The following is a 106111-nucleotide window of genomic DNA, read 5'->3' as shown; positions in this document are numbered from 1 at the left end:
GCACAGTGTGCTCTTGGGGGGCACAGTGTGCTCTTGAGGGGCACAGTAAGGTCCTGAGATGCACGGGGTGGTCCTGGGGTGCACAGTGTGCTCTTGGGGGGCACAGTGTGCTCTTGAGGGGCACAGTGGGGTCCTGAGATGCATGGGGTGGTCCTGGGGTGCACAGTGTGGTCCTAGGGTACAGAGGGTGGTCCTGGGGTGCACAGGGTGGTCCTGGTGACAGTGTTTGGGTGACACTCACCCATTGCTGTTCCGTTTTGGAGGTTGGTGTCACTAAAGCCAAAAGACCAATAAAATGATGAACCACAGGACTTGGGAGAGAGAACACAAATAGCAAACGCAGTAATTTCAAAGAATGTTGTGTTTGTGCCCAAACCACCCAAAGCCCTGTTAATGAGGGAAGCTGTGCCAACAGCCAGCCTGGCACACAGAGGGGGTGGTGCATCTGAACAGCAGGACTGGCACAGGATTGATCCTGAACAGGGGAAGAGTTGGTGTTATGGAACACAGACCAAGAGTGGAAGTGAGCAAACGAAAGGGATGGGACAGAAGTGGCTGTTGGCATCTAGCTGGACAGTGCCCATTGGGAATTGGGAGGTTTATTTGGAACAGGGATGTTTTTTTTAGCTATGGTGTTTGTCTGTGCTGGCTGAAACACAGGGAGTTGGGAGCTGTGCAGCATAAGCATCTCCATCTCTGCTTGGAGCAATGGAATCTTTTCTCTGGAATGGTTTGTCAGGGCTGAACAGCAGCTGCCAAAGGCAGGTGTTTTCAGATTCCCAGCTTTGGGCAGCTGGCACCTGGAGCCCTGGGAGCTGGCTGCAGAGCTCCCTGGGAGCTGGCTGTGAGAGGATGAGCAAGGCTGGAGTGGGCTGACGCTGTGCCAGCCTTCAGCAGGATCCGTGGATGACTCAGGTATTTAGGATACAGTTAGGCTGATATCGATCCCTGGGAAAGCAGTGGAGTGCCTGACATAATCCGAATTAGTGGAGAATTAAAGAAGGGAAGTGAGTGTCGAGTGACGTGGTTTGATGGGATCTGCTTTCCTTGACACTGAGAACAGCTTCTGAGCAGAGGGATTAGTGAAAGGTGCTAATGATTTAATAACACTTTGAGGCTTCTTTGTGGTATTTGGGTTAGGCCAGAGTGACCTGAGGAAGGAACTGGAAGAGCCAAGGGTGGAGTAAGAACTGGGGCCTTGGTGTGTAGTTGTGAACACAAACTGCACTGGGGCAGGTTTGGGTGAATTCTGGGTATCCGACCTTGCCTGAGAGCATTTAGTGTTTGTATCAGTTCCCAGAAAAGTCATCAAGAATGGTTCCCCCTGCTGGATCCAGGGTGGTGTGAGGTGCCTAAAACCATCCCCTTCTGCCCCAGCCACAGGGGAAGTTGGTGTCAGTGCCGGGGGGGGGTTGAGGTTTCCCTTGGTGCTCTCGGTGGTCAGTCAGGCAGGGGCACTGCTGGGACTCGGTCAGGGAGCCGGGACCCCTCGGGCCGTGCTGGCACTTGGTCAGGCAGTGGGAGCCCCTCGGGCCCTGTCGGGACTCGGCGTTGGTGGGGAGACACGAAGCGAGAGTCAGCGAGGCCGGGGGTGTGGGCTGGGCAGAACAACGCGGGGACTGGTCCCTCCGGGTCCCTGGGATGGGACGTGAAATTCATTCCCCTTTGGGGGCACGAGCCCACACAGGCTGAGGCATCTGTGGCTGCAGCAGGAGCCTTGTGGGATGGTGGGAACAGAGAGCCAGGTGTGAGACCTTCCGTCCCACCCTCTGGCTGTGGCTTGCGGCTTTCGGTTTCTGGGTTTTTCTGCTGCCTGTGGTTGGTGGTTGGTCTCTGTGCAGAGGCCTTGGGGAGGAACCCAAAATGGCCAGGTTTGCCAGAGCTCAGCTCACTGGGATGCCGGGGTCTGCAAAGATGAGCAGTGTTGGAGGTGGATGGCAGGGGGAGGCTGCTCCAGAGCTCTGTGCTCCACAGCGTGGGGCAGCTCCAGGGGTCAGAGCTGGAGCCCTTGTGCGAAAGTGGGAGCAGGAGGAAACACCAAACCTTCAGCCAGCCTGGAGCAGGGGCTCTGGCTGAGGACCCTCGTGGGCTGGGGCTGGCTCCATCTCCCCCAGACCCTGGGGGCAGCAGCTGCTGTGTGAGTGGAACATTGAAATGGATGTTCTCACCTACAGCGTTTGTTGTGAAGGTGAGTGTCACGTGCCAGGTGACATCTCCATTCTTTAACGTCCCAAGGGTGATACTTCCTTCTCTAAATCCATTATTTGTGAGCACTGAAGCTCTGCCATGGGGTCTGGGGTCTGTCCACAGGGAGGAAGCTGGTTGGGTTTCCCGGAGCAGGTTGTTGGTGGCTGGAGTGCTGCAATCCCCCCGCTCCAGGTGGGATACAGGGGGATTACTAACGCTGTTCTCACCGCTGACTCTCATTGTTTGTGGGAAAACAATCTCTGCCCGTGTGTGGATGCCATTAGTCACCACGCTCGCCTCAGGAGGATGACGAGGTGGGAGCAGCAGTAACACAGCGTTTGTTGGGGTGCTCAGGCCCACGTGAGCATCTCGTGTTGTTGTCAGTCTCGGGAGCTTTTTAGCTTGTGTTTTGAAAATACTTCCTTTGCTCCTCTGTTGTTCCTGAGCAGATGCCTGAGGGAACAGGGCGAAAGGACAGGACCTTTTCGTGGCTTTGGTTGTTTTGCATGTTTTCCAGGGAGGGAGGAGCGATCTCAGAGAGCTTTGGGAAGCACTGTTGGGAACATCCCTTTGGGGCTCTGGGCTTCTCTGCTTTCCACAGAGCTCAGTGTCTCTCCAGTCCTACCATTTGCTGGGGGTCGGCTCTTCTCAGAATTCCTGTGCGTGTCGTTGGTGTGCGATGCCGTGTGTGCAGAGCCAGAAGGACCTGAGGACAGGTGTCTGTCTGGTCAGTGCACACTTGGCTTGGGGGGCTCAGGCTCCATCCGCTGCTGGGGTGGGTCGGGGGGGTTGCATGTGGGTGCAGGAATGTCCTGTGTCTGCTGGGCATGCGAATGTGACGGGCACGTCTGAAGGAGCTCCACGGCCATATCTAAAGGACAGCTCCTTGGCCATCTTTTGCAGGCTGCTGTGGGGTCTCTGCCTTCTTGTCAAGTTAGAAGAGATTTTCCAGCTTCCTCCATCTCCTGCCCAGGAGGCCCTGTTCTTCCAACCTCCACATGGATTTTTCTGTCCTCTGTGTCCCATTGCTGCACTGTTCACATCTTAGTTTCACCCCCTTGCTATTTTTCTTGTCTTTTTTCCTTTCCTCCCTTACCTTTGGAATAAGGTGGAGGATTTTGACTGTTTGAATGATCGTTATGGGAGGAATTTTAAAGCCAGGGTGAGGTTCAAGGACCAGAGGATGTCTCCTTTAGTCCTCTAACCAAATTTTCACATGGCCTTTTGTCTTTGGATTTCAAAATCCCTAGGAGATTTCTCAATGTCTGACCTAATCATGCTAAGGCTGCTTGTACCTGCAGCCATTGCTGGAGTATCACCAGTGAGGAGCCTGGGAATTGGGAACTGGTACCTGGGGACAGCCTGGTTCTGTGGGAATGTTCCTGTACCTGGGAACATCCCAGTGCCTGGGAACATCCTGGTGCTGGCAGCATCCCGGTGCCTGGGGACAGCCCTGTGCCCGGGAGCAGCCTGGTATGTGGCTGACAGCACGGCAGGACTGCCCATGCCCCAGAGTGCAGGTACCAGACTACCTGCACATTTAGTCAGGGTACTGGTATGAATGTTCCTGTGCACAGAAGGGCCTGGGGGTGGCTTGAGGAGCAGAAGTGATCGCTGCTGCCTTGATCTTGTATTACACCCCACAGGTAACACCCTGAAGCGTTACCTTCTAGGGCTTCCCTGTGGCACTGGGGTCTGGAATGGCTTAGGAAGTGTCGTCTCTACATCTGTCTTGCAGCGTGTGGGTGCAGGATCTGCAGCACAACTGCCCTCACAGGGTCCATGGCACAGCTGCCCTTGCCAGAGGGCTGGCAGCGATTTGGTGCTCAGCTTCTGTCCTTGGTGGGCAAGAGCGTGGCCATCCCTGCGCGGGAGGCCGTGCCCTGTTTGGGTGACATGGGCATGACCTCACGCGTGGGAGGGAGGCGTTTGCTTCAGCGCTGCATCCCGGGGTGGGGAGAAGGTGGCAATTTCCTCGTCAGCTGCTCGAGGTTTGCGGCAGGACCCGAGCTGGGGGTGCGCAGTGTGGGAGGAGGGAGGGAGCTGGTGCTGGAGTCGGCTCTCCTGTGCCTGCTGTTTACTTCCCAGCTGGTGTTAACTCTCTGCTGGCTGGGCCCGTTCCTCCTCTCCTTGGAAACTGGGGGGAACAAACTGCTCTGAGGCACCTCTTGCCTTGAAAAGTCAGTCAGCCGGTCAGGTGTCAAACCTGGGGCTCTGCGCTGAGAAGGGAGCACGGGGCAGGAGCAGGGCAGGGCACGGGGGTCCAGCTGGCAGTGAGGGCCTGTGTGGACCTTGGACCTGAAAGCAGTGACTCATGTCTTCGTCCCAACACCCTTGGCATGTGCGGGGGTTGAGGGGCAGGCAGGGGTTTGGCAGTGGAGAGGGTGAGAACACTGACTCTTGTGAATGGGGTGGTTGGGGTGACCAGAAAGGGTTACCACAGTGGAGCTCTGTGGTGTGTGATGCTGCTGTGCTGGGTGCTGAGCTCCATGGCAGTGCTGGCTGTGCTGGGTGCTGAGCCCCATGGCAATGCTGCTGTGCTGGGTGCTGAGCTCCATGACAGTGCTGACTGTGCTGGATGCTGAGCTCCATGGCAATGTTGGCTGTGCTGGGTGCTGAGTCCCACAGCAGTGTTGGCTGTGGTGGGTGCTGAGCCCCATGGCAATGCTGCTGTGCTGGGTGCTGAGCTCCATGGCAGTGCTGGCTGTGGTGGGTGCTGAGCCCCATGGCAATGCTGCTGTGCTGGGTGCTGAGCTCCATGGCAGTGCTGGCTGTGCTGGGTGCTGAGCCCCACAGCTGAGCCAAGAGCCTGTCGCAGGACTCAGTGTGAACGTGTCCCCCTGCTCAGGGCCAGGGAACGCCTCCGTCTCCTCTCTCCTGCCTGGGCTGAGGGCGGCTCTGTCCCGGCCCATGGGGCAGCAGGCAGGGCCTGGCCCCCACACCGCCTCCGAGTGACGGTGCTGTGACGCGGTGGCAGCGCGGGCTGTGACGCGGGGCTGCGGGGGCTGCGGCGCTGCACCCCACGGCCGGGTCGCCGAGCCTGCGCCCCTGGACGCTCCGGGTTGGCAGAGCCTCATCAGTATTCCTGGGGCATGGCCGAGCCAGCTGGAGCTGGTCTGCAGAGCCCGGCAGCTCCAGCGCTGTCCTGGCACAGCGCTCGGGGTCCTCCTGCAGCTGCGGGGGCTCAGCCGCCGTCCCTGGCACTGCACGGAGCCCTCCTGCTCCGCTGCTCCGGCTGCACAGCGTGTGCTGGGGGTTCTGGGTGCCCCACAGCCTGATCACATGCGGTGGTCACCTGTCCTGCACCCTGTCCTGATTTTGTTCCTGGCTGTGGTGCTCAGCCTGGTCCCCTGCCCACGGTCCCTCTGCCGGGCACGTTCTGTGTGGGGCTGTCGGCCTCAGGCACTTGCAGTCCCGATAGCATGTAGGGCCTGGGGCTGGCTGGTGTCTGTTGTGTGCTCCTGGTCTGCCTCTGGCATCTGCCCACTGTGAGGGCACTGGGAACCTGCAGGGCCACCTGTACTGGGAACCTCATCCCTCATCCCCGACTGCCGAGGCAGTGCCAGTCCCTCATTCACACAGGATGTGTGGGGCTGCAGGGGGTCCCCCAGACTCAGACCCCTCTGCAGACGGACAGTACTTTCAAACCCAGGAGGGATGATGAGTGCAGGTGTCCCACCCTCCCAGCTGGGCATCCCCCTGACAACACAACCTGCATATCTGCAGACCTCCAGAGCAGCAATACCTGTTGGGTCTGGGGGAGCAGTAATACCAGTGCATTAGGTCTGGGGGAGCACAGGGATACCAGTGCCATGGGGTCTGGAGGAGCGCAGTGGAGCATTTGACCATGGTTCAGATCCTTTTCCATTTCGGGGCTCCACCCTGAATGTCCCACCAGCACCAGCCAGCACTGGAAAATTCCCTGGCTCTCGAACTCTTCCCATGCAGCTGTTGCTGAGCCTTTCATGGATTATGTTAATTTCAGCCAGATGTTCGGGCCATAATATTTGCACCATGCATGTAACTCACAGAAGTGCTGGTTGGAGACCAACTTGCTTCTATCCCCAGGCACCTGCCATGGGTCAGATTGCCAAAGCCTGATGTCCGTGTTACTTCCTGGCTCTTGGAGATGCTTCTGGAGCCCTGCATGGCTCTGGTAGCTCCAGCTGAGCCGCTGCCCACCGGGTGGGTGAGCTGTCACCTGTCATTTGCGTTAGACACGCACACAGCACCAGTCCAACCCAGTGTGCTCGTGGCATGAACTGCTGGAGAAGAGATGTGTGAAGGTGTGTGGGGCGTTTCGGTGGTGGCTGTCTCCAAATGCTGGTGGCCTCTGGTCTTGTTCTCAGAGCAGTTCCTCTGCTGGTGGAGGGCTGAGGCAGCCAGAGCCCACGTGCTGCCCAGACCTGGTGGGGTTTGAACCTGTCCGTGGGTGCAGGTGCCCCACAGCCCTTGGCCTCAGAACTTGGCACTGAGGCTCCATTTTAGTCTATTTCAGATGTAGGAATAACACAGAGGGGATCGTGTCAGTGCACATATCAGTGCACAGAGCAGATGGAAACCTGTGCCGCAAAACAGCCTAATTAGGTAAAGACACCACTGTGCCATTACTGTGGTAAGGACCAGTATCTTATTGGGATGCAGCAGGACAGGTGTTGTACCTGTATTTCTTTTTGGGATGCTGGAGGCCCCAGCTGAGTGTTGTGCCTGCATTCTGGCTTTAAGAAAGGTGGTGACAAACTGCAGAGAATCGAGGGACGAGGACGTCATCAGCTGAGGACAACTCTGTGTTTCTCAATAGGCTTAAGGGAGTTTTGGATGGGGTCACTGGAGGAGGAAAAGCTGGAGCAGCAAGGAGGGCACAGGACTGGAGAGGGTTGGGGAGGTCACAGGGGTGGGTCAGACAGACCCCGTTGGGGGGACCCAGCATGTCTGGTCCCACCTTGGTGGGCAGCGTGTGGTGCATCATCTCTCCAGCAGACAGTCTGTGCTTCAGCAACACCTCACAGCCAGAACCTACCAGAATATTTTAAAAAGCTGAGACTCATGTGGAAGGGAAACCATCTGGTGCTGTCGGAGTACACGTTAAACCTAGGATTTGGGAAGGGATGAATACAGACAGTCCTGTCTCCCTGTAGGAACAACTTTGCGTCCCTGGGAGCACAGAGCTGTGCCAGGCGTGGTGGGAAGGAGCTCATGAGCCTTCTGCCCTGGTTCCCTGCCCAGGGCAGATACGTGTGCCTGAGGTGTCCCTGACAGGTCGGCTCTGCCAGCCCAGTCCCTGTAGCCAGCCCCGTCGGGTGTTGAGTGCTTTGGAAGACGTTCCTTCATAATTGCTTCCTGCAGAATTCCTAGTCCTCGCTGCAGTGTGGCTGCTCCTGGAGACGGGATGGCAGATGCTGTGGATGCGGGTCGGATCCAGTCTGGCAGCTCATGTGTTCCTGTGACCTTGGCACAGATGGCAGAGCCGCAGCTCTGGCGGGTTGTCAGGCGCCTTCTGCTCAGTCCCGGGCATGGGTGCCCGTTGGCTTGGGAGGGAGGGGAGCAGCATGTGTCCACCTCTGCCCACAGAGCATGGCCATGGCATAGGGAGGGGCAGCTCTGAGCTGCTGCTCCGTGTGTCTGGCAGTGGGTACTGGGGAGGGGAACTGCCGGAGTAAGCTGGAACTGTCTGGCAGGTGTGAACACCCGAGAGAAGAGCAGGATGTGCAGGCTTGGGAGAGGCTCTGGGTGGGAGCTCTGCTCCCATGCACTGTCATGGGGGTCTATGGTATTGATGGGGTGGGAGGGAAGGCAGATAGTGGGACCTGTGGGCTTAGGAGAAGATGGAGAAGGGAGGGGAAGGGGCTTGGTTGAGGCGCCGGCTATGCTGTGGGGAGGGGAAGGACTGAAGGTGGGGTTTGGCTGTGTCCCAGAGCTGGAGGCATCCAGAGAACTGGAGACTGTGGAGGAGGATGAGGGATCAAAGAGAGGGTGAAGTCCAACAAGGTGATGCTCCCAGTGCTGCTCCCGGTGCCGGCCCTGCCGGGATCCCGGTGCTGCTCCCGGTGTCGTTCCCAGTGCCGTTCCTGGTGTCGCCCCCGGTGCCGATCCCGGTGCCGATCCCGGTGCCGTTCCCGGTGTCGCTCCCGGTGCCGCGGGCGGCAGCGGCCAGCGTGGGCGCAGCGCCCCCTGGCGGACACGGCGGGCCCGTTCCCGTTCCCATTCCCGGTCCCGGCGCTGCCCCGGCGGGGTCCGGCCCAGTCCCGGTCCCAGCGCTCGGCGCTGCCCCGGCGGGGCTCGGACTGGCTCTGTCCCGGTGAACGCCCCGCCCCGGCTCCGGGCTGGCCGGGCAGCGCCGTCGCTCCCCGGTGCGGGCGCTCCCGCGGGGACCGAGCGCGGCCGGGCGGCGACAGGGACCAGGGACAGGGACCAGGGACAGGGACCTGGGACGGGCAGCCCCGGGACGGCTCCGCTGCCCGTCCCCCGCGCTCGGTGCCGTCGGTGCCCGCGGAGGGCGCGGCGGGCGGGGCGGCCCCGGCCCCCGCCCCATCCCCATCGCGGCCCCGGCCCGTTCCGGGGCGGGCCGGCCCAGCCCCGCGCCGGCGGCGCCGAGCGCGGCCCGGACATGCGGGCGCGGCGTGGGAGCCCCGCGCCGGCGGCGGAGAGCGGCAGGCGCGGGGCCATGGGGCAGCCCCGCCGCTGACCATGGCCGAGGGCTGGCGCTGGGCCGGGCCGGGCCGGGGCGCCCCGCGGCCGAGCCCCCGCCGCGCGGTCAGCGTCTGCGAGTCGCTGGACCTGCAGGGCGTCCCCGCCGTCCAGGCCGCGCTCGGCGCCGCGCAGCAGCAGCGCCGGCGGCCCAAGAGCTTCTGCGCGGCGGGGAACGGGCTGCCCGGGGCGCTGCTCCCGCCGCCGCCCCCCGCCCGCGCCCGCGGCGGCCTCCTGGACCTGCTCCGGCTGCGCTCGCCGCGCAGGCAGAGCCCCGAGGGCGAGAGCGACGGCCCCGACGGGGCGCAGCGCCCGCGCCCCAGCAGCATGACCTTCCTGCCCACCGCCCGGCCGCCGCAGTCCGCCGAGAGCCCCGGCTTCCTCCGGGGCGGCTCCCTCTGGGGCAGTCGCCGCTGGAACCTTTTCGGGGGCAGCGGCTGGAGCGGCTCCAGCCCCAGGAAGAACTTCAGCTCCCTGCGGAAAAGCTTCAGCTTTCGCCTGCGCCGGGGCCACGAGCTGCGGCGGTCGGAGTCCGGGGGGCTCCTGCGCCCCGCGCGCCTTCGCACCAAGAGCGAGGGCGACGCCAGCTCCCTGCACACCTGCCCCAGCAAGAGGGACCTACTCTACCCGGAGCTGGCCAGGGTCGGGGGCCGGCTGCCCACCGACCCCACACAGACGGGAGGACTCTGGAAACTCCTCACCAGCCGCTTCCGAAGGCGAGAGCGTGGCAGCGCTGGCAGCACGTGCACCAAGGACCCCCACGGCGGTGTCGAGCCCATCCTCCTGGGAGGGGGCCCGCTGCGAGCGCTGGGTGAGTGAGCGCAGGAGCGGTGCTGGGCTGGTGAGAGCCCCCTGCACCTGTGAGACCTGCAGGGACAGGTTGCCGTGGCCTCTCCCAGCCGAGGTCTTGGGCTGGGCACGGGCACCTGGTTCTGTCCTGGTGCTCTGGGGTCTGTGCTCAGCTGCGGCGAGGTCGTGTGAGCATTCCTGGTGCCGTGGGGTCAGTGGTGCTGGAGCAGCTGTGGTGTAGCTGCCTGGGAGGAGATGCTCCAGGGTCCAGTTCCCTTGCTGGCCACACACCTGGGAGTCAAGCACACATGTTCCACGTCCTTCTTGCCCCAGTGGTGTCCCAGCAAGGGCAGGGAGGGCTGAGCCTTGTGCAGTGGCATTGGGGGAGCAGGAGCTCGGTGGGAGGGGAAGAGGAGTGCTGTTGGTGGGCTCCTGAGCAAGTGGGACCGTTTGGGAGGTTGCCAGAGCAGAGGTGTGGAGCAGCATGGGGGGTTGGGGAGCACAGAGATGGTCCTGCACCCCCTCCTGTGAGCAGCTCCCTGGTGCCAGGCCATCCAGAGGATGCTCTGCTGGGATCATCCTCGGGGCCGAGTGGAGGCCGGATGTTTGTGAGCATGGGACACTCACTATGTGTGGGGCAGCCTCTGGAGAGCAGGGGTGGTATCCCCGGTGGTGGCACAGGGGGACAGGACCCGTGGTCCTCCCCAGGGAACCCACACTCGATGGGGACTGGCAGCTGAAGCAGCTCTCAGGTGCTCAATTCCAGTGTCTGGTGGGGGGTTCTCCAGCATCAGGGTTGTGTGGGGCCTCAGCCAGAGCTGCATGAGCTGTGCCTCCGTGCTCTGTCCCCTTCCCGGCCCTGTGGAAGGAGCTATGGGCGAGCTCTGCGCCCTGGCAGGGCTGGGAGGCGAGAGCAGCATCCACAGCTTTTTAAGGCATGGAACGTGCGGAGCTGGGGGCTGGGCCGGGCCCCGCCGCCCGCTCCTGGTGGGGCCTCGTCGGGTTCCATCACTCTGCTCTGCATCCGGGCGTTGTGGAGGCAGTTCTGCACTTGGCTCGTGTGCTGGAGGAACAGCTTGGGACTGGCAGGCTCCCCAGGGAACCCGCACGCTCCCAGGGAACCTGCACACTCCTGAGCCCAGGGCAGCATTGTGCCCAGAACACTCTCTGGGAGGGCTGGCCTGCAGGGACCAGCACGGGAGCAGCTCTGCTGCTGCCCAGGGAGCTCAGGGGGCTCCTTCCTGCAGCCCCTCGTGCCCTCGGGGCTCGCTGTGCTCCAGGGGAAGGGTCTGGAGGCTCCGGTGGGTGCGAGGGCTGCCGTGTGCCACGAGGCAAAGGGCTGGGATGCTCTGCGCTCGCGGGGGGCCCCGCTCTGGCAGGGCAGCCCGGGCCGGGTGCCGGGTGCTGGCTGGGTGGCGGGAGGTTCCCAGGCGAGGGGAGGCTGCGCTCATGGCTGGGGAATGTGGGTGTATGCGGGCAGGGAGGGCCGGGCCCTGCCCCTGCAGCGGGGGGCCTGTTCCTGCTTGCCGGCAGCTTCCAGTGGGAGCTCTGCCAGCAGCAGCCGGCCCGGCAGCCGCACTCACAGAGGAGCAGCCAAGGCTGAACACTCCATTGGTGTCTTTGCCCTCACCTGGCTGCCCATGGAACAGGTAGGGGCTCCCGTTGGGCCTATCTGTGGGAGACCCTGCTGAGAATTCCATGGGGAGTGCTGTGGGGGGCTTGGGACCCCTCCAGCTGTGACCAGCCAGATCATGCGGGACCACTGCTTGTCACAAGGGTTAGTGTTTGCCACCATAGCTCGTGCTGGAAGCAGAGGCTCAGGGATGACCTTTCCAGGCTGCCCCTGGCACTGTGGCTCGTTGTGGCAGAGTGAGCCCTGCCCTGGGGCTGCAGAGCTCACGGTGGGTTTGGTCACTCTGAGAACACCATCCATTACCTGCAGGTACCTGCACAGCCCCTGTACCCACCAGACCTGTGTCCTCCTGCGGACAGTGAGGTGTGAAGAGACAGCAGTGAAGTCTGCAGAGCAAAGCAACTGCTGCTTGTCCTGTCTCATGCCCTTGTCTCCCCATTGTGTCTCTGCTCAGCACGTTGGTCCCTGGGCCATGGCTCGCTCCATCTGTGGGCCTCTGAGCCAGGGCTGGAGGAGCACAGCCTTAGTGCTGCTCTGGTGGAGCTGCTCAGGAGGTCTCATCTCTGCCCCATCCCTGTTCCAGCCTTACAGGCTGACGGCGTTCCAAACCTTCTTGACATCCCACAAACTTTGATGGTCCATGCGGGTGCTACCCACCTTGCCCTGGGAAAGCTACTGGTGCAGCCCCAACTCGCCCTCCCGGGGGGTGCAGCTGCAGCTGCGGTTATCAGCGCTTGGAAAAGCTGGATGTAGGAGTCCCGGCAGAGAGCCAAGCCAGCACTCTCCCTGTTTCCAGAACCTGGAGTGGTTTGTTTACAGCACGCTGCGATACCCACCCAGCACTGTGCTCTGCATCCAGACATACCCACAGAGAGCCAGGAGGATGCTCTGAGTGCTGCTCCCAACCCTGGAGGGGTTCGACTGGGATGGAGCACAGGGAGGGGTGATGGGGGATTTTTGGGGTTTGTTACCCAAAAAACGTAAAGGGATGGTCCTTGTGTAACAGGCAAGGGAGGGCAACAGCCCTTGGGACTGGAGAGCAAAGTGAACATAGTCCAGCCAGCTCAGACTGACCCAGGTGACCGTGGCTGGTGGTTCAGAGGAACGTTTCTAGGTATCCAGGTGTTGGCTGGTGCCGTTCCAAAGAGGCTCTCTAGTAGGCATGGGCTTGGGAAAACTGGACTTGTTAGGGATTGGAGTTGTCCCTGTGCATGGAGGGACTGTGTGAAGGGTACAGCATCTCTGATGGCTCAGGATGTGTTCCTCACCCGAGAGAATGGCCTGAAGTTGTGTCAGGGAGATCTAGGCTGGATCTCAGGAAAAGGTTCTTTTCCCAGAGGGTGGTTGGGCACTGAACAGGCTGCCCAGGGCAGTGGTCACCACCCCAAGGCTGACAGAGCTCAAGGAGCGTTTGGACAATGCTCTCAGGGACGCTGGGTGGGTTTGTTGGGATGTCCTGGGCGCGGCTGAGTGGGACTCAATGATCCGTATGGGTCCCTTCCAGCTCAGGATATTCTGTGATTCTGTGATCACAGCCTGTCCCCTCTCCCAGGGAGCCATGCCCTGCTTTCTGAGGTGCTTTGAGGTACCTCCGTTCACTCTCCTGTGTGGAGACTGATGTGCAGGGCATGTGAGGGAAAGCTCCTGGGAGAAGAGGGGGGTGTTTTCTCCTGGATCAGGTGAAGTTTGCATAGTGAGTTGGGTAGGTCATGATAAGTATCACCTCGTGTTGGTACCTGCCTCGGCTGAGCTGGGAGCACTGGTGGGGCTAGAGATGCCTCGGATGCTGAGGCCAGAATGGTGTCTGTGCTTCGGAAAAGCCTGGGAGGTCTAGAAGGTGTCAGGGAAGGAGTTGTTGGGACAATGCTCTGGAAGGCCCAGCTCTCAGGATGAGGTCAGAGAGTGTGCAGTGGGTGCAGAGGTGTCTGACTGCAGTCACAGGCAGCCCCAGGGAGAGGGAACTCCAACCCCAGCGCCATCAGTGTTCATCTGCCAGCACCTGTGGGGTTGCAGAGCTGGAGCTGAGGTCAGGCATGTTGGGAACAGGTTTTTGCTGGCAAGATGGGTCCTCACTGTGCTGGGTAGCAGTGTCTCTCCGTGTCACTCTGCTGGATTCTGCCTTCCAGCAGACGCTGTCCTTCCATCACAGGGAGGTTTGGTTTGGGACTTTGCTCTGCCACTGTTCGGACAGGGACTGGAAAGCAGCAGGTGCTGAGAGATTGAAACACCTGGATCTTCCTGAGTGCACACTGACAGCAAAGCCTGGTGACAGGAGCTGCTGCCGCGCGGTGTGATGACGGAGCGAAGGTGGCAGTTCCTGATCGTGCCCTGTTTCACCAGGAGACACACAATTATCTCCTTTCACTGCTGCAAAGTATTCAAAGCTTTGGTGAGGTAATCCTTGCTGAGATCATGTCCTGCAGTGGGTTCTCGCACTGACTTAGTGCTGACTGGGACACTGGCCATGCCTGTGCTGGTCCTTAACCTGGAGAAATCCCTCTCCTGCCAGCATTGCCAGGGCTGAGGCTTTATCAGCCTGGCCCAGGAAGGGTGGCTGTGCCCAGGAAGGGTGGCTGTGCCCAGGCACGCTGCCTCTGCCGCCCTTTCATCTACGTGTGCGGGCAGGTGGATCCGTTGGACGTGGTTTGTGTGGCCTCTGCTGTGTTTGCTCAGCCTCTGACCTGGTTTCAAGGCTGGGTTTAGTGTCCAGGATTGCAGTGTCCAAGGGAGTTCCACCGTGGCTTGGATAATGAGTTGGTTAATTATTAGTTGCTGTGTGGGGAGACCAGATGTGTCTGGCACTGGCGCTTCTGGAGCACAGGGTAGATGAACCTGCTGCACGTCATCCCATGGAGGGAGCAGCTGAGGTGAGGAGTCGGGTTTGCCCAGCCAGCCCCTTCCTTCTCCCAGTTTTCCTGCAGCACGTGTGTGTGAGCAGCCATGGGTCCATGGCTGAACCCCCTCCAAGCTTTCTGCAGGGCACGAGGGCCGCAGTGTCTGGGCTGTGCCATGAAGGTGCTGGTTGTGCCTCCTTGATGTGTGATGGTGCTGTCCCATATCTGGGGCCCGGTCTGAGGGTCCTGCTGGTGTCCAGGATAACTGACTGAGGAATGTCAGCTACAGGGAGTCTGCTTCATGTCCCTGTCTGCTCTTCTGCCCTACCTCCCAAATTTCCACCTTCTGCAACAGAGCCACCTACACCGGGAAACCTCCATCAGCAGAAGATTCTGAGCATAACGGAATTGGCCTGAATCTCCTTTTCCCAGGCCAGGCCAGACTGATCTCCTCTCGCATGGTTGAGTCGTGGAGCCAAGGACACTGCTGGGCTGTGCTGAGGCTCTTGTGTGACAGTGGTGCCCTGAGCCCACTGCTTCTTTTGGATACACCTGGGAAGGTGTTGAACTATAGCACAGACAGTCTAGTCCCCTCTGTGTGATTAAACAGCAAAGAGAAGAGGGAGGCAGAGTGACCAGGTGTGCTTTCCTGTGAATACCAGGGTATGCAGCCAGTCCAGCAGTGAAGCTGAGCGAGTAAATCGTGCCTCCTGTGCTACATGAATGCCAGTGCTGAGAGGGAGCACAGTCCCTGAAGGTGTCACCTGCTGGAGGCAATCCCTGCTGGGCAAGCTGGCACCAGGACCCAGGGGATGTGGGGAAGGTGCTCACACTCACCTGCCTGCTGGGATTTTGGGTGGTGCCTTTGCTCCGGTCAGGTCACCAGTGGCTCGCTGAGTGCATCCATGTGGTCACTGCTTCATCCAGGAGATGATGGGGATCTTGTGCCTGTTCCAGTGGGGAGCAGTGCCCGAGGGCTGGGCACCCCTGCACCCCTAGGCATGGCGGGTGGTTGGGGAGGGTCTGGCCGCCCTGGAGAGAATGGTGCTGTTCGAGGGGAGCTCCCACCCCCAAATCACCCTCCTGCAGCTCAGACCTTCCCAGTGCTGCTCTGGTGTGTAACAGCTGCACAACACACAGGGTGTGTAATGTCACACCAACAGGATTCGTAGCCATGAGTGCAGGGAATTGCCACGTGCTGCATTTTAGCAGCGAAGGATCAAGATTGGATGGACAGAGCTGATGTCAGAGTCGTGTCACTGGTATTTGGCAGCTGGGTGCTTGGCCTGTGTCTGTTTTAGGTTGAGAAACTGCTCTTGAGTACCCTTTGACAGCTCTGTGGTGCCATCCATGCCTGCCCATGCACGGAGCTGCTGGACCTGCCAGCAGACAAGGGAAGTGAGTGTGAGAAATCGAGGGGGATCCATTCTGGGGGTGTCTGAGACCCGGAGCCGCCCCCGTGAGCGTGGGTGCAGGTGGCTGCAGGACACAGGGCACAGGTGATGTGAGAGATGAGTGACAAGGTGACTTTGGGCCTGCAGATGGGCACATCCAGACAGGTGTGGGTCCTCCAGGTGCCAGGGGGATGTGCACACATGTGCGTGTTCCTTGCGTGGTGAGGGGAGGGCAGTTGGCATGTCCTGGGGCAGAGCAGGGCGTGTAAAAAGGACTGGGGGCGCTTGCAGTGACAGACTCAGTTGTTGTGTGGGCCCCACCCTGACATGTGGCAGTGGATTGTGCTCCAAACCCTCAGACCTTCCCAGACTGGCCCATGGTCACAGAATCGTTGTGGTTGGAAAAGGCCTCTCAGACCATCGAGTCCAACCATGCCCCGGCACTGCCAAGGCCACCACTAACCCATGTCCCCAAGTGCCACACCCACAGGGCTTTGAAATCCCTCCAGGGATGGGGACTCCACCCCTGCCCTGGACAGCTGTGCCAGGGCTGGACAGCTGTTTCAGAGAAGAAATTTTCCCCAATATCCAACCTAAACCTTCCCTGACACAACTTGAAGCTATTTCCTCTTGTCCTGTCAGGTCTTGACAGTGTTGAGTACCTTGTCCAGGTGCTGGATGGGAAGTTTCCCTGGGGATTGCAGGCAGAGGACAGTGCCTCTGGACACACATGGCTTCCTCACCTCCCAGGCACTGCTGTCTTCATCCCCATCCCTGCAGGAGGAGATGCCTCAGGCAGCTCCACCCGCTCAACCAGTGGGGCAGGAGGGTGGGTTGGGGCGGCACGAGGAGCGAGTAGTGCTCCAGGTGGGCTGTTCAGTCAGGGTGGGATGTCCACCTGAACAAGAGGTGTTTGTTCACGAAGAAGTTCCTCAGTGGAGGGGTTGGTGTGTGCAGGTCTGGCCCAGGATGGCAGGGACTCACAGGGGTCTTCTGATGATGATGCCTGTGACCTTGGCTCCAGAGGGGGCCGCAGGGGGAACTTGCCCCTCACAGATCTGTGTCCTGGTAGCTTTTCCAGGTGACTGTGAAGGAATGGGGACTCCAGCTGCACTGTGCAGAGCTGTGCCAGCACCCTGACACGGTGCTGGGCGGAGACAGTGTGGGTGCAAGCAGTGTACTGGGCTGCACTGGGCTGTGCTGGGGCCTGTGGGCTGTGCTGGGGCCCGTGGGCTGTGCTGGGATCCGTGGGCTGTGCTGGGATCCGTGGGCTGTGCTGGGATCCGTGGGCTGTGCTGGGATCCGTGGGCTGTGCTGGGCCCGTGGGCTGTGCTGGGCCCGTGGGTTGCCGGTGCCGTGTGTGCCAGGTAGGTCCCGTTCAGACCTGGCAGACGGTGGGAGCGGGTGGGAGCGGGCGGGCTGAAGCACAGGCTGTGCCTGGTGTTTCAGGTTAAGCTAAGGGTAGCGAAGAGTTGGGGGTGTGTCTGTGGCTGAGCACAGTCCCGTTGGCCTTGTGTCACTGGCATTTGTTTGTGTTGAGGTTTATTCAGAGGCCTTCACAGCAAGTCAAAAATCAAAGTGTTGAGAACAAACTCCTGAACCCAGGTTAAAAACCAAACAAGGATCTGTTGGGACAGCTGGCACAGGAGGCAGTTGGCAACAGTCAGAGCAGTTTGTCACGGGCACCTGTGAGCAGATCCAGCGCACCTGAGAGCCCAGCCTGTACTCTCCAGGGCTCTCCCTCCCTCTACTCTTTCCCAAGGCCAGTCACTGAGAGCCTGTCTTGTGCTCTGCTCAGAACCCCTCAAAAACCTGCTGTGTGTAGTGAAACAGTATGAATGTGGTGCTTTGTCCCCTCAGGGAGTGCTGGGAAGGAGAAGGCCTGCATGGTGCTTTATCCGTCACCTTACCTGTCAAAGGAACTCAGTGGCACAGAAGTCCCAGGTGAAGGTGACAGCTTTTTTTAGATCCAGTGATGCAGTTGGAAACACAGGTGTGCTGTTACCTTTTGGAAAGGGTTCAAGAATGTATCATTTTCCTCCTGATTGATGGGTTGTTTTAATAAAAAATTTACCTCTACCTAAAAAAAGAAAAGGCAGGTGAAAGACGCCGCAGAGAAATGATTCCTCCTCAGAATCCTCAGGATGGCTATAAATAACCTTGTGTTCTTGCAGCAGACCTGGGTGTTATTTGTCTGTAGCTCCTGGAAAAGGATTGTTCCTAAATCAGCCATGGAAGGTGAACTCCAGGTACAAGCACCGTGTTCCCCCGGAGGAACGCGCCCCACAGGCCCGGGGGTGCACAGAGCTGGGGTGAAGGCACAGTGCTGGGTCATCAGGTCACTGTTTGTCCCCTCGTGGCCATTGAGCACCTGTGGGCCAGGAGGGGTGGAGCCCAGCCGGCCGCTTCCCCACGGCTTTGGGCTGCGTGTCTCCCACCAGTGCCCACTGAGGTGGGAGAGGTGAGACAAGGCTTCAGCCTGGAAATGGAGGAAGAGCTGGAGCTGTTGGGTGTCCAGTCTCCCCTCACCAGTTCTGAGGGCCAGAACGTGAGCCCAGGCCACTGTGTCTGATCACTAACTATGGTTGGGTCTGGTGGATTCACCACTTCCTTTGTGAGGGGATTCACCACTTCCCATCTCAGATTCCTATTCTTGCAATAGTCCGTGGCCACAGATTCAGCAGGTTTCCTACAGGCTCCTGGACTAGCAGAGCTCCCACAGGTTTCCAGTCTCCAAAAATCCTTTCTGTTTATGCATGATGAACATGCAGCCATGCACATTCGGGCCCTGCCCTGGAGCAGGCCTTGGATGGAGCGTCCGGCCTCGCCAAGGTGAATGAGGGACCCGGGATTGTCAGGAGGAACTGCTGCTGCTCCTGGTGCTCAAGGTCTTCTCCAGACTCCTGTGCCTCCCCCAGAGAGTCTGGTTCCGTTTGGGAAGTCTGTCTCATCAGCTTCTGGGGCTGATTGGGATGTAAATGAGTGTTTTGGAGCTCTGTGGCAGGCCAGGGGTGTTTCCTGCGCCGTTCAAGCCGTGCCAAATTGCCACAGCCTCCATAAGCCTGTTGCAGTGCACTGCCAGTTCCATAACACGCAATAATTCGTTGTGTTTGCGTTCAGTCAGAAACATGGATGATGTGCTGCCATCAGCTCCTCACCCACCCAACCTGCGGCACGCCAAGGGCAGGGCTCAGGGCCTGTGCCCTCGGTTCTGGGGTCCTGTGCAGCCTGTGCTCTGAAAAGGGTGTCTTCCCTTGTCCTCTGTGCCTCAGGACAAGGGATGCTAAAGAGGTTTTTGTGCTCCTGCAGGGCAGGAGGGAGGGTCCCATCCTGTGGTGCCCGGGCTTTGCGCTGCCACGCTGCCCTCGGCTTGGCTGCTCCTCCCTGCCCAGGGCTCCAGCTGTGGAGAGACTGGGCATGGGCAGTATCAGGACCTTGTGCAGCCTCGTGTCTCTGGATAGGGTGTAAGGGAGGGAAGAGCCATAAACCTGCCTGGAGGGAGCAGGGAGAGCATGGCAAGGCCCTTGATGGCAACCGTGGTGACCTTGTGATTTCTCCTGTGTTTGCAGATTCGTTTGTGAACAGCCAGGAATGGACCCTGAGTCGCTCGGTGCCTGAGCTGAAGGTGGTGAGTACCTGCAGCTCGTGCCTCGGATACCCCTGGTTCCCCAAATCCTGTGGGATGTGGTCTCTGGTTGGGGGCTGCCTCTGCCCCCTCTGCCCCCAGCACAGCCCCTTGGGATGGGACAAGGTCAGTACTGTGGGCACTGGGGTGGCCTGGAGGGGATGTCAGGGTGGGCAGGATGCTGCGGGTGCTTCTCATTTGTGTCTGTTCTCGGAGCCCTCCACGATCTGTTCCCCTGCTCTGCTCTTGTCGCGCTCTCTGTGCCAGCCCTCAGCTCCCTGTGCAGACTCATGGTGTGTCTCCTTCTGCCCTTTCTCCCTTTGGCCTTTTCTCCCTTCAGCCTTTGCAAGATTAACTTTTTTCAATATTACTCCAAGAAACAAAAGATCAAAATTCTTTTTGCAAAGCATTCCAGCACTGTCCTGCCATAGTCTCTTACCTGCAGTGAAGTGAAAATCAAAACAAACTCTGAATATGCATTTGTTAGTTTGCCTGTGAAATGTGTCTTCAAAAACATTCCTGCAGCTGTTCCATGTGACGTTAAGGCTCTGGAGGCTGCAAAGCCATGCTGACAGCTAAACCATCCCAGACAGAGCTTTTAGTTCTTCCTCAAGTGCCCTTTTCCCATGTTTTCCATGACCTCTGAGAATCTCTTGTTCCGGGGTTTCATCCGGCCAGTGCAGCTCTTCTAAAAGCCTGGAGGCCTTTCAGAGTCCTGGTTCAGAGTCACGGGATCATTTGGGTTGGAAAAGCCCTCTAAGACCAGTGAATCCACCTGTTCCCCCAGCACTGCCAAGGCCACCACTGCCCATGTCCCCAAGTGCCACATCCACAGGGCTTCGAAATCCCTCCAAGGATGGGGACTCCACCCCTGCCCTGGGCAGCTGTTTCAGGGAAGAAATTTCCCCAGTATCCAACCTAAACATCCCCTGGCACAACTTGAGGCTGTTTCCTCTTGTCCTGTCCCTTGTTCCCTGGGAGCAGAACTTGATCCCCATCTGGCTCCACTGTCCTGTGGGAGGGACAGAGGACACAGAGCTGCTCGAAAACTGGAAGGGAGTGAAGCCTGGGAATGTTTCTTGTGGGAGTCAGTGTTGGGCCCTCACTGCAAGAAGGACATGGAGGGGCTGGAGCGTGTCCAGGGAAGGGAACGGAGCTGGAGAAGGGACTGGAGCACCAGGATTGGCTGAGGGAGCTGGAGGGGCTCAGTCTGGAGAAGAGGAGGCTCAGGGGGGACCTTCTCACTTGCTGCAAATCCCTGACAGAAGGGGGGAGCCAGAGGGATGGGTCGGGCACCTGCGCTGCCTCCTGGCAAGACTCGTCCCCTGGATCTCAGTGCGGACTGCATTCCCTCCTTTTCCCAACAGACATGGAACAGAGGTCCCCACAGTGCCTACACACCTTGTTTGGCTCTGGTTTGTGCCTCTCAGGGGTTCTGTTCCTAGGACTGTCAGTTCTAGGGGAGCTGGTTTGTAGCTCCAGGTGAGCCCGAGGACAGGACAGGGCAGAGCAGCAGGATTTCAGTGAGATGCAGGTCAGGGTTTGGACTATGTGCAAACAAAGTGTAACTGCAGCCTCTGTCCCAGTTTTAGAGCTAAATGCCATCGCAGTGCTTATCTCTGGCGTGGTGTGGGGCCATCACTGCTGGGCAGCCCCGGGAGCTGCTCCATTGGCAGAAGTGGCCCCAGGGACTGGGGCTGTGGCCAGCCTGGCACTGAGCCCCTGGGCTGCCTGCCTGGCACAGGGGTCTCCACAGTTTATTCTGTGGAGACCTTCTCCAGTACTCCCACCTGGAGTGCTGTGTCCAGGTCAGGGGCCCTCAACACAAGAAAGACGTTGACCTGTTGGAGAGAGTCCAGAGGAAGCCCCGGAGATGCTGCCAGGGCTGGAGCCCCTCTGCTCTGGAGCCAGGCTGGGAGAGCTGGGGGGGTTCACCCGGAGAAGGGAAGGCTCCAGGGAATGCTGAGAGCCCCTTTCAGTGCCTAAAGGTGCTCGAGGAGAGCTGGAGAGGGACTGGGGACAAGGGGGAATGTCTTCCCACTGCCAGAGAGTAGTATTATATGGGATATTGGGAAGAAATTCTTGGCTGTGAGGGCGGTGAGCCCAGAGAAGTTGTGGCTGCCCATCCCTGGAAGTGTCCAAGGCCAGGCTGGACGGGGCTTGGAGCAACCTGGGCTAGTGGAAGGTGTCCCTGCCCATGTCAGGGAGTGGGACTGGATGAGCTTTAAGGTCCCTTTCAACCCAAACCATTCTGTGATTCCCTGTCTCTGGTTAGATCCCAGGGGCAGGGGGGGAGGGCTTGGCCTCAGGACGGGCTGTTGCTGTTGTGGGTGACGTGGGTGCAGTGTTGGTGTGGCCCTTGGGTCCATGCAGGCCCTGTGCTCTGGAGACACGTGTGCAGGACAGGGAGGGCACAGCCCAGCTCGCGTTCTCCGTGTTCTCACCTGTCTGAACATGCTGTTGGGGACCGTGGTTGCTGTGGCAGCTGACAGACCTGGCAGCGGTGCCTGCGGCCCGGGCACACCCACGGGAGCACGTTGGTCCTGCTCCCTGGTCCTGCTGCGTGCCAGCTCCGTGGGCACAGGAGGAACTGGCACATGGGATGGTGTCCTGCGCTCTTAGCATGGTCTGTGCCATCAGAATGCTGGCTGCTGCTGGGCTGGTGCCTCTCTGCCTCTCACCGGGAGTGTGCGGGTGGCCCAGGGCAGGACCTGGAGCAGCGGAAGCGTTCAAGCACCTGGCTGAGAGCTGGAGAACCTGCCTGGTGGTGACTCACCTGCCGAGCTCATCCCTGTGCCTGGAAAAGTTTGGCTGTGAACTTCTCTTTGGTGGCAGAGGCAGCTTTTTAGGGTTCCAGCTGCTCCTCACCCTACGTTTCTCAGTGTGTGAGTGCAGCTGTACAGGACCACAGAACCCCTGAGGTTGGAAAAGCCCTCTAAGATCACCAAGTCCCACCATCAACCCGCACCACCACCACCATGCTCACCACTAAACCATGTTCTCAAGTGCATCCACACATTTCTTGAACAATTCCAGGGGTGGGGACTCCACCCCTGCCATGGGCAGCCTGTGCCAGGGATGGACAGCCCTTTGCATGAAAATATTTTCCTGATATCCAACTTAAACCTACCCTGGCACAACTCATTTGCTCTTGTCCCTTATTCCCTGGGAGCAGAGCCCGACCCCCACCCAGCTCCTCCCTCCTGTCAGGGAGTTGCAGAGCCAGAAGGTCTCCCCTGAGCCTCCTTTTCTCCAGGCTGAGCCCCCCCAGCTCCCTCAGCTGCTCCTCATCAAACCTGTGCTCCAGACCCTTCACCACAAACCTGCTCCCACAACCAGTGGCTTTAAACCATCGGGAAGACGCTGATACCGGGCAGAGCTGGGCTCCCTAACCCATCCTGGGACACCCACCTCTGTTTCATGGCAAATCTGAGAGTGCTGGTGGTGCCACCTCACAGGGGTGGCCTCGTGTAGAGGGACATGGGCTGGGCACACCAGATGACATGTGCCTCTGTTCCAGGGCATCGTGGGGAACCTGTCCAGTGGCAAGTCAGCCCTGGTGCACCGTTACCTGACCGGCACCTACGTGCAGGAGGAGTCTCCAGAGGGTAAAGTTTGGTTCCTCGGGTCCTGGGGGTGGGATGGTCCTCTCTCCTTTCCCCAGTGCTGAAGGTGACTCCCACCCCTGCACATCTCTGCCACTGCTGCAGGGCTCTGCAGCATCCCTGGCCCTCGTTTGGGGTGTCCCCTACCTGCCCCCCCTCGCTGACCAGTGGCTTTGCTCTTCTCCCAAGGTGGCCGGTTTAAGAAGGAGATCGTGGTGGATGGTCAGAGCTACTTGCTGCTGATTCGAGATGAAGGGGGCCCGCCTGAACTCCAGGTAGGAGACCTGTCCCTCCCCACCCCATCCTGGGGGTGCATCTGCCAAGCCTCCTCCTGGGATGCATCTGTGGGGGTGCCCTCGCTGACGGCTCCGGCCCTTGGGCTCCGGCCGCTCTCCCGGGCAGTAATCCCTGTAATCCTGCCGTGTCTCTTCAGTTTGCTGCCTGGGTCGATGCTGTGGTGTTTGTCTTCAGCCTGGAGGATGAGATCAGCTTCCAGACCGTCTACAACTACTACCTGCGGCTCTGCAGCTACCGGAACACAGCGGAGGTGCCGATGGTGCTGGTGGGCACACAGGGTGAGAGCGGAGCCTGGGCTTCCCCCCACACCCTGGCCTTGGGCAGGAGCGCTGGTGATGTGGCCCTTTTGGCCCCTGTGGGGTGCCAGCCCTGTGAGCACGTCGGGGGATCCTGGTCTGTGAGCCCTACATGGGGCTGAGGCTCCAGCCCAGGGCCCTGAGGAGGTGATTCCTGCAGAACCATCTCAGCTTTCCTGCAGGGAACTGCCTCGCTCCATGGAGCCACTTTCCTCATGGAGATGTCCAGATCTCCTGGTGCTGCCTCCTCTGACTCTGCCAGCAAAGGCAGGAAGGAGCCTGGGGCTGCAGAATTGTCTGTGTGACAGCAGAGAGTGGGAGCAAGGCGTGGATGTGAGGAAAAACTGTCCTGGCAGGACCCCGTTCCTGAGCAGTGTGACCTATTCCTGGGCAGGAAGAAGCTCTGAGGCCAGGAAGACAGGGACAGTGGTGGGGAGACACAGGGAATCTGCTCCAGACCCTGGACTGAGAGTAGAACAAAGTTGTTAAAGTTTGGATATTTAAAGACTCTGGAAGGAATTTTAGGACTGAGCGATCTCGGCTCAGGACAGGACCGGGGAGGCAGCACGTGCTGTGGAGGTGCAGGAGTGGGGACAAATGACAGGGGGTTTGGTGGCTGTTGTTGTCACAGACGTAGAGCCAGGTGGGGACCCAGCCTTGGTACAGTCACACGACCCTCTGGAGAGTCTGAGGAGAGGCTCCTCACAGCATGGTCCCAGTGCTGCTTCAGCCCCTCCTGAGAGGGTTTGTTTGCAGCCCCCGCTTGTCCTTGGCTTATCTTCAAGGAGTTGGATTCCTTTTGGGAAGGAAGTTTTTCCTAAACAGGCAAGCACTTGGCAGCCATCTGGGATACAAACTAACCCTGTATTTTAGAGCTGTCCACCAAGGCCTCAGCTGTGGGGACGCCCCCGCAGAGCCAACTTCCCCATTAACCCAGGAGGATTTCTCCCTTGGATTCTTTAATGTGTGGGGCTTGGCCACGAGCCCTAAAATAATGGAGACTAACAAATCCGTTTTACTCAGGGGCTGGGACTGCCTGGCCTTGCTCCCCACACCTCCCATGGGGTTCTGCCTCTGTCTGCTGAAATCTCAGTGGCTGGGTGGTTCAGGGAGTTGAATCAGGTTCATTTACAGAGATTCATCCATTTTTCTACAAATGTGGGACTCTCAGGCATTTATGGGGGGTTCCTATGGAGGTGGTTCTTCTGTGTGAAGAGAGGGAGGGAGGTCAGGAGACCTGGGAGCTGTGAACCTGTGGATAAGAGGGATCAGTGGGACACAGGTCCCTGCTCTGTAACCCCCTGTCCCTCTGGTTTGCAGATGCCATCAGTGCCACCAACCCCCGGGTCATCGATGACTCCCGGGCACGGAAGCTCTCCAATGATCTGAAGCGCTGCACGTACTACGAGACCTGTGCTACCTACGGCCTGAACGTGGAGAGGGTCTTCCAGGATGGTAACTGCAGCTGGGGCAGGGTGTCCAGGCAGGGCAGGGCAGCAGTGCAGTCCCACGGAGGGGCCGAGGTCCGTCGGGCACCTGCTCGCGTGCGGTGCCGCTGCTTTGCACACACAGCCCTGGTGCAGGGCAGGATGTGCTCTGTGTACAGGCTGTGTAAGGACCCCTGTGTGTGGCATGTGGGTGTGCTTGAGGGGACACAGAGTGGGGCTGGGCAGGACCTTCTGGCCCTCTTGCAGGGGCTCCTCATGGGGGGATGCTCGTTCCAGAGAGCAGAGAGGCCGCGGGGGCAGTTGGATCCCCACAGGGCGGTACAGAACTTCCTGAGCCTGTGAGGACTTGGGGGGCTGCAAAGAGGGGTTTGGTGGCCTTGCATGGAGGAGTCACAGCAGGACCTGGAGGTGTTGGAGTAGGGGAGCAGCACCTGAACAGCTGGATGGGGGAGCTGTTCCTCATGGGAACAGTGTGGGAAAGCATTCCTGCTTAGGCTTGGAGGGTGGTCTACAAGAGTGATGCTGAGGGGGGACAGGGAACCTGCACCATCTCTTGTGAGTTTGCAGAATGCTTAAATAAACCAGGGCCCTGCCCTAAATGGGACTGTGTGTTTCCTCTAGTGACAGGACAAGGGGGAATGGCCTTAAACTGAGCAAGTAGGCTTAGATGAGATATCAGGAGATATCTTCTCTGTGAGGGTGGGGAGGCCCTGGCACAGGTTGCCCGGAGAAGCTGTGGCTGCCCCTGGATCCCTGGAAGTGTTCGAGGCCAGGCTGGATGGGGCTTGGAGCAACCTGGTCTAGTGAGACACATCCCTGCCCATGGCAGGGGGTGGAACAAGATGAGCTTTAAGATCCTTTCCAACCCAAAGCAGTCTGTGATTCTGTGGTTCCCTTGTTGCCCCCTTCTCCTTCTTGTCTTCTGGTAGTGCTGCTGGGTATCTGTGTTCAGCACATGAGGAAGGGGCTGTGCAGACCTGAAGGCTGGGCAGGGTCTGTGTTCATGGCAGGGTCTGTGTGGAGCTAAAAGCTGGGTAGGACAGAGCTGCTTTTGGACAGGAGAGCTGTGCTGGTGGTGTTTGAAGGTGGAACAGGCACATGAATTTTGAAATTCTGATGCCTGAAGGCAGGAATCCAGCTGGGGTCATTGCAGCACAGCAAGACAGACTAAGGACAGACACAGGACTGATCCTGTCACTGGCTTCAGGTGGCTCCAAGCTGGAGCTGGTGACCTTCCTTCCTCTGCCTGAGCCTGTGCCCTGCAGTCATCTCAAGCTGTGGCTGAGGGTCACAGTCACAGTGGTGATTTCTTACACAGAAATATGTGGAGATGCTCCTGCTGCTTCTCTGGAACCATCTGAGTGGTCAGCCCAGAGACCCACCTTCCGAGCTGTCCCACCTGGCAGGGACCCCTCAACATCCAACAGCCTTTGCGCCAGTTTGATATTCCTGGGGAAACTGGGGTGACTGTTGGGCAGATTTGTTGTGATCCTGCCTTCTTCCTCCTGAGTAATGGAGGAACGGGGGAAGGAGCAGTGTGGAGAGCTGAGGACAGTGAGCTGGAGGGGAGGATCTGCCAAACCAGGTGGGATATTTGCAGAGCAAACCTGGGGAGAGCAGCAGCATCAGGGCTGTGAGCACGGCTGATCCTGGCTCTGGAGAGCATTTGGTACTGGGTGTCTCCAGATCTGCTCAGCTTGTTTGTTCCATCTGGTTCTGTTGTGCCCACTCTGGAGGGCAGCATAGCAAGGAACTGCAGCTGGAAGGGCTGGGAAGGGCTGGGAAGGTGCTGCAGGATAGGAGTGGCTGTTTGTTAGGAGCTGCTCATCCTTTTCAATCTCAAGATAGAATGAATTGTGCTCTGGGGTTATTTCTCCCTCTCTTGACCCTGTAGCCCAGACAACACAACTTCAGCAGCATGATGTGGGAGGTGGACTGGGCTCTCAGTGCCAGCGTTGTGTCCCAGGCATGGTGGGAGAACTGGAGTTGCTGGCTGAGGGCTCAGGAGTGACCACCTGCAAGGTGCTGGGCTCCATCTCTGTCTGGACCCAGCCATGGGCCATACATGGGGTCAGGGAGGCAGCAAGGGAGTAGGATTGTCCCTGTGAGGAGCCGTGAGGCTGAGGAGACCCAGGAGTGTGGTTACCTGCTCACACAAACCGAGTGTTGCTCTGGGCAGAGGCTGGTGCTGGGTGAACAAGGAGTGTGGGCAGCTGTGATGGGAAGGTGAGGCTGTCCCTGGCAGAGGAAGCGGGAGCACCAAGTGGAAATCCGGACGGATTCGTGCTTCCATACGGGTCAGCAGGAGGAGGCACTGGATGTCAGCACTTCAAAAGGATGCAGAGAGACTGAGAAAGTTAAAAAAAGAAAAGCGGCAAAAATTAATCAAAAGCTGGAAAAAATACCTGATATGAGTTACTACAAGAGTCATCCATTCAGAAAATCAAGAAGCTCGAGAGGAGACTTGATTATAGGAGTAACTACATACCCATCTACATGGGAAGAGATCCCAGCTGGGAGACTGCAGGCTGGGACAGAGCTTGTGCTAGAAACCCCAGCCAGATGAATTCAAATTTTAAAGAGTTCTTACTGACTTTATTAATAATTTTATTCATTAGCTGTTGGGAAAAATGCACGAGGAGGTACCATATCCTGCATCTCTTGTGCTTTCTCCAAACCAGACCGAGTCCCTCACGGGAGGAGTCTTGCTGTTTGCTCCAGTGGCTGGTGCCATGGTGTCCGTGCCCCTGCCGAGTGCTTTCGGAGCTCTGGAGAGAGCTCTGGGAGCTGGGAGGGGAGCAGAGGGACCCACTGTCTTGTAGGAGATTTGGGCAAAGCCCAGGTGCTCGGTACTCTCACCTTCCTGCTGTACTGCAGGACCAGAGAGCTGCTCCTGAGCACGGCTGTGTGATGGAGGGAATGGAGCAGGAGGTGAGGGCAGCGGAGCTTGACAGGTCGGCTGCAGCCATCACTGGCATCTGGGAGCTGTTCAAGGATTTCCAGGGTCCCATTCCAGATGAAGCTGACTGATGGGAAGAAATGTTTCTGGAGTGGGTAAGCAGCTCTTGCTAGTGAGCACTCTTTCAGGATCTGGTGGATCCTGGTACATTTGGTTTGGGTCTAGTGGAGTGCTGGCAGTCACAGACTGTGTGAGGACTTTGCCTCAGGTGGTGATCCAGTTTCCATCAAACCATGTCTTTATATGTCTTCTCCCACACCAGTTGTTCATCCCAGATCCTGGCAGACCTGTCCTGGGCAGGCTTGGGAGGATGTCCACTTCCCACGGCGGAGCAGGAAGAGTTCCCTGAGCGCTGGTCTTTGCATCCAGTGCCGAGGTCACTCCCTCGCTCATGCTGTGTGGAGCGTGTGCTGCACCTCTGCTCCCAGACAGCCCTTCCCTGCCACTGTCCTGGCTCACAAGAAGCAGCCACAGACCTTTTTGAGGAGCAGGTCAATGTGCAGGTTTGGCACAACAGCTTGAGAGAGTGACCACCCTGTCCCTCAGTGTTTGTGGATGGTCCTTTCCACACGTGCCCCTGGTACTGAGTGTCAGGGACGCTCTGAGATGGAGACGCTGGAGTCTCCACCTTCACCAACTGCTCAGAGGTTCTCCAAGAACTGAGTGGCCCTGGCTGTTGTGGTGCCACCACAGATCAAGCAGAAGCAGCAGAGACCCTCCTCCTCAGAGCAGGTCCCAGGTATCCAGTCTGGAGCCTGGAGCTGTATGTGGTTGTGCTGTGCCGGCTCTGCACTGAACACATTCCAGTGTGTACCTGGTGGTGGTGAGGCTGTTGGTGTGACAGAGGCTGTGTCCAGGCAGTCAGGCTGCCGAAGGTCACCATGAGAAGGACACGTGTCAGGAGGACAAGAGTCACTTCCTCTTTGCTGGTTTCTCATGTGTCCTGGCAGAATTCCCCCTGGAGCTGCTGCTCACTGTGTGGGAACTGCACTCCTCCGTCCTTCCCAGGTCCCCAGATGTCACAGTGACTGTTGTGGTTAGAGGATGGGACAGTGCTGGTGACTTCAGTATCACCAGGAGATAGCCTTGGCACGAGCAGGGATAGTGCCCCAGGCCAGGCTGTGTCCTGCAGTGTCCGGTGCCACTTCAGGACTCCCTGAGGGTGAGCCTGCTCTGAGAGGTGGTCAGTGTGGTCCCCTCATGGCAGAGCCCTCGCCGAGGTGGAGGCTGGCACAGAATGTGCCTTCTGACCTCTTGGGTCTGGAGAGGTCCAGTTAAAGAGCTTACTTCTCAGGACTGCCTTCGCAGTTCGAGTGCAGAAATCTCCTGGGGTTCAGCAGATGCCAGGACAGTTGCCAGAAGCCATTGGTGTGGGGGAGCCTCAGCTCTTAGGATTTATTTTAAGGATGTTTCTGTACCAAGCAAAGCCAGGGAGCAGAGAGCTCTTTGTCCATGTTCATCTCAGCCTCCTGTTAATTTTCTGAACACCTGGAGCCCATGAGGGTCCCAAAGGCCCAGACTGATGGAGGTGGTATTGCCTGGGCTGTTCAGTTCCTGGCTCCTGGAGCTGCCATGAGGGGTGACTGAGAGGTGACTCTGGCTGCCCAGGGATTCTCCTGCAGCAGCCCAGGGCTTGGTGTGTCTCTGCGGTGTCCATGTGAAGTCACTGCTCTGCATGACACCCAAGAGGGCAAGTGGCCTCTGGGGACTCGGCCTGGGCAGCACAGGCAGCCTTCCATGCACCTGTCCCTGTGGATGGCAGGGATCCTGTGTGGCAGCAGGATTTCAGGTTGGGTGTTCTACAGAATCCTCCCTGTGAGTACAGGGGGGCACAGTTTGAGCCACAGGTGTTGGCCTCAGTCAGGGGAAGTGCCTGGGTCTCCCTGAGGCCCTCCAGAAATACATGGGTAGAGAAAGCTGCTTTCTGGACTCTGACCCTGTCCTTTTCTCCCTTTTCCAGTGGCTCAGAAGGTGGTGGCTCTCCGGAAGAAGCATCAGCTGTCCATCGGCCCCTGCAAGTCCCTGCCCAACTCACCCAGCCATTCGTCTGTCTCCGCAGCCTCCATTCCTTCTGTCCACATCAACCAGGTGGGGAACAGGGACAGGGCAAGCCAGGGACCCCTTGTGCTCTGCACACCCCTCAGCTCACTCAGTACCCCACACGTTCAGCCTTAGGCTCATGCTGCTCCCTTGGATGGCTCTTGGGAAGAGCAAAGTGGTGTCACCCTGGTTTTTCTGTTCATAGCCTTGAGAGATTGTGGCTGCCCCATCCCTGGAAGGGTTTGAGATCAGGTTGAACAGGGCTTGGAGCAACCTGGTCTAGTGTAGGTGACCCTGCCCATCACAGGGATGGAACTGCATGGGCTTTAAGGTCCCTTCCAATTCAAACCATTCCATGATTCTGTGATTCTGTGATGGTTTGACACTTGCCCTAAGGTCAGGTTTCGTGTCTATATCTTTGGGTCTGGCTCATGGTCCCCAGACCGTGTTGTGCTTCTGCAGGCACACAGCAAAGCTGTGAGGAGTCTTCAGGGAGCTTCCTGGACAGCAAAAGGGATGTGTGAGAGGGTCTTGCTCTGGCTGCCCCAGCCAGGCAGGCACAGCTGCCCATGGTCCTGTTGCCCCCAGACTCAGGAAGCAGATGGTCTTGATGCAGATGCAGGTGGCTTGTGAGGGGATGTACCTGTGGAGAGGCTGTCGAGGGACAGCACGTGTAGCTGGTGAGTTTTTCACAAGGGGATTGGCTTCGAAGCTCCAGGTGTATTGGAGACTTCCAGCCCTTGGAGGACTCCTGGTCCTCCAGCGTGGAACCCTGTCCCTGCACAGACCTGAGACATGTCTGCAGCCACTGCCTGGACCCTTACATGAGGAATTTTCAAATACCCCCATAAAGTTTATACCTGGCTGTAGAGGCTTCTAAAGCTGGACTGCAAGTAGGCAGATGCAGGTTTTTGCAGAGACCTGTGCCAGCTTCCAGGTGCTCTGGGTCACCTGGATGCCAGCAAGTTCAGATGAAGCCTGTGGGCAGTTGAATGGGCTACTGGGAGAGGTTGCAAAGCCAGATTCTGTCAGAACTTGCTCATGTCCAGGGAGCTGGAGACAAATTTAAGGGGAGACATTCAGGGTGGAGAACAAAGGAAAACAGAGATTTAAGTGTATCTGGTAATCTGAGGGTTTTCTTAGCACACAAGTTGTGGGCAGTCAGAGCCTGGTTGGGAAGGAGAGGCCACCTGTGCTGGAAGGGGAGCAGGGACCCCCTTCCTTGGGGGGAGGTGGACACTTGCTTAGTGTTGTCTTCCCTGTCTGGTACCAGAGCCGCTCTATCCCTCCTTAGGAGTGTGTTTTTCTCTGAGCAGCCTGCTTCTCTGGGGCCTGAGAGCGTTCCCTTCCCCCAGATGGTCCTTTTTCCTTCCACCAGGAGCTGCCCATGGGGTCTGCTTTCCTGCATAGCTTTGTGCCCAGAGAGATGAGGGTGCCATTGGAGGTGGGAAGGATGTTCTGCTCTGGGCCTGGTCTCCTGGCCCAGGCTGCAGGCACAGCTCTATCCTCTGGAGCTGCTGGTGGAGAAGGTACTTCTCTGGGAATGAGAGCAAGGTGTCACCACAAAGGGCTGCTTATGGCAGGCAGGAGCTGTGAGCCAGCCTTGCCCCTCTGCTTGTCCTGGGCATGTCTCTTCTGGAAGTAGCTTTATGCTACTGGCTGAGCTGAACTGGCGTTTTTGGAAATGGCCACTGCTTGTCTGCTCTGTCAGTTGGGCCAGTCCAGCACCATTACTGGGAGAGGAGGGACCCTAGAGGACCCTGGTGATTTTGTCACCTGTCTGTCCAAAGGGCTTCTTTCTCCTGGGACAGCAGTGCTGTGGAGGTGTCCTTGCACAGCAGATGATCCTCTTGGGAACCAGCCAAAGGCCCTGGTTTCATTTCTGTCTTTGGGAGTCTGGGATTTTTTGTTTTTGTTCTGCAGCAGTGCCCAGTGCCTGGAGGACACTGCTCCATCCATGGGGAGGGGAAGGGAGCTGCAAGAGCAGGTCAGCCCTGGTCAGTGTTTTCCAGCAGCTCTCACGAGTCACCAGAAGTGCATGGTGGGTCCTGATCCTGAGTTCATGTTCAGCATCTCCCTGATCCTCTGGTGTGGCAGGAGCCAGGGCTGGCCCTGGAGTCCTGTGCTCCCTCAGGGACACAGGTCTGTCCCTCAGGCCTTCCTAGCAGCTTGTGGGGTGTGGGTCTGCACCCGTTGGAGCAGGCTCCTTGGATCCCCTGGAGCCCTGCAGCCCCAGGGAAAGCTCTTGCTGCTGCCTTGGGCTCTTCTCTCCCTGTCCTGCCCACACCTGTCACTGGGCAAGCAGGTTGGATGGGTTTGGGAGTCCCATTCCTCACTTGGCCCTGACTCCCACCCTGCTCCTTCCTGGCAGCTCCTGGCCCTTGCCTGCAGGGAGGGGGTGGGAGTTTCTCGGACCAGTAGCTGCTTGCAGCACCTGCTGAGTTGTTCCACCTGATTTCCTCACTGTTGCTGCCCTGTTCTCGGTCCTTCAGGGCCCCTGGGATGCCTTTGGGAGTTCCCCAGGCTGTGGGTGAGTCACCGTTGCGTTCACTGTGGGATGGGAGTTCGTCTTTCTGCCAGGGAACTGGTTCCCAGCAGCTGGCAGGAGGTAAGGCAGGTACCTCACATGGGTACCTGGCAGGGCAGTGGGTGCTCCCCTGGGCCTCAGGAGCTGCTGCCGTGCCCACTGTGCTCTGGCTGCCCAGTGTCATGGCTTCGCTCCCATGGCCTCGCTCTGCCTCCCTGCACGGGCTCTTTGGGGGCACTGGGAAGGCCTTCACCCAGACTTCAGTGAGAGAGCACATGAAAGAGGAGGAAAATTAAAGTTTGCAAGTGAAATGAAGCCCCGGGGACAGCTGACCTGAGCTGTTAACAGCGCTCCCCGGCCTGCCATGGCACGTTCCGGCAGAGCTCAGGAGCTGCAGCAGAGGGTGTTGGCATTTCCTCAGGGAAACCCGTATCCCATTGCGTGTTTGGCTCATGGTGCCCCCATTCAAGGGTTTGTACACTCCTCTGTCTTCCCTCTTCCTGCAGATGCCAAGTCAGTGTTTGCTGTTTGTTTGCACTCTTCTACTCAGAGCCCTTCCCAAATCTCTGTGTTCCGCCTCAGGCCTTGTTACGCCAGGAATTACAGCCCCTTGACTCCAGCTGTGTTCTGCCCTGCCCAGGCACCCCATGGCAGTGTTGATGCTCTTCCACCCGTTATGCATTAATGGGAAGGATCTGTCCCAGACGTGTTTTACCAGATTTCCAGCTCCCACTGTGTTCTCAGATTCTGATGGTGACCACAGGTAGTTGTTCAGGTCCATCAGCAAAGTACCTGCCAGGAGCAGACACTGGGTACGTGCCCAGACCTGTCATCTTGTCAGGGTTCTCTCACATCCCTGCAATTTGTCCTGGATCCCTGGATCCCACTGAAGTTCTGGAGTTCCCTGCTCCAGCGGAGCAGTGTGGTGGCTCAGGATTGCCTGTCTGAGCTGCTCTCTGTGTTTGGGGGAATTTCTCCTCTGCCCCCAAACTCACAGGATCAGCTGTCCTGCTTGCCTTCACAGTGTGGTGCAAGCCATCCTCCAGCCCCAAAGCCCTTCCGGAGGTTTGGCTGGCTGTGGTACACTGGAGGCTCAAAGGCCACTGCCCTTTATTGCCCAGGGACAGTAACCTTGGCTCCAGCACCAGGCAGACTGGGGCTAAGGAAAGTTATTCCAGCCAGGCAGAAATGGCACACAAGGTTACAGGGACTATGTAAAATATAAACCAGGATTTAGCAAGATTTGTTCCTTGGAGCTTTAGTGTCCATCACCTACATCCACAGGGTTTGTCCCAGCTGCTCTGGCAGGAGCTCAGACACTACATCCTCTGCTGAACCGGGTCCTCCCCACAGTGACAGCATCACGAATGTGCTGCCAAGGTCCCTGAGAGGCACCAAGCATAGCCAGGAGCCAACCTCGGAGGGGTCCAGGGCTCTGGGCAGCTGTGCCTGACTCACTGGTCCACATGGCACGTTCTCTGTGCTGCAGCATCTGCCTTCTCTTCCCTCACACTTGGAGTATTTTTCTTTGACCTGGTTCACACAGGTCAAACACTGACTGCACACATGTTGTTATGCCTGATCCAAAACTTGAGCTATCTCAGTAAATCCTCTCCCTCTCATTGGTCCTGGGTCTCTGCAACTCTTCCTTCATTGCAGCACCTGCAGAACTCCCGTGAGTGTTGGGCGCGTGGTTCACAGGAGCTCTGTCTGTTGAAGGCTCTGGCAAGAAGTCACTGGCAGGAGAGGCCTTCTCTTAAGAGAGGAAAGTTCTCTTGTGTGTCCTCTCCCATTTCCCTTGTCAAAGATGAGAGGATCCACAGCTTGGGTGAAGGTTGTGCCTCTCTCTGGGGCTGGGCTGTGTCTGTGGTGCTGCCTGGGCCATCGATGCTGCCAGTCTGGGAGTGTGGGAGCTGGGAGGAGTGGGCTGCCCCTGCTGGGGTGCCAGAGCTCTCCTGCCCTTCTAGGGACAGCTCTTCCATGCGTTTCTGAAATCCTGTTCCAGAGCTGCCAGGGAGCTCGGGCTGCCGTGTGCTGTGTTGTAGTGAGGCATCCTGTCCTGGAGATCTGAAATGCTTCTGTGCAGGTATTGCTCCTGGGACCTCCCTAAGCTCCTGTCCAGGTGGCTCCCCACAGAGCTGGCGTGGGCAGGGTGGGAGTGAGCAGCCTTGTCTGGAGGAGATATGTTGGTGATGTGGGTGCACGGCTGCATGGTTGGGTCTTCCCCTTGACGTGAAGTCCAGCAAGGTGTTAGTGAAGACCCACATGTTGTCCCATGTGTTCCCAGGCACAGGCCACTGCAGCCAGGCCACAGTGGTCTGCAGGCATGGGAGGTGTGTGCCAGTCTCGGGGTCTGCTTGGATAAACCTCCAAAGCAGTAGCAGGGATGGGTTTCACACAGACCGTGAGCTTGGGGTGTGGCACCCTGTGCTTCATGACACTGGAAAGGCAAAGGCTGGAGTCCTGGGGACACACCTGGAGTCCTAGGGACACACATCCCCACTGGCATCATGGTTGTCCTCGTGTGACAGGGAAGGGGAGGCTCTGGGCTGCCTCACAGCCCAGTGTCTGATGGTCTCAGTGGAGGGGAGGGCTCTCACTGTCCGAGGGGAGCGACCCCAGTCCCCTGGAATGTTCTCCCCAAATGTTCTGGGAGCACATGGAGGTGCCCCAGCCATGCCCCTCTGCTGGGTGGAGCTGCCATGGGTCCCTGCTGCTCCTGGCTTGCTCCACACCTGTGTCTGGAAGGGCTTCAGCCTGGTCTCTCTGGCCATTTGCTGCCCTTCATTGTCAGTCTCAGAACTTGAACATTTTACTGGTGGAAACACTAGAGCAGAAGGACGGGAAAGGCTTTCCTGAGCCCTACGGTCGGGCAGCAGCAGTGCTTGGTCTGGGACGTCTCTGCATTGTCCAGAGAGGTTGTGGACTCCCCATCCCTGGAAGCGTTCAAGGCCAGATAGGATGGGATTTGGAGCAGTCTGTTCTAGTGGAAGATGTCTGTGCCCATGACAGGAGGTTGGAACTAAATGGTCTTTAAGGCCCCTTCCAGCCCAGTCTGTTCTGGGATTTTGTGATTCTGTGGATGTCACCCTGTCCCAGTCCTGTGCTGCACTCCCTGCCCCGCTGCAGGTGGGTGATGTTTCCACGGTCGTGCCCCCAGGCAGCCTGTCTCTGTCTGACCATCCCCTCTCCTTCTGCCCCAGGCCACCAACGGTGGAGGAGCCTTCAGCGACTACTCCTCCTCTGTGCCCTCCACCCCAAGCATCAGCCAGCGGGAGCTGCGCATCGAGACCATTGCTGCCTCCAACACCCCCACCCCCATCCGCAAGCAGTCCAAGCGGCGCTCCAACATCTTCACGGTAAGCAGCACGGGGGCCCGGGACCTCTGGGGTGGGTTTTCAGGGCAGGGGAGGGGAAGGGAGCGAGTCCCGGCAGCCTGACCCTCTGGGCTGTCCTGCCCAGTGACCTGTGCAGTGCTGGCAGGAGGGCTGGATGGCGGGGGACGCAGGAATGTGCGTGTGTGTGGGAGGGACCTTCTGTGTGTGCAGGGACCTCGGTGCTGAGAGCTGCTTCTGTCAGGGTGTGCATGCATGGGGAGCACCTGGGAGCAGGACATTCCTTGCACATGTAGGAGTGTGCATCCGTGCACTCGTGTGTGTGTGTACAGTGTGTGTGTGAGCAGAGTCCTGCTTGTTTATGGGGGAGTGCACCTGTGCGTGCACAGCACCGGTGACTCTGCTCTTCCTCTCCATGGGGCTGTGTCCCCCGGGCGTGGCACGGAGCCCTTTGCTACTGGGAGCCCTGTTTGGTGCCAGTGGTGCTGTGTCCAGTGGTGCTATGCAGAGCTCAGCACCTGGCACGGGGCCCCACTCGCTCCAGTTCCCGAGCCCTGCGTCTGCGTGACTTGAGCAGCACACTGGGAGCTGCCATGGGCACGGAGGGAGGGGAGGCAGAGGGGAGGCAGCGAAGCCCCAGGTGGAGCAGGGTACGTTTGCTCTTCCCTGTGCTGGTTGCCTTGCAGCCTGCCTCTCCACACGCTCTCACACCATGCACACACCGTCCATGCAGCGTGCACAGTCCTGCCCTCACACTCACCCTCGCTGTTAGTGCAGCCATGAGTGTCCCCTCGCTGTGAGCACACACGTGTCCCAGTCCTGTGTCTAGTGTAGGTGTAGCCTCTGTTCCCCATGTATGTGTGCAGGCTCCGGCCTCGCTCCTCTCCCCATCTCAATGTGCTTTCCAGCCACCATTCCTCAGCACACTGTATCTGCTGTCTGTGGCACCGGCCACCACAAAGTCCTTGTACCTGTTGCACCGTGTCACCCTTGTGACCAGACCACACAAATGCAGTGTCCCATGCCCCATCCCTCTCACTGCACCATTGGCATCCCAGATTCCCCACTCTTTGTGCTGGGAGTGTGCCCATCTCCCTTGGCTTCTGACATCCTGGAAGCTTCTGCGCTGATGTCCTGAATGCTCTGTGCACTCCCCCTGATTGCACCCCATGCACCCCCAGCTCTCTGTGCACGCCCCTGCCCCACGCTCACCCTGTCCCTGTGCTGTGGACGGGTGGGCTGTGCCCCCACCCCTCCTGATAGCACACGCTGTCCCTCGCAGCGGGTCCCGCTCCCAGCGCATGGTTGTTCCCTCACTGCCCTCCCGTCCGCGCTCACCCCTGCCGTGGATCCACGTCCATGGCCGTGCCTCCCGCTGTCCCCGGTGCCGAGGGATGCTCCCCCTCCCCGCCGTTCTCTCGTGCTTGCTGCTGTACCCCGTGCTCGGGTGCTCGTGCTGTGCCACCCGTCCCGCTGGCTGCGCGCCCACGGGCCAGACTCGCCGTCAGCTCGTGCTCACGCTCTCTGGAACCCCCTGCTCGCTCTTGTGGGGTGGGCACACGCTGGGGGGGAGGAGGAGGGCGGCTTGCTGTGGGGCTTGCGCTTGTTCGCTGTGGACGCCATCATCCGTGCAGGCTCTCACGTGCTCTCCCATCCCGGGCTCACGCTTGCTCACTGGGCTCGGCTGGCGCGCGCTCACTCGCCGTGGGGCTGGGGCTCACCTCACCTGCTTGCTCGTGTGCTGCTGCACATCCATGGCTCACGTTGACGTCTTCACCCATCTGGTCGTGGCAGCAGCAGCAGCTCCCGACACATCCTCCTGCAGTGGGACAGGGCCGGGGAGGGCAGGGAAGGAAAGGAAAGGGCAGGCTGTTTTCTGCCGCTACCTTTTCCCAGGCAGACAGCTCGGGTGTAGCCAGCAGCCCCCGTCCCCGCAGGGTCCCTAGGTGAGCACAGGCCTCTCTGAGGTGTGGTGCTTGGCTCAGCTCCAGGAGCCACTTAAGCCCCAGTCCCGAGCCGTGCCTGGCTCCTTCTCCTCTCCTCTCCTCCTTGTCCTCTCCTCCTCCTCCTCTCTCCTGCTCTCGCTCCCCTCCCGCTCCCTTCCCACCGGATCACACCCCCCCAGCAGGGTCTGCGTGCCCCAGAGCTCCAGGTGGAGACAGACGCTGTGCCCACCCGTGCCCCGAGGCGCCCACCTGCACTCAGCCCCTGCCCGGCCCCCGCCCCGACTGCTGCTGCCGCCGGCGCCCGCTCCGTGGCCTGTCCGTGCTGTCCGCTGGCGCCCATCGCTGACAGACTCGTGTCCGTGTTCTGAGTATAACTTGCCAAACTCTTTATTCTTTCGATATTTGCAGATATGTGCCACTGTTTCCAACTTTTCATCAACAAAAAGGCCTTTCCAACTCCTTCCAAATTAGAAGATCCAGGTGGTTACACACGGCACCTCTGTACAAATTCTCTCACTTTTCATTGCCTCTCCAGGGCCGGATAAGGGATGGGCACTGGGATTGATCTAAGATTAGAGGCTCGCCCGCCCTCCAGCCAGCATGGGTCCCCCCCTCGGAGACACGCAGGAGCCTTTTAAATCCCCCCAATGTAAAGTCTAGGAAGCGCTGAGACGGCCTGCGCCTGCACTTTAAGCTGGGACATTTCTGGGCCTGCTGGATGCTGTCTAGGCACTGCCCGTGCTCGGGGATGCCAGACGGACGACCCTCCTGGGATGGGAAGACCTGCAGACCCTCTGGGACCGGGCGACAGCCGCGCGTGGAGCTGGATGGGCCAAAAGACGCTTTGCTGCTGCCTGCGGGAGCCGCTGCAGCGCCTGCCGCTAGCGCTCCGCTCCTTCCTCCCTCCTGCACCTCTGCAGCCTGCATGGACTCCTGCTCCTCCTCCTCTTCCTCCTCGCAGCCGAGCAGCCATCTGTGTCTCTTTAGTTTTCTTCTCTTTCGATCTCTTTGTTTGGTTCTGGGCCCAAAAGCCGGTGAATTGGTGTCCCAGGCGCGCGGGGCTTGTGTCCCTTTCTGATCCAAAGCACATGGGGCGCTCCCGGACTGAGGGGGTGTGTAGGACACTCCAGAGAGACGCTGCCGCTGCCTCCTGCCATTGTTGTGATTCTGAATGTATTGGTTGTGCTCCATGCCGTGTATGACTTGGTATTTCCCTCTGTCCTAAGCACTTTGAATGAGTTCTGCTCAACAGACTGTAAATTTCATATTGTATTTATCGGAGTTTGCTCTCCCCGCGGCCCTCGGGCGCCGGCGGGTCCCACTCTCGCCGCTCTAGACGTGTGGTAGATATTTATTGTCCATGCTCTTTTGTAAGGGGCTGGTATATCCGCCCGGTGACCTGTGCTACTTTGTATGGTGCAAGTGTGTTACCAGAATAAATCTGTTGGATTAGTAGAGGTGTGAGTTCCTTCACTGCCTGAGCCTCTCCTGCTTCCATCCATGCTCCACCTGCATCCCATGCCATTTGTGTCTGTCGCCATGTCCTGTGTGCCCCGCGGGAGGGGGGGCCGAGGTAGCCCCGCTCTGCCAGGAGGAGGACAGCTCTGCTTGCAGTGGGGGGAGAGGAGAGCTTGCCGGGGGGGCTGGGCTGGAGCGTCCCGAGTGTCCCTAGAGGGGCCGGCTGCGCCGTGCGCTGGGAGAGCTGTCTGGGGGAGAGCGGAGTGGTCTGGTCTGGAGCCCGCTGGGGACGGGGAGGCCGTGCCTTTGGTCTCCTGTGCCCGTCTCTAACCGACCTCTGTCTCTTCTCTTCCAGTCTCGGAAGGGCGCGGACCCGGAGCGGGACAAGAAGGTGCCGGAGTGCAAAGCGGACAGTATTGGCAGCGGGAGGGCCATTCCCATGAAGCAGGTTCGATGCTCCCCGTGAGCAGGGTCCGGGGGGTGCAGTCCGGGGCGCCTTCGCTCGGCACGAGGCACGGGAGCGCTGGGGGTCGGTGCCCCTCAGCACCGGGGGGCTGCACACCCGCCGGGCCCGGTGGCAAGAGGGGTGCTGGGGCCGCTGGTGTGGGCCCTGTGCCGTATGTGGGTGGGGGGCGCAGGGTGGGGGCTGCAGCGAGGGCTGCTGGGGGGCTGTGTGGGGGCTGAGGCAGGAGCTGCTGGGGGAACTGCATCGGGGGGCTGGCAGGGGCTCTGGGGGGGGCTGCAGAAGGGGCTGTTGAGGGAACTTCGGCGAGGGGCTGGTAGGGGGGCTGTGGGGGACTGCGGTGGGGGCTGCTGAGGGAGCTGCGGGGGTGGCTGCGGCTGCGGAGAGGTTCCAGCAGATGGCATCCACACCCCGCGCCTGCCACAGCCCCTTGCGGCCTCGCTGCTCCTTGTCTGCTCCTCTCCTGTTCCTCTCCACTCCTGCTCCTGCTCCGGCCTCACTGCCCTCCGGCAGGACAGGAGAGGGCCTCCCCTTCTCGTGGGCTACTGCCAAAAGCTGCGAGCACAGTACCCACACTGTGAACTACTGGGAATCCAAGGGAGGCCCCGCTTGCTCTGGCAACAGTGTGTTTGGATCCTGCCTTCTGGCTTCTGGGGAAGCTCAAGCTGCCTGGAACTGACTCAGAGCATTGCCTGCCCGTGTCCATCGCTGGCAAGCAGCGATGGGTGATGTCCGAGTTAGCCAAGCGATGTGGATTGTCTGGATAGTTTCCACTGGGATTTCCTTGCACTATGGACAAGATGGATCCATACACTGCTTGGCAGTGCCTGGCTGTGCTCCTGCCTTGCACCTCATGCCCCCCTTGTGGATTCATTTCCCCACCATGGCCCCCACTAGCCTCTCCATGCCCCACGTGCCCCCCATGCTGCCAGGGCTGAGCTGTGCTGCACGGGGCCAGTTGTGTCTCTGCATCGTGGGAGCGCTGGGCTGTGGGGCAGGAGGGAATCCCCACCAGATCCTGTCTGCCTGGTACCATTCCATGCTGAGATTCCTTGGGGAAGGAGGACTTGGTGAGGCCAGGCTGGCTGAGGAATTGGAGGGGTGGGTCAGAGGAGAGAGACTCTGCTCGCTGCTGGAGCTGCCAGAGTTCCTGCACTTCCCAGCCGATGGAGTAATCCTGTGGCAGGCTGGCGTGGGGCTGTTGGTGCCCCTGGCAGGGAGCATGCTGGAAAGAGGGTGACACCAGGAGGGCAGCGTTGGGAGGGTTGGCTCTGGGGAGCAGTGACAGGGGAAGCAATGCCAGGGCGGGGGCTGTGTGGTCTAACACATGGGGGCTCTGCTCCCAGGGTGCCAGGAGTTGGTACAGCCCAGCAGGAAGAGGCAGCCAGCTCTCTGTGGCACAGATGCTGTTGGTGTGCAGTGAGTCGCTGGCGTGTGGTGGGTTGTTGTTGGTTTGCAGTGGGTTGTTGTTGGTTTGCAGTGGCAGTGCCCATGTGCTCTGGTTTTGGGTCAGCCCAGCCTGGGCATCGGGGAAAGTGGTGTGCAGCTGTTCCATGGTGAGGAAGGGGAGGCTGAGAGCAGAGCACCTGAAGCCCTCAGTGGGACCTGATGTGACTCCCCAGAAGTCACTGCTGCCTGCCAGAGGGCTGGTCCTGGGAGCCCTCCTGTGGTCTTGGTTATCTGGACCTATGGGTTTCTTTTTTGAGGATCTCCCTCCACTTGGCAGGGCAGGATGTGTCCTTTGCCTGCTCCTGTGTCTCTGTGCTGCTGACAGGGCCTGGCCTTGTCTGGTCTGCCAGAGGATGCAGTGTTGTAGTGGGATTGCTGTAGGCAGGACACTGCTGTTCCCGTGTGGAACAGGGGGAGAACTGGGACCAACAGAGGCCCAGGTCTGCAAACACAGCCTGTACATCCTTTCTGGGCTTTGCAAGGAGGAGGTGCCAAACTGCTGCCTGGTTCAGGACTAAGTGGAGGGACCAGTTCATGCAGCAGCAGCTCCCCAGGAGAACCCAGAGCAAAGTGTTCCCAGGGGAGATCCATGTCCTTGCCTGGCACCTCCCATAGCCAGAGCTTCAGGAGGTGATTTTGCAGAGATCTTGTCAGTGTTTATACAGGAACATGCAGGGGAGGAAGTGGTGTTGAACAGGTGGATACCAGCTTGTGCCAGTGGCTCTCCTTCCTCAGGCTCTGGGTTACACTGTGCTGGAGGTGCTGGCCCTGGGCAGGGCTCAGGCTGCAGAGCACCACTGTGACCTGTCTCCTGGGACACTGTGGCACCTTGAATCGCTGCCCTCCTGCTGCTGGAATTAAACAGTGGTGCTGCAGCATCTTAGGCAGGCATGGAGTTGTGTTCTTCAAGGAGGACCTGGCTGATATCCACAGCTGGGCTGTGGGGATGGGGTCTGTGGGAACATGCAGCGTGGAGAGTCCAGAGTGATGTCCCTGCTGTGGCCCTTCTCCACGAGGAGTGATGACTTAGTACCACCAATGGGAAGAGGACCAAAGGCTCAAAGGAGCTGTTGCTCTTCATCACAAAGATTCAGGACAGGGGATGGTTGCTCTGTTCCCTGGTGTGGACCTTCCTCTTCTGGTGGATCACGGAGGTCTAGTTGCTTGCTGTCTCTTTTCAGGACAGTAGGAGAGCAGGGTCTTTAGTTAGTTTTCCTCTTACACAGCCTGGTGGTCCTGCCCAACTGTAAGAGCAGAGAAGCCAGTGGGTTTGGGGCTGAGTGGCAAACGTGCAGGACCTTCTGGCTGAATATGTGTCCAGTGTTCCCCTGGTGTGGGCACCGCTGGGCTGATGGCAACACAGCTGTGTTCGGTGCTGGGGCCACTGGCATGTCACCTTGGGAGCAGTTGAGTCCTTCTGCTTTGGAAGAACGAGGCTAGTCTGTGGTTACGTTACCAGCCAGTGGCTGAAGGCAGTGGGCTGGCTGCCTGGCAGACTCCCCTGTGACTCCTGTGGCCCACGACCCCTTCCTGGGCTCTGTGGGGACAGAACAAGCACCTGGAAGCACTGGCAGCCCCATCGGCGCACCAGGCCCAGGGTTTGCATGGAGCCAGGATGTGGGAAGCTGGGCTGGGTGCTGCAGAAAGGAGAAACTCTGGGGAGACTTGGCTGAGAAGGGACATGTGCTGCCATGACAGGGTGCCTAGTTTTCACTTGTCACCACCTTCTCCAGCACAGCGCCTCTGGGTGACCTGATCTGTCTCCCTTGATGCACATCTGGAAAAGATGTGTTGGGGAAACACATCTGGAAGAGAGAGTGTTGGGGCCCCTCAACACCTGGGACAGCACTTCTGCTCCCTCCGGGCTGCAGGGGCAACTGGTGCCTGTGCCAGGGGTGCTCTGTGCTGGGGACTCAGGATCCCTGTGCCACAGGGACACTGTGCCACAGCGTCCTTTCAGTGATGGTCCTGCAAGGCTGGAAGAGCTCCCTCATAGCTGGACGCTTGTCTCCAAGAAGTGGGTTAATTGGGCTGGGAGACGAAGCTTCCCCAGCTGTTTGTTGCCAGGAATGAACTCCTAATTGCACATCTACCAGATCTTTCTGGGAAGGCTGCATGGAGCGTGCCGGAGGCCTGGGGGTCCCTTGGCCCCTGGCCTGGCTCCGCTCGGGCCGTGCACTCCAGCAGGGCCCAGGGCGGGTGACTCCTCCTCCTTGGGAGCTGGGATCATGCTGGGAGCTTAGATTACATTTAAATTGCCATTTGCATTTTCCAATCAATACGCGACTTTACAATTAAGTTTGGTGTTAAAATTCTTAGCAAAAAGTGAGTGGAAGGGAGATTTGTGGAGTAAACGAGTCCTCTGGGGGCCATCGCCGCTCCCTGCTTCATTACGCTGCATATTGCTGCTGCTGCTTTTACTGTGCGGCAGCACAGCCCCGCACGGAGCCGGCCCACGGAATGCCGGGAGAGGGGAACAGGGGGAAAGGGAGAGGATCGGGCTCTCCTGCCTTTCGGCTCTGGCTGCTCCTACCCTTTGCACGTGTGGGAAGAAACCTGTAGAAGAGTTATTTGCTGTAAGTCTTCCCGGGAGGCGCAGAGGGAGGTGGAGGAGCACAGGGGTCTGGCTGGTCTTGGAGCCTTGAGGAGCCTGGCCAGGACCCGGGAGCATGAGGGACGGCCTGGACCGTGGGCAGAAAGCCATTGTATTGCATTAGGTGTTTAATTACACCCTGTAGTTGCTCCTGGTTTTGGACTCTTGTGCCTCTTGGCTCACAAAAATGGGCTGCAGTGCTGGATCTTCCTTTCTGGCTCTGAGTCTGGTTGTGCTTCTTAGTGCTTCTTAGTTTGCCAAGTTCCAGGTTTGAGGCTGAACTAACTGCAGCCGAACTCTTCTCTGCAGACAGAGATTTTGGGGCAGTCTGGAAGTGTTGAATTGGGTAGTTTGTACCACCAAGGTGCATCAGGTACAAGACACATTGAGGAGAGGTAGCTGGAGCTGTTATGCAGCACGTGTGGGCAAGTCAGGCTGTGGAACCAAGCTGGGTTTAAGGGATGGTTATGCTCAGAAGGGATTATTACATACCCAGAAGGGATCTTCGTGGTCAGGAAGGAATTGTCATTCCTCAAAGCCATAGAATTTCACCCAGTGACTTTGAGCCAGATCTGTAACTTCACCCTGGTCTGAAGCAGATTTGTTTGAAAGATACCGAACAAATGTTGGGCACAGGTTTACCATTTATGACCACATTGTTCTCAGTCATGGATATGCTTTAAGACCTTGCACTTGACCAGTTTTCACTCCATCCATTGCTGGCTCTGGATTTTGTACAGCTGGTGTTTAAGGGTGTTGCTGCTCAGTTAAAGTACTGACAGAAAGCTAAAAACGCTGTGTCAGCACAGCCATCAGATCTTGCGTCTTAGCCAGGGTAGGACCAGGCTCCTCTGCTGCCCCGTCTGCACCAGCTGGCATTGGCTGCTCTGCTCTCCTCTCGTTTTTTTCCCATCAGTCCTTGCTGTGGCTTTTCCACACATTTGCCTGGTGTTAGTGTCTGGCTGTGATTCCGAGGGTCATTGTTTGTCCCCTGGCAGATGTCGGCAGAGCAGGAGCTGCTGGTCAGCTGCCACATTCCACAGCGTGTTCCGTCAGCACCTTCTGACTGCCACTGCTTGAGCTCGTTGTCCCATCCCCTTGGAGCTCTTGAGGGCAAGGGGTCTGATCCTGGCAGGGGATCCGATCCTGCCCACACACAGCTTCGCCCTCGCTGCTCTGTTTTGCTGTCTCATCCCTGCACGAGCAGGAGGTGTTTCCTTTTCCCACTGTTTGCTTCCCGAGCCCTGAGCTGGAGCAGTCATGGAGTACTTCTGCCTGTCGTGCACCATTTATCTCCGATTTCACGGTCACGTCTGGCAGCGTTGTCCCCCCGTGTGCGCCAAACCCCACCACTTTGTGCTGGGCCAGTCCACCGTGTAGGTGCAGCAGCCCAGTCTCCAGGCACTGGGACAGGGCCCCCAAATATGCCGAGGCTGGCAGGGCTGAGACTTTCTGCCCAGGTTTTTGAGGAGGGGCTGGCCTGGGGCCCAGATTTTTGCCATGTTCAGAACAGCCAGTCTGGGTGTCTGTCCAGACAGCGATTTCCGAGGGCCCAGGCCCGACATTTGATAGATCCAGCCTTTTTCCCAGACTCCGTTATTCATTCCTACTTTTGTCCCTCCATGCTGTCCTTCCGTCACTGCTGGCACAATGCTTGATGTCTTCTCCCTGCTCCGGAGTCCTTGCATCCGGCATCTTGCTCCACCTTCCCTCTCCCTCTCCACCTCTGCCCTTACCTGGTACATGATGGATTGCTGCTGGAGGTAGATTTCCTGGGGAGGCAGAAGTGGATGGGGAAAGGATGAGGAGGGTCCAAGTTCTGAGCTTTGGTTCAGATCAGTGGAATTGATTCCGGTTTATCCTGGTGGGAAGAGGGAGTTCAGGGTATGTGAGTGCAGTCATTTCCCAGCCCTGAGAGTGTGCTGTGCCAGAGACCACAGGATGGGTCTCATGTAAAATCCTGATGAGAAGAGGGTGTGAACCAACCCCTCAATTGCCCAAGACTTGCTTTCTCTCCTGGAATGTGTCCCTAGCTCTGTTTGGCAGCTCTCAGAAAGAATTGCAAGCAGACGAGGGAATGTGCATCCCTTGGGAGACCTGTATTTGGAGTGTTGTCCCTCAATCATCCCCCACCTCTCCCCTTGTTGTCCCTGCCTTGACCATTCCTCTGCACTTTGGGTGGTGGGAGAAGGTCTGGGAGCCAGCTCTGTTGGTGGTAGGGAGGTTGCTTCCTGCTGTGTGTGGGCACTGCCCTTCGGCACAGGACATTTGCCCAGGGAGTGATTCAGGACACCAGAGGATGTGATGGGTCCCTCAGAGGACCCGGGCATTGGCGCTGGCGTGTCTCAGAGGGAGGGGGGCTGTCTGTGGGGGCTGAGTTGTTGGTGGGGAAAGGGGTGCAGCCCAGGGAAATGCTGTGGGAAAGCCAACCTAGAAGATGTTTTCTTAAGTCTGCTCTTTGTGTCTTTTCCAAGACCAGTCTCCAAGGGGCAGTGCTGGAGCGGAGCAGGAGGTGCCTGGACCAAACGTGGTGTGAGACTTTTGACTCTTCTCTTTCAGGGCATTCTCCTCAAACGCAGCGGCAAGTCCCTCAACAAGGAGTGGAAGAAGAAGTACGTGACGCTGTGTGACAACGGGGTCCTCACCTACCACCCCAGCCTGCACGTGAGTACTGGGCTGGGTAGAGGAGCAGGGTGGGACAGAGTGGTGTCCTTCATGCTGTGGCTGCTGCTGCAGATGCTCTCACAGCAGGCACAGTGACAGAGAGGGGCTGGGGAAGGGTTTGGCATTGGGTGGGAGCCCTGGGCTCTACCCTCTCCACTGTGCAGGAGTTCAGCTCTGGCTCCCTCCAGTTCTCAGTAGAGCTGGTTTTTACCAGGGTCTGAAGGAGACCCCTTCCCTCTCCTGCAGGCTGTTTGTGCAGCGTCAGGCTGGTGGGAAGAGCTGGTGGGAACACGCTCTGTGCAGGGCTGTGCCGAGGAGCCGCAGCTCTCCTCTTTGCCTGCTCAGTGCATTAAAGCAGGGGCTGCTGCCACCCCACAGCCGGGTGAGGAGCAGGCAGAGAACTCCGTGCAGCCACGGCTGATGGTGCCATTTGGGTGTGGAATAATTTTCCTGGCTGCTAGGTATTGGGTAATGGAGACGAGGTGCCTGTGCAGAGCCTGCCGAGCTGCGCTGCCGTCGGTGCGGGGCTGATCCTCCTCCCCGCGTGGCTCGGGCGCAGCTGCCGCCCCATCCATCTCTGTCGCCTCCCCACTGTGGGGCTAATGGCTTCTTCCCCGTTCCCTCTTGAGCACAGTTTGCTGCTGCGACAGCAACCACGGACAGACACACCTGTGACACAGGCCCCAGCACCTCCGAGAGGACGTGCTGCTGCAGGACAGACAGACGGGCAGCAGCTGGGGAGCTCAGGGCGGTTTAGGGGTGCTGGAGCACCCTCTGGGGCTGCAGGGAGAAGGATAAGGTGCTGCAGATCTTGCGAATGCTCAAAGGCCCTCAGTCTGTCCCTGATATCCTTGACCATGTGATGTTGGAGTGCCCTGAGCCTCAGAGCCCTTCTCTGCATTGCTAACCCTGCATCCCTGGCTCCAGGGCTTGCTGTGCTCATCCAACTCCTGAGACCATGATCCATGGACCCTTCTGTGCTTGCACTGGAGACCCAGCCATTGCATCCCCTCTCCCTAATTTGTGGGAGCTTTTTCTGTTAGACCTTGATCCCCATACCATGGTGTGGCCTGCAGTTCCCTAACTTTGTAACCCCGTTTTTTTGGCTTTGGAGCCCCAGACTGGGAGAGAACGGCTGCTGCTGCTGTCTCTGGGTGTGTGCTCACACGCGTGTGTGGCTTTATCACATTTCCATCATGGGCTGTTATTACCATCAGCTGTAGAGGCAGAGCAATTTCTGGGCTGTTGTTTAACCACTCTCAGATGCTGTTGCTGCACACCAGGTTTCTCTCCTTTTTACACCACTCCTTCCTCAGGGGGTGATCGAGATTGATGCCAGTCGCTTTCCTTCCTGCACTTCTTCAGTGTTTCATTTCATTACTGCATTGCCCCGAGCAAAAATCTGGTTCTCTTCCACCTGGTGCCACTGGTGATCCACAGCCCATTGCTGAGGGCGGTACGAGCTGGGCCTCTCCTCCCCAGTTTCCACGGGGAGCTCTGAACCTTGCACTTGAGATAGGTGTTGTATCACCCGCCGTGTTTACCCACAGCAAGGGCTGATTACGTGTGGGCACAGAGCATGGGGCTGCCCAGCCTGGCTGCTGCAGGGTAAGGGTTCTGTGTGCTCCCCCGTGGCATCGCCTCCCTGAGAGCTGGGGAAAGGACTCTGGCACCCACCCTTGTGTTCTGTGCTTTCCTGTGGCTTTGTGTGCAGGAAAGGGGCAGCATGCCGTGTGGGTCAGCAGAGCCCCTCTGCCTCCCCTTTCCTGTGGTACCTGGTGTACAACCTGCAATTCTGTCACTTCATTGTGGCAGCAACTCCCAAGCTGGTGGGTACATGGTGAGGGGAGCTGCGGGCTAGAACAAGCCACAGAGCCTCAGCCAAGGGGACACCTGGTATCCTGAAGATTCCTACCTTGGAATGGGCTCCTGCCTGTGCTGCCACGTGTCTCAGGGATGGCAGAATTCTGGGTGCAGCAGAGATGTCCCTGAGGGCAGGCTGAGCCCTGCAGGAAGAGAGTCTTTCCCTGTCCATCAGGATGTTCAAGTCCCAGAGCATTTTTGTGCTGCTTCTGTGCTCCCAGTGGCTGTTCCTTCGTATGAGTCAGGGCAGTTCCTGCCTTGACTTCTCTTCCCTCTCTGTTACATTCTCTCCCTTTTGGGTGTTCAGCACTCAACCTGTTTCTGGGTCTGGATCATGGCAGCTCCAGGCCCACTTGGAAGTTTCCTCACCAGGAGTGTGGTGTAAACCACGGGTTTGCAGTCAGAGGTTGGAGGAGCCTGCACTGGTGAGCTGGGCTGGGCTCTGGACTCAGGGATTCTGACTCCCAGATGGAAGTGAATCTGCCTTGACCACCAGCCCAGACCTGTGCTCGGGTCCTGTGGGGCAGTTGATGTGTTCCTGCCCTGAGGTGCCACCTCTGCCTCTGCTCCGGAGCAATTGGTGGTTTCAGGGACAAGCAGAATGCGGGAGCTGGAGGCAGGAGTGCTGGGGGCCTGATCCCTGGATTCAGCACGACTTTCCTTGTTGCATCTGTGTTTTTACCTTTTTGTGAGTGTGTTCAGCGACAGGAAAAGAACAAGTTGTGTGAAGAGCCCGGCGCGGTTTCCCATCACTTCCCCAAAGCCTTGGAGAGAACTGTGCTGCTGGGAAGGCGCGTGGCTGAGCCCAGCCTCGCCGGCCGCGCTGCGCAGAGCCGGGGAAGCAGCTCCCATTTTGCAGCCAGTGGAGCCATTCACACAATCACCTTCTGTTAATTCTATCTGCAACATCAATTAAATTGTTTGTAGAAACTAATTGAATGTGGCTTAATCACACATCTTAATAGCTTTCCACGCTTTGAACTCGTTGTTAATTCCAGTAATAAAATGAAATGAGAGAACTGGCTGGGTAATTAGTGAGGAGGCTTGGGAAGAAATTGCTGTTTTATGGCGGGTAATAAAAGCCGAGCGCCGGTGACCGCTCGCTCCGGCAGGCAACCGGCGACCGCCACAGTTGTGCTGAGTGAGGGAAAATCCTCCAGCCCCTCCAAGGGTCCCTGCCCAGGGCTGCCACCAGGTTCCCACCCAGCCTGCTGCGGTGTTTGGTTGGGCTGGTGGTCTCAGAGTCACCTGAGGCACTGGGGGATGAGTGCCAAGGTTTAAGGCCAGGCTGCTTGGCTGGTGGGAGCACGGGAGGATGTGCTGACCCCATGCCCCATGACTGGGGTGTGCTGTGAGGAAGGGAGGCCTGCAAGGGGGTCAGAGGGGAAGAGAACAGTTCAAAGCACCGAGTGGAGATGCTGTTGGGAGGCTGTGACCCTTGCAAGTACCTGAGAGCACAGAGCATGACCTGCCTAGCCCCTGTCACCTGCTCTTGGGGCCAGGATGGGGAGGATGGTTGCTCTTAACCTGAGCTTGTTCATATCTTCGTGTACCTGGATGTGGAGTCAGAGAGGGACCAGCTCTGAGTTAATCTTTTTGGTGACTTCCTTGTGAACTGGAGCAGGCCCGAGCTCCCTGCAGGAGCCACGGCCCTGGACAGCTGTGGATCCTCCCGAGGGCAGCGCAGGAGCCCGGGGAGGGTGTCCCCACCACCCTGCTCCTCCCAAAGCCTCGAGCTCCGCTGTTGGTCCATGCTCCCTCGGGGTCTGCCCAGGAACAGGGCACAGCAGTTCCCCTCTGTCATGTTGGTTGGGTCTTCCCCTTCTGGGGTCACAAGCTGAGGAGGAGCTGGGCCCATCAGAGAGAGCTGGGGGAGAAGTGTGGTGCCCCGAGGGGCAGGGAGGGTGGGAGGCACGGGAAGAGACACGGCACTCAGGAGGAGCTGCAGGTCTGCACCCTCATTCTGACTGAAAGCTGAGATGCTGTGAGGAGACAGGGTAGAGTGATGGTTACAGTCTGCATACGGGGTTTTGGCTGTGTAACAAGTTGTCCACCAGATTAAATGGTGGAGGCATCAAGCTTTGAATAACAGGAAACACTGCAAGTGAATGTGCAAGGGAATTACCTGAGTTGTGTTGGTTTGGGCTTCACTTACCCCAACTGTGACCTGAGAGGAAATTTCCAGGTATCCCTTTGATTACATTATATTATATTATATTATATTATATTATATTATATTATATTATATTATATTATATTATATTATATTATATTAATTATATTATATTATATTAATTATATTATATTTTATTATTAGCTGTCACAGCTGAGTGCTGTAATTAAACAAACAAGGGATGACAGGGAGGAGGAACTGCTGGCTGCCTGTGTGCCCTTTGGCTCAGTCTGATCTCTGATCCCCAGTCAGACTCTCCCAAATGGGATTGTCCTGGCATCCAACTGCCCATGGCAGTGTCCCGGTGTTACTCACATCAGAGCTGTCCTGGGCATTGACTGTGAGACCTGGCTCTTCTCCAGAGCCAGCTCCACAGCACCAGCTAGTCCTGGGCAGGTTGGAGTAAGGGTTTTGCATTTCTGTTGTCAGGAAACAACTGTGGGCACTGGGAGAGTCCTGGGGTCTTTCTCCTCTGGCCACCATGAGGCTTTGATCTCTTTTGACCCAAGAGATACTAGGACGTGCTGAGCTCCCAGATCACCTCGAGTCACTGACAGGCACCTGCCTGTGAACAGTTCCCATGGGGGTGAATGGATCCAGGGTTAGTGCTGATGCTGAGAATGGGGGAGCTGATGGATCTGGGTTTAGTGCTAGTTCTGGAGATGGGGGAGCAGGTGGATCTGGGTTTAGTGTTGGTTCTGCGGAGGAGAGGGTAACTGAGCGTGTGGGACCGAGGCAACCTTCTGCCTTTCTTCAACCCTTCTGCCTCTCTGCTCCAGGACTATATGCAGAATGTCCATGGGAAGGAGATCGATCTGCTGAGAACAACAGTGAAGGTCCCGGGCAAGCGTCTCCCCAGGGCCACGACGGCGGCGGCGCCCAGTGCCAGCCCCAAAGCCAACGGGCTGGCCAAGGAGCGGAGCAGCTCCCAGCTGGCAGGAAGCACAGGTAAGAGCTGGTGTGGGAGACACAGAGCTGGCAGCTGTCCTTCCCTTGTCAGCAGCCCTTGCTTTTCTGAGCTGGGAACAAAACCCCTCCTGAAGTGTCTTTTTTTTGCCACCCTCGGGAATTCCCTTTGGTGGATGTTGGTGTTTCTGTGCAAGTCCCAGGTAAGCTCCTGTTGGGTTTTTGTGCTGGTTGGTGTCCAGGACAGAAGAAAGTCAAAGGGCTTAACTGGTGGTGTGAAACCTTGAGGAGTTTCCTCAAGAGCATCAAGGCTGATGAGTTGCTGTGCATGGGGAAAGCTGCTGCTCCCTAAACCAAAGGAAATCCCAACCTGGGATGGCTCTTGATCCCTGGCAAGTTCTTCTCTGTTTCTGTCCTTTTTCATGAACCTCTTTTCCTCTTTGCTTTCCCCTGGAGAAATGATGAGGGGCTATTATGGGATCATCACTGTGTGTGCACACTGAAGAGGGGCAGCTGCCCCAGAGTGTGGTGAAGGGAGGCTGGGAGACTCTCTGGCCTCTGAGTTCCTACCACATTCCTCTCACAGAGCTCCAGCCATGCTCCTCCTCTCACAGAGTTCCTGCCACACTCCTGCTGCTCCTGCCATGGGAGGTTCTCACTGTGTGGAAGCTGTTGAACTTGAGACTTTTCTGCCTATGTTTCCCCCTTGGGGCTGGTGTCCTGGGCCAGGATGGGCAGTTTCCACCCACCTCCTTCCCAGCCCGCTGTTGGCACAGTCTGGTGCACAGGGTATGGGAACCACACCATTTGGGATGATGAGGGGAGTGCTGGTGGTGCTGCTGATCACAGAAATCCTTCAGAATCTGGTAGTGCCACTGAGGGTGAACTTCGGTGACACATCTCTGTCCTGTTCATTCCTGCCCTGTGCCAGCTGTGCCCATGTCTGGGGTACTGTCAGCACGAAGCTTCAGAGTGTCCTGGGACTGAGGACACGCGGGGTGGGTGCAGCTGGGCCGAGTGCTGGGAGCTGGTGGGATCCTTGGCATTGCACACACACAAGGGATGGGGCATGGTAACATCTCTGTGCTCACACAGTGCCAAGGGAGGCATAACGAGCCTTTTTGAACCCAAACTGCTGTTCCTGTCGAGTCAGAACTCATCTGGGGACCAGATAAACCGTGTGTTCTGACTGGGGGTGTGCAGCTCTGCCTGTTTCCTGCCACAACTCTCCACTGTACACTGTCACTTCACCACCCCACACCCTCAGCATGCCCCAGCAAGGGGACAGTTCCTGCCTCTGGACAGGGACACCAGTGTGTCCGGGGCGCCTTGGCTGAGTTCTCACTTGGCGGAGATATCGGAGCTGAGGGAGGGATTCAAACCACAAAAGAGCTTATGCTGATGTCAAACCAGCTGTTCATGTAACCCCATGTCCTGCTCCCAGCAGCCCTCTCAGTCCTGTTGGGCTGTCAGGGGCAGGTTGGGATGTGCCTGGATTACTGATCCTGCTGCAGGAGGAGCAAGCGTGGCATGAGGCCGTTCAGTCTGGGGACAGTGCTGGAGCAGGCACAGTGTGTGGGGGCTGGAGATAGAGCAGTTTACACGAGAGGAGATGCAGCTTCCTAGCAGGGAGAGTAATTAATTTTGGGATAGTTTATCTGGAGAGTGAGTGGACTTAGCAGTGCCTGAAGCCTCTGGAATGAGATCAGTTCCCTTTTCATGAGATGTACTTTACTCCGGCTTGTGGGTGTCACTGTGTGTGTGTGTGTGCAAGGGATGGGACCTGCTGGTACAATCGTCCTTTCAGGGTAGGATCTGTGGATTTGGGATCCCCTGTTCACTGTCCTGCCTTGGGCCCTGAGCAGAGCAGTGCCGTGGTCTGCCCAGAGCGGGTGTGTCCACATGGAGATCAGCACTAGAACAGCAGTGACCAGATGTGAGTGTCCTGTCCTGGCCCAGTGTGTGTCTGCCATGTCACAAAGGTTTTTCTCCTGGTACACAATCAGTAAAGGGCTTTCTGAGGAATTTTTTCAACTTGCTCTAATGCCTCCAAGCCCAGCTGCAGCAGATGCAATCACCAAGTGACACAAACCCTCAGACGTGACATGCTCATATCCCTGTGCAATGCCTAGGGCTGGATTTGGTGGAGAATCTGCCCAGCTTCAAATCAGCAGTGACCTTAGAGTTTTGCCACTTTTGGAGCTGAGGATGGGGCTGTTACTTTGAAGCTGGGGATGGGATGGGTCCACTGGACATCTCTCATCTGACACATGCTTTGGGCACTGGAGAGGAAGCACCTGAAAGTTTGCAGTTCTCTACCAGTCACAAGTTAATCTTCTGAGGACATGAGCTTTGGAGACCTGAGGGATTTGCTGTCTTGCCCCAGGAGCCACTGGGCAATCCCAGGTGGCCTGTGGTTAGAGTGCAGAACATGTGTTTGTGGTTCCTCTGTGACCTGAGCTCTGCCAAGGTAAGTGAGTGTGCTGGCTGATGTCCACCACACACACAGTCCTTACTTGGGGCAAGGAAAAACCAGGGACATAGAGGGGAGACAGAGAAAAAATTTAAAGTCTTACCCTGCCCTATATGTGGATGAAATACACAGATGCAGCACTCTGGTGAGGATTCAGAATAACGCCTGGTACAGACAACTCTGAGCTAAATACAGTAGGAATGAGGAAGGAGCTTTGTGAAACCTGCAGGGACTCTGAGCTCAGTCATGATTGTGCCCTGGTATTTAAACCATTAAAGAAGGCGACTTTACTGTGGTCAGGCTTGGCTTTATTTTAGACTGGAAGAGTTCCTACTGTCCAGAGGAGGCCCTGGAGATGCTCTGAGGACTGGAGCCCCTCTGCTCTGGAACCAGGCTGGGAGAGCTGGGGGTGTTCCCCTGGAGAAGAGAAGGCTCCAGGGAGAGCTGAGAGCCCCTTCCAGTGCCTAAAGGGGCTCCAGGAGAGCTGGAGAGGGACTGGGGACAAGGGATGGAGGGACAGGACAAGGGGGAATGGGTTCCCACTGCCAGAGGGCAGGGTTAGTTGGGATATTGGGAAGGAATTCCTGGCTGTGAGGGTGGGGAGGCCCTGGCACAGGTTGTCCAGAGAAGCTGTGGCTGCCCCTGCATCCCTAGAAGTGTTCAGGGCTGGGATGTCCCTGCCCATGGCAGGAGGAACTGGAGTGTTGGGCTAGAGAGGGCGGGAAAGGGACAAGATCAGATCTTGGGATCAGATCTCCTGCCTGAGCTCTCAGGTGCTGTGGTCTGGTGACAGGTATTCACTGCAGGTGTGGCAGTGCTGGGTCAGGTGTCTCCTTCAGATCCCTGGTGCTCCTCTTCCCGATGGAATGTTGCTTCTCTTGCCCTCTTCCTCAGGGCTCAGCAGGTACATCCTTGCCGTGTTCCAGCAGGCTCACCCACCCTCGTGCTACTCTTCATTGTGCTCAGCACATGTTTCTGGCTTGAGGAATGAGGGCAACTCATATCCAAGTGCAGACAGGATGCAAAGCGACTTTAGTGGGGGAGAACAGATGGCAGCACAAGAAAACTATGGACAGTGTCAGTCAGCACGAGAGCCTGGCCTCAGCCCGGCTGTGCCCTGCGTTCCTGCTCCACAGGGGTTTGTAGGGACCTGCTCCAAAGTGTTAGCAAAGGGGAGAGGGGCAGGAAGGTCCTGAGACCGTGGTCCATGACACCTGTGCAGGTACATATGTGGCACTTAACATGGCCATGCATGGAGCACATGAGGTGCTCCCTGGCACTGCATCGCAGCTAAATGATGGCAGAGGATGCCGAGGAGGTGAACACTGGGAAACCTGCCTTGGAGTGGGAAGTGAAGTGAAGGAAGAGTCTGCAGCAGTGCCGACCGAGATGGTTGTGCTTGCAGGCAGTGACTGGAGGCAGTTCCTGATAGCAAACACAGGAGAGCCAGAGCACAGTGTGAGGGGAGCAGGCTAAAGGGAAAAGCTCTGTCCAGTTCTGGGGGCTCCTGAGGGACTGTCCAGCTCTCTGAGGACTGTGATCCTCCCATGGGATGTGCTGCTGAGTGGTGCAGGAGAGCAGAGGTGGCAGCAGCATCCCCGGTGCTGGGGGGGCCAAGCAGGATGGGCTGGTTGGACTCAGTGCAGGGGTGTGAGCTCAAGCTCTGGAAGGTTTTAGGTGGGGAAGGAACTGCAAGGGGCTGATGCTGCTTGGTTCCCTTCACCCCAGGGAACAGTCCAGATGGTCTGATGTGTGTCGGGGCTGGTGGGGTGTGAGCCCTCCCCCTCTTCCTTCTCCTCCTGCAGCACCACTCCTGCAGCCCAGGGAGAATGTTGTCTGGAGCAGGTAGTGGTGGGAATCCTGGTTGGAGTGCAGGGCTTGGCTGATGCTTGTGTTTGCTCCGAGGTGACGAGGGTCTGTCTGTCCCAGGGCCAAATTCGGTGTGCTGGCACCGACTCTCAGCTCCACAGCATGGGCAGGGGAGTTCCTGGCGTGTGGCACGGTGCCTGTCTCTGGCCCCGTGTGCCATGTGTGGTGGTGGGAGGGAGCCTGCACTGGTCTCAGCTGCTCCCAAACATCGGGATGGCAGGGGTGGTGCTGGCTGTCCAGGCAGCTCGGGATCTTTGCTGGGTTCATTTGCCAGACAGCTCCACTGTGGCTCCCGGAGCGGATGGCCAAGAGTGTCTGCACAGGGCGGGCAGGAGGAGAGCACGGTGCTGGTGCCAGTGCTGGGGGAGCACTGCAGTGGCAGACCCCCCCTCTGCCAGGCCCGTGCCCCCTGATGCTCTGCCTCTGCAGAGTGAGGGATTGGCTCCCCCAGGCTGGGGTTGCTGAGCCTGCTGTGATCATGTCACGTCGGGCTCCGTCGATGTTAACATCTCATTATCTTTGTTACTGTAATTACATTATCCGCTGCTTTATGCAGAATTATTCTCCGAGGACTAATTGATGGATCCATGTTTAATTCATTAATCATTAGCATCAAATTCGACAATTACAGTGCACACTGATTGTGGAATTTCAAATGTAATGAGGGAAGAATTAACAAAGAAAAGGGAAAACCTGTTTCCCTGGCACACCACTGCTCGCCGTGGGGGACAATGACATTGAGGGAAGAAGAGCAGTGAGAGCAGGGTGGCGCAGGTCATGGCAGACAGGATGCTCCTGGATCAGCTCATGCCTGGTTGTGCAACAGTTTCGTCGGGTCAGAGCAGGGAATTTGGGGACTGAGGAGGGAAAGCTCAGCTTGCACCTCTGGAACAAAGTTGCTTTTCCTGCCGGCAAATTGCCTGTGGGTGCTGGAGCAGCTCGTGTCCCTGCCCTGGGGACTTCCCAAGTTACATGTGCTCCATGCTTTATAGGGAAAGCTGGATGGATTTTTCTGCCCCCTGGATTTGCCCATAGTGCTGTGGCTGTTCTGTTACCTGAATGATGTGGCATCTGCTCTTAAATCCATGGCTGCTGCACATCATTTCGATGTGTCCCACTTGGAGGGAGGATCCTGTGCCACTCTGCCCTGGATTGTGGTCCCTGGGAGCTGGGCAGCAGAATGAAAGCCAGAGCAGGGCCCCTAGTGCTGCCCCTCAGCCTGAGGGGCTTCTCAGGACCAGGCTGGGGGCAGTGCCCCTGCACAGCTCGTTCAGTGACGGGTGTGGGGACACACCATCCCTCCCTCTAGCCGTGATTTCAGCTTTCTGTGGAGTCCAATTGGAAAAGTCCAACATCACCACTACTGTTCAGCCAAGGGCCAGGGTCGGGGGTGGAACTGGATGATCTTTAAGGTCCCTTTGACCCAAACCAGTCTGGGATTCTGTAACTCAGACATGGGGATGCTGAACAGAAAGGAAGAGGTTGAGGATCTGTCTGTTCTTCGGTGTGGGATCTCTACCCTTCCCAGTGATGTGTTAAAGGGTTGTTTGTAGTCTGAAGATGGAGCCAAGATGAGAGATTTACTAAAATTTATCTGTAATTAATATCTTGCATCATGAATCATGTATAAAATACTGCAAATTCATGTGTATATTATAAATATTATACATTCACCATTACATTCATATGGTAACCTCTTACGAATGTTTATCTGAGTGTCTGAAGGAGGAGGATGAATTGAAATGTGAGGCTGGAGCTGTTGGTTCAAGGGTTTGCATTGAAATTGTCAGGACTCCATGGGGAGAGGAGGAGTGTGGAGGGAGCCAGGCAGGATGACACGAGGCAGGACAGGACCAGCAATCTTTGGTGCCTGGTTCTGGTGCTGGACAGAAGCTTGGAGGGCTGAGATTCTGCTGGATCAGCTCGAGGTTTTATTTGCTAGGTTATGGTAGAGTTAGGATGAATGTCATATTTCCAAGCATTGTAACCTGGTTATCTCAGATGTTATGATTTCTTTCTAAAGAAGAAAAACTGAGGAGGCAAGAGAAGATGAAGCCAAAAGTGCCAAAAGTATCCGCTAACTCTGTGCCCTCAGTCTGGAGCCCAAGAATTGCTTTTTCTTTCTCATGAACTTGGCCTTTTTTTAGCTCTTTTCACCACTCTAGTCATTCAGAGCTCAGAGTCTGTCCCAGGCACTTGGAGCAGGAGGAACATGTTGTTAGGCAAGGGTTGGTATAAGTGACTGGAATAGTAGTTTTGGGGATTTTTCAGCATTGTGTTGGTTGGATCCCATGTCCCCAAAGCAAACACTCTGCTCTGAGGCCCCTGAGGCCCTTTCAGTTGCTGACACTCATGAGCTGTGGCTGCCCCATCTCTGGAAGTGTCCAAGGCCAGGCTGGATGGGGCTTGGAGCATCCTGGTCTAGTGGAAGATGTCTCTGCCCCATCACTGGGCGAATCCTGTGCCTAGAGGACATGTAGGACCTCCTCAGGTCTCTGCTCCACTCTGCCCTTTAGGGGAGCCTTTGTGGCTCCATCGTGCTGCACTGTGCCTCCACACGGGGCACAACCCCCATGGCCCACGGGAAGGACCCGCCGGTGCATCCCCATCCTGCCCCGTGGGTGTGGGAGCATCCGGCCATGCTGGGCCCTGGCTCTGCTCTCCCCCCACCTCGTCCCAACCAGCAACAGAGCGAGGCCGTGCCCTGGCAGCCACGGCTCAGGCAAAGCTCCCACACAGCTCCTGCTCCTGTAACTGGGAGCACTGGAGTCCTGTGGGCAGGGAGAGGCTCATGGGAGGGATCAGAGCAGGGAGGGAGCTGCCAGTGCTTCCTCCCTCCCCACCCCAGCTCTCCCTGCCCTTCCTGATGGGAAACCAGAGATTGATTTTCTCCGACCCAACAGTATAATCACTAACCCTAATTAGAGATAATTACTGGGACTTGATACACTTATTCCTTGCCAGAACACTAAAGGAGCCGTGCAGTGCAGGGCTAAGCAGGGAGAAAGCCTCGGAGAAGGGATGGAGGAGAGGAGCAGGGAGAGAGGAGCACAAGGCAACAGAGCACTGTGGCGATCAGAGCCCTTCCCAGGGCCGGTGGAGGTGACAGAGGCAGCCAGGTGGGCACAGGTGGGCACAGGGCAGCCAGGTGGGCACGGGGCAGCCAGGTGGGCACAGGTGGGCACAGGGCAGCCAGGTGGGCACGGGGCAGCCAGCCAGGCCCTGCGGCTGCGGCTGTAGCTCTCAGCATCCTGCATTCCAGAACATCTGGCTCAGGGTGCCTTGCACAAGGCACCTGCAAAAGCAACGAGGGTGTAATTTGTGGCCACCTGTGAAAATCTCAGTGTAAATAACTTGCCCGGCACTGCCAGGAAGGGCAGGGCCAGAGGGGCGGCCAGTGTTCTCCAAGGTGGACTGAGGACCTTCTCCAGCAAACCAAGTTTTCTCCTCCATACAGCCCAGGTTTGTGCTGCAGGAGGGAGAGGAGCCGGGGAGCAACTTGCTGCAGGCCACAGACTCCTGTCCTTTGCTGTTCATAGCCCCAGCTCATCCCCGAGTGCAGGCAGCTGCTCCAGCAGTGAGTCCGTCCAGACCCGTGTCTGCCATCAGCAGTGCCTGGGATCTGTGCTCTGCTGGACAGGGAGATGCCCCAGAGGAAGGTGCAAAAACCCATCACTAGCAGGCAAAGGACAGAGCCCTCCTGTTCTCCAGGCAGAGCAGGGCTTACTCTGTCCCCTCAGAATTGTGCACCCTGGGAGGTTGTGCTGCCCTGTGCCCGGCAGCCTTCACGGGCAAAGCAGGCAGGAGTGGATGAAGCATGATGTGAGTGAATGGCTTTAGAAACAGGAGTTATGTAGGAAAATACAATGCCACCATCCTCGAACAGCCCTTTCCCATCTACACTTAGGAGCTGGGGGCAGGGGCTGTTCTCCATCAGTCACTGCAGTGCTGGTCCTGGTCCACACTCCACAGCAAGCCCAGAAGGTTCTGGCTCTGCTTCCTTCCCTCCTGCAGTTCTGTCTCAGACCTGAATTCCTGCTCTGCCTGTACATGCAAATGGGGATCTGTGTCAGTGCTGCCAATCATGAGCATCCATCTCCCTCCACCATTGCAGGGATCTCATGGGGACTGTCCAGCTGCACAGGAGCTGTTCTGGGTGGTGTGTTAGACAGCATTACTTGTACATTTTCTGCAACTTACTTTTCCAAGTTTCTGCAGCTTACTTTTCTAAGTTTCTGCAAGGACTGTAAGTGATACCTTTGGTCACAGTAACAGACGAGGAGAGTGATCTGGGACATAGACCGTGCTTCCTTCGTCTGCTCCCACTGCTTATTCCCAGCACCTCAATTTGGGTGCCTCAGAAACACTTCTGAGGCGTTGGAGTGTGAATGACATTGTGGTGAAAGTCACTGAAGGGCTTTGCCAAGTTGCAGTAGAGCTTCCTTGGACCTTCTGAAGCCTGGTTCCAAACAGCAGGGCAGCTCCATGGGGAATGCCACCATTACCCCATCTCAGCTGATGGGGGTAATGAGTCACCAAACCAAATTCGGTACTGGCTTAGATAAAAGTAACCTGAGTGCGTTGTGCTGGTGTTCAGGCAGAGTAAAATTCAATCAGAAATAGAGTATTAAACACACACATGCACAGACACATGCACACAAAAATGTATCTGAGACAATTTCACCAAGCTGGAAGCAATTACATGCCAGATCTTTAGGGAGAAGGAACTTAAACAGAAGGGGTTGGGGGGGGGAAGTAAAGCATAATTAGAAGTGTTTAAAGAATATCTTACTGGGTACCAAAAGGTTAAAATGAAAAGGAAGGTTTCACTGCTTAAAAACATGTCAGTCAGGGTTGAGAGGAGACGTGAACTGTTCACTCTGTGTCCTGGTAGAAGGGACAGGGACAGGCAGAGGGAGTTGCCTGCGTGGTGCTGCTGCGGCTTGTGCAGCTGTGTCTGTGTGTGTGTAAAAAGTGATAAAATTAACAGCAACATGATAAAGTAATGGATAAGTGCTGAGCAGGAGCTGGAAGCTGCACCAGTCAGAGGCTGGTGGCACCGATGTGGCCCAGCACAGCCAGCTGGAGCCACGGCAAGGCTCCCACTGCCATTCAGCCCTGTGCCAGCGCTCCCGGCCCAACATCCGCCGTGAGTGATTAATTGTGAGCAGCCCTCAAAGTGACCCTCCTGGCTTTGTGGGAAGCATTCCAGGTCCTGGCGTTCCCAGACTCGCTGTGGCTGTGGCCACACAAAGGGTTGTGTCAGTTTGTTCTGGGCTCATGGCTCTGCACCACGCTCCGTGCCCGCCGGCTCTGGGGAGGAAGTTAAATGCATTTGGTAAATGATGGTGATGAGGAACTGAGGAACAAAGTCACCAGTGAGGTAAGAGCACCAGCACAGTGCAGCTGCTGGGGACAGCCCTCCAGCACCTCCTCCCTGGGGACAGGGGTGTCCCAGCTGATGGAAACACCAACACTGCCTGCCCCATGGAGAGCTTCCCAGTTTGGGGACGTTTGCCCGAGTCTGTCAGAATAGGCTGAACAGGAACCAGCAGAGTTACAAACAGTGAAAAGGGTTTTTTCAAGTTTATTAGGAGCTAACAAATCCTAACCCCAGCATTCCTTCATTACTGTATGGGAATAGTAGAAAGGCTAATAAGGAAAAAAAGTGAAGTGCTCAGTGAACACTTGTGTTGGTGTCTGGGAAAGGCAAGATGATGTATCTCAGCACAGAATGATGAGTTCTTCATATTCCAACTGTAATTAGGCAGCGAATTAAACAGCAGGTAGGAGATGTGGACATGTTGGAATCAGCAAGGCTGAATTATTTAATTCAGGAATTCTAGAAGGTGTTGTTAAGGTCTTTTTGATGTGTGGATGGTGACAGTCAGTTTGGGACTGGAGAGGACTTCCAGAGGGCTCAGGTTCATGGATCTCTGTGTCTACAGTATGAGAAGGAAAATGATGGACTGGAAAGGGCTGTAAAAACCAGGAACTGCTCCCAGAACACATTGTAGAGAAAGATTTGAGGAGCTCAATTTGTTTAGTTTATCGGAGAAAAGGTTAAGAGATAATTTCAACACCATCTGTAAGTACCTGTATAGGAAGAGAAATTTGGGGAGAGCTCTTTATCAGATAAAAGGTACCAGGATCCAGTGATGGTGACAGGAGGAAGACAACTCAGACCAGAAATAAGGCCCAGATTTCAGCAGTGAAGGCAGTTAACCACTGGAACCACTTACCCAGAGTGGCAGTGATCTCTCCGGCACCGGCAATATTCGAGTCGGGATCAGATTTTCTGACAGATCCATCCTTACTCAGGAAGGCTTGACTTGCAGGCAGACCTGTGGTGTGACTTAGTGCTGAGCAGCAAAGCTCAGGCAGTCCAAGGGCTCCTTTGGCTGCTCCTGGCTCCCAATCCAGGCATGTCATCACTCTCCCAGTGGATCCACCTCTTCCCTACACAGCTCCAGCCTCCCTTCCTTGGCCATGGAGCTGCTCGGTGGGTGGACATGGGGTGCCTCAGCTGGTTTCAGGGCTCTGTGTGGGGGCTTGGTGCGGGCAGAGGTCATGCTGGAGAGGACAGAGGAGCTGTGGCTGCCTGCGGTTTCCAGGCTGGTGATGTGCTCTCGGTGCAGGACTGTGGGGGCAGCGTCACCGTTCCCAGGTTTCTCAGGTTTGCTGGGTCTTGTAGCTGTGTACGTGGGGTCATCTGCCGTCTAAACCAGAGGTGAGTTGGGGTGTGGGCTGGAGAAGCCCTGGCTTATCTCGTGTGCTCCAGAGCTTTGGCTGGGAGACGGGAGGTGTCATGGCCAGCCCAGGCTCTCGGTCCTCTCAGAGGCATCGGCACCACACAGGGCTGTTTGTCCTGGCAGCTTGTACCCACCATGGGTCAGCTTTGGTGGGAGCTGGGGTGTCACAGAGTCACTTAGCACATGCAGATGTCCAAAACCATGCTCTCCAAAGGCAGCACTGAGAGAGGAGGGAGATTCTTTGTGTCAGAGCAGCTGTGAGGCCCAGTGCATGGCAATGGCTCCCGCTGTGTGCAAGCTGCCAGATCCTGATGGCCCTGCTGTGGAGCTGGGCTGGGAAACCTCAGTCACCCACGGTTTGGATCAGTGATTCCACACAGACACTCGCTGTTGGCAGAGCTGGGAAGGACACCTGTCCATCTGTCGCCTCGGAACATTCCCCCTCATGCCTGGGGACTGTATGGGTGCTTGGCTTGGTGGTCAGCTCCTGAGCAAAACGTGGAGGTTAATGTCTTTCAAATCACACATCTCCATCCCAGTGCTCCTGGGAGCCACCCCATGTGTTTTGGCCTTATTACCAGTGGGAACTGTTCATGAGGAAGGACCTGACGATGTCCCAGTAACAGCATGCAGTGCTTCCTTCAGAAAGCCAGCCTCACAGAGACTCCTGGCTCCAGAGCACGGATGGCTCTGGGAACAGCAGCCACAGGGGCTCCCAGGACAGCTGTGTTTTTGCTGTGTCAGCTGCCAGCCCGTTGGCAGGGAGGGGTGAGTTATGTCCTCCCCAGCAGGGATCTTACAGACAGGCAGCTCTACCAGGCTCCTTGGCTCTCACCTCCCCCCAGGAACCGGTTGGTTTCTGAGAGTGGAGGAGTTTCCCACCAGCTGGAAGTGGGTTCCCATCCAGCTCCATGTATTGGGGTCCCAATGGCTTTTGGGGAGGCTTTGAGACATGCTTGGCTGCGGGCACCAGCAGAGCAGTACACTAAGGTGACGCGCAGTAATCCTGGTTCTTATTTGAAATAAATGGCAGTCAGTTGGCAACAAATGCCCTAAAATTTTGGTTAAGGGGCAGCGGTGACTGATGACTCCTTGGGACACTGTTTGGCAGAGGGTCAATAGCATTAACCTGTACTGTGCTACTAGCCTCTGCAGTACCAGAGAAAACAGGGTTTGCTCCATGGCAGGGTGTCCTCACCCCATCCTGGAGCACCTCCATCACCATCTCATGCCACATGCTGACAGTTCTTCTGCCCCATGATGCAGCACCAGTGTCCTTCTGCCTGTGCTGCAGCAGGGCCTAGCACTCCAGAGGAAGACCTGTCCTGTCCTTGGCCATAAACCCAGGGGGATCCCCAAACTGCTTTCAGCTGGTGCCTCTTTAAAATTCAGCATAGCCCATTCCCCATACCGAAGCTGGGTTCCCCTGTGCTGTAAGGGCCTGGAAGCAGCACCAGCATAATGTCACCAGGAAATTTCACCAGACCCTTTGCATTATTTTGCCAAATTTCTCTTGAAAATATTAAAGAGACCCTAAAAAGATCTTTAAGTGACTCTGCAAATGATCTCCTTCCCAGCTGATGGTGCCCCTTTGGCTAACTCACCTTTATCCTGTTCCCTGGGCAGCCACACCTTAACGAAGAATTCCCAGTTTGCTCTGATCCAGGTATTTCACCAAAGGGTCCGGGCTGCCACGTGTCACGCCTGGGAAGAGGCCATTCTGGTTTCCTCTTTTTCCATCCACTGCCACATCCATCAGTTGGGCTGTACTGAAAAGACATCATGGAGCCTTGGGTCACACCGATGTGGCCATGTGAGTCTCTTGGGGGGTTGAGGAAAGTGACTGGGGAGGGACTTGAGGGGCTGTCAGCAGGTTGGGGTTTCGGCCCCTGGAGGTGTTGGCTCAGGGACAGATAGTATTTACATGTAGCTGTCTATTCACCTGTCACTTGGTTTGCCCAATTTACAGGGGACATATCCAGCAGCTGCCAGAGTGTTGCTTCCAAAGGGACACAATTCCTGAGAGCTCTGGCCTTGCTGGGACCACCCAGGAGCTCCCTGGAACACGCTGGAGTTGAGCGGGGCAAGGTCCATGAACTGAGTGAGTGGATGGGCTGTGGAGGAGTTCCCCCACAGCTGGGTGACTCCAGGCAGTGAGAATGAGGTGCCAGGAGCTTGGAGGGGCTGGAGAGGCTGATGGAGACTGTTCCTTTGTTCAAAATGGAATTTTGGGTGCTCGTGGCAGCCTGCACTGCTCCTCCTCGGAGTGTTGGATGGGCACATCCTGGCAGACTGGGGCTCCCGGCATGGCTGAGTGGGGGTGCAGAGTGAAGATCTGGGCTCCCTGGAGCCCTGCAGGACTTTACCCTCTGAGGAAGAGCTTCTCCCAGCCCCTCTGTTCTCCTCTCTTCACCTTCCTCTCCTCTGTAGGTGTGGCTGTGGACACGGGCTGTTTGTTTGCTTGGGGGCTTGGGGCTGGCGGGCACTGCCTGAGTGCTGGACAACCTGTTCTCATCCCATCCCATCCAGTCCTGTCCCAGGACCCAGCTCATCCCGGTCTGGGGAGAGCAGCATTGTCCCTGCTCCAGTGGCAGCAGGCTCCCTCCCACGAGGAGGCGAGAGGAGATGGATGCAGCAGTCAGGAGCAGAGCGCCAGCTAATTACCCTTCCGAGTGTGTCTTGTAAATTAAGGGCTAATTAGAGGCAAAGTCAGTGTCATGGTTTTACACGTGTTTCTGTGGTGCTGAACAAGGGGAGGGAGGGGGAAGCATGCAGCAGCCGGGCTGGAGGCAGCGAGACAGGGGCACTGCAGGGTCCTAGCAGCTCAGGGTGCAGGGTGCTGAGGCCCTGGCAGCTTGGGGTGAGGGTCCTGGCAGCTCAGGGTGCAGGGTCCTGGCAGGTCAAGGTGCAGAGCACCATGTCCCAGTGAGCCCTGTGTCAGCACTGCTGGCAGGCAGGATCTGCAGCCAAGGCTCGCAGGTGATCCCTGCAGGGAAAGGGGATTTTTGGTACCGGGTTGGTACAGGGAAGAGGAGGGTGGGAGGCACCTGCCATGCTGGCGATGAATGAGGGGTGGCAGTGATGATGATGGTGGGTGGCAGACATGCCTGGTGCAGGGCTGGTGGCCACATCACCCCTCTGTTCTCTGGAGGGGAGATTTGGGCTCTTGAGCTGTCCTGTCAGGCACGTGGCAGCCCTGGCTGTGCCCAGGTACCAGCAGCATCTGAACAGCATCCCTTGGGTTTTCATGGAAACAGCAGGAACAGAAATGTACATTTATGTACAAACTTTGGGGCTCCCTGTGGGATTTTATGGGTCTCTGCTCTTCGTGAAGGGTGGTCCAGCACAGAGAAAGGTTGCCCGGGGAGGTTGTGCCATCTGCCTCATCAGAGATGCTCCAAACCTGTCAGACAGTTTAGGGCTGCTGGCTGAGGGGGGTCTTGCATGAGCTGGAGCTGGACGGGACGATGTCAGACCTTCCTTCCACCTCAGCCGTGCTGGGATCCACAAGAGCCAAGTGGGGCTGGTTTCACACAGATGAACTGCCCTGGCTGTAGCAGCTTTTGCTGGGGACCCACTCCTGCAGGTGTCCATTTGTTCTGTGGGAGGTTCCCACTGCCATAGCAGTCCCACTGAACCTGGGGCTCAGTTCCTCGTCATGGCTCGTAGCCCGGCTTTGCCGTGGCCGTGGAGGGGTCGGTGTGCCAGGGCTGGAGCTGTGGTGTGCGGTGCACGGAGCCATTCCACAGCCCTGCCCTGGCCATGGCCGGGTGGGCTGCAATGGGAATCCCAGCTGGGAATCCCAGCTCAGCATCTGTGCCTCTGGGCGTGGAAGGAGGAGACTGTATCTTCTGAGTAGGAAAGGTGCCCCTTTGCTCCACCCTGAGCTCCCAGAGCATGTCCTCTGCAGTGGCTGGAGCTGAATGCCCTGAGGGAAGCACAGGAAGGGGGTGGCGGTGGGGAGGTCCAGTGGGGTCCCTCAGGGCAGTGTTCTCCTCCATGGCAGATCACCTGCAGACTGAACAGGATGATGTGTGCTCCCTGTCAGAACTGCCCTGTTTGCTGTTCTCAAAATTTTGGGTGTTCTTGTAATCCAGAAACACTTGACCTGTTTTGAATCACTGAGTGATCTTGTCCTCTGTGACAGCCTCTGGTCCTAAAAACACCCCTCTCTCAGGGGTTCGGGTTCCTGGGCACAGTCATAGGGGTTTCCAGCGAGTGGGAAGAAGCATTTCCACCTGCTGTTCCCATCTTACAGATGTCTGTTCCCCTGCTTGTCCCTTTGACACCCTCTGTTTGGTTGCCCACTCTCTCCCAGTGCCTCCTGCATGACTGCATTTTACTGCCAGGGACACACAGAGAGTGAAGTTGAGGAATGAGGGTGGGCATGGTGGCCATGGAGTGGGTTTGGGTTTGCCGAGGTGCTGGAGGCAGTAGTGAAAATCATGAGCAGACCATGAACTCCAGCTGTGGGAAAGCTGTGTGCCAGGATCCCTAGCTGTGCATCCTGGGGTGCTGCACTGAAACCCACCAACTGGAGTCCCTCTGGGAAGTGGGGTGCACTGGGCTCATCTCTCAGCACCCTTGGGGTGATGCACCAGCACCCCTTGGGAGAGGAGAGACAGAGAGCCTGTCCTTATGCAGGGCCACTGGACGAATGTGGCATCAGGTATGGGACACTGTGCCTCTCCCGCCGTGCTTCGGGGCAGCAGTGGGGCTGCGCTCAGTTCGTGTCTCTCTTGCAGGTGCTCCCCACTCGACCAGCAGCACGTCCTTGCACTCCGAGCGCTCCATCAGCGGCATCAACCTGGTGGGCTTCAGCTCCAAGCCAGATGGGATGCACCAGCGCTCCTACTCCGTGTCCAGCGCAGACCAGTGGAATGAGGCTGTGGCTATCCCCGGCAGCTGCCCCAACCCCTGTGAGTAGCCCTTCTGGCCCCTCTCCCCTTACCTGTGGCAAGTGGGGGCTCATTTCATCGATGGGGCAGTCCTGAGCTCTGCCCCATGGCTGCAAGTCTGGAGTTTGCTCGTGGGTGTCACACACAGCCTCTGGGCCTCACTGGGGCTGTCCCCCTTAGCGAGGGTGGGCTGGCAGTGTCCCAGCCAGGGGAGAAGCTCTCCTACTGGGTGTGGAGAAGGTCCAGCCAAGGGATGCTGCTCCACAGCAGGACAGTTCTGACCTCTCTGCTCTGACCGCACTCCTAGCTCACCATGCCAGGGGTAACTACTGCTTTCCCTGTCTCTGCTCCTTGCCGGCACCCCCATCTCCCAGATTTTGGGGCAGCTGAACAAATAGGAGTGATTCCTGTCTCTGGAGCACACACTGAGCACGGCCCGCCCCCTCCCCCCACGCTCACTCGCTCTCTGTGATGTTTCAGGACAGTTGAGTGAATTAAAATAATTCATACATTTCCCAACGTAGCCACTTTGCCGAATTGGAAAATAAATGCTTTTGTGCTGCATTCATCACTCCTTCGTTCCTGGCTCTGCCGCCGCACTAAAAAAGCAGTTAAATGCACATCAAGAGTGGAGGAGCCATTTCCATGCCTGCTCGCCCCTTGTAGTTCTCATTAGCGCGGCAGCCGCCCCCCCGCCCGCTCCCAGGGGCTTTCGCAGTTTAAAGGAGCCTCTTTATGATCATTACCGGAGTCCGACTGTGCGGGCGCCATTTGCAGCTGAGGAGGCTCCTCATTTGTAACTGTGAAAAACTATCAATTTCAGCGCGCCTGATGCAGCGGCTCCATCATTGGCCCCATCAGCTCCCTGCTGGAAGCGAATTAATCAGACTGTTACTGCTGATGGGGCAGCGCGGGCGAGGGGAGCGGAAGGGCGCAGCGCTGAGCGGGGATGTGCCGGCAGCCCCCTCTCCTCGGACACGGGGGGCGGCGGGGCAGCCCCCGCCGGGGGAAGCGCGTTGGAGATGCACCGGACACGGGCGCGTCTCCTCGTCCCCGTGCCGGGAGAGGGTCCCCGGCGCAGGCCGTGCCCGGCCCCTGGGAGCCGTGAGCGCAGGCAGCGGGAGCCTCCGTGCCCCGGTGTGCACAGCAGCAGCTCTGACACCCTCGTGCAGCACCACGGCCGGCACACGAGGCACCTCGGCACCGGTGAATTCTGTGGCACGGCCCCTGTGGAGAGCAGCTCCCTACCCCAGTGCCCTCCTGCCTCAGGAGCTGTTGTGGCAGGTCTTATCCCTCCTCCCAGCGGCCCCACTGCAGAGCTGGGGGCTGTGCATTGGCCTGCCGTGGCCTGGCCTGGGTGTCATAGGAGAGCCATCCAGTCCCTGCTCTCCATCCCTCTGCTCCCCATCCTCCTGCATCCTGTCCCTCGGCCTCCCCAGCCCCCCCCCCCCCCCCCATTACTCTCCTCCTATCCATGGAGGAGCTGTCCATGCTCGAAGCACCCAGACCAATCTGCCTCTTCCATTCACAGTAACTGGAGACTGACAAACGGGAGCTGAGCTGCAGGGTCTGTTGTGGCAGGACAAGGAATAACATTTTTAAACTAAAAGCAGGTGGATTTATCCCTGGAAATGTTCAAGGCCAGGTGGGATGGTGCTTGGAGCAACCTGATCTAGTGGAAGATGTTCCTGCCCATGTCAGGGGGATGGGATTGAATGATCTTTGGTCCCTTCCAACCCAAGACTTTCTGTGATTCTCTGCTGCTGCTCCTCCCCATGACACAGGGGTAAGATGTCAGCTCAATGCTCAGTGTGTCCCAAGCGCTGGTGGCTGTTTGTCCACTCTTGGGTCCTGCCACACTGTGCTGGACCTCGAACCCTGTGGTCACTCCTGCCTGGCCATACCCTGTGTTAGTGCTCCACAGACATGTAACGGGGCCAGCTGTGTTGGAGGGCCTATGGCACACAAGGGACCACCAACCCAGGGGTCCCAGGGGTCCCGGGGCTGTGTCCATGGGCTGTGTCACCCACAGCCACAGCAGAAGTGGATTCTCAGCATCACAAGAGAGGGGGCATTTGGGGGGTGGGCAGTGCTTTCCACATGGCACAGAGTGCTGAGCTGAGCAGCACGACCACCCCTCCACCAAGGGACTGAGCACTGTGAGGGGGTCCCTGCACCACACCTGAACCCCAGCTCTTCCAGGGTCCAAGCTCTCTGCTGTGTTTCCAGCTCTACATGGCCAGGCAGGTGAATAATATTCCTCTGCCCAGAGCAGATTTTGGGCTCATGCCAAGGGTATAGGCTGTCCTCCTGACACCTGAGGACAGGCTGCCTGCTCCAGTTGTGCCCTGGAGTGCACACAGAAGAGGAATGGACAGGGACATATGGTCATGTAAAAGTGCTCCACCACATTCTATGTCTGTCCTTTATGGAGGAGCTCTGTGACCCACCTGTGGGGTCCCAGAGCCACCCATAAGACTGGCTGGTTTGGAGATGGAGCCCAGGAGGTCCCAGGTGTGCCTGTGGAGGGTTCCATGGTGAGACAGGGACCTGGAAGTCCTTGGGTGGATCAGAGGGGCTCACTGGCCCTGCTGGGGAAGGAGGGGGAGTGAGCAACACCTGATCTTGCAGAGGGAGTATATTCCACATGCTGCCCCCCCTCCATTGCCATCCCAACCCCATCCCACCATGGCCCTGGAAGCTCCCAGCTCTGGTGCTGGGCAGTAGGAGCAGGGACAAGGGCAATGATCCCTTGGGGATCGGGAGGTGCCAGGCTCACGGCTGGCTTGCTGGGAGTGCAGAAGGGCACGACCCCACTCACTGAGCCTGGAGGGGGGCAGAGTGCTGGCAGCACAGAGTTTGGCCCGGGGGGCATCCTGGTGAGCAGGTGGGCAGCAGAGGGAGGCTGGAGGCACCATGTGTAGCCACTGACGAGAAAGTTCAGGTCCCCTGCGACTTGCGGCTGGGAGCTGAAGGTGCCTCACACCTGCTCTAAGCACAGTCCTGTAACAGGATCAGTAATTTATATTTATAAAACTGGAGTCTGATTTTATTAGATTTATCTCTCCTAATTGTCAAGGGTGAGCTATTTCCCTGTGGATAAATAGCATCAGAAACACCCTACTAGTCTGTGTCAGTGCAGGAGAAGCCCGAGTTGGGATAGATCCAATGCTGCGTCCTCTCCCATCCAATGTGAGGGGGACACTGGCTGCCCTCTGACCCCTGGGAGGTCCTGGGCTCTTTCCCTCTGTGCTGCTCTGCATCCCTCTGTTCCCCTCTCCACTCCACTGCTGATGTTTGTCAAGACAGATCGAGCCCCAGAGAGCCAGTCTGACCAAAGCAGGCTGAACTGGGGAAGCAGAGGCTGGGCTGGGGTGGGAGAAGGGCTTGGCAGGTCCTTGCAGTCCCGCTGCTGGAACTTGTGTGATGCTGTGATTCCTTTCTTAATTCCAGGTGCCACAGAACATGGAAATGAAGGGTCAGGACTTGATGGGAAACACTAGGCTGTGGCAGAGAGCACGGCAAGCTGCCTGAAGCAGAGGAGCTGCCATCTGTGCCCTGGGGGTGGGTGGACACTGGAGAGGCAGGAGTGGATTTAGGAGAGGGTTAACAGTGCAGCGAGGGCTCCTGCGCCTCGTTGCCTTCCCCGGAGTCTGCATTTTTATGCTGATTGGAAGCCTGCGCTGTGTGTGCTGCTGAAATTGAATGTCAGGCTTTTGATTTTGTTGCTGGTCTCTAATGAAATTTGACATTTAATGGTGAGTGCAGCGGCAGCGTGTGTGTGTGTGATCGGAGCTTGATTAGCGCACTCTAATTGACAGTAATTAGGCAGCTCCCTGATTGTTTCTAATTCTGCTATTAATTGTAAGGAACAGTATGATTGAGGATAAATTTGGTGCGTTGCTGCTGGGGATGCAGCTTCTTCAGCTCCGTATCGGAAGCCTATTGAGCCCATCATGCTCAGGTTCCTGAGTGTGGCAACCCCAGTCACCTCGTCTGGCAGAGTGGTGCTGGGGGGGCCAGTGCTTCTGCAGAGGCTCTGCAGATCCTGGGGCCTGGATCTGCCCCGGGGGCACCGAGAGCACCTCCTAGGTCCGTCCCTTCCCTTGTGCAGCCCCATGAGGACGCTGCTGCTGAGCTGCTCCCACAGGGACACGTGCTGGGGGGTGGCACATCAGGCTGCCTCAGTGGTGCCTCTGTGCGTGTCCTGGCTGCATAGATGCCAGAGCTGCCCCTGTGTGATCATCCCACATGGATCCTGGTGTGGAGCAGATCCAGCCTGACTGCCCAATTTGCTGCCAGCCTTGAGCTGGAAGGAGTGTCAGAGTGGCCCCGTGCCATGGGGCTGAGCGGGTACTTCCCTGTCTCACGTGGCCATATGGCCAGGCGAGTACCAGGGCTGACTCCTGGACACCTGGGTGTCTCTGGAAAGAACAGACTGTCACTGTCCTGCTGTACATGACTTGCCTTTTCTTTGTCCCCAGCTAATGGTACCGCCGACTCGCTCAGCTCCAGCCCAAACATTTCCAGTACCGCCAGCCCGAAACTGGAGCCACCTCCGTCACCACATGCCAACAGGAAGAAGCATCGCAGGAAAAAGAGCACAGGGACAACTCGGCCTGATGGTCCCAGCACAGCAGCAGAAGGTAGGAAGGGTCTGGCAGCACTGCCATCTCAGAGCACCAGGCATCCAGGGGTCTTGTGAGGTTCGGGGAGGATCTGGGGCTCAGAGTGCTCCTCATCCAAGTCTTGATGGAGACCTGGGGCTCGGAGCACTCCTGATGTGGGACTTGATGGAGACCTGGGGCTCGGAGCACTCCTTGTCCAAGCAGCTTGTGCTGAGGAAGGAGGGAGGGAGAAACCAGCCTTTCTGGTCTGCCCTTCCCTCCATTTCTCATGCTCAGTGCAGGCAAGACCACTGTCATGCCCATGCCTGCACAGACCCTCAGTGGTAATAATAATTACTAACTGTAGTCACAGACCTGAGAGCACACCACATGGTTAACGGGTGCAGACACTTTCCACCACAAGAACCTATTTCTGTTTTGGAAATTGGCCAAACTTTCATTATTTAAAGGACCTGCGCTGGGCACCTGCCTGAAGCCAGAGGTCTTCTGGAAAAGCTTGTTTAGTTCAGGTGACCAGCTGAAGGCATGTGGACTGCTTAGCCGATACTCAAAGTACTGATGGTTTTTGTGTTGAGAAATTCTGGTGATTGTGGTTGCTGAAGAGGGACCCAAAGCTTGGCAGGAGGCTGCAAGGCATGGGGAAGCATTCTGCTAGGAAAAGCCACCCAGATTTGTCCAGGTAGAGATGAGCCTGGCAGCCACTTTCTCCAAAGCCTGCATCTGTGATTAGCCTCTGGAAAAAGCAATCCTCAGTCTGAGATTTTACTTCATTCTTGGTGGTCCTGTCCCACAGCACTCAATAAGCTTTTGTAGTGAACCAAAGATGTAATTCAGATGGGAGGAGGGTTCAGTACAAGTGTTGGAAGCTAATGACTGCTGCAAAACAAACCAGAAAATGTTAGTCTGTACCTCAAGCTGCTGCAGCTGTCCTGGCACCCTGCTCCATGACAGGTCCACCTGCAGCCCAGCAGCCCAGGTGTCCCATGGCAGAACTGCTCTCCTCAAGTTCCCTCTCTTGGAAACATTGCAGAGATGATGTGCAGAGTTGGACAGCTCTGTTGTGCTTTCTTTGCTGTTGTAGTTGTCTGCATCTGAAATGCCCCAAGTCTAGGACAGGCTTCCCCTCTGCAAGGGGAGGGCACCTTGGCTGAGGCACCTTGAGCATTGTTTGAGTCTGTCATACCCGCTGGTCTCATGGTTAGCAAAGCATGGTGTAGCTGCAGTTTGTTCTTAGCTCTGGGTGTATGTTGCCTCCTCAGATCCATTGCTGCCCTTCCTAAATTGGTTTACGGTTCTCAGCCCGGTGCTTGGCAAAAGAAGAGACTCGTTCTTTGTATGAAGAGTGAGATAGCAAAGGGTAGAATGACTTTGTGCCCACATGTGAAACTTGAGAAAGCAGGTGCTGAAGTACCGTGTCCCATCCTTTAATAATATTCTAAGAAAGAGTTGTAAAGAAGGTCCCAAAGCTGACTTGGGTGTGATATCTGGGTTTATGTTGTGGACATGAAGGCACTCAACTGGCCACAATGAAGATCAAGGAGTGCAGGACTGATGTGTCAGTGCTTGCAGAGGAGGAGTCTGGCTCTGTGGCTGCTCGGCACAGCTGACGGCGTGGGAGAGGTGCAGATGCTGGGACCTCAAGTTACACAGAATGGAATGCAGTGTTGTAATGGAAAAGGTCATTGAACTCGGGAACACTTTTACAAAGCATTCATATGGACTAACCACTGCTCAAAATCTTGGGTGCCCAGGCCTGTAGTCTTTGAGCCATCCCAGTTTTTTCATCATTTCATAAGGGTATTTTTTCAGACGTGTGCTCACTCTGCGTGTCCTTCCCAATTTGGCAGCATCCCTGGAAGGTGGAGTGGGAGAGGTGGAGCACCAGGGCATCACAGTATTTTCTGTTGTTCCCTGCCCTGGTCCTTGGCCATGGCAGTGAGCTGGGCAAAGGCCTGTGTTACCTGCAGTGATACCTGGGCCTTGTCTTGATATGGTTCATTTGGAGCCCTGTGAGGTGTTGGAGTAGTGTAACTTTTTCCTACAGTGTGCATTCCTTCACATTTATCAATGTGGAACTTCATTTGCCAGCAAAGTGTCAGTTCCCAACCTTCATCCGTCACTTCGCAGACCTTGCACGCCGTGGATCCTCCTGCTGCCAGAGCCTGTGGCACTGGTGCCGGGAGCAGGAGGAATCCCCCGGCTGTGATCCGCAGTGCTGCCGGTGCTGGGACGTGGGCAATGGGAGCTGCTCTGGTGTGGCAGTGGGAAGGAGCAGTGCAAGCACCACGTGAGTGGTGAGGAGAATGCAGCACAGCAGAGGGGGCATCTGTGACCCACAGGGACACAAGCAACCTGTCTGCCATGTCTCTGGACTTTCCAAGCCCCCGTGCCCTCCTCCAGGGGGTGAATGGGTGCAGCACCCGCCAGCTCAGCGCTGTGGTCGGGCAGAGGCGATGGGAACCAGCTGCTCCCAGGCCTGTGCTGGGACTCAGTGGTGCCCTGAGGTGTTACATGGTGGGTTTCTGCCTTTTGGTTGGCTGTTAACAAATTGACCTTGCATTGATTTTTTAAGTAATCTACTGTGTTAGAAGACTGGTCCGATTGCAAAATTGGACTTCCAAAGGCAGGATCACTTCTGTTGTGCTCCCAGCTCCCCCTGTGTGAGCAGGATGCTTTGCTGTGGGTCGAGGGGCTGCGGCCAGCGTCCATGCCAGCAGGACCTGCTCTGAGTCCAGGGAGTGGCCACTCCTGCTGCACTTAGAGCTTCCCATCTTCATCCTGCTGTAGCCAGTTCCAGCAGCAAAGAGCTGTATGCCCCGTTTTGGGGAGAGAGGGGCGTCTCTGTCAGGAGAGGGTCTTTGTGCACTCCTGTGCTCAGTATGAGTTATGGAGCTGGGTCACACACTCCTGTTCATGCAGACAATCCCCTGCCTGCCACACACCTGCTACCAGGTCTCTTGCCCATGGTACTTTTGTGGGCAACTTGGTCGGTCTCTCTCCTGCTCCCAGCACCAGGACTGCACTGAGAGCTGGCACAGCTCTGGGCTCTGTGACAGCTTGTCACCAGGACCAGCAGCCCAGGGCAGAGGCAGAGGAGCAAGTGACTCTGGGACTGATGCTCGGGTGGTCGCCCCTGGGTCACTGTCCTGCATGAGACAGAGAGACTGGTGCAAGCACAAGGAGGTGCTGAGCCTCCACATGAGGTCCCATACCAGTGTCTGAATGGATGGCATTCAGTTCCAGCCATGAACCCAGAGCTGAGCATTGCCCCACGTCATGGGCATGGCCATGGGTTTATCTCATGGACTGGTGTCCATAAGTATGCCTGATCCCCCCTTGAATTTTTTTTAGCTGTTCTTGAACAGTTCCAGCAGTTTTTTTCAGATCAGGGTAATCTGAGCTTTTTGCTTTCACATAGTCAACAGAGTGAAAGTGTGAAATCAGTGTGCTGGGAGTGGGGCTGATGGGCCCTGTGGCAGAGTGGCCGTCCCTTGTGGCTGAGCTGCCATCCCTTGTGGTGCTCATCCCTCTGTGGAGGGTTGTCTGTCCTGGCACGAGCGTGGGCACAGCCCAGTGATGAGCCATGCTCCCCATCAGCTCAGGCCAGTGTGGCTGTGCTAGTGTGGGGAGCACTGTGGCCGGACGCCCCAAAACCAGGAGCTGCGTGGGGCTGGGTGCAGTGCCAGGCTCAGCCTCTGTCACAGTATTCCTCTGGGCAGGAGCAGCTGTGGGGGTGTGTGAGGGAGCAGGTTTGGGCAGTGCCCAGACTGCCTTCACCTTCCTGTGCCCGCCCCACACCTGTGAGCGGGGCACGAGCGGCTCAGGTTAGCATCCTGGGAAAGTTAGTGAGGTCTGGGGATAAATTGCCATCAGTTTATCTCATTTAGGAGGTAATCAGAGCCAGGGACGTGCGGAGCAATTGAATCTTAGTTGTTCTGAAGTATCATAAATCAAACGAGCTGTTGCTATTTTACATGGGCTCATGTTAAAGAGAGCGCAGTGTCAGGCTGCCAGGGAGCATCCACAAACTATGGCAGGCGTGGGATTGGGCTGCCGGGGATGTCACCAAACCGGGGAGTGCGGCTCAGGCTGTCAGGGAGCACCCACAGGCTGGCAAACGTGTGTCAGGCTGTCAGGGGATGAAGATGCTTGTCACCACAGTGGGGTTGCAGTGTCAGCCCGCAGGGACCATCAGGGAAGTCTGCTCAGATCAGAGCCCAGCAAAGTGTCACGGCCAAAAGTGCCCCATCCTGCCACGGAGCAAACCAGAGCCTCCCTGCAGCCACAACTCCTCTGTGCCTGAGACCCTCGGCCCCTGTCCTGAGAGCCAGGAGGGCCCAGGAGCCACCAGACACAGCTGAGGGCAGCAGCACCTTTGCGACGCTCCCTGCGCCAGCCTCCCCATGGCTGCCAGAGCTCCGGGGATAATGAACTTCTCATGTGCTTAAAGAGTGATGCAGGGTGCATGGCGAGAAGCTGACAGCCCCTTAATGTGCTTCTCAGTGGCGGCCAAACGACGCGGTTTTGTCTTTGTTTTTTAGTTTTAAAACCCACGGGAAATTGATGGCCAGTAAAGAGTTGTGTTGGGGCGATGTGCGTGATTAATGCCAACTGTCAGGGGCTGTCGGAGGCCGATCGCGGTGAGCCGGGAGCGCGAGGCTGAGCCGCACTCACCAGATTGCCGGGGATTCCAGCTGCCATCGCTCAGCTCCCGCCTGCCCCACACAGCTTGTGTCACCCGCGCGCTTCCTTCCGCCAAGCCTCTTAATTCAGTGCTAACAAGTCACTCCTGCTCATTACAGACCCTGGAGCTCCCTGCTCCGTCCTGGCTCCTGCCGGGCATCGCTGCACCACAGCCAGTCCTCCCATCTCCATCAGCTCCCACCCCCTCGCTCTGTGGTTCCTGGAGGACCTTGTGCAGCTCCGTGTTGCCCCCCTGAGAGACCCTCATGTGCACACCCCTGACCCCACCACAAGCCTCCGCTCACACCACAAAGCCCATACTGTACATGCCCTCCCTCCTGTGCCCACAGCGTGGCTTCCCCACCCCAGTGCCTGCACACACTTCCATGGCCCTTCTGCCACCTCCCAGCCCTGCCACGCTGTGCTCACGCTGCACCCTGTATGGCATCCGCCCCCCATGTACCCAGAAATGACACTCTTTGACCCTTACATGACCCCCTGCACACCCCTGTGTACCTGCGGTGTCCCTCAGGAGCACCTGCTCCTCCTGACACACTGTGTTCTTCCCCACACACATATATTTGAGACCCCGCCGTGTGCCCTCTATTCTGCAACTCAGTGTGCCCATCCCTGCCACCCCCCGCACCCGTGCTGTCCCCCATGGGGACATGCCAGCTCAGCCTGGGGCACTCCTGGATCTGAGGGCGCCGGGACAGCGGGCGCTGTTCCTGCTGCGCTCTCCTCGGCTGTCCCCGCGGAGGGGCCTGTCCCTGTCGCACTAATACAGGTTGGGAATATTGGGTTTAATGATCTGCAAAATGAGGAGGCAGCGAGCTGACATTTACGAATGGTGCTGCATCCTTCTCTTCCCAGACGCCTGCTAATTTGTTGATATCCCAAACACCTCGTAATGATGTGGTACAGTGGCAGCTTGCAAACAAGCATCCTGAGGCCAGGGGCTGCTGGCTGCCCTGCTCCAGGACCCTTCTCACAGGCTTGGCAGCCAGAGAGCGGAGCTGTGGGCCAGGGTCTCCCTGCACCTCAAGCAGGACCTGCCCCTGGTTTCTGCCATGTGCCTCACACACTGGAGGCATCCCCTCACCTCCTCTCCTCCCTGTGTGACCTCCCACTCACCAGGGCATCTGGAGACACTTTGCTTTGGCAGCAAAAAGTGGGAGAAGGAATGGAAGTGGGAGAAGGGCAGTGTGGAGGGAGAGGCTGGATGTGACTGGGAGATGGAGAAGAGCAGAAGTGGGAGAGGAGACTTCTGCTTGGAAAATAGGGCTCAATGCAAGCTCTGCTTCCTGTTTTGCTGATGTTGAGTGTGATCCTGCTCCTCCCTGCCTGACCTGCTGGGATGCAGGGAAGGTGTTCCACACTATCCTGTGCACCCCTCTGCTTGGGAAGGAGCCACCCAGGGAGCCATCTGACACGGAGGGCTCTCTGTGCCTGGGGTGCTGATGTGGAGGTGCTCCTGCCATCCCCTGTGCTGAGCCCCCCCAGCCCAGCCTGCTGGGGTGGGAAGTGCTGCCCTGGGCCTTTGGGCTGGCATGGGGGAGCTCTGTCCAGTGCTCTGTGTGGGGAGGGAATTGCTGCCCTGTGTCTGAGTGCTTTGGAGCATGGTCCTGCCATGGTGGGTGAGGAGCATCAGGGACCAGAGGGACACTGCTCCATCCTCTGTGTTCTCACACAGCTGCTTTGTGCCCTGGTGCCTGTGGGACAGGGGAGCAGCCCCCCTGTATTGCTGTTTGTGCTCTGAGTGTGCTGCCTCAACCTGTGTGGGGGCACCTCGGGTAGGGCTGAGGGATGGGGCCAGCCTGCTCCACTGCAGCTCCCTGTGGGGACACGCTGGCCTGGGGTGACCTGCCGCACCCCAGGGAGAAGCACAGCATCCATGGGAAAGGAGGTGGGAAGTGCTGCTCCCCTGGCTCCGTGTTGGGGTCCCCATGGGGGCGTCTCTGGTCTGAGTGATGATGTGGGGTGTAGCCAGAGCCCTTTGCAGAGCAGGACTGAGCTCTGCCATATCCTGTGCTGAAGCTGAGGGGTTTTTAGCCCTCTGATATACCCCTTCTGTTCATAGCTGTGCTTCCCACCACTCGGAGCAGAGAAAGGGGCCTTGGCACAAGCTGTGAGGGCAACACTCCAGGACACCACTGTTCCCCTCTCCAACATCCCACAGGTGTCAGCAACAGACCCACCATCCCACTGGGCACCTTGTCCCAGGGGCCCCGTGGGCAGCAGAGCTCTGGCCCTCCCTTGCACCTTGGTGGGCTCTTCCTCACCCTCCTCCTGTCCCTTTGGGCTGGCTCCCGGCAGGGCACACAGGATGTCTCCGTCCCCTTGTTTCTTGCCAGAGGACATGCTTCCTTCCCAAGCTGGTGTGCTGGAGGGGGGGTGCTGGCTGCCTGCCCAGCACAGCAGCCTGGGGAGGGATGACTCCCTGGGACTGGTCACCTGTCTGTGGTCCCTACCAGAGCCGGCTCAGCTCAGCTGCCAGTGGGGTCTGGGTGCGGCATGGCCCCACCATTCCGGCCGCTCTGCCGTGCCCTCCCTAATTCTGCTCCCATTTGGAGCCCTCATTGCTGGGCGGCGTTGGAGGGGGGTCGTGGGGTTAACACCCATTAGCAGAGCCGGCTCCCACCGAACTCTGCTCAGCGACTCTTCATGGAGCTCAGTCTTTAAAACATCATCAAAAAATCATCAAGAGAGAGAAGCAGCGCGTTCATTTCCACTGCCCACTAATTCTAATGGAGCTGGTGTAATGGGCTCCCACCAGCACGCCGGGGGGCAGCTGGGGGGACGGGCTCTGCTGTCTGGCCCCAGGATAGCCCCTCACCCCAAGGCAGATAGGAAGGCCTCCTGTAGGAGTGGCTTCCTCTGGGACCTGAGCCCTGTTGAGTTGGAACTCTAAGGCTCCTCTGGGCTCTGGGAAGGAGCCTGTGCCCACACGTGGGGCAGGAAAGGGAGTTCTGCCAGCTCTGCTTCAGCAGAGGTAGTCCAGACCCTTCTGCCCATGTCATCTGTTTCATGCTATGCTTTCATCCAGCCAGAAATGCCCCTGCCACATTGAAACCTGTACCTCTCCCCAGAAAAAGATGAGACTGCCCTGTACTTCCCCTAAAGCAATGACTTGAGTCTGATTCCACTTGTATGGATCCCTTGGGGAGCTCAGGAACTGGTCCCAGACTGTCCCAGAAGCTGGATCTGCACAGTGTTCAAAGCTGCTCTGAGTCCTTGATTCCCTTCTCTGCTGAACCCCATGTGTGAATCCAGGGGTGTGATCCCACAGTGCCCTGCCCTTCTGCCGTAGCCACGCTGTGCTCGGGCCTCCAAAGAGATGCCATCCCGTGTTACTGCAGGGAAGAGATGTGGGGAGTTTGCCTTGGTGTGCCTTAGCTGTGGTCCTTTGTTAGCTCTTCCTGGGCTCCGAGAGCAACAGGCCCTTTGTTCAGCATGAAGCTGGAATCCAGGAGGCACAAAGGAGGAAAGGAGCAGAGTCCCCCGGCTTGCGGAGCCTGCGCAGGGGCTTTGGTCGGACTGGGACTGCTGCCAGGGCTGGGACCAGGCAGCCCCAGGGCCCCAGGATGTCACTAAGCTGTGACAGTGCAAAGGTCCATCCCAGTGGGGTTGGAGCCCCAGAAATTTCCATCTCCCAGCAGGAGGGACTTGCCCGCCCCCTGTAAATGTCCTGAGCAGAGGGTTGGGAGCCCCCCAGCCCAGCACAAGGCCTGGGGCAGGCAGGGTGGACATTTGCTTCCACTGGGAAGCTTACAGGCACAGAAAGGCTGGGGCTGAGATTCCTGCCTGCATGTTTGGTAGGGAGGTACTGGGCAAACAAGAGACAGGAACAAGAAGGATGGAGCCTTGTGAGCCCATGGCAGGAGTCCTTGCTGTGTCCCAGGGACCATGACCTGCTTCCTGCTGTTCAGTGACAGCAGAAGCAGCTCGGTGGCAGGGAGGGCTTGAGGTGCATCCAGTGCTTCCCAGGTCCAGGCAGCTGGCTTGGGCTCTGCAGCACAGTGACGGCAGCCACAGGTGGCTCAGACCAAGGAAGGGAGAGATTTGAGAACAGGGCCTGTTCTGATGTGTCAGGGTGCCCCAGGAGTGTTCTCTGCAAACGCTCCCTCCAGCACATGGGCAGTCTCAGGGAGCTGCTGCTCTCTCCTGGCTGGTAGTGCTTGGCCCAGGGCAACCACCGGCCCTGCTGTGGGGGGCTGGTCCTGGCTCCCCTGCAGCCCGAGGGCTCCCTGCCCGTGCCCAGGTCTGGCAGCAGTCACAGAGGCTGGTGCCAGTGAGCCAAGGAGGCAGTGCCTGTTAGCCTGGCTGTTGTCTGGTTATTTCTTCTCCCAGTATTCACAAGTCACCAGCTGTATATTTGCCAAGAATCTTGTTCTTGAGCTGGGATTTGGTGTCCTTGAAGCCTCCACAGCAAACACCCTTAGGGAAGGAGGCACATGGCCTGAAGGGAGCCCCTCAGAGCGGAGACTGTGGGGGCTCTCCTGTGGCTGAGAGCTGGAGGAAAGGGCAAAGTGCTGGACAAGTGGGATGTCCCCATTAGGCTGGAGCATCACAAGAGAGGGGAGAGTCCAGCAGGGCGACTGACTGCCCCCTACCCTCAGTCTGCCAGCCTCCTGAGGGCCCAGAGTCTCAATCCAGCTGGAGAGGCAGGTGCAGACATCTTTCCCCAGAGAAAGATTCCCAGGCTGATTTAGGATGAAAAGAATGAAACAGCCTCCTCTTCCTATCTGGGAAGGGCAAACCAGGAGAGCCCCACATGCTGGAGTCATTCCATCCTCCTCAGGCTCATCTGGTGTGGAAACCCAGCCTTGCATTCCTACACCAGTGCACGAGCCCTGTTGGTCTCCAAGCTGGGGACTGCTGCTAGGATCCATGCAGGACACGTCATGGAGCTCTCAGCACTGGCAAAGGGCAGCACCATTCCAGCCTGATGTCACTCACACTTTTAACCGTGGAATGCAGGATCCCAAGGCACTCTGCACCACGGCACAGGCACAGGAGGGCAGTTTACCCTCAGGTTGGTGTGGGATGAACACCTCTGCACGATGGAGAGAGATGAAGTTGGGTGCTGTGCCTGGTACTTGTCAATGCAGGTGGTGCCTGTGAGGAAGGGCTGTGCTCTCTCACCACTCCCACTGGAGCTGGCCTTCCTAAGGAGACTTCCCAAGGCTGCACCATGTTCTGGGGGTATTTGTGGGCACAGATTGGCTTAGATGGGACCAGATGGCCCAACAGCAGCCGAGGGTGGCCGTGCCCTTGGTGGGACCCAGCCAGAGGCCTCTGCAGCCATTCACAGCCCTGATGGGGGCTGTGGCACCTCCTCAGTCCCTGTCCTCCTGCTGCTTCCCTCCACTGTGAGGGGCTTCTTCAACACAGAGAAGTCAGGCAGAAGAGAGGACCCCCTCCAGACCCCTCCAGACTCCCCTGCTCGCCTCTCCATGTCAGCCCCAGTAGGCACAGACCCTGCCAGGCTTGAGGCCAGTGCGGCTCTGCCTCGCTGAGGACTGAGGGCCCCTCGGCCTCTGTGCTGTCTCTGGAGCTGAGCAGTTGACTCTCTGCTTTTAATAGAGAGCTGGGAAGGCACATTATGGAGATGAGGGTGTTATTTGCATAACGCTAATTAGGTAATTACAAATCATTTTGCTATGAGCTGAAGCGTGTGCTGTGACATAACGTTTATTAGTCATTCCATTCAGGCCCCGCTTAGTTAAGTCATTTACTGCACTAACTACTGAAGTTGGCAATAAAAGGTAAATGCTGGTGCTGGGTGCGAGGCTGAGGATGGCACCCCATGAACTGTGCCCATGGGGGGCTGCAGGGCAGAGCCCGGGCTGGCAGGCGTTGGGGGGTAGAACGCATTTTAAGCCTTGGTGAAGGGCTCCCTCTGAGCCCACGGCACAGCACGGGACCTCCCTGCATTGCTTCACTCGCTGCGCGGGGCCTGTCCCTCCAAAGCCACTCGTGGGCAGGCACCGAGTGCTGGTGCTGGGGCAGTTTTGAGGCACCAGCTCTCGGAGGAGCTGACTTCACTACTCCAGAGACTGGCAGCTTTCTCCGAGGGTGGGACACAGGGCAGAGAGTGGGCGCAAGCAGCTTCCAGGGGTCTGGAAGCCTCCTAGGTTTCCCAGACCAGATGGCGGGCGAAAGAGGCCGCAGAAGGGCGAGCCAAGGCCAGTAGAACTGTGTGGGCAGAGGGAGGGAGGGCTGGCACAGAGCTCTGGTTCCTCCCTGCTGTCACTTGCCTGTCCCAGCCCCCTGGGCTCCGCTGCTGCCAGTGACCCTGCCCATGTGCAGGCACAGTGATGGCCCGTGGGGACTGTCCAATGGCAGACCCCCTCCCTCCCAGCCCCGTGTCATGGCATACCTTTCTCTTCCAGAACCAGATGAGCCATTTGAGTTCATTATCGTGTCGCTAACGGGCCAGACGTGGCTCTTTGAGGCCTCAACGTCGGAGGAGCGGGAGCTCTGGGTGCAGGCCATTGAGAGCCAGATCCTGGCCAGCCTGCAGGGCTGCGAGAGCAGTAAGAACAAGGTAAGAGGCCTTGGCCAAGGTCTGCTCTGTTCTCCCCTCTCTGGCTTCTGCCACATCCCTCCATGTCCCATGTTAGCCTGTCTGTCCAGGCTGGATCCTATCCAGATCCCTCTGCTCCCCATCAGTTGAATCCCATCACTAGGATTACCCCCAGGTTTTCTGTCACCTCTTCCCAGCCTGGGTCTGGCTCCGTGGAGCATTCTGCATCACACCAGGCTGGATCCGCGCTGTCCACTCCCTCCCTGGACAGCTCTGCCCTTTCTCCCTGCTGTGGTGCATGTCCCCTGCTCCTCTGGCACGCAGCTGGTCATGATCCATGGTCCCTCCAGACCCAGTTGTCTGTGTCCCTGTGCTGGACAACCCCCTGGGTTTCCCTGGACTGTGGTGCCGGTGGGCTTGGGGGGTGCAGGACATGTGGCCTGCAGCGAAGGGGGTCTCGTGGGGTCTGTTCCAGGCTCGGCTGGGCAGCCAGGGCGACGCGCAGGCCATGCAGGCCGTCCGCACCGCGCGCGGGAACAGCTTCTGCGTGGACTGCGACGCTCCGAGTAAGAGACCCTGCACTGAGGGAGGGGCCTGCCCAGGGTGGGAGGGGGCCCCAGCCACCCCCTCTCTCAGCCCAGAGAGAGCTGCTCTGTGGGACTGTCCTGTCCTCTCCTGCCGTGGACCTGCCCCTCAGGGGTGGGGTACAGACCCTCCTGCCACACTGGCTGGTGACCCCTCACTGGCCAGCCTGGGGCCCTGGACTCTCTGGCCCTACCTCTCCCAGGGGCGCTGGGCTGGGAAGAGTTCTGGTGGGCAGGTGCCTGCAAATATGGGTCTTCTGAAGCACAGGAGACGAGCTGGTGAGTCTGTGCAGGTATTAACTCTCCCCCACTGATCCTGCTGCCCTCAGACCCTGACTGGGCCAGTCTGAACCTGGGTGCCCTCATGTGCATCGAGTGCTCCGGGATCCATCGCAACCTGGGCACCCACCTGTCCCGCGTGCGCTCCCTGGACCTGGACGACTGGCCTAGCGAGCTTCTCATGGTCATGACAGCCATCGGCAATGCCCTGGCCAACGCCGTCTGGGAGGGAATGGTGGAGGGGTACCCCAAGCCCACTCCTGAGAGCAGTAGGTAAGGGAGGTGGGGAACCCCAGGGATGCTTCTTGGGCACCACACCAGAAGGATGGGGGCACCACAGGGATTTGGGAGCAGCCATCAAGACAGGATTCCTCGAGGTGCTCCAGTGTTGGGGGTCTTGCCTGCCCTCGAGGTACTGGCCATCCTCTCCCACCTTCCTGGTGGGTCAGTGAGGCTCCACGGTGGCCATGGCCGTGTGGTGCCTGAGGGAGCCGAGGCTGGCTGCAAAGCCGAAGGGGTTAACAGAGATGGCTTGGCAGCATCGTGTGGGTCTCTAGGGTCTGTCCCTTTCAGGCCCTTGTCTGTCCCTATCGGAGCCACTCTGCTGTCACTCATCCCAACAAGAGCCCATTCTGCAGCTTATCAGCGCTGTGTTGCGGGTCAGGGGCCGGCGGCAGTGAGCATGCTCGGCGCGGGGCATTGATGGCTGCCCGCCAGATGCAGATGGATAGAATGGCAGCAGATAGCGGCGGGACGGCACACATCGATCCGCCGGCCCCGCGGCCCCGCCGGGACGGACGCGGACACAGCCTTTGTTTGCGCCGGGCGAGACGGCGGCGGCGATAAGGTGCCTCCCGTGGCACTGGGCTGGCGTGTGCAGCGCTAACCTTCTCCTGCCGCTGGCCACGGCCCACGCGCAGGCACGGGACAGGAACGGTCCCCACGCTGCCACGGCACGGGCATGCAGGAGAGTGTGAGGGGCTCCAGAATGAAGAGACAGGCATGGGGTCTGGGTGTGGGGTGCTGGCACTTTACAAGCATGGACATAACCACACAGTGTCCATAGGGAGCTGTAAGGGAGTTCAGTGAGCCAAGCAGGTATCAGGCAAGTGTCTGGATTGGGGTTACAGAGCTCTAGAGACAGCTTTGGGCACTGGGACACAGCAAGGGGTATGTAGGACATACCTGGGAGTGACAGACACTCACTGCTCGCAAGGGTGTGTTTGGGTGACAGTGCTGATACTCGTGTCCCTTCGCATGTGGGGCCCAGGCAGGTTGTCCCACCTGTGATAGTGACAGTGTCCTGTCTGGCAGGGAGGAGAAGGAGCGCTGGATCCGGGCTAAATACGAGCAGAAGCTCTTCCTGGCCCCACTGCCCCAGTCGGACATCCCTCTGGGGCAGCAGCTGCTGCGGGCCGTGGTGGAGGATGACCTGCGCCTTGTGGTGACACTGCTGGCCCATGGCACCAAGGAGGAAGTGAATGAGACATATGGGGACGGAGACGGGCGCACGGCGCTGCACCTCTCCTGTGCTATGGCCAATGTTGTCTTCACACAGCTGCTCATCTGGGTAAGACCTGCAGCCTCCACCGTGGCACTTCTGGTGCTATCCCAGTGCTTCCCCACCTCCCTGCTCCCAGGGCATGAGACACCTCTCACCCATCTTGCTGCTGTGGGTTCCCTCACGTGCCCACTGACACTACCCTGCCCGCCCTCCCAGCTCCCTCTCCTTACCCATCCCAGAGCCCCCCTGCTCCCTGCCACTCCCACGCCCATGGGCACATGGCACCCAGGTGCTGCTGACGGTTTCTTCTCTCCCACACAGTACGGAGTGGACGTGAAGAGCCGGGACGCTCGGGGCCTGACCCCGCTGGCCTATGCCCGGCGAGCCGGCAGCCAGGAGTGCATCGACATCCTGCTGCAGCACGGCTGCCCCAGCGACAGCGCTGCCACGCTGACCCCCAGCCTGCCCCGCCGCAACGCCAACGCCAACAACAACGCCTGCGCCGCGGTGCCGGCCGAGCTCAGCACCAGCCCCAGCGCCGTCTAGCCCTGCCTGGGCCGTCCGCTCTCCGCACGGCCGCCCTCCAGCCCTGCCGGGGACCGGGGCCTCAGGAGTGGGACTGGGAGCAGCACAGCTGGGCCCCCACAGTGCTTGCCCCCACCGGGACTCCCGTTCTGGCCAAGAGGAGGCCGGGAGCCAGCTGGGAGCCAGCATCCTGCTCCTCTGCGCCGGTTCCGGTGGACTTTCCCTGTGCAGCTAGTGAGACTGTGCAGACCCAGTGCTGTCAGCTTGCAGAGGGGTTCCTGCTTAGTCACTGGGGCGGCTCCAGTGTTCCCCGTTCTCATGACCGGTACATGGAGAGGGAGCCAGTTTCTCCTGACCCCCACCAGGCACACCTGTAGATAAAGCAGAGGTTGGGGGCAGTTCAAGGGTGTGGCCCCCGTGCACAGTGGTACTGAGGAGGGTGATGGCTGCACCCACTCTCCCAGACAGGTCAGTTTGGGCACTTCTCTCTTGCCCTCCCTCCTGTGTGTCAGCCTCGACACACAGCCCCCTGCAGGGGGTTGGGGGGCAGCAGGAGGTGCATGTTTCTCTGCTGCACCCCTGTGCTCCTCTGCTTCTGGCTGGTGCAGGAGAGACGCACTCACTGGTACCGTGTGCTGATGCATGGGCGGCATCTCCCCTGCACAGCCCCTGGACAAAGATCTCCCCAGCCTTCCTGGTGACCTGGAGGGGGAAGAGGTAGTCACCCCAGGATCCCCAGCTGTGTCTGTCTGTCTGTAGAGTCACTGTCCTTCCAGGTTCAAGCTCCAAAGCCATACACAGTGTCTCCATCAGAGCCTCCTGCTGGCTCCCGCTGCTGCCCAGGTGGGGCTGGTCTCCGGCTGAGCAAGAGGAGAGGAGAGGAGAGGAGCATCTCTCTGAATTGGGGCCAAGCCTGCAGCTGAGTGCTGGAACCCCAAGGCTTTGGACGCTGCTGTGGAATGTCTCTGTCACTTGTGTATAAAATGTACATTGGAAATATTTATATGGACACTCTGTATATACGGTTTCTTTGCCATGAGTTGCCCTGTGTGTGTCATCTGCAGCCAAGGAGATAAAGGCCAATAAAGCAACCCACCTCCTGCCAGGCCAGCCTCTCAGTGTATTGCCTTTGGGGCCTCTAGTGCACCCCTGGAGTCTGGTGGCTCTCCAGCCCAGGCTGACAAACAGTCAGCCCCTTCTCCTCCAGCGTGGGCACTGGTAACAGCAGTCCTGTGCCACATCAGGCCCCTGGGACATGGCAGAGTGCTGGGGTGGGGAGGGGAGATGTGCCAACCCTGGGCGCTGAGGGACAATGCCAGGACATGGCCCCGGAGGGATGCACAGCTCTGGTGGGACTGGGGACGGGCACAGCAGAGGGGTGTGCCAGGCAGGACATGCTGGAGCCAGCTAGTCCCTGTGCACAGGACAGCTAAGTGTGAAACTGGGGTGGGGGGAGGCAAAGATGGGCAGGGAGTGATGGGCTGTGCCAGCGAGTGAGGAGCCTGGGTGCTTTGCTATGGCTACACAAGACTGGGGGTCATCCAGTTCCAAGGCACAAGCAGCCCCAAGCAGTGAAGGGAGTCTGCACTCCCACCAGCCCTGACCCCACCTGCCTTTCCCAGCTGTGGGCAGAGCAAGGCCCCTGTGCTGCCAGTTCCCTGCTGGCTTCACCCCAGACCGCAACACAAAAAGCAGCTCGGGGCTCATGTCTCTCCTTGTGCTGTGCCGTGGTCCGGGCTCTGCTGGGCCTTGGTCCCCAAGCCTGTGTAGTGGTGTTGCAAGAAAGGGAGGTCCCAGGACACCCCACCTGCCACAGGTACCCCTCAGCTGTCCCCACCAAACCCCTGCTGTGGCCCGTGCCACTCCCACGGCAGAGGACTGCCCCACTGGGGGCTGCAGAGAGTGCCCTCAGCCCCTTCATCAGCCCCCTCCCCTCCTTGCTGTATTCTGGCTCTGCGTACCCATGTCTCCATCATCATCCCTGTGCCGGTCCTAGTCCCTGTCTGCCCCCTGCACCCGTGTCACCCCTCATTCCCATCCCCTTGCAGTGCCCGTGGGTGCCCCCTCACCGGCCCCAGCCCCAGCCCGGTGCTGGGTTTGGTTAATTTCCTGGCGACTGCATTAGCGGGAATGGAAGCCGAGGGACGGCAGCTCCTCTGGGGCCCATTAATCATCCCCCTCAGACAAGCTGCCTTGATTACAAGTGGCAAGAAATTCATTAGGGCTGCGGCTCTGACAACTTTTATCTGCGCGGCTGGATCTGACTCATTAGGCAGCCAAATTAAAGCCATGATGGGCCCTGATGAAATTCACTGCTTGTTTATCTTGTGCGATCTGATACATCTGCCCATACATCATCTCCCGTGCGGGATCCCGCCCAGCCCAGCCCTGGCGCCTCCTTTCCCATCCCAGCCCTGCCCCGAATCCTGGGTGCCCAGCCTGGACCCAGCTCTGGAGCCAGTGTGGGCTGGGGGCTCCCAGCAGACCCCTCTCCTGCCCCCTGCTCTGCCTGCAGCATCGGGGCTGGGGTCGGGGGCAGTGGCTGTGCCACCTGAAGCTGTGTGAGGGCAGCCCTGGAATCACAGAATCATACAATACCCTGAGTTGGAAAGGACTCACAAGGTTCACTGAAGTCCAAGGCTTGGGGCCACATGGCCCTGAGCAGCCACATGGCCCACACAGTGCCCATGGAGGGTCCAGCCTCCTCAGGGTGTCCCCAGCCCAGGCCAGGTCCTGCCAGCAGTGGCACCATTCCATGCCCTGCTGCTACTCACGTCTTGCAAACAGGTGCTGGGGATTCAAGGGGTGCTTCTCCTCTGCCACCAGCTTCCCACAGGCTCTGACATGGTCCCAAGGAGCTAAAAGAAAAGTCTACACCTGGTAGTGGGGCCAGACCCCACCAGCAGCAGCATTTGGGACCTGCCTTGCCCCAGCCCAGGGTTACCCCAATGTTGGAGCACATCTGGGTGCCAAGGTGGCCAAGGTGGCTTCTCACAGTCCCAGGTCAGGACAGGTTGAGGGAGGAGCTGCATGTCCCTGTTCAGGGGCAGAAGTGTATGTCCGTGTTTAGAGACAGGAGCTGTGTCCATGTTTAGGGACAGGAGCCGTTTGTCCGTGTTTAGGGACAGGATCTGTGTGTCCATGTTTAGGGACAGGATCTCTGTGTCCATGTTCACGGGCAGGAGTCATGTGTCCATGTTCAGGGGCAAGAGCTGTGTGTCCATGTTCAGGAGCAGGACTCATGTCTGCGTTCAAGCTGATGCCAGGGAGAGCACGGGCTCTGCTCTACACCACAGGACTGTGCCAGGGCAGCAACACAGCAGGACTATCCCTGCGTGACGCAGCCCCAAGCAGCAGGGTGACCACAGCAGCTGCATGGCAGCACTATGAGGACCCTGCCACAGGCAGCCAGCAGCACTCACCCTGTGGAGCCAAGGCAGTGGCTGCAGCAGGGGCTGTGTGAGTGCCACAGGGCAGGAGCCAGGGATGCAGATTTGTGCCGTGAGGACATCCACCACATCCACGGTGTGTAGCCTCAGGCTGGAAACCAGCTGTGCCACAGCACTTCTCAGAGAGCCTGCAGAGCCAGGACAAGCCCCATGGGGCACAATTCACAAACAAAGCCCCACGGGCTCTCTCCCAGCCCCAGCTGAGGTGGCACAACTCCCTGGGGGTCTGTAGGTGGGCAGCAGCAGGGCATGGGGCAGCACTGCCCAACCCTGAGGCAGCTGGGACCACACACTGGGCACACACAGAGGTGCTTTCACAAGAGATGGCCAGAGCAGAGATCCTGCACCTCTGTGTGTCCAGTCAGCCCTGCCTCTGGGACAGGGAGTGACACAAGTGTGGCACAGTGTCCCAGCTCCCTTGGCCTGTTCTCACCAAGGTATGGCACCAGCACACTCCACTACAGCAGCTGCACCCTGTGCCTACGCACAGGTACCTGCCTTGCCAGTGGGTGCAGACAGGCACAGCACTGGGCCTCACAAGGCCCTGTGGAGATCCATCCAGCCTGGCAGGTGAGGATACTGCACAAGCTGGCAGGCTGTGCCAGGTCCAGCATACGTGGCAAGTGGGACCCCCCAACTTGGGAAGGGTTTTACGGTCCTGGTGAGCTGGGAGTCAGCTCTGCAACCTCGCGAAGAACTTCACAGCATCCAGTGAGCAGCAGCACAGCAGAGTGTGGTGACAGTCTCTCCCTCTCTCTCCTCCCCATCCCCAGTTCCAATATGCCCTTGGTAAGTTCTTTCAGATCTTGGTCGTTTTCCTTTGGCACTGAAGCTGCACCTACCAGGGGTTTGCACTGTGTTGCTGAGGCCATCCTGACCAGACTCGCTCCTGAATCTCCTCTGCAGCTGCACCCAGAACTCTGAGCCACTCTGGACCAGTATGCAAAGGAATTGGGGGGTGGCCAGGAGGAGCTCATGACCCTTCCCAGGTGCCAGCCAGCAAGAGATTATTTCTCTCCTGCCCATGTGCAGCTACTGGGGAGCTGCTCTGTGAGTCATCATCAGGTCAGCCAAGCACCTGAGCTAGTCTTGGAGCTGCTGGCTAATGTAGAGCACTAGCACTGTGTTGTGGGCCATCACATCTTCATACAAGTCCCTTATCAGGGAATGTTGAGAACCAGCTTTGTTGCACTGAATGAATAAACAGTCTGTGGGATGCAATCTCTGCTCCTTTCCCAGTTCTTTAAGAACTACTGTCCAGGTAAATGGCTAGCCAGATCTAGGTAGGGAAAATTCCCTTGTAAGTGCTGAAACTGCCTTCCTGAGGGCAAAGTAAGTCTTGTTTGTATGAATGTGTGTAAAAACATATATAGAAGTAAATGCATGTCCATGGATATACACATCTCTGTGTATCTGTATCTATCTTTTACTGTGGGTGGGTGGGTGTGTACACATGCACGTACATGTTCAGTGTGTGTGTTTGGGTACCCACATGACAGTTATTCCTCCCAGCAGTTCCTATCCCAGGACACAGGAAACAGGCAGAAGCTGGTAGATATGAAATTCCAAATAGATACAGGGGTAAAACCATACTAGGATGGTGGTTGGACATTGGCATAGGGGCCCAAAGAGGAGGGATTGCCCATCCCTGAAGATCCTGGAAGTCAGATGGACAAGTTCCTCTAATGAGGACCGGCTTCAAGCAGGTGTTGGAGCAGAGACCTCCCGAGGTCCCACCCAGCTGTGCAGGGTCACACAGGGTTACTCTTTACTGCCCAGTTTTTCATTGTGGCCCTCTTCCTTCCACCCACCCCACTCTTACTCAACGTGCAGAGCTCCAGCTCGTGGGGGCCCCTGCAGCTCTCCCGTTTGGGGAGGGGCTGCAGCTCTCGGTGCAGGGAGTGCAGCGCTGTCAGTGGGGTGTGCAGTGCAGGCAGGGCCGTGCCCCATGCTCACTGTGAAGGGCAAGCAGTGCTGTGCACCACACTCACCGTGTCTTACTCTCCGCTGTGCAGGAGGCACCAGAGCCGTCGCAGTGCTCCAGGTTCACGGGGAGCTCTGCTCTGCATGGTGCCAGGAGCACTCTGCTGCTCTGCAGCTCTCTCCAGCAGCACTGGTGACAGCATGAGTCTGTCACCTACACTAGCACCAGACCGAGCAGCACCTCTGCAGCTCTTGTGGGGATTTTAACATGGCTGTTAAAGGGTGGCAGTGTTTATGGGCTCTGGGACTAGTCTAATGCAACAACAAAAAAAGCCAAAACCCAAATAACTTCCAAGCAGCTGAAAGCTCCAGGTCTTGGATCCATCTCAGTGGCAGCTGATGGATGAGCGTGCAGAGAAGCAGGGATGCTCTGTACATGGAGTTCAGGTGGGCAATGGCCTGCACAGTGGGGGGGGGCAGGCTAAGGACACAATAAACTCTTGCTGTCACTGGGGCAGGACTTACCAAACTAGCGTCATTCAGAAATGCTCAGTGAGAGTAAGGGAGTTCTTCAACCCTAAAATAAAACTTAACTCCTTTCTTTGTCACTGCCCTGCCCCTGGAGCTGTGGATGCTTTCCGGAGTGTTGTGATTAACATGCACTGCTGTGCCGTGCTTGGCTGCAGTGACACAGACCCCTCATGTGGACACATTTGTAGTGGCAGAGCCCTGCTTGTAGCTGCAGAATGGCTTTACCCTCCCCTCCCATCCCACCTGGCCAGAGGTGTGTGCACCAGCTGATGTGCAGGAGCTGCTGGAGTCACTGCAAATGGCTGTGTCCCCTTTGCAGCTGTGTAGCACAGGTAAGTTCAGTCTCTGTCTCAGACCAACCCCCACGCGGGGAGGGAGAAGTGGGGAATACCTGAGCTGGGGTTCTCAGGTGCAGGCAGCTCTATCCCAGCATGTTGAAAAGGGAGCTGGCAGTTTTCCTGAGGGCAGGGCAGTGGGGGCTGCCAGAGGACATTTACCTCCCCTGATCCAGAGCAAATGCCAGCAGATGTTGGAACCTGAGCAGGCCAAACCCATGCTGGGGATGCTGTGAGCAACACCAGGCCAGGCGGTTCCAGGTTGGTGGTGCAGGGACAGAGACAGAAGGTGTCCTGTGGTGGAAGTCAGCTGTGCTCAAAACTGTCTTGGGACCTGCAGCAAACATCTCTGTGGAAAGAGGCACCCACCAAGGCCATCCAGGAGCATGGCTTTGTTCGAATAGTTGCTCTGCTCTCAGCTGCCCCCACACAGGCCAGCTGGAGCCAGTGGCTGACAGGCAGGGACAGTAACCCCTAATGCTCTGAGGTGCCAGGCTGCTGCAGGACGGCTCAGTGGTACAGGCTGAGCATGGGCTCCACACTCCAGGTGAACAGAATGTACCTGCCAAAGAGGGAAGGGCCATGAGGAGGGAGCATTTCCTCCTCCTGGCAGCACTGTGCCCCAGCCCTTGCTGTGGCATCAGGGAGGGCACCCAGGAAGATGAAGTCGGCTCTGGCTCTCAGAGATGTTTCCTGCTCTCCCAGGCTGTTTCTCCCAGGGAAGGTGACAATGGCCAGCTGGACCCCGTTTGACCCAAACTCCCTACCAAACCCTGGAGCAATTGGAGCCCCAGCAGCACCTTGGAGAGAGCCTTTTCCCTGTCCAGGATCATCTGGTGGAATTGCAATGGGTGTTGCTATCACAGCACAGGTGCAGGAGCTCCTTTGCCCCGTGGACTCACTGATGTTCATCAAACCGGGGCAGAGACTCCCACGGCTGGACACCTGGGGAGTGGTGGAATCACACGGCCCTTGTGCTGTTGACTTGGTGTGCAGCTGTGCCCCGTGTCAACTGGACCTTCATAGGGTTCTGGGATCGGGCTCAGTGTCTGAGATTGCTGGTGGCAGAAGCAGCATCTCATGTGGTAGCTCTCAAGAGCAGAGAATTCCACCCTGGCTGGCTTGGATGTGTGAGCCCCTTTCATTGTTGCTCCCGCCCCTGGGCCTGGGCACCGGGGAAGCAGCTGTCCCAGATCAGGGCAGGACCCGCAGCCGTGTTAGGAATCTGGGGCACTGCACACCTTCCCCCACCCCGGGGTGAGCTGCGGAGGCGACCCCGACCCAGTCCCGGCCCCAGCCCCGGCCGCGGCCCCACCGGCGGGAAGGTGGACCTAGAGATGCTCCCGGGCGCTTTCCGGCCCTTCCTCTCCCTTCCCCCTCCTGTGTCTCGGTACTGGCACTGCACTGGGTGCGATAAAGCCCGCAAGGCCACCGCTGCTCCCCTCAGAGCCGCCGGCTCCGTGGGCCCCGGTACCAACGCTGGCCGAGGGACCGGTGAGCCCCGGAGCTTCCCGCCCTCGCCGGCTGCCCTCCCAGGCCTCCGCGGCCGCCCCTCGGGGTCGGCCCGCTGCCCGTGCTCCTGCCCCTGTTCCTTTCCCTGCCCATGTTGCCCGTCCCTGTCCCTGTTCCCGTCCCTCTCCCTTCTCCGCCTCCCTTCTCCGCCCCCGTGGGGCCGGGGTCGCGGGCCCGCATCCCTGCAGCGAGGAAGAACGTGGCCTCGCTCCATAGAAAATAATTTATTGAAATCACAGCTATACATGGGCGGGCGCCCAAGGCAGCGCGGCCCCGGCCCGGCTCGGCCCAGCCCGGCCTGGCTCAGCCCGGCGCGGCGGGCGGGGGGCCCGGCGGCAGGGCAGCCGCACTCCCCACGGCACGGACAGACGGACACGCTGCCGTATGTACAGAGTTTACACGGAATAAATAAGGGACATATACAGAGGAGTGGGAGCGGGCGCCCAGGCCCCCCGGCGCCCGCCCCGGGGTCCGGGAGCCCCGCCAGGCTCAAGGCCGGGCGCCCTGCTCGATCTGCTGGTGCTGGCTGCGCACGGCGAAGCGGTTGACGTGCACCGGGATGGGCACCACGATCTTGGGGTTGCGGACGGGCTCTCCCGAGCGGTTGCTGACGTTGCCGGCCTTGATGCGTTTCCACTTGGCGCGGCGGTTTTGGAACCAGATCTTCACCTGCACCTCGCTCAGCTTCAGGGCGTGCGCGATCTGCGAGCGCTCCGTCAGGCTCAGGTACTTCTTGCAGTGGAACTCCTTCTCCAGCTCCAGCAGCTGCTCGCTGGTGAAGGCCGTGCGGCGCCGGCGGCTCTTCCCGGCCCCAGAGCCCGGCGGGGGCTGCTCGGCGGCGGGGCCGCCTTTGCCCTTGCCCTTAGCGCCCAGCGCGGTGCTGGCGGCCGCCCCGTCCAGGAAGGGCTCCTCCTCGCTCTCGCCCGCCGAGCTCTCCTCCTCCCGCTCGCTGCACGGCGTCGCCGCCGACTTCACCTCCAGCTTCTCCTCGTCCGAGCTGTACGCCTTCCCGTCTGCGGGGCACACAGCGTCAGCGCCCGCCGGCTCGGCCCCCGCCCCGCCCCGCCCCGTCCCTCCGCGCCCGGAGCCCCCGCAGCCGCGGGGGAGGCCTCCTCCCGCTCCCTCGGCGGGCGGCTGCAGCTGCTCCCGCAGACCCGGACCCCTCCATCACCGCGTTCCGCAGCCCCGGGGAGGCCGAAGCGACGGTCCCAGCCCCAGCAGCAGCCCCGCACCGGGCTCTGCCGCGGGCAGCGCCAGCTGCTCCAGTCCAGGACCCCAATGCCCTGCTCCCCGCAGCCTGCTCGGCTCCGAGGGGCAGCACCCACAGACCCGGCGGGCACGCTGGGGTCTGACCTCCCCAGCAGCTGCCTCATCCCCATCCCACAGCCCAGCCGTAGCAGCACAACGGTCTTGATCTAGCAGAGCACGTCACAACCCTTCAAGGGCTTGTCCGGACCTCCACATTGGAAAGAACCTTGCCCCTCAGGTCAGCCCTCCCTGTCCCTTCTCACTGCACCAGACCATTGATTCTGTTCAGCAAGAAGCCAGCCAAGAGGAGCTAAAGGACTGTCCAGAGTATCCAGAGCCAACAAACTTCCTTACTCTACAGGATGTGGGGTGTCCCACTGGTGGCTCTCCCTCCTTAATCCCAGGACCCGTCAGTGGCTCTCTGTGCAGCCAGGGAACGACGGGCTGAGAAAGCTGATGCTCAGGGCTCAGCTTCTCCCAGCAATGTGCAGAGGGGCAGGACAGAGCCTGCCAACATTACACAAGAGACAGCACCTCATCCCAGGCCACTGGACAGGATGCAGTGCTTAGACCACTGTGGACACCTCTCCTTTGCTGCGAGGATATTGATAAAGTACAAGGGTATGAATGTTCTCCTCGCAAGCTTCTTCTGTCCCAAACTGCTGACTGAATGATTAAACAGCCATGGAGCAAGGGAGGACATGGTGGGAGATGGGGGAGGAAAGAGGTCTGGAAGGTGGTCACTTCCATGGTAGAAGGGTTCAAACAAAGTGAGAAGATGTCCCCAGTCACAGCCAGGGGTCATGAAGGGAGGACCCACAGCTATGCACAAACAGGTGAGGAAGCTTTTCTGTCATGCTGAGACTAGAGGAGACAAGAAAATTCTTCAAGTCTGACCCAAGAGCATGAATCACTGCCAGAAGGAGCCAGTCCTGAAGCACTCCCATTCAATATAAGCCAACATGCAGAAGAAGAAGCAGCAGCTCTTCAAACTTCTAAGCAGTGTTCAGGTACTGGCACATGCAACCCAGAGCACTGGATCTCTGGCCACCTCACCTCATCTCAGTGGGAAAGGCAGAACAGACCTCAGAAGCCTGAAAGGGCAGGGTTCAAATACACAAACAGCTACTGCAAGAGATTATTTGAGCCCTGAAGACATTGCTGGGAGTCTGGTGACGGTGTGAGAGCCCCCATTTCCCTTGTCAGTCCTGCAGCAAGTCTGTGGCTTCCTGAGAGCAGGTGGCCAGTTTTGGAGATCTGGATTCATCTGCCTGCTCCTACTGCTTTGTGTAGTGGGAAGAACAACTTGATCTCTGTCCTGCTGCAGAAGAACAGTGACCTCTTTCTTCCTGAGGGTTGGGGATGGGGATGAAGACACCTCCCATATGCATAGTGGATACGGACCCAGAGAATCTGTGCTGGCCAGGCTGAGGATTAGGAGCAGGTGGCAAGGAGCATTTCGGCTGCAAGCACTTTGCTGAAGAAAAGGAGAGCTTTCACTTCTGTGTACCACCTCCACCCTGTGGAGCACGGGGCCTGACAAAGTAAGAGAGCTCTTATGAGGAAATCATTGTCTTCCCCAAGAGCTCTCATAGGTCCTGCCCTGGCACTGCAATTCCCCAGGGATGGAGGATGGCATCCCAGCAGCCACACCAGCAAACAGTGCTGATGAGGCAGGTTGCTCCTGTCAGCCCAGGCTGTGCCCAGAGACTGGAAGAAGGCTGAGCTACCACTGCAACATGACAATTTGTAAAACAGGTGCTATGTCTGGATACTCTCTTCTTAACCAGACCCCAAATTTTGAACAGTCTCTAGCACTCTCACATTTGTGTCTTATAAAAGGGCTGGGTTTGCAGTAAGGAAGTTGGAACTATTTGACGACAGAATCTAAACCAGATGTTTTCACAAAGAAAATTGGTATATTGGTTTGTTAGTCACCTACTGTGTCTCCAGCGAGGAAGGAACGGAGACAGAGGATCCCACACGTAGTGTAGGGGGTGTACACGGAGACTTCCAAGGCCTTTGAACAGGAAATGAAATTGTCATGAAGCAAAGCATCGTGACTGAAAAATCAACGAGAAGCAGTAGATGAAGAATAGAGCTGACCCTCTGGTTTGCTCTTCACAAAGTCCCAGTTGTTCATTGATCCTAGGAAAGACATTGAAGAGGGCCTGAAGGAGGTCACAAAAATGCTCTGAGGGCTGGAGCACCTCTGCTATGAGGACAGGCTGAGAGAGTCAGGGTTGTTCTCTCTGGAGAAGAGAAGGCTCCAGGAAGACGTTATTGCAGCCTTTCTGTACTTAAAGGGGACTTATACAAAAGACACAGAGAGGCTTTTAACAGGTCCTGTTGCAATAGGACAAGGGGTTTGATGGTTTTGAACTCAAAGAGGGTTGATTTAGACGAGATATAAAGAAGAAATATTTCACAGTGAGTGTGGTGAAACACTGGCCCAGGTTGCCCAGACAAGTGGTGGATGCCACATCCCCTGCAACGTTCGAGGTCAGGTCAGACAGGGCTCTGAGCAACCTGATCTAGTTGAAGATTTCCCTGCCCATGGTCTTTAAAGGCCCCTGCCAACCCAAACCATTCTGTGGTGCTGTGATTATGGATGTGGAAAGCATGGTGAGAAGAGTTGGGTGTTGCAGGAGACAGAGCTATTCAAACAGGATCAGGGAAACCTGGATCAGGAATTGGTGTTGTGACAGCCAGAAGAGCCTCGTGTTGGTAAGCACGCAAGGAAACAACAGAAACTCCTGCCCCCGACTGAATGTGCAGTCACTACATCAACCCAAGAGAGGGTCTCAGATCACAGCCTAGATCTCAGAGGAGACCTGCACAGCTCAGGAACAAACCTGCTCTCAGGAGAGCTGTGGAGTCCTGGGTGTTGAGTACCCTTATCCCAGGGGTCATGCTCTTTGTTGCAGCTGTAGTAACAAACCAGACTCCAAGCTCTGTTGCTTCTCACCACCAGTTTCCCTACATGTCTCTACCCACTCAAGAAGGGTGGCAACAACTGGAGGCGAGTTTGAAACCCAGAGGACGCAGAGAGAGGCCCTAAAATAGGGCATTGACCTCTTTGGCTGATCTGGCAAGCAACTGATCTTGTGTTCATAGACACCTGCAATGGAGATACTAACAGAGCCCGGGGACAGAAGTATAAGTGTGGGTATAACTCAGTTGATGTCAGTAAAACAGACAAAAGGAGGCATTTATTCTTTACGTGGTTCTTCTACAGATAAGAGATCTCTGGAACACCTTGGCTTGGGATGTGGCTGATGCCAGGGTTATCATTCCTTTCTGGTGGACTCCAAGGGAGATTAAATAAAGTCACAGAAAACAAACTGGTCGAAGTTTACTAAATATACAGAAACAACAACTGTCTCAAGAAGCCCCTGATGCAGATGGTTGAATATGAGGAAAGTGTCATTTTAGAATTGAGCATTGCACAGATTGTGCTCTCTTGCTCTTGCCTGGACAATTGCTTTTGGCCAGGGCCACAGACAGGATGTGAGCACAAACTGCATTATAGATGGTTTTTGATGACTCCTTTTGACACAAATAATCTTTCTCTTCCCTAATATTGGAAAAAACCCACAGCAATCTGAGATGGTTAGTAAAACAGACCCTACTGTCCATCTCTGGTACAGTCAGGAGAAATATTAAGTATAGGAGAAGGTGGCCACATTTGGCCAGACAAATCCTCTTGGATCTGGGCAGAGCAGCCCACAGAGTTGGGTCCACATGGGCACATGCCTATGCAGAAAGACAAGCATCCTTCATGGCTCTGGAGCAAGCACAGTGCTCAGAGGCAGCAGGGAATGAGCTGGTAATAAGACATCTTCCTTTCCATATGAGCCAGTTGCAACCGGAGAAGTCTTAGAGGTAGAATTTCTTGGATTCAGAAGTGGCCACTCTCTGGGACAGTTTGTCTGAGTCTCTTGGGGGGAGGGAACATGTTGGGCTCAGCTACGGAGGAGCCACGGAGGGAGATCAAGCACAATGCAGTTCATCTGCCCACAGACTGGGAAGATGAAGTCGTATGGACAGGTGGTTTTGGCCAGGGCAGCGCTGCCCTTGAGGAGACTTTCACAATAAAAATGAGATCGCATTGGGTTTTTAATGCAGCATGGAGGCTGGGGAGCACCAGATGTGCACCAATGCCCTAATAACCCACAAAGGCAATGGGGAGGCAGAATGCTGCCATTGTCCTATGTGAGGGGTGAGGTTCAAGGGATAACCTGAGCGAGGAAAATGCTCTTCTGAGGGAGGAACCAGGCAGGGCAAGGGAGATACCTGGGCTTATCCAGGAGAGACTAAAAAGAGGATGGAGAACAAACAGCCGAGCAGTGCGAGAAGCAGCAGAGACTTTGCAGCATGCAACCATGCCAAGAAGCCTGTGAGACAAAGGTGGATCTCAGGAGTGGTCAGGACAGGCCACGCCAGAGAAGCAGCAGCTGGTTTGTCTGGGTCTCGCCGCAGGGACCCCTCACGCCCCACGCTGCAGGAGCCGAGGGGGAAGAGCCGAGCGCTGGACCCGTCTGAGAAATACGGAGCAACAAGTCCCCGAGGCCGGTGGAGGCGCACTCGGGGAGCGGCCGCAGCGCACAAAGGTGAGGACCCCGATGGGAGCTGCCCCCAGCTGCAGCGGGGGGTCCCGGGAGCAGCGCTGCTGCCTGCCCGCGACGTCGGGCTGAGCCGGTGCCGACGCGGCGCGCGGCGGGCAGAGAAGCGGGCACGGCAGCGGGCAGAGCAGCGGGCACGGCAGCGGGCAGAGCAGCGGGCACGGCAGCGGGCACGGCAGCGGGCACGGCGGCCGGGACGGAAGGGAGCGCGGCTGCGGGGGCCGCCTCGGCGCGGGACCTGCCCCGCCACCGCCCCCCCCGCGGGGCGGGCTCGGAGGGCACTCGGAGCGCCGGTAGCCGCAACACGGCGACGCCGGGAGGCACCGGCCCCGAACGCGGCATCGTGCTGGGGACAAGGGGCAGCCCCGCGCCGGGCCGAGCGGGACCGGGTCCCGAACGGGGACCGGGATGAGGACCGGGACGGGCGGGGAGGGCTGCGGGCCGCCCTGCGGGCCGGGCCGCGCCGCGCCCCGTCGCCTTCCGCCTCGCTCGCCCCGGGCCGGGTGCCAGGACCTCGGAGAGCTCCGCGCCGCCGGCCCGGCCGCGGCTCCGGGCCGCTCCGCTCTGGTCCTGCCGGGCGGCCCATGGCACCCCGTGGCAGCCCCTCCGACCGGACGCGCTCCCCCCACTCCTGCGCCACGGCCCGGCCGAAGCGAGTGGAGTCCGCAAAAGCTGCGGGCGCTGCGGAGCCGGCCCCGGACGGCAGGGAACTGTCCCTGTCCTCCCGTCTCGGCCCGACGGGACGGACAGGGAGCGCAGCCGCGGGCAGGTCCAGCCGCCGAGACCGTAGCGACCCCGCCGTCCTGCCCGCTGCGCCCCAGCCCCCAGCGCCCGCGGCTCCGTGGCTCCCGTCCTGACGAGCTCGGGCTCTGCGGGGCCGCCATCCCCAGGAGCCGCCGGCGCGGCGGGGAGAGACCGGTCAGGGTCCTCTCGGGGCTGCGGGGGTCCGGGAGAGGCGGACCGGCCGCTCTCCGCCGGGCGGGGCGGGCCCGCGCCACTCTTACCTGCCAGGCCGGGGAAGGGGTCCGGAAAGTGCAGCGGCGGCTCGGGCGGCCCCTTGTCGCGGCCCGGGGGCAGCTCCTCCGCCTCCAGGCCCTCGGCGCCTCGCCGGCAGCCGGCGTCGGGGGTGGCGCGCGGCGGGGGCAGCTCCTGGGGCGGGTAGAAGCCGTCGGGGGGCTCGGAGAAGCTGGGCAGGGCGGTGGTGAGCGCCACCATGGAGGGCACGGCCTGGCCCAGGCTGGCGCAGAAGGTGTTGGTGAGGCGGCCGGCGAAGGAGGCGAGCGGGGCCAGCGGCGGCAGCCCCGACTGCAGCGGGGCGTGGGACAGTGCCTGCGGCAGCACCAGCGGCCGGTACGGCATGAACATGGGGTACCCGGTGTAGAGCAGGTGCCCGGAGCGCGGCGGCGGCGTCCCGATGAGCGAATCGATGGAGAAGGCGGTCCCCTGGCCGCCGGGTCTCTGCATGGCGAGCGGGCGCCGCCGGCTCAACCGGCACCAACTTTCCGGCGAGCTCGGGCCGCCGCCAACTCGCCGCGATCCCGCCGCCGCCCCCGGGCCCCGCCGCCGCCGCGGCCCCGGCCCGCGCCCGCCGCCTCCGGTGGGCTCCGGCGCCCAGCGAGAGCTGCCGCCCGTCCGCCCGCTCGCTGTCTCGGCGCGGCGGAGTGAGGCGCGCTCGGAGCCGCCCGCCCGCCCCGCCGCGGGGGGGCCGGGCCGGGCCGGCGAGGGGAGGGGGAGGAGGGAGGGGAGGCGGGCGGGGGTGTCGCCCTCTGCTCTCATCCATCTTCCGCACATCACGGTCGAGTTCCTCCTTCAGCGCCCGCTCCGCCGGGGCAAAGCGCCCCGCTCCCCCGGCGCGGCCGGCCCCTGGGAAGGCACCTCCCCCTCCCGCCTCATCAGCTGTTATTAATGGTGATTGATGATTAGCAATTACGGGGCTAGCACAAGGGTGCTTTTGTGGGGACGGGACGGGGCCGCGCCGCTCGGCACAACCCTCCCCGGGATCACGGACGGGGCGAGCCGGCCCCGCAATCGGCCCGGGCCGGGCCAGCGCTCTCGGCGCCCGAGTCCGAAGGGAGCGGTCCGGGGACGGCGGCGATGGGCGGGCTCCAGGGCCCCGACGGACTGGCCCTGGCCAGGTACTGGCCCCGTCGCGCTGCGGCCGTGCCGTGCCGTGCCGTGCCCGCAGACCGCCCCGCAGACCCGCGGGGCCCGCCCCGGCCAGGGCCCGGACTGCCCCTTTCCCGGCCCAGGAGCCTCTGTGGGCTCGGAGCGGGATCTCCGTGAGACCGGCGGGCTCGGGCGCCGCGGGGCCAGGGGAGACCGCGGGACCGTCTGCAGACGCACTCGGGCCGTGGTGGGAACGGAGAGGGCTGAAATCCGAAAGGGGTCCCCCCTTGTTGCTCCCCAGAGGCCCCGGCGCCGCGCCCCGCGGGGTGGTCCCGGTGCTCGGCACGGCGGGCAGGAGCGGGGATGCGGCGCGGAGCCCCGGCGGCGCGGGGCCGGGGGCGGATGTCCCGGCCCCGGCGCTCCCCCGGCCCCCGCTGAGCAGCACAGAGCTCGGGGCTCGACCCCCCGCACTCCGAGTGCCACACGCGTCCCCCGGGTGGCGGCCGGTGGCCCTGGTGTGCATCGCTCCGTCTGCAGAGCAAGCGAGACCCGTGTGAGCTGAAAGCTCCTGAGCTGCGGCGAGAGCTCTGCGGCTCCGCTACGCTCTGTGTGTTCGGGGAACATCGCCTGCCCCTTGTGGGGAGTCTCCACGCTAAAGCAGAGGACTTCTCCCCCCAGCTCAACATTTAGGTTGTGCTCCTGTCTACAGGGAGCTGCTCACGGGGCCTGCAATATGCTGAGCATCAGGCAAACTAAAGCCCTGCTTCAGAAAAGCGTCGGGATTGCTACGTAAAGCACTTGGACGCTGAGAAATGCCACAGCTGAAGTCGTGTCTGTGCTCACTCTGTATTTTCAGTGGCACAGTGACACGCCAGACCTCCGTCTCTCACCTAGGGGTATTCCTCTTTTCAGGCCCCCTGTGTTTTCCTGCCTGCGCTCCCCCTTTGACCAGGGATGCAGTACCTCTGGCTGCTTAGCTACCCAGGCTCCCTGGTGGCATTACTATCTGTATGAACACATGGATTTCTAAACCATCACCTTCTGCTCTGTCCCTGAGGAGATCTGGAACACCACTTTGCTGCAGCCTTGAAGCACATGTTTTGTGTGGGACATGAAAGCCCAGCCATGGAGCTGGACACTTGGATCCTGTGTGGAGTGTGTAAGTTAGGCAAAGTGGGTCTACCAGGTACTCAGCCTTCCTCCACTAAACAGGCACAGTCTGACTCCCCAGGGTCCAGCTATGACATCACAGAGCCTCCTTTTTCTTTCCTGTCTTTTGTGCCTTTCTCTGTGGCACATCCTTGCAGTCCCAAGGAAATATCCCTCTGCAGCGAGAACTGCCCTGCCCCCAGCCAGGGAAACAAGTGTGGAAAAGCCAATGGTAAAATAATCATCCAAACTCAAATACTGAATCCTAAAACTGAGGCCCACTGGATCCCTGTCACCACTGATGCAAACATCTCCCACCCTTGGATCACTAAGGGAGAGAGAGATGCCTGTGTTTGCAGGTCATCAACCAGTCAGTCCCTAGTCCAGGATGAGGGCCCAGATTCCAGGCTGGGAAGGAAGCTGGCAGTGAGGAGCATTTGGATGGATCCCACCACAGGGATCAGTTGTGATACAAAGGACATGGTCCAGGTCTGCAGGTCAGCATCTGTCCTTGGCCCAGCTCTCCTGGCATGTTTGTGGGAAAGGGACCTTTGGGTTGGAGTCATCTTCATGCACACAGTTTGGGTCCATTCCCTGCTATCACTACACCATGGAGAAAGGGAAAGAATAGCCATGGATCTCATGACTGCACCTAAAGAGGCCCAAATCCAGGCTATGCAAACAGCTTCCTGACTCCTGAGCAATGGAAATTTGATCATTTGTTCAATGAACCTTTCCTACGTAACCTTCAACCCACACCTCACACCCTCAGATAGGTTAGCAAGATATTTGAGAGCAACAGGAAACTGCTCTACTCTGTGACCTTGCTGGGAAGCTGAATGAGCTGGGGTGACGTGTCTCCCACGAGGGAGGATGGTGGTCTGTGCCCACAGCAGCAGGTCTTACCTGAAGCCTGGAGCACAAGCTCCATACTGACTTCTACACATCAATATCTGGCACCCAGTAAGTCCCTACTTGTGTCTCCAAGACAGCTTCTGCTTACCTCATCATACACTTGCATTACCTGCGGCCCCTGTCTCCCTTCAAACATTCAATCTCTGTTCCATGCTGGGAGCAGTGTGGAAAGACTGCTTCCAGAGGGGTGGGAAACCAGGCAGCAAGGGCTTGAAGTCGACAGGGTGAAGTCCACAGGACCTGAGGAAGGTGAGCAGAGCAGATCTGATGACAGACAGATGCACCATTTGAGTAAGCCCTCATTCCAGAGGGCTGAACCCCCATGAGGGGCGAATGTACTCAGGGTCCAACAGCTTATTCCACTCTGGTTTACTTTGTCTCATCAGACTTTGTAGTAAAGAACGAAAGAAACTCATATGCCAAATCATGAAGCCAAGATTCAGATAAGGAAAGGTTGAAGGACTGCAGAAAAAATTAAAAAGTTGCAAAACAGAGCAAAGATTGTGCTGCTGTATTCCAAGGTGTACATGGAACGGGACAGGGCTCCCACACTCACCATCCTTGCAGGGTGAGCCAACTCAGAGTGAGGGTCCAGGTTGCACATGATAACTCTGTTACTCTTTGGATCTCCACAGGTTTTCCCAGTTTCTGTAACTTCTGTCTAATCTTCCATAGCTTCTTGCTGTCTAGTGAAATGCAGTTTCCATAGCTTCCACTTGAGGCTCAGACCTCCACTGCTCAGTTTGCTCCCTGGACATCTCTCCCTCTCCACACACCTTCCCTGCAGGAAGTCCCTCACTTCTGGTTTATCAGGCTCCATCCCTCCCTTGCAAAGAGCCAGTGCATTCCCTTAATGTGCCTTAATATACACCGTCCAACATGCCAGGTACAGCAGAAATATTAATTGTGTGTGGAATTGTAAAGCCCCTGGTCTCATTGCACTCTCAGCTGTTGACAGAGACCTCTCAGGACCTCACTGGGTACATTATCAGACATTAGGCTAAGAAAGAGTCTCAGGGGCACACCTACTCTCTCCTTCTGTTTTGAGGTTGCTGGGTCATGCCTTGTGTTTTCAGCCTCAGCCTGGTTCTGAGTCTCACCAGGCTGGGACCCAAATTCAAGTCCAGTCTCTGCCAGCAGTGCCTTCAGCAATCACAGACCAGCCTGGCCTATCTCATCCTCCGTCATGCCACTGCCTCTGTCCTCAGTCTGCCTTTGCTTTCAATCCCTCTTCTTTGGTTTCTGCATTAGAACTGCTGAAGCTTTTTCCTCCTCCTCCTCTTTGCCGTTCCTTGCTGCAGACACATGATCATGGATGAGTCCATTTGCCTGTTTTTCTGGAGTCAGTAGGCAAGACTGGAAAGTGTCCTGCTCAACACTTGACACTCGGGACACAGTGTCTGTGCTGAAGACCGTGCATGACCTGTCTGGCTAGCACAGTGGATCTGCCCTAACTGCAGTTTGCTCAGCATAGGCAGAGGCTTCTTAGGAGAAAACCATCAGCCTCTAAAAATGTCCTTGCTTGGAACACAAAAGGGGGATTCTCAGAGGCTGGTAATTTGGGAGAAGTTGATCCTAGGCTACTGGGCAGAAAAAGAACCATCTGGGCCAGCTCTCCTCTCTGAGGTGAGGAGTCTAGAGTGTATTCCTGGAGCACCGGCTGTTGGCCAGGTAGAGACCAATTAATTTTTGCTGTATCTGTAATGGGAAAAGTTCTGAGACAGACACAGAGCATGGCAACCACAACTGCTACAGTTAAAGTGTAATGACTGACTGGCAAATGAAAGCAGGTCTTCCTAATGGAAACTGCTATGCAGCCTTAACTTTATGCCTCTACCTGCTCCACTTACGATCTCTGCATGGAATCTAGCACAACAGGACTAAATCTAGTCACAGCCTCGAGGCATTCCTGCAATATAGCTGCTAAACATATTAAAAGCAAGTGTAACGTTGCAAAATTATTTACTCAAAGTATGGGAAATCTAGAGATTAGTCTGGCTATGGCCATGGTGCTGTTTGACTGAAGCTGGGCTCCTGCCAGGCACAGACTCTGCTATTGGATGTGCCCATGACATGGTCCATCAGACCCTGCAGCCACACACAGCCTGGGGTGGGCAAGAGCTCACGGGCAAGGAGCACCCAGGAGGCCCCAGGTGGCCTCTGCAAACATGGTCCCACAGGCTTTCCCTGACTGCAGAGCTGCCCCATGTGCTTCCGTCTTCAGCTTCCGACAGCAAAACCTGTCACAGTCATCTGCAGTGGCTATGGAAACCTGCACTCACACCTGGGGAACACATTTCAGAAGCAGACCTGGCAGAGCCATAGCTGGAGCAGTAAGAACCCAGGATCTTCATTAGCAGCAGCAAGAGCAGTCCCACGTGGATGGGTTTGCTGTTGACAAGATCTCAGAGGAGAAATTTTTG

The 106111-nt window shown here is 58.0% G+C and overlaps 2 protein-coding genes and 1 long non-coding RNA gene across 3 annotated transcripts; 2 read left to right on the top strand and 1 right to left on the bottom strand.

Annotated features, from left to right (window-relative positions):
• The first annotated feature begins 9201 nt into the window (after positions 1-9201).
• On the top strand, positions 9202-87000 carry AGAP3 (ArfGAP with GTPase domain, ankyrin repeat and PH domain 3). Its single transcript, XM_017838280.1, has 18 exons — positions 9202-9685; positions 19094-19152; positions 22670-22757; positions 22944-23029; positions 23188-23329; positions 24668-24802; positions 29715-29842; positions 35525-35680; positions 39416-39508; positions 46125-46229; positions 51045-51213; positions 67011-67184; positions 71648-71809; positions 82870-83024; positions 83479-83569; positions 83917-84139; positions 85181-85436; positions 85692-87000. Exons 1-18 carry the CDS (start codon positions 9202-9204, stop codon positions 85914-85916), a joined length of 2931 nt encoding a protein of 976 aa, XP_017693769.1. The 3' UTR covers positions 85917-87000.
• A 7134-nt stretch (positions 87001-94134) lies between these two features.
• Positions 94135-100982, bottom strand: GBX1 (gastrulation brain homeobox 1). The gene is made up of 2 exons (XM_017838283.1): positions 100523-100982; positions 94135-94658 (listed from the first exon to the last, which is right to left on the bottom strand). Exons 1-2 carry the CDS (start codon positions 100980-100982, stop codon positions 94135-94137), a joined length of 984 nt encoding a protein of 327 aa, XP_017693772.1.
• A 1824-nt stretch (positions 100983-102806) lies between these two features.
• Positions 102807-104156, top strand: LOC108509054. Its single transcript, XR_001878571.1, has 3 exons — positions 102807-103005; positions 103133-103270; positions 104075-104156. It is a non-coding gene; the product is annotated as an uncharacterized LOC108509054 (long non-coding RNA).
• The last annotated feature ends 1955 nt before the right edge of the window (positions 104157-106111 follow it).

Source organism: Lepidothrix coronata, unplaced genomic scaffold (assembly GCF_001604755.1).
Source record: "Lepidothrix coronata isolate B3197 unplaced genomic scaffold, Lepidothrix_coronata-1.0 Scaffold330, whole genome shotgun sequence".
Taxonomy (NCBI): Eukaryota; Metazoa; Chordata; class Aves; order Passeriformes; family Pipridae; genus Lepidothrix; species Lepidothrix coronata.
The sequence above is the reverse complement of the archived record's forward strand: the minus strand, read 5'-3'. Positions and strand labels throughout refer to the sequence as shown.

What these genes read in the sequence shown, in the direction of transcription:
- AGAP3 (XM_017838280.1), top strand. Translation starts at nt 9,202, where the DNA reads ATGACCTTCCTGCCCACCGCCCGGCCGCCGCAGTCCGCCGAGAGCCCC. An exon ending in CGGCAGCTGCCCCAACCCCT is followed by an intron (nt 67,185 to 71,647) that starts GTGAGTAGCCCT and finishes CTTTGTCCCCAG; the next exon opens with CTAATGGTACCGCCGACTCG. An exon ending in TCACACAGCTGCTCATCTGG is followed by an intron (nt 85,437 to 85,691) that starts GTAAGACCTGCA and finishes TCTCCCACACAG; the next exon opens with TACGGAGTGGACGTGAAGAG.
- GBX1 (XM_017838283.1), bottom strand. Translation starts at nt 100,982, where the DNA reads ATGCAGAGACCCGGCGGCCAGGGGACCGCCTTCTCCATCGATTCGCTC. An exon ending in CCCCTTCCCCGGCCTGGCAG is followed by an intron (nt 94,659 to 100,522) that starts GTAAGAGTGGCG and finishes TGTGCCCCGCAG; the next exon opens with ACGGGAAGGCGTACAGCTCG.